General features: G+C 39.1%; 2 protein-coding genes across 4 annotated transcripts; one reads left to right on the forward strand and one right to left on the reverse strand.

The window, feature by feature from the left end:
• Nucleotides 1-14,824: 14,824 nt before the first annotated feature.
• On the reverse strand, nt 14,825-81,182 carry LOC124711705 (two pore channel protein 1-like). Its single transcript, XM_047241907.1, has 13 exons — nt 81,075-81,182; nt 80,630-80,805; nt 80,391-80,555; nt 80,181-80,306; nt 72,582-72,895; nt 62,290-62,389; nt 60,998-61,178; nt 52,877-53,095; nt 45,542-45,661; nt 44,577-44,916; nt 44,149-44,450; nt 39,145-39,251; nt 14,825-17,470 (listed from the first exon to the last, which is right to left on the reverse strand). Exons 1-13 carry the CDS (start codon nt 81,172-81,174, stop codon nt 17,273-17,275), a joined length of 2,448 nt encoding a protein of 815 aa, XP_047097863.1. The 5' UTR covers nt 81,175-81,182; the 3' UTR covers nt 14,825-17,272.
• Nucleotides 81,183-81,392: 210 nt separating this feature from the next.
• LOC124711680 (60S ribosomal protein L6) lies at nt 81,393-100,075 on the forward strand. 3 transcript variants are annotated; one of them, XM_047241878.1, is made up of 6 exons: nt 81,393-81,456; nt 82,060-82,281; nt 97,265-97,377; nt 97,604-97,764; nt 98,096-98,280; nt 99,866-100,075. In XM_047241878.1, the coding sequence occupies exons 2-6, from the start codon at nt 82,075-82,077 to the stop codon at nt 100,025-100,027; spliced, it is 828 nt and encodes a 275-aa protein (XP_047097834.1). In that variant the 5' UTR covers nt 81,393-81,456; nt 82,060-82,074; the 3' UTR covers nt 100,028-100,075. The 3 variants fall into 3 exon arrangements, with proteins under 3 accessions (XP_047097834.1, XP_047097833.1, XP_047097835.1); XM_047241877.1 differs by having other exon boundaries at nt 81,395-81,530; XM_047241879.1 differs by having other exon boundaries at nt 81,411-81,521.
• Nucleotides 100,076-144,179: the final 44,104 nt, after the last annotated feature.

Raw genomic sequence — 144,179 nt, forward strand, 5'->3', positions numbered from 1 at the left:
AATGAGTAATTATTCTTAGAGCAAAAGTTGCTGATGAAAGCCTTTTTAGAGTAAGGGACACATGCTGTTCCCAGTTGAGCCTACCGTCAATGTGAACCCCCAGGAATTTAGTGGATTGCACCTGTTCTAGTTCCTGGTTGTCATGAGCAATTAGGCCTACTATATTTTCTAGAGTTTTATTTTTTGTGTGGAACTGTATAAAATTAGTTTTTTAATATTAACTGAAAGAGAATTAATTGAAAACCAAGCTGTAACTTCTCTGAGTATATCATTAACATCAGTCTCCAGATCAGCAGTAGACTTACCATCTATGACAATGCTTGTATCATCAGCAAACATTGTGAATTCACAATTTTTACTAATGGACAGGGGTAAATCATTAACATATATTAAAAACAGCAAGGGTCCAAGGACAGATCCCTGGGGAACTCCAAGCTGAATTTTGCCCCATTCAGAAGCCACTAGATTAGAAGATCCTTTGTTGCAGCCATTTAGAACCATCTTTTGTTTCCTGTCTTCAAGATATGATTTTAGCCAGTTACCTATAGGCCCTTTGATTCCATAATGATAGGCCTTCTCCAAGAGTATCTTGTGGTTTACACAATCAAAGACCTTGTAAGTATCACAGAAGACACCAACTGGTGACTTCTTACTATTAATAGACTCCAAGACATCATTTGTGAGTGAATATATGGCAAGCTCTGTGGAAACCCCTTTTTGAAAACCGAACTGTGTGTGGTTAATAATATTAAGTTTATCAAGATGTGCCACACTCCTGTTATACCCTGCCTTTTCAAGAACCTTTGAAAATGTTGTTAAGAGAGAGACAGGACGATAATTTTTTACATCTGTAGCATCGCCAGGCTTGAAAAGAGGTCTCACAATGGCATATTTCATTCTCTCTGGAACAACTCCCTCATAAAGAGACATGTTGCAAATGTGAGCAAGTACTACACTTACATCATTACTGCAGGCTTTCAACAGTTTATTAGACATGTTATCTATACCTGAAGATCCTTTACTTTTCAATGAGTGAATTATTTTTTTTATTTCATTAACAGTTATGGGTGTTACATTTATATCACTAAAACATTGTGGGAGGTTAAGTTTCAGAATATCTAAAGCTTCCCTTAGGTAACCACTGCAACCTATTTGAGAGGTGACACTTAGAAAGTGGTTGTTAAATGTGTCTGCTATCTGTTTACTATCAGTTATTTCCAAATCGTTAATTTTTAGGACAGCAATTTTTTCATTGTCAGATGGTGTAGTACCTGTTTCCCTCTTTATTACATTCCAAATCGTTCTAATTTTATTGTGTGAACGGTTAATTTCAGATTGCATGCACATACTTTTAGATTTTTTAATGACTTTAGTTAAGATTTTACAGTATGTCCTATAATATTTCATCTGGAGGGGATTATTGGATTGTCTAGATATTATATACAGTTCTCTTTTTCTCTGGCATGATATTTTTATGACCTTGGTAAGCCATGGTTTTTTGCTTGATTGCCTGTTCTGTAGTCTGCAGACCTTTTTTGGAAAGACATTTTCAAATATACCTGATAATTTGCCAGTAAATAAATTATATTTTGTATTAACATCATTTGCAAGATAAACATACCTCCAGTCAATCTCCTGAATGCATAATTTGAATTTTTGGATATTTTCCTCATTCATGTTTCTAATGGTTTTCCACTGTGCACTAGCTTTGTTCTGATTTGTATTAAAGTTGTCAATTGTGAGTATTTGCCCATCATGATCAGAGAGACCATTTATGACTTTTTCAACTTTGATGTGATTAGTTTTTCTCATATCTACAAAGATATTGTCTATTAGAGTGCTGGAAGTGGCAGTAGTTCTTGTGGGAAAACTGACAGTGGAGACAAGGTTGTAGGTATGCATTAAATTTGCAAACTCTGTCTTAGAAGATGAGCTTTCTGGGAAATCTATATTAAAATCTCCAGTCACTGTAATGTCCCTATTTTTTCTTGAGAGATACAATAGCACAGAATCTAATTGTCTCATGAATACTTTAAAATTACCAGATGGAGCCCTGTATACTGCTACGATTACCAGTTTCATGTTAGCTTCTACTATTTCTGTGACACATGCCTCAAAGTCTTTCTCTACACAATATTTCTCTACATCTATTGTATTAAAGGACAGGCTGTTTTTCACATAAATAGCTGCCCCACCTTTGCACATATGCTTTCTACAAAATGAGGTAGCTAAAACATAGTTTGGTATATTGAGCATTTCGATGCCAAAAGTGACATGGTGTTCTGTCAGACAGAGAATATGAGCACAATTTGCGCCTGTTGGTTCATCAATATTTACAATAAACTGGTCTAACTTACAGAGCAGGCTTTGAATATTTTGGTGAAAAATTTTGAGCTTATTTTTAATTACATGATTGGTTGTGGTGCTGCCACTGTTGGGACTGAGTTTTATTTCTTTTGACATACCAGTATTACAGGAACAGTTTTCTGCAGGGAAGAGGGAGCTGTTGTGCTGGTAACACTCACATTTGTTGTTATTAACTACATTACTTACATTCTGATTGGAACCTTCCCCCTTCTGCCCCAGTACCATAAAAAATCCCCATTTGCAGCTGAGGACTTTCTTGATCTCAGGCACATCCTATGTGGAGCAGCCGCAGTCACTACTGTGCTCCTTTTTGCCATAGAGGGTGGATCTCCTGTTGGTGAGGTTTCTACACTGTCAGCTTGTACACTTGATCCTGTGGGGGTTGGTGTTGCTGTTTCTGCTATTGATGACTGTTCTTCCTCCTTAAATGCTGCTGCTTCACAAGTTGGCAGTGGACTAACGTTTCCCACTTGAGTTGTAACTGCTGGTGCTGTCTTGCTTTTGTATAAAAGACCTGTTTGTGTTGATTCACATACAGGTGCTGCTGCATATGAAGTCTTCCCTTCAGCTGTTCCATTAGGTTTGAAGGAGTATTTTGATGACACTGTCTGTATTTCTTCCAATGGTACAGTTTCAATGGGCACAGGTGCTTTTAGAATGATTGGAGGAGTGGTGTTTACAAATAGTTTGAATGTTTCTGCTAATAGTGCTTTAGCAAGTACACGTTTTCCTAGCCGGTTCCTGTGCATTCCATGTCGAGTAAAATGGTTTCTCTCTTCGGAATTACTGTCCAAAAACTTCACGTCCTTGAATGCTTTGCATACCTTTTGAAACATTCTGTTTGTGAATTTGATTTCATTATTTACACATGAACTGTTTATTAGGTCATGTCTATGTGGGATGCTAACGACGATTGTTTTTCTTGGCGAGATTCTTTCCAGTGCATTTCGCAATGCTGTGATTGCATTTTTCGACTCATTTTTATAAACACTCCACAGAGCTGAGTGGAGCTACAGTTGAGCTGCCACCTGCATGAAAAATCTATGGGAACAGGACACTCTCTGAAATTTTGAAGGGAACAGTGATAAAACACAGGGAGCAAAAGGTTATTTACTAATTAACTATACGTTGTACAGAAACCAGACTGCAATTATAAGGAAGGATATGAAAGGAAAGCTGTAGTTGAGACAGAGTACAACAATGGAGAAATTTGAAAAAGAAATTAAAATTCAGGGAGAAGAAATAAAAAGTTTGTGATTTGTGTATGACATTGTAATTCTGTCAGAGACAGCCAAGGACTGGAAAAGCAGTTCAGTGGAATAGATAGAGCCTTGAAAAGAGCTTATACAGTGACCACCAGTAAAAATAAAACAAGGGTAGATGGTACGCACATCACAACATGCACTACCAATATGTTCCAAAACACAGCATGTAAAATGGGATTTTTCAGGGGTTTTTTCCTCGTGTTCTGTTAGAGCCAGAAAGGTTGGGTCAAGTTTTTTTGGATACCTCTTGGGCTAAGGACCATTTGTATACCTGTCAGAAGGATTGTCTTTTTGCAACTATCCTACAGTAAAGGGTCAAAGTCTGAATATTACACACTTCCTCCAGCTTGGACAAATGGAGCAAATTGGTTGGTTCTTTTTGCATTAGATGTGGTTTATGGTGTGCTTTAAGAGGCTTGTGGAGACCCAGTTTAATTCATGGCCATTTCCTGAGGAAACCTGAGGAAAGTATTTTTCACCATCAGCAACGGATATCTAAATAACTAACTGCAGCAAATCGATTGAATTTGAACAGTATACTCTCTAAGCATTTATCTAGAAGTGCCGTCTACTTATTTTCAAACATCTTTATCCATTACCAAGAAACACCCCAAAAGCTGGTTTTTTGGGTACTGAAACTGAGCTGTGGATTCCAAGAAAGTTACGTACAGAAAATGGCTGAAGTTTTTACCATATGTTCCTAAGATCCTTATATCGAACAGCTTTGGATATTTTGCTGATATTTTTACTCATTTCTGAGAAACAAAGGTTCAAATTACCCTACTTGCACATGTAAAATCTGGTGAAATGTGAAAATGCAGTTTATAAAGCGATGTAGCACAGAGAAATGTGCTGTTAGGTGTGTTTGTTATTCTCAGAAGGGTTCTGCAAACTCCATGTTGTAGTACTGAATCACATGCAAAATTTTTTGCGTCCATAAAATTTGATCTGAGGTATAAAATTAGTTTTGTGTTGTTTTGATTTCACATAAGTAAACTATCAACATTTTATTAATCCACAAATTTCTTTTTCATATGAGTGACATGCCCTGTTGCAACAAGGAAAAGAAGGGAACAATGAGAAAAATGCTCCTATCAGAGCACAAAAGATACAAATATGATCCTGTTTAAAAGACACTGGCTGAAAAGTAGCAGCACTTAAAAAAAAAAATTCTCAGAAATTTTAGCATGGAAGCATATTTGCGCTATTTTATGCTGAAAGAGGAGACAATTGCAGTGGAAAAGAGATGGAAAAGTAATGAACAATAGTAGATAGTGGTTATAGTATAGAAAGAGTGAAGGACACAATGGCAGTGTGAGAGAAAGAGAGGGGCACATTGGCAGTGGAACATAGTTGTTAGTGACAGAACAATGACAAGAAAAGAGTGAAGGATACAGTGCCAGTGGGAGAGGAATAATAAGAAGAAGAAAGTGCAAGTGGGTGAGAGCCAGTGATAATGAAAGAATGTGTCTGTGACAATGACCCTGAGGAAGAGAGAGATAGTGACAATCAGAAGAGATAGAAGCAGTGGGCAGGAATGAATGAGATACCAGTAATAAGAGAGAGGGGAAGGGGGAAATAGTGACAGTGACAGGAGACAGTAGTAGTAGGACAGAACATAGGAGACTGACTGTGAGACACTGACAGAGAGACACAAAGAGATAACACTGAGTTGGGCAGAATAAATGAGTGAGAATGGGCTAATGGGAGTTGATGGTATGAATGACTCTCAGCAATGGGCTAGCAGGTCTGAGTGGGTTACAGTTAGGAGAGCTTGTCGGAGTGACAGCTGAGTTGCATATTAGAGTGTGAATATGTTCATATGCCAAAATTCTTGGGAAGATATTTAAAGGTGCTAAGGAAGGCAGCTGGTACCCCTCTTTTTTTTTAAATAGGCATACATTCATCTTTTTTGTGCTCCCAACAGGTTAGGAAATGAGACACTAAAAGTAATAGAGTTTTGCAATCTGAGCAACAAAGTAACCAATGATGGCGAAAGTAGAAAGGGTATAAAAGGCAGACTGGCCACACTAAGAAAAGCATTTATGAAAAAAAGGGAATTTGTTAACATCCAGCATAAATTTAAATGTTATGAAGTATTTCTTGAAGGTATTTGTCTGTAGCGTACCTTTATACGAAAGCAAAATGTGGCAATAAGTAGTTCAGACAACCAGCATTTGAAATGTTTGGCTATAGAAGAATGTTAGAGATATCTGGGAAATTGAAAAACAAATGAGGTGGTACTGAATGGAATCGAGGAAATAGAAATTTATGAGACAATGTGAAGTGATCAGTTGATATGAGACATCATAAGGCAACAAAGAATTGTCAGTTTGGTAATGGAAGGCAATGTGGGTAGGGGAAGGAGGGGATGAAAGTTCTGAAGGGAGGCAAAGACTTGATTACAGCAAGCAGGTTCAAACAGACATAGGTTACAGCAGCTATGTAGAGATGAAGAGGCTTTCACATGATAGACTAGCACAGAGCGCTGCATCAAACCAGTCTTCGGCCTGAAGACCACAACAATGGAATTTTCACACACTTCTGAAAGTGATTCTGCTGTGCCTCTTGTTTAGGTGATTGTAGCATTAAATCATTGATTGTAGTGTGACAACCTCTGCTCTTAGCAATTGGTGTATCACTTGCATTTGTTTGCTTTTCACAATGTTTATCGAAAATTATGCCATGTCTTTTGTCACAGAACCATTTTTATAATGACCCTAAACTCGATGCAGATGCAGACCTTTTGTATCACCTATAAAATTTAGTTCTTGTGGCATGACATATTTTGAAAGTGACCAACTCAGGTATATAGAAAATGGGTACTCTAGAGTCTAGTCCCACCCCCTCCCTTCTCTGTCTCCCTTTCACCATGCCCATATGCTTTTCCCAGCTCTTCAGTTTCAGTTTTGTGTCTGGAAAACTGTGGTGTTTGGAGAGATATTATATCCATAAGCTCCACATTTTAAAACTTATCTGTTACTTTAATATTTTAATGCTGAGGACAATCATCTCCTCCTCTCAGTTTGGCATGTTAGGTACCTTAACAACAACAACAACAGAATGGTTGGCAATATTCCCTAGACCAATTCTTGATGGTGCAGACATGTAAAGTGCAAACCATTTCTCTTGACTGACTTCGTACGGCTAACGTTTCACTGAGTAAAGGTTTACTAAGTAGCTTCTGACATATTCAGTATCACACAACAAATAATAGTAAAATTAGATAAAATATTAAACCAGCAATTATGAAAACAAATAAAATCTCAGCATGGAGCAAACAGTTCCACAGGACAGCAAGCAGCCTGAGCATAGTCCAAGCTGCAATATTGTACTGATGAGAGTGAAGGTCTGGCAACCATGGGTGGTAGCTGCAATTACAAGTATCACGGTATTGTCAGAAAGCATGTTGTGCTTTCTTTGTTAACCTCACTGTGCTACTTCCTTTGTAGCTGTCAATCTTAAAATAATACTGAATGGACTATTGTTATCACTCAGTCATTTTAAGGCAAATTATTCTAGAAGAAATAGGTGCAGAATAAACATAATTATACTTGAGGCAGCTGAAAACATAGCAAAATATTAAAGTGTGGACAAATCAGTACATCTGAAAGAATGCTCATTTCACATCTTACACCAAAATATAAGAAGGTTTACAAATAAAAAGTGTGAGCTTCTGAAATTACAAAAGAGGTATGAAATGACAAATGGAATATCAGCAGATGTGTTATGCTAGTTGAAACATAATTGGGGATTGCTAAAATTTAACTGATCTATGTAGTGTAATATAGAACTACTGGACAACTAGTAAAACAAGAATGTAATCAGTGGCATTGTGTGTGAAAAGCAGTGTTAAGTACTGGACCATAGACGCTTGGAAATAGTGTGTTAAAATAGCTCTTCAAAGGCTGTGGCAAATCAAACAATCTGAAAATACAGATGCTAGTAGTGCTTGCAGTTCACAAGCCACCAGCAGGAACTATCTTACATCTCATCAAGCATTTAAAGAAAATGTCAACAGGCTACACTGACTTAACTAGACTCTCACTAGCTTTGGTAACTCTAAACACTTTCTGTCTGATAGAGTATAGCAAGAGTTAATTATGTGCAAATTTTGTTTATTTCTCACAATAAAGTTGCCATTGATGAATGAAGGTTTCAATGTAATAGCTATCTCTTTTTAGACAAAACTATTTTGGTTGAATTAGATCTAAAAGACATAGTATGCAATGATCTTGTGGCAGCAACAGCCAGGAGTCTTCCTCTGTGGAAGTTCGGCCACTGAACTGCAAGTCTCTTCAGCTGACGCCACACTGGGCGACTTGCGTGTCAATGGTGATGAGGACTACACAACACTCTCTTCCCGAGCAGCTAAAATCTCTAACCCAGCTGGGAATTGAATCTGGACCCATCAGACATGGTGACCACTCAATTGAGGGGCAGACAAAGAGATAGTTAATCATTGGTCAAGATACTCAAAAGGGAACACCTAAAACATGTTGCACAATTAGTATCAGATCATAAAAGAAAATCTCGCTACACATACAGATGTGAGATAGTAATCCCTACCCACCACCTTTTACACATTACAATAACAGAAATTCCTCTATGGAATAAAAAGAGTTGTCAAGGAGAAACTTTTCAGTTTATTTTCAAATTTTACATTTTCTGTCAGTGGGTAAATGATCAAAACTTTTGGTTGCAGCATTTTGCATCTACTGTTTGTTCTAAATACAACCTTAATGTGGCATGATGAATGTCATTTTTTTCTTCTGGTCTTGTAACTAAGCACATCATTGTTTCTTTTGAACTGAAATAGTCAAAATTCCTTAATCAGATGTCTCCAAGATGACTGTAGGGTAGCACAACATATTATTCTTACAGCACGTTTTTAAGCTATTGAGACTTTGTTTCATAAGGATGAGTACCCAAGAACATTATTCCATATGACATTACTGAATGAAAATGACTCTGAGCACTATGGGACTTAACTTCTGAGGTCATCAGTCACTGAATGAAAATATGCAAACACTGTCAGCTTACTGACTTCTCTCTCCTCAGAATAGACAATGATTCTAAGTGAAAATGAGGCTGAACTAAGTTGTTTCAGGAGTTCCAAACTGTGCTTTTTCCAGTTTAAATTCTCATCAATATGGACATCTAAGATTTTTGAAGTTTCCACTGTATTTATTATTTCCTCATCACGTGTTATGCTTATAATTGGTGTAGCAACTCCAGGCGTGCAGAACTCAATATTTTGCTTCTTTTTTAAATTGAGCATGAGACTATCTGCAGAAAACCAGTCAATGATATTTTTAAGAACATTGTTTACCATTTCTTCCATTGCCATATGTATGGTAGAATTGAAAAAAGGACTAATTAGATGAACTTAATTGGATGGAAGATTGTTTACATAAATGAAGAAAATTAGCAGACCTAAGATTGAGTCTTGTGGAGCCCCTTATGTAATCTCTCCCCTGTCAAAATAATGTCTCTGAACTACACTGGCTGAGTTACTAACAAGGAGGGGTCCCCAGTGGTGGGACTGACTTTTTGAAACTGTTTATATGGTCATGTAGGTTAAGATCCAAGGTATCACAAACAAGCCACTCACCCCAATGGCCCAATATTTACGAGTAACCAACAAAAAAATTTCAGGAATTTGTGTGACCCGCCACAGCATTAAAATTAATACATTTAATCAGTTTGTTGCCGTAGTATAATGGTTATTGTGCTGTCCTCACATGCGAAAGGTTAAGGGTTCGAATGTCGCCAGGTGCTTAGAATGTCTTCTTTTTTTTTAATTTTTTTTCAGAATGATTTTGGTCACTATTTTTATTCAGTTAATTGGTTTAAACATATTTTTTTTAAATTTCTGTTCCTGTGTCACATCATTTTCATTAGCATATTAATAATGCTTTAGTTGCTCTCATTCCTTCTTCCTATCACTTTTTCCAATTGGAAATTTCATTATTTTTATTTACCTATTACAATATTTAAACATTTGAAAATGCTGATTCATCAGTTAAAAACAAAAGATGAAATAATATATACATATTGACTGTATGATGGTGTCAAAAACGTATTTTTCATTACAAGATGTGCAGTGTTTTGGATTCCAATCGTCATATAAACAAGTAAAATGTAAATTCTTATTGCACTGTGCACATGACAACGCAAATAAAAAATTAAACAAAAGAAGGGACTATAAGTAAAACAAAATTCTAGCAAACTGAGGAATAAACTTAATGAATGAAATAACATGGACGAAAATATGAGATGATAAAAGGGAAGAAATAAAAAAGAAATCAATAAATAACAATAATTAACTTCATATGCATAACTATTCCAAATGGGAAAAGAGTGGGAGGAAGGAAAAAAAGAGAGAAATTATATTTATTAAAGTGACATAACAAAGGAACATAATTAAAAAAAAATACATTTAAACTGTCAATTGAATAAAAATAACGATCAAAGCCATTTTGAAAGAGATTAAAAAATAAAAAAATACCGAAGCTCCTGATGACAATCAAACCCACAACCTTTGACATATGAGGACTGCACGATCACTGTCCTGCTGTGCCAGCTTTCTGAAACATGTTAATTAAAAAGCTATAGAGCATCACCACAAAATTCCAAACTTTTTTTTCATCCATTACTTGCAGACGAGGGTCCCAGACTGAATGGCTGTAGGGTATGTTACCTTGTACCTTAACCTACATTACCATTTAAATGGTTTCAAAAAGTCAGTCCCACTGCTGGGGAGCTCTTCTTATAAGTATAACTTTCTGCATTCTTTTGCTAGATACAACATTATCTGTAACTTGTCTGTACCATCAATTCCATAAAACCTCAATTTATGTAGAAGAATACTGTGGTTCACATAATCAAATGCCTTAGATAGGTTGTGGAAAATACCAAGCAGTGTGCTGTTTTGACCTTTTGAAAAAATGGGATTCTGCCAGATGTTCATGTCGTTCTCACAGGATATTTCGACGGCATAGCTTGCTGTCTTCTTCAGGTGCTACCCGAGAATGGTCCTTGGGCGGATCGAGTCCAGTATTTATGCCTGTAAGGTGGTGGGCACTCACTAGTTGGTCTGTGCGAATAGGTGTTCCCTCTGCGGTCCGCGCCCACCACACACGGCTCCCATGGCCCTCTCTGGTCACTGGTGTTCCCACTGCCATCCACGCCCACCTCGGCCGCTCTTTGAGGTCACCATTGTCATCTGTAGGGTCTGATGCTATGTATCCTGGCTGTTTCCTTGGTCTCCACTTGTATTTCTTGCTGGGAGCTTCGCAACTGGTCTGCACAACGTCGAGTGTCTCGTTTGCGGTCCGCACCTACTAGGCCCATCTCCAATAGTCTCCTCTGTCGCTGGTGTTCCTCTAAGGTTGTGGTCATCATCTGGGGAGTGTCAGGACAAATCTGTAGTGTCTGGTGCTCTGTCTCATGGCTGTTTTCTCGGTTCCCACTCGTGTTTCTGGTGAAATCTTGATATGATTTGCGTTGAGCTTTCAGAAGTTCAAGAGCCAGATCCCAGACAGTGCTGAGCTGGTATCCAGTGTCACAGTTGATGAGATTCTGCATGATCTTGATGGACTCTTTTATGACACTGTCCCAATATCTAGGGGTTTGTTTGACAATCTTGGCGTCATTGTAGTTCATCGATTGACCGAGCTCTAGACAGTGTTCTGCTATGGCTGATTTGGTTGCCTGTCTGAGTCTGGTGTGCCTCTGGTGTTCTTTACATGTGATGTTCACAGTCCTGGTGGTCTGGCCGAAGTGTGACATCCCACACTCGCATGGTATGTTCTAAGTGCCTGGCTTCCGTAACCCCAGGTCATCCTTTACATCCCCCAACATTGTCCCAATCTTAGTGGGTGGGCAAAATACGCTCTTGATGTCATGTTTCATGAGAATTCTGCTGATCTTAGCAGAGATCTGTCCTGGATATGGCAAGTATACCACCCTCTTCGCCTCTTCTGGTTCTTGTACTGGATCCTGTGACTGACTGGCAAGTTGAAGTGCCTTCTGGATGTCTCTAGATGAGAATCTATTCTTGCTGAACACTGACTGTAAGTGTTCTATTTCCATTGCCAGACTGTCAGGGTCTGACAGAGTATGTGCTCTGTGGACTAGAGTTTTGAGCACTCCGTTCTTCTGTGCCGGATGTTGGCAGCTGTTGGCTTGCAGGCATAAGTCAGTGTGTGTCAGTCTGCAATACACACTGTGTCCAAATGTGCCATGCAGTGCAAAATCAGGTGTATGGGTACTGCATGCTCTAAGCCAAAATCACAAAAATCAGCATCTCTGCCTGCTCGTCATCAATTAACTTGCAAACAACACTGACCATTACTATCCTGTATTGATACTGGTGATGAGGAATGCTGTCTTTACACTGACATAAGGAAAAGAAAAGAATGTTTGACCCCAAACAATGCAGCAACTCCCTGTAAAAAGACCTACACATATCAATAAAAGATAATGTTATGCGCCTGGTGGAACAGCAATGGAGAGATGTGCTATGCATTGCTTCTCTGAGGTGTAACCATCACTGCTGATATTTATTGTCAACAAATGAGATGTCTTGCAGATGCAATCCAAGAACAACAACCAGAAGAATCCAAGAACAACAACCAGAAGGACTGTGTTAAGTGAAGCTACTCCACAATAATGCCCACCTGCATTCTGCTAGACTCATTAAAACCACTATACAAGAGTTGGGTTGGGAAGTCATTATGCGCCCACCTGACCTTGTGCCCTCAGATTTTCACCTTTCCCGCTCTCTATCGAACAAACTTCAAGAAACTTCCTTTATGGATGAAAGTGTGCTCCTAGCATGGTTCAATGAGTTCTTCGCCTCAAAACTACGTGATTTCTACAATAACCGAATTGAAAAATTATCCCAGCATCGCAGACTGTTAGGAGAATATCTTGTTGATGACTAAAATCTCTGGTGTGTGCATTTGTTGGGTTTATTAAACTCATGGAGAAATGTGATGAACTTATACACCAGCTCTAAAAGTCATAAAGAAACAGCTTACAAGAAAAATCATGGAAGCAGATCTACAAAGCAGATCTTTCTGGTAAAAAAATTAACTATTTCTAAACATGTTCCTTCGGCATTAGTGCTGTTTTGTTTTAAACCAAACAAGGGTAATAATTAAAGAGAAGAATGGATAACGGAGCGATAATCTACAAGATTAAAGTATCTTGCATTAGGAAGGAAGAACCTTGTAGAATCTCTCAGTCTATAGTCAAATGTCATAAACATGTGAGTTAAAAATATAGTACGGCAAATAGACCGGAATTCTAAGAGAACTACTGTAACAGAAATGACACATTGAAATCAATGGGCACCAAATTCAATGATTACTTCCTTGTAATTACAGATGTTAATGAACATCCACATACAGATACATCAGATTTATTATCAGAACACATTTTGTATCATGTGAAACCATTAGACTTAAAATATATTTTATAAGGAGATTATAAAAATCTTTATGTCACTAAAAATGATAATTATACTGTCTATGACAGTGATTTTTGGAAAGTATTAACATCCTTTGCTTATTTGATAGGGTCACTCTTGAAATATCTCTGTCATTGGTCAGTGATTCAAAGGACATTTCCCTAGACAGACTGAAATATACAGAATTCACACCCATATACAAAAATGAAAACAACAAACCACCTCAAATTACAAATACATTTTACTCTTTCCAGTTATTTCTCTACAGACAAATCCATTTATAAGGTTACAAATAAATTACTATTGTAGCTAAACAACAAAAATATCTGATTTTGACAAAGTCTCTGATGTGTTTGTTAGTTTCATGTTCCATGGACCATTTGCGCGATTAATTGTAATGATGTGGAACGGCTCATTTTAAATTCACATTACACATTCATATGTAACTATGGCTATACTGGGTAAAACTGAAATTTACTTGGTAAAATAAAATGATGTAGCATTAATGGCATCTCCCTTACATGAATGGTGTCTTACCTCCACTACAAAAAGAGGACTACAATGACAAACTGCACCATGTGACTGAAATAGCCACACAAAAGATAAATGCTTGAAGGTATAGCAAGACAAAAATTATTTGTTTTGTGTTCTCTGAGTAAATTGGTGTATAACACTCATTTCTGCCATTATTTTACATATAGCTCTATCTGTCACTTGTGTTCCATAAGGCCAACATGTATCAGTTTGTTGCACAACAGATGATCATGAAACACTGTAACACTAAAAGTGATGACCTTACAAAGTTTAGTGCATTTTGCATTACACGTAAAGTGGGTTGGGATTACTTTGAAAGAGAAAATAATTTTTGAGAGATCATACAAAACGTGAGCCACTGATGGCGTTTCTGCAATCAGTTCATTCAAAACAACATCCATTGACAAGTTTTGGAACTAAATGGTGGTTAGGAACTAGTGTAGTGTCCAATAATAATTAAAACTAAGCTACAAAAAGGAGAAAAATTTATTCTTGTTGGTCAAGCTGCTGACTGAAGGAGAGTAGAGATCAATGATTAATACATTAAATAAAAAACCACACATTTATGCAGAAATATTTATTTTTTTCAGTTAAGTTTATCAATTTCTTAATCAGTCTAATACCATGAAAATAACAGTAAATCTTATTATAGTGAATAAATCCAGATATGTCAGCACCATGTATAATTGTTACAAGTCTTTCTCATAGTATTTAGCTGAAAGAAATTGCTTCAAGTTATGCTATGAAATTTGTAAATATGCAAATAGCTGTCTCTGATCCCTACAAACAAATGCGCATGTGTGTTCGACACACACACACACACACACACACACACACACACACACACACACACACACACACACACACACACTTTTACCCAGAATTTTTTAGATGTATCCCTAAAGCCAGTTATAATATTGCTGCTATACAGTCCGTCACATCGATACTAATATCTGTATTTCTTTACACAGTTGAAGCTCATAATAGGTGTTCAAAATAGAAATGAGACAGACATGTCTCTTAATTCATATAATGTTCTAGAGGAGGAGGAGGAGGAGGAGATTAGTGTTTAACGTCCCGTTGACAACAAGGTCATTAGAGACGGAGCGCAAGCTCGGGTGAGGGAAGGATGGGGAAGGAAAGCAGCCGTGCCCTTTCAAAGGAACCATCCCGGCATTTGCCTGAAGCGATTTAGGGAAATCACGGAAAACCTAAATCAGGATGGCCGGAGACGGGATTGAACCGTCGTCCTCCCGAATGCGAGTCCAGTGTGCTAACCACTGCGCCACCTCGCTCGGTAATGTTCTAGAGATAACTGTCATAATACTGTCTGACATGGTACTTTGAACAAGCTAAACAAAGGTGCAAATAATGAAACTTATAAGCGAGTGCAAAGTATACTCGCAACTGGAGGCCATTACAGTTTTCAGACCAAACAGTCCACCAAGCCATAACTAAGAGAGATCTAGTAACAATATTTGCAAAATTATTGCATTAGGACAGTCTCTAAAATAAAAAAATGTTTATCCATTTCAGATTAACACTTGAACATATAAGGCTAAAGACATAAGAGATGATCAGTTAACACTATATTCATATTACAAACTGGAATGTTATAGATTTTCAGAAGACGTAACTTGCACATTCAAATAAGCTACACAGCCAGTTAAGGTGTTCATTACACATGAACAGTTTTCTGTTACTATCACAAGAAATATTGCTATTAAAGTACACAAAAATATTAAGGTTTATATAAAATTTCATTATTATTTAAAAGTTTGGAGCTAATATTAGTTACTCATCAACAAAAATGTTATAATTATTAAGTCCCATAACAAAAATTTCTCTAAAACATGTAATTAAATAAATATTGATTTGATAGCCACGATATCACAATATGACAATGGTAACTAAGAGTATTATACAGTATTATAAAACTGTGCATAATATATGTATGAAAAACACAATATTTGTAACATAAGAACAATAAATTCTTAATAAAATAACATTCAGTAACATTGCTAGCTGCCAGCAGGAAGCAGATTAATGATTAAATACAAAAATGTAAGTGTATTTGTAGCACAAGAACAACAAATTCAGATTAAAAATAAACTACTATTTACTTCTGCAACACTTCCAGCTGCCAACAGGAAGCAGTCTGACAATAATGTGAAAATAAATGACAGAACAATGATTATGAGAAAAATATGAATGACGGTACCCAATTTTAAAGGACAGTTTGTTCCCACCTTCCTTCCAAGGGAATTTTTGAAACTAGCATTGACAATAAAAATATAAAATAGGTTTACCATAAAACTGCACACTGATACGACACTTACAGGGGGATGTTACTCATCTTTGGATGAAAGAACAGTTAACAGAAGTGCAATGGAAGAAACATGTTAAAATTTTTTGTTTTGTTTGGAGAGGACAAGGGAAATAATTGGAACTATCAGGGTGAATGCTCCATTTAAATAATTATTTGAGCTCATTTAAAAAAATAGGAAAATTTGAGCTCATTTAAAAATTGGGAAAAAGAGGAAATAATATTTAATCAGGAAGATATGTTGTGTTACCACAAACAATTCTGTTTTGACAGCAATATTACATATGTACTGTCTTGGAAAACTTGACATACACCTTTCCTATACAATAATAATCTCATTCAAAGTATTTAATACTTAATGAAAAGAAACAACTTTAAGTTTATAATTATAAATATTTTAAATATGAGCATTTGGTATCATTTCTATGCAAATAGAGTATTAAAGCTTTGACATTAATAAGCATCAAAATAGAATTAGAAAGACCATCAGGGAAACCATATAGACTTTATCAACATAATAAAACAATTATCAGATAAAGGCATATAATCTGATTGTTACAGGAGAGTCTTGCATTTCAGACCAGCACGTCTTTCTACTAAATTGTCCAAAAAGACATATTCAACTCACTGCCCATCACAGGAAAATCTGTGTTACTGTGCATTAATTCAACATGTACCTTCAACAATGTTTCCAAAAAACTTAACATTCCTCTAACACATTTATACAGATCTTTCTTATCTTCTTAATATTTTTTATTTACGTTTCTTGCTAATTCATTTTGCCTTTTACTGAAATGTTTCTATGAGTTTGCATTGTCTATTAGTCTACGTGTTGGTACAGCTATCGTTTAGTCTTACTAACAAGTTAGCTTTACAGTTTTCAGTCTATGTCATTTTCATATTTTACTGAGTTACATAAAAATTTTCTGTGACTTCACTTTTTGGGGCCACCAGTCACAAATAAAATAATAAACACTTCTGAATATTGACTGTTGCTACTATTTTGACAATAACAGGAATGCATAGCTTATAACAAAAGATTACACACAAAAGCTACAGAGGAACTAAAAGCCACAAAAATACTGTTTGTTATAGTTAAAAATTAAAGAAACACTATGTGAGCTAGAGGGATAGATGTTGCCAACTGTCACTGTTGGAACAGTAGGAGCAGAGCTCTGTTCTAGTTATTTATATTTTGACAGTTGACACAATACTTCTGTTTCAGATAGTGTTTAAATACTGAAATGACAGATACATAGAAAATAGCCTTATGAAACACAATATAAATATTTTCTCCGTAACTTAGGAGTTGATTGACACGTTCTGCTGATAGCCTCCCATGACAACTTCAGCATGATCATTACTTCGGCCATCCACTGGAGTTGGGGCCTGTTCTACCATTTCAGCTTCATGCATCCAATCTTCAATTTCCGCACGGTACATTCGGCGTTGCAAAACTTCCCGGTTACGGGGACGACATCCTATGTAAGTTGCTGTCCCCTGAAGCAGAGATTAGTGATATGAATGATCATCCATTTCGAAATCTGTAACACATGACTGATATAAACTGCTTCTAGTTTAAGTTTATATCAAAAGGAAAACTCGCTGAGAAAACTGTAAACTTTCAAAAAGACACAACTGGCCAGTTCTTATTTCCTGGAGGCAAATTTACAGTACTGCCAACACAGATATCTAAAAGTGAAGCTTTAGGAATTATTATTTCCTATCCCAAGAAGAAAAGAGGGATAGATTTGGGAAGGTTGGAAAAGGGGGTAAGGTGACTCACATCCCAGGTTGAGAGAGATGACCTGTTGGGAGGAGGACAAGAGAAGAAAGAGTTTAAGAATGCTTAATTTACATCTATGAACAGAAGATAATAAATAGAACACAGTTGTTATCAGACAGTAAAAACAACAGTAAGCTGGGAACATAGATATGTAACTTTAATATTCATTTACGAGTCTTGCCACACATTATAATAAAGACTTTATTCCTAGACTGAAATATTTTGTATAACATACCAATACATCACTGACAAAATCACCTACGTTTCCCATTAATAATAATAACAACAACAATAATTTTCTTTTCTTTTAATTGTACAAACATAATTCTTTTGTATTTGCCATGAATATTTGTATTCTTGCTATTAGTATCTTTCTTTCTAGTACATTTCAGTCATTTTAACAGCAGTAATCTTACTTCTTTTATAATTCTGTATTACGATTGGTTTGGTTGTGTCATATAATTCTCTGAATTGGAGTTGATCTTTTTAATACATATCTACTACAGCAAATTTCCCCAGCAATGTATGTTAAATTACATATTATAATCTTTGTTTGTCCCTAGATGCCCCATCTTTTTTTACTGCTCCAAAATTTATATCTATGTAGGTCAAGAACTGGAGCACACTGAACCTAGCAAGACATCATATTCATCGTTTCCCCACTTCAAATTTAGTTGTATTTCTGTGGTATCATTTCTTAATGAGGTACTTTGTATTTTACTTTAAATATGTGACTACACCCATGCAAGGGAAATGCTTTGAACAGCATAACATTTCAGTTTCACTAGTAGAGACCTAAGCAGTCTGTGGCAAGATCAGACAAAATGCCAACATGGAAACATTTCTTGTTCAGTAGAAGGAGAGGGGTCTAGAAATAGATATCACTTGATTGTATCCCCTTTTATAAATGAGTATTACTGATGTAAGTTTGTCTTACAAAAAGCAACACATTATGAGCTCCAACAAATATTATTACAGCATAAAATTCAAAAATAAATGATCAGGCTGGAGCTGATGAAATCACTGGCTGAATAATAAAACTAACAATAAACTACCACTACTACAACTACTACTAGTAGTAGTAGTAGTAGTAGTACAGGGTGTATACACAGACAAGGAAAAAAAATTCCCGGACTTCCTGGTTAAAAATACAGTTTCTCCTGGCTGAAAACACACTTTTTCCATGTGAAATGACAGTAGACTTTCCCTCGGAATCCAAAACTTATCAATCCCTTGAATGGTTATATTTTTATACATGGTCACAGAATTTCCCGGTACTTTAAAAAACGAAACTCAGGGGGGAAAAAAATAATGTTTTGGAAAGATCTTTGATGGGCGGCAACTGTATGCTACATATTTTCATATTATGAAACTATAAATTCAAATTCCACCAAACACCACATGTTACCTTCCGAACCATTGAAATCAAGATTGCGATGCACTTTTGTATGCCAGTCATAGCTAATGTCACATGAGCTCGCCAGCTGATGACAACGGATTGCAGACCATAGGACACGAGATGTACTCAGCCAATAGCAACATCGCTGTTAAGTAGCGCGAATACACAAACAGGAAAATTTAATGTTTTAAATTAATATACGTAGAGTTGTTACTAGAAAAGCAAAGCTTTCATATACTGCAAGAGAAGCTAAGCTTTCATATATAATGTGGATCTTTTTTGCGCGTGTTACACTTTAGAATATGTCACACAAATGATTTTTTTTTTTTTTTTAGGGCGCACAACTGCAGTGGGCATTAGCACCCACACTAAATTATGAATGCACTGTGAGGCAGAATGTTAAAATAGCAACTAAAAAGGACAACACGATAAAAGGCACATTAACAGGCAAGGAATTAAAAGAAAACAGCATAATCAGATGTCCTTAGACAGGTTTGTCAAGTGGATACATGGCAGGCCAAGATCAATGCGTAGTGTATTACATTCGGACAGGACGTTAAAATGTGGCGGACCGTCAGCAATTGTCCACATGGGCAGAACGGCGCTGGCGCAGCCGTCAGCAGATGGTGGTGGCTGAACCGGCAGTGTCCAATCCGTAACCAGGCCAAAACGACCTCCTCCCGCCAAGAAAGGGCGTGAAGAGGTCGTCCAAGCCATGGGGAGAGGTTTCAAGGCCCGAAGCTAGTTTTCAGTAAGTGTAGACCAATCAACATGCCACAGCGATAAAATGCGCTGACAAATGACCCTGCTAAAATCAGATGAAGGCACACAACAAGAAGCTGTCCGAGGCTGGAGGACAGCAGCCTTGGCCGCAGCATCTGCAGCTTCGTTCCCAGGGATACCAACAAGGCCAGGAACCCACATAAAGGTAACTGGAGAACCATCGTCCGCCAGCTGCTGAAGAGAGCGTTGGATCCGGTGCACGAAAGGGTGAACCGGATACAGATCACTGAGGCTCTGGATGGCGCTCAGGGAATCAGAGCAGATGACATACGGAGAATGTCGGTGGTGGCGGATGTAAAGAAGAGCCTGATAGAGGGCAAATAGCTCAGCTGTGAAGACCGAACAATGGCCATGGAGCCGGTATTTGAAACTGTGTGCCCCGACACTAAAAGAACACCCGACACCGTCATTGCTCTTAGAGCCATCTGTATAAATGAAGATTGTAGTAATGAACTTCGAACAAAGTTCGACAAACCGCGAGCGGTATACCGAAGCTGAGGTAACCTCCTTGAGGAGCGAGCTGAGGTCAAGGTGAATGCGAACCTGAGCCTGGAGCCAAGGTGGTGTTTGGCTCTCGCCCACTCTAAAGGTTGCAGGGAGTGAAAAATCAAGGTGCTTAAGGAGGCAACGAAAGCGAACTCCAGGGGGTAGCAGGGCAGATACATACAACCCATATTGACGGTGGAGAGAGTCATCAAAAAAGGAATGATAAGACGGGTGGTCGGGCATTGATAATAGCTGACAGGCATACCAACAAAGCAGTATATCGCGCCGGTAGGTTAGTGGCAATTCACCGGCTTCAGCATGAAGACTCTCGACAGGACTAGTATAGAAGCTCCGATCGCAGACGTAACCCCAATGTTGTATAGAGTTGAGGCGGCGTAAGATGGACGGCCGTGCAGAGGAGTATACAAAGCTCCCATAATCCAGCTTTGAGCGGACGATCGACCGATATAGGCGAAGTATGATGGTTCGATCCGCTCCCCATGACGTACCGCTGAGAACACGAAGGACATTTAGGGAACAATGGGCAGCCAAATATGACATGTGGAGACCAGCTAAGTTTCCTGTCAAATGAAGGGCCTAAAAATTTTGTTGTCTCCACGAATGGGAGAGCAACGGGACCGAGATGTAAGGACAGTAGGAGAAACTCTTTGTAGTGCCATAAGTTAATACAGATTGTCTTCTCGGCAGAAAAACTGAAGCCATTGGCGACACTCCAGGAGTAAAGATGGTCAAGACAATGTTGAAGACAGCGCTTCAGGAAACATGTACGCTGCGCGCTGCAGTAGATGGTAAAATCGTCCATGAAAAGGGAGCCTGATACATCAGCTGGGAGGCAATCCATTATTGGATTGATCACTATGGCGAAGAGAGCGACGCTCAAAACTGAGCCCTGTGGCACCCCATTCTCCTGGCGAAAGGCGTCGGACAGGACAGAACCCACACGTACCCTGAACTGTCGATCCATTAAAAATGCACGAATAAAAAGAGGGAGGTGACCGCAAAGGCCCCATGTATGCATGGTGTGGAGAATGCCTGCCCTCCAACAGGTGTCGTAAGCCTTCTCCAAATCAAATAACACAGCCACTGTCCGGCGCTTCCACGAAAAGTTATTCATAATGAAGGTCGACAAGGTAACCAGATGGTCAAGAACAGACCGGTGCCTACGAAATCCACATTGTACATTGGTAAGTAGGCATTGAGATTGGAGCAGCCAAACCAAACGAGAGTTAACCATTCGTTCCATCACCTTACAGACACAGCTGGTAAGGGAAGTGGGTCGATAACTGAAAGGCAAGTGCTTGTCCTTCCCCGGCTTAGGAATCGGGACAACAATACATTCGTGCCAGCATGTGGGAACATGACACTCAATCCAGATGTGATTATAAGTACGAAGAAGAAAACCTTTACCCACAGGAGAAAGGTTCTTCAGCATCTCAATATGAATAGAATCAGGCCCCGGAGTGGAGGACCGTGACCAGGTAAGTGCACTTTCGAGTTCCCGCATTGTGAATGGAGCATTATAACTTTCATGATTCGAGGAGCGGAAGTTAGGTGGCCTTGCCTCCTCTGCCTGTTTTTGGGGGAGGAAGGCAGGGTGGTAAGGAGCAGAGCTCGAAACCTCTGCGAAAAATCGGCCGAAGGCATTGGAGACATCCTCAGGGGCCACAAGGACGTCATTCGCAACCGTCAAGCCAGAAACTGGTGAGTGGACCTTAGTGCCAGATAGCCGGCGCAAGTTACCCCAGACAACAGAATAAGGAGTAAAACTGTTGACAGAGCTTGTGAAACCAGCCCAGCTGGCTTTCTTGCTTTCTTTAATAACACGACGACACCGCGCACGTAATCGTTTATAATTAATATAATTTGCCAACGTAGGGTGGCATTTAAAGGTGCGTAAAGCACGTCGACGAGCATGTAAAGCGTCTCTACATGCTGCGGTCCACCAGCGGACTGGTACACGACGTGGAGAAGTAGTAGTATGAGGGATGGAATAGTCAGCAGCAGTGAGAAGGACTTCCGTGAGGTGTGCGACCTGACTATCGCAGCTTGCGAAGTTTTGATCCTGAAATGTCGCCCTGGAAGAGAAGAGCCCCCAGTCTGCTTTGGAGATGTTCCAACTAGCTGAGCATGGAGATGGGGTATGATGCAGGAGATGGATAACACAAGGGAAGTGGTTGCTCGAATACGTATCAGAAAGAGCGTACCACTCAAACCGACCTGCAAGTTGGGTAGTACATATAGAGAGGTCTAAATGGGAATAGGTGCAAGTTGTGTCCGAAAGAAAAGTAGGGGCGCCAGTATTGAGGCAGACAGGATTAAGGTGGATGAAAAGGTCCGCTAACTGGGAGCCTCTCAGGCAGGATGCTGGAGAGCCCCAAAGGGGATGATGGGCTTTGAAGTCTCCAGTCAACAAAAATGGTGCAGGTAGCTGAGCAATAATTTGCATCATGTCTGCCCTAATAACGGCAGACGATGATGGAGTGTAAACGGTACAAATGGAAAATGTGAAAGTGGGGAGAGTAATTTGGACGGCAAATGCCTGAAGATCGGTGTGCAATGTGATGGGGTCGTAGTAGATATCATCCCGGACCAGCAACATAACCCCTCCATGAGCCAGAATATCTGCCACAGGGGGTATGTCAAAACGCACAGAGGCATAGTGTGTCAAGTCAATTCAATCGCATGGGCGTAGCTTCATTTCCTGGAGAGCTACTACGAGCGGACAGTGCAAGCGTAGCAACAACTTTAAGTCCTCTTGGTTGGAGTGAATGCCGCGAATATTCCAATGAAGAAATGTCATCGTGAGAAGAAAAAGAAAAAGGAGAAGCAAGAAGGGGTCATCTTGAAGGCAGCTGAGGGCCTGGCTTCGAGCGAGCACTGCTGCCGCTGCCGCTATCAATACATGGAGAGTCATCGTCCATTTTTTCAATAGGTTTGTCGGCCACCATGTTAAGATGGCCGGGAGGGGGAGCTTCCTCCGCTGGTGAACGGCCAGATGTTTGGCTACCAGCAGTGCGGCCAGGCGAAACGGATTACGGCCTGGGGCGGCAACCACTGGGTGGCGCAGGAAAAGAAACGCGCCGTGGTGGAGAAGGAGAACTTTGCTTCCTATGAAACTTCTTGGAAGGTCGTTAAGTTGAAGTACTGGTTGATGGCTGGGAGTCCGGGGTACGTAGGAAGTCTTCAGTTCACGCAACGAGATGGAGGTGTGCAGTCACCCTCATGGGCGTCCCTGCCACAAGTGACGCATTTAGCCGCATTAGAACAAGACTGGTGGATGTGATTAAAATGCTGACACTGGTAGCAGCGCGTAGTTGTCGGGACATAGGGGCGAACAGAAATAACCTCATAGCCCGCTTTGATGCGCGACAGCAGCAGAACACTATCAAAGGTCAAGAAAAGTGTCCGGGATGGTACAAGGTCATTGTCGACCTTTTTCATGACCCTATGGACAGCCATTATGTCCTGCTCAGCGAGGAAAGACTGAATCTCCTCGTCAGTCAATCCGTTGTGTGATCTAGTATATACCACACCACGCAACGAATTCAAAGTGCGGTGAGCCTCCACTCGGACAGGGAACGTGTACAGAAGTGTGGCCCGAAGGAATTTTTGTGCCGGAAAGGCGCTCTCAGTTTCCAACAACAAGGTACCGTTACGCATCCTGGTACAAGACTTGACATGTCCGGCTATGGCATCTACGCCCTTCTGAATAACGAAAGGGTTGACAGATGAAAAATAATTTCCGTCCTCAGATCTAGAAACTACAAGGAACTTTGGGGCAGGCGGTAGTACTTTTGTCACTGGTGGCTGGTCAAGTTTCCGTTTTTGGGCAGAAGTCGAGAGAGAAGAAGAAGAAGAAGAAGAAGAAGAAGAAGAAGAGAAATCCACTGCGGAGGAATCCCCCATGATTTCCAACGTCTCCGATGGCGCACTCCTTCCTTGTGGGGACCCTCTCAGAGGGCGCTTTCGCCTTAGGTGAATGTTTACACCTCTGGTCACACCTCCGGAGAAACGGATGGAGGGACCAATCGGCATCATCGGAAGGTGTCAGCTCAGGCAATCACCCCTCCCTCGGCCTGGCCTTTACCAGGGGGTGCGTGCGTGCGAATGCATTGGTCGGCCTTCAGGCACGTACAGGGAGGAAAGAAAAACAGGAAAAAAAGGGAGAGAGGGAGAGAAAGGACAGACTGTCTCAAACGCCGAGGTGGAGACCATAGGGAGGAGGAGGCAGTGAGGAGGAGGCAGGGAGGGGGAGGCAGGGAGGGCGAGGCAGGGAGGGGGAGGCAGGGAGGGGGAGGCAGGGAGGGGGAGGCAGGGAGGGGGAGGCAGGGAGGGGGAGGCAGGGAGGGGGAGGCAGGGAGGGGGAGGCAGGGAGGGGGACGCAGGGAGGGGGAGGCAGGGAGGAGGAGGCAAGGTAAAATGTAAGGAAGACAGTGAGAGAGGGAGAAGGAAACAAACAAAGGAAGGAAGAAACCAGAATAAGCGAAAAACCAAAATGACCACAAATATAAGTCGTTGAACCATCTGCCTCCAGATGCAGGCGCAAACTACCCCCTTGAGGGGGAGGCACTCCTTTTAGACGCCTCTTACAACAGGCAGGAATACCTCGGGCCTATTCTTACCCCGGACCCGCAGGGGGATAACACAAATGTGGCAGCAAAATTTTTAGCTGAGTCTAGTGACTTGTCCTCGAAGTTTTCCACATATAAATTTGCTCATAATAACTGATCTGCGCTCTAAATTCCTCTAAATGGCTTATCACCAAAGAGCTGATTTTCAAATGAGAGTCAAATGCTCTGAGATTTAAGAATTTCATCTATATTCTAGTACATAGCCCAACTTGCATAAAAATAAATTTACTTTTAAAGTAACGCTTTTGAAACCACCATTTGCAATATTTTCCCACGACATGTTAGAAACAGATTCGTTCCAGTAGTTGCCAGAGAGTGCCAAATAACAGGCGCCACCATACTTGCAGAGCTATGATGACACAGGAAGCCCGTATGTTTGTAAGTGTAAAACATTAAAAGATCTCACATTATGTGATAAAAGAAACAAGACATCAGAGGATACTCCAAAAGCATCGGAATTCCATGAACCATACTAAAATGTACACGTTCAATTTGCATACTTAAAGTGCACATTCATATGTCCAGATTCCGAATGAAATAGGCCTCGACTTGATATTAAGTTTTTCAGTTTGGTTTTTGGGATGGAAATTTTCTTTGAGTACCAGCACTTTATTGTCTCATGTCTGATTCTTTATTATGGCATAATGCCATACGTGTTAGAAAATGAAAACGTGAACTTGAAAGGCAGCCAAAATGCAGTGCCACACCTCTTCACACAGCATTCTTCTATCACACTTCCCTGTATTTCACTCTGTGGAATTGAAACACGTATATTTTGTAATGGATGCCATCAAACTGTATTCAGGACGGAAATTAAAATGTCTTGTGGTGCGTCTCCTGCTCCCAGTCTGCCAGTTTGACCTCCTGCACCTCTTAAAAAGAAAAACCTCGCAATTAATAGTTGATGGGATTATTTGTAATTGGGAGAACAAGAGCTCAGAAAATTTACACTCTTTATTGACTATTAGGCAATAACTCTCTCTCTCTTGCCTGACATAAAACTAAATATAGGATACATAAAACCAGTAAAGACAAGAGACAAGCAAGACAGTACACTTTTTTTTCAATCCTTAGCTCCTAGCATTTTTTTCTCTCTATCTTGCTACAGTTTTACATGGTGTGCTTTCCTTTCTGTGAAAGAATCTATTACCTCAACAAAATTCATCAAACATTTTGCAAGATGAAAAATCGAAATGTCATTGTCTAATACTGTAAAATCTGTTAATACATATAGTAGCTAAGACTGGTGTGGTTTCTTGAACTGTTTACGTTTATTTTGTCACTGTCTGCTACATAAAACAAAATAGGCTTTCTAATATTGCAGCAATAGTAACAAATATCAAATAAACCAGGCTGTTTTGGCACAAATGGTCATTTTTATAACACGGCAGAATATAATTCATGAAGTACCAATATCAAATGCCTATTAGACCTACTATAGGCAAAAAGCTTTGTTAGTTTCACATTTCATTCACGCACTCCGGTTTTTGAAGCATGAGATCGAAACATAGTAGTACGAAATTTTTATATAAATTTGGAATCATCATGTTCTTCCATAATTTGTGTGATGTCCCTGTTTCTTCTCCTTCTTCATTCTAACAAACAATCTTGTCATCACTAATTCCAAACTATTCTTGCCCCTGTCAAAACTTATTCACCAGTTAACTTCACTAACCCTGCCAGAATCACCAGTTTAGTTATAGCGTGATTATTCTCGAGTTAGGCATTCTTACATATTTGTAGAATGCGTCTTCCATGGTACTTCCAGAATAGAACTTAGCGACTGCTAACTGGGGACTGTGCAACTGGCCCTTACTAGCGTAGCGATCAGACCACAAATTTTCTGTCAAAATTTCATTTTCTTGGATACACCGAGGAGATAATATGTAATCTTTCTTACCTGTTATTTCAGTTGGTCGTTTATTTCCACTCTGGTAGTCTGAATCTATGGATTTTGCTAGTAATTATAACAACACTGGTCATTCACAAACCCAATCAACCACATAATCAGACAGCGATCGGCATTCACCCGTTCGGCTTTACTCCATCCCCTTCTGGCTGCTGGAAAGTTTATTTCTAGATACGATGAGGATTCCCAACGTAGACACCACGTACACTATGCACACATTCAGAACTCAACTTATGATTCATTCAGAAATTGGCTTAGAATGTGTTCAACCAACAGGGACGCATTTCAAAATCATATGAGTAATCGACAGACCAACGTGCGCTGGATGCTAAGCACTTTGTGAAACAATGTTTTTTCCCTCAAGAATATAAACTGACACCCCCCCCCCCCCCCTCATAGATCCGGGCCTGATGTGCATGTGTGAATCTCGGCTGCTTACACAGCCAGGAACCACATTTCTGTAGCCAGAAGCGGGAGAAGGTACTACTCATTCGCGACTCAACTGTGCATGTGCACGAGCCCACTTGTAATAGCTAAAACAAATCTAAATGCAAACAGTTGTGACATCACACTCATCGGACGCAATTTGTTGTTATGAAGCATTGCATGGTCTCTCTAAAGACTACGACACATTTCGCTGTTGGTAGACACTTGTATGGGTACTGTGTTTTGTTGTTGTATATGGCATATTTCCTTTGCAATTTAAGTTTTATTTTCTTTTTTTTTCTCTAGTTCATGTTTCATTGCTGCAGTATTATTCTGCAGTAGTGGGATACAGTAATATCCTTTGTTGGAGAATCAGTTCTTACCAGTCAAAATTACAAAAAATTAACTGAACACTGAAACAATGAAAAATTCCCGGGTTTTTCCCGGATCTCCTGGTTGTCCCAGGTCGTATACACCCTGTAGTAATGTTGTTATCAATCTGAAGATGATTTGAACACCGTAGTGATTTACTAGAAATTCTCCTGCTGATAAGGGGACCTATATTTAAAAAATGAATAGTATAAACTTGGTGTTGTTGATATACATTCAGCACTGCCACAGATGAAATTCCCATTAATTACTAAAAACTTATGATTAGCTGGGAAATGAATTCTGTACAATTTTATTAGTATATTGCCCATATAATGAGCAGTCAAATGGTTATGTACAACAGGCATTTGTATGAGTAACAGTGGATGCAGAAATAGAGTCACAAGTTACATAAGTCCAACTATGTGATCACGATGCACATTAAATACAAGGAAATTATCCAAATCCTTTCCACTTGCCTGATGAAATCTGAATGTGATACAGAAAATACTGCATTTACTAGACAACAAGACGACCCTGAATATAAGACCCCCCCCCCCCCCCCCCCACACACACACACACATTTCTCTCCCTGTTTTTTGAAGAGGCTCCTTGAAAAAATATCTTAGCATCTGCCTAAAAATGTTAACACTATTTGCTGTAAAGTCATCATGTTTTCTTAGATAGATTTTATGTTTCTGGTATGCAAGTAGTTTTTTTGTTGAAAGCCACAAGAAGTGATCAAGCTAGTGTTGTTCTGCATTATAACATAAGTCCCACCCTCATCACCATTGTCATCCACCAGCTCGTACTTGCTTTTAATTCTGCAACACATGCAGTTAGAAAACTCCTCTTTACCTTCAGTGACCTCATTCGGATGATTTCTCAAATAATCGAAAAGTCATAATTGCATTTCTTTCACACATACAGAAAAACCCACTGCTCCAATTCATGAAACCTCTCGGATGTTCTCGACTGAAAGTTTGCTGTGTAGAACTGGTGATTTATAATTTATTCATGTGACACCACTTACAAGCATTCTGTTCTGAGACATCAAACTTCCTTCATGCTGCATAGCTGTTTGTGAGCTCTGCATCCACAGCTCGTTTGAGAAGATTTTGCCCCACAACCAACCCATCATTCGTCCCCCCTCCCCCTGAAACATTAGATTCCCTTCCATGGTCTTTTACTTATATTGTTCTTGTCAAATCTAATAATATACCTCTGCAGCTGACTGGTAGAGTTTGTGCTTTTCATGCCATAGCCCTGAGTTCAATTACTGGTGATAGCACCAACTTAAACTAACACCCCCCCCCCCCTCCCCAAATCACTGAAAAGATGTCAGATACAGATGTGCGAAGCTGTGAGCACCATGAGATTTATAATTTATTTATCTACACATATTATATAAAATTTTTTATTATTAAATGTTCAGAGTGAGTCACAATTAATACTAAAAAAAGACATGTGAAAGTATACGATAGCAGAAGCAAAAATGTTACAGTAAATATGGGTGTGCGAACAAGCTATTTGTGAGGTGCTTGTGAATGTGTGGTTACGAGCCACAACAGACATCAGTATTAAATATCTATCCTATTTTATACAAATGTAAACTTTACAAAGTCCCTATCTAATTGCGTTCAAAATTCACCTATGGGCTACTGTCTACATCTACATCTACACCTTCACGACTGTCTGCAATTCACACTTAAATGCCTAGCAGAGATTTCATTGAACCACCTTCAGACTACTTCTCTACTGTTCCACCCTCTACCAACCCATGGGAAAAATGAATGCCTAATCTTTTGATAAGCATAGTGCGGTCAATCTCGACTATTCTGCCAATAAAACACAGGCTTTGGTTTGCCTTCCCCACAACATTATCTATGTGATCATTCCAGTTTAAGTTGTTCATAATTGTAATTCCTAGGTATTTAGTTGAACTGCCAGCCTTTAGATTTGTGTGCTTTATCGTATAACCAAAATGTAATAGCTTTTCTTTAGTACTTGTATGGATAACCTTACACTTTTCCTTATTTAAGAGTCAACTGTCACTTTTCATTCCACATAGATATCATGGCTACATCATTTTGCAGTTAGTTTTGGTTCAAATAGCTCTGAGCACTATGGGACTTAACATCTATGGTCATCAGTCCCCTAGAACTTAGAACTACTTAAACCTAACTAACCTAAGGACATCACACAACACCCAGCCATCACGAGGCAGAGAAAATCCCTGACCCCGCCGGGAATCGAACCCGGGAACCCGGGCGTGGGAAGCGAGAACGCTACTGCACGACCACGAGATGCGGGCACAGTTAGTTTTGATCTTCTGATGGTAAATGACAGAACAATCTCAAAACAATCTAAGGGGACTGCTCAGACTGTCTTCAAAGTTGTTCATATAAATTAGGCACTGCAGAGAACCTACAACACTTCCTTGGAGAACGCTAGATATCAATACCATTTTACTCAGTGACTTTCTGTTGGTTTCCATGAATTATGATCTTTCTGACAGAAAATCACAAATCTAGTTGCACAACTGAGATAATACTCCATAGGTACAAAATTTTATTAGAAATCTCTTGTGAATAACAGTTTTAGACGCCTTCAAGAAATCTCTAAATATTGAATCAATTTGAGATTCTCTGTCAATAGCACTCGTTACTTTTTGTGAATAAAAGAGCTAGTTGTTTTTCACAAGTACTATGTTTTCTGAATCTGTGCTGACTATGCGTCAATAGACCATTTTCTTTGGGGTAGTTCATAATGTCTGAACACAGTACCATTCTACTGAAAACTGATATCAGTGATACCAATCTGTAATTCATCAGATTACTCCTATTTCCTTTCTTGAGTAGTGGTGTGACCTGTAAAACCTTCCAGTCTTTAGGTATGGATTTTTCCTCAACCAAACAGTTGTATATGTTGCTGTGTATGGAGCTATAGCATCAGCATACTCTGGAAAGAACTTATTTGGCATACAATTGGACTGAAAGACTTGACTTTATTAAGTGATACACTGAGGATATCTTCTTTTAAGTTACTAATGTTGACAGTTGTTCTTGATTCAAATTCTGTAATATTTACTTCACCTTCTTTATGAAGGAATTTTGGAAAACTGCGCTTAGTAACCCTGCTTTTTTGGCACTGTCACCGGAAATATTACCATTACTACTGCACAGTGAAGGTATTGTTGTGCCTTGTACTGGTGTAATTTTCATATGACCAGAATTTTCTTGGATTTTCTGCCAGATTTCAAGACAGAGTTTTGTTGTGGAACCTTTTAAAAGCAGCTCCCATTTGAAGTCCATGCTAAGTTTTGAGATTCAGTAAAATATTGCCGATCGTGGAGGCCTTGCATTCTTTTAAATTTGGCATGCTTTTTTCAATGCGTTTGCAACAGTGTTCTAACCTGTTTTGTGTACCATGGGGAATCAGTACCATCTTTTATTAATTTATTTGGTACCAGTCTCTCAATTGCTGCCAATAATATTTCTTTGAATATAAGCCACATCTGGTCCACACTTATGTAGTTAGTTTGGAAGGAGTGGGGACTGTCTCTTGGGGAGGCATCACACAAATTTTTATCTGATTTTTCTAAACGGATATATTTTCTATTTATTTTTGGTCGATTTGGAGTTACCTTATGAAATATCTGAAAGACACTGCATAAATACTGAGCAAATATGAGATCTAGCAAAGATTTCAAAGAGGTGCATAGATTGACGACTTGCTTAAATGTTCACAAATGTAAAATTGAGCACTTCACAAAACGAAAAAATGTAGTAGCCTATGACTATAATATCTATGAATCATAGTTGAAATCAGTCAGCTTCAAATACTTGGATGTAACACTTTGTAGGCATATGAAATGGAATATCGCATAGGCTCTGTTGTGGATACAGCACGTGGTAGACTTTGGTTTATTGGTAGAATACTGGGTAAATGCAATCAGTATACAAAAGAGAAAGCTTACAAATCACTTGTATGACCCATTACAGAATATTGCTCAAGTGTGTTAGACCCATACCAAACAGGACTAGCAAGGGATATTAAACATATACAGAGAAGGGCAGCATGAATGATCACAGGTTTGTCTGACCACAGGGAGTCACAGAAATGTTGAAGAAACTGAATTGGCAGACTCTTGAAGATAGACATTATCCTGAGAAAGCTTACTTGCAAAGTTTCAAGAACCAGCTTGCCATGCTGCAGCAAACATCTATTGCATGCAGCAAGGGGGGAACTGCAGTGGAAATGACCACTGAATAGCCCTTTCATGTTGATGGCAGGTACATATAATCTGTGGCCAGAAGCCCGACTCCAGTCCACCACCAGCAATGGAGGGGGTGAACCTTTGACAATGTCAGCCATTTGTGCTGGTATAACATCAGAAAAATCATGAAACAAACGTTGGCAGAAGAACACAAGACAAAAGCCACAGGCAGTTTGTCAACAAGTGGCCACAATGGCCATAACAATTTTAATGATAAAGTCGGCGGTGGCTTGTAACCAATCACATAGTCGCAGTTATCTCATAAATGGTTTGCTGGCGGATGCAAGTTTGTTGGAACTTTTTTGCTTCTATTATTGTGTATTTTTGTGTGTATCAGTTTTTGTTAGTTATGATTCATACTGTATAGTAATTTTGCAACTGGGTGCCTTTGACATATCAATTTGGTGCCCACTTGTGTCGCTTGAGCCTTAAACTGGCCCTGCTGTGTCATAAATAACCACTAGCTTAAAATTAGTTTCAATCTGTGTGACCCAATTCCAAACTGCAAACACTTATATTCACATTTTTCAACATAGTCACGGCTATTATTTGCATTCATTATCATTTGCTACAATATACTGTTCCTATAGCACTAGGCAAACTGAGTTACAATAATATGTTATCCTCTCACCTCCTTAGAGCTGAACGGGCAGAAATTTGACCACTTCAGGATAAGAGTGCATTCATAACTTGTTGTCAACCTCAAAAATAAACAATGCTGTTGAGAAGTAGCTGCTTTAGTGGCATTGTTGAATCTTGTGTTCCATTTATTACATCACATTTGTTCTGTGTGAACATACCTATGTTAGAATTAATTTTTTTCCTGTAGAAATGTATACTATTACAAAGTATTTACCCATTTTTAAAGTCATTTCAGTTCCGACTACATTTAAACTCAAGCATGGTACATGCTCATAATAACAAAGGCATGCAGGATGCAATCCCATGCTTGGCAGCAAGACCAAATTTGCTACTCATTCACCACCCGTATTTGGCTGCCCTGATGACCAGAAGCATGAAATTTGAATCGGGACTTCTGGTAACATGAACCTGGTTCACTGCCAGGCCACTTGGAGCACTTCCAGTTTTATTATATTACTTTATTATTGACTGAGATAAAAAATCTTCCATTTTTATTTTTATTTTGCAGAAAATGGAATCTGATGTTCTACAGACTCAGCTAAATGTGTTCCTACTTACTATTTTGTGCTGTGCACAGCATTATTTAAATTGCACTGTAAGTATGTTGCTCATATTCTGATTTATTTTTCTCGAATCCATAATATTTAGTGATGTAAATGATTACAATATTCATGTTTGTTATGTATAAAACAGAATCTAGTTTCGTCGCTTGATGTTCTGTGCACCCTCGTACACTTGTTCTAGCTTATGAATCCATGTGTGTACCACATCAGGTCAACCACCACCTGCAACCAGTTGGCTGAATCCTAGCCTCTCACACCGAAGATACTCCCTTTCTTCATCGACTCTTTGTCGTCCCCACTCCTTTACTCCCTGGATTTATACTAGTTACTGTTGATGCCACCTCCCTATACTCCAACATCCCTCATGCCTGCTACTATCAAACACTACATCTCCTTATGTACTTCAGACTCCAAACCCAGTACCTCATTCCTCACACACAGTACCAATTATATCCTCACACAACTACTTCTCTTTTGAGTAGAAGGTAGACAAACAAATTTGTGGCACAGTGATTGGCACACACAGGGCATCATCCTACGCCAAACTTTTCACGGGCCATCTTGAGGAGAGCTTCCTAGCCTCCAAAAAGCCCAAACCTCTTGTCTGGTACAGGTTCATTTTGATACTGTAATTACCTGGTCAAGGTGCTGAGACATCCTATCTTAATTCCTCTACAACTTCAACACCTCTCCCAACTGTTTCACCTGGTTCTCCTCAACCCAACATGCCACCTTCCTGAACATTAACCTTCACTTCTCTGATGGCACCATCCCCACTTCTGTCCATAATAAACCCATTAACCATCAACAGTACCTGTAGTGTGTTTGTGTGGTGGGAGGCACATGCATCTAGTTATATTCTAGCTCAACAAAGGATTTATGCCGAAAGTTAGTAAGTACACTTTCTCTTTTTTTGTGCCTGTTGACGACTCAGTGTTCTACTATTTCGTGCATTGTCTCCTTTACTCCTAAACTTGTTACATTCTGCCAAGACTTTCCTTACTACATAATAATCAACATCTACCAGTAATGGTGAGCTGCACATCCTTTCAGTGCTGAGATGTCGTAACATTAAATGAACACAGAACCAGTTTTCTGTTACCTGTCCTTTACTCTGCTCCATTGCTACTAACATTTGACACTTTAAAACATGTTACAGTCTTCATTTCCATAAACCCCCCCCCCCCCCAAAAAAAAAGAGTGCTCCAGTCCTTAATTTCACACAAGTACTAACTGATCAGCCAGAACATTATCCTACCCACGTTTGCCACAGATAGCAGTGACAAAATGTCGTGGCATGGATGCAATGAGGCCTTGTTAGGTTGATGGAGGTAGCTGGCACTACATCTGCACACAAAAGTCACCCAATTCCATAAATTTTGGGGAGGGGCAGGATGGAGGGTGGGGGGAGAGGCAATGAGCTCTGACACCACAATCAATCCCTTCCCAGACGTGTCCCATCGGGTTCAGATCTGGTGACTTGGAGGCCCAGCACATCAATTTAAACTTGCCACTGTGTTCCTCGAACCACTTCTGGCTTTATGACATGATGCATTATCTCGCTGAAAAATTCCACTGCCGTTGGGAACCATGATCGTCTTGAAGGGGTGTACATGGTCTGCAACCGTACCCCTTGCCCATCATGGTACCTTGCACGAGCTCCACTGGATCCATGGATATAATTGTGAATGTTTTCCAGAGCGTAAGGTAGCTGATGGCAGGTCGTTTCCATCCCACAGTACTGGTGTCAAGGAGCGGTTGCCCTGGAAGACGACAGATTTGCGCCATCCCATCAACATAATGAAGAAGGTATTATGATTCATCAGAGCATGCAACACTCTGCCACTGTGCCAACGTCCAGTGGCAATTGTCATGTGCTCATTTCAGTCTTAGTTGCCAATGTCATGGTGTTAACAATTGCACATGTATGGGTCATCAGCTGCAGACACTCATCATTAGGAGTGTTTGGTGCACTGCGTGTTTACACTCACTTTTACTCTGCCCAGCATTAGTTTGATGATAGTTTCACAACAGTTCACTGCCTGTCCTGTTTTACCAGTCTGACCAACCTATGACATATGACATCTCTAATGAGGGCTGGACACATAACCCCAAGACATCTGGACATGGTTTCACTTTGGTTTCACCACATGTTGAAGACACTCACAATTGCACTCCTCAAACACGCAACAAGTCGTACAGTTTCCAAATTACTCGTGCTGAGCCTCTGGGCCATCACAATCTGTCCTTGATCAAACTCAGATAGTTCGTGTGCCTCCCTCATTCTACACACGGACGCGCACTCACTGACACTACATGCACCGAGCTTGTGTCTGACTAGCAGCAGGCTATTATCACCTGGATGGGTTTATATTGATAGTAGGTCAGTGGTGGTATGTTCTGGCTGATAAGCGTCTATCTTTCCACTGAAATATTTTTTCTGTTTACAGGATGATATATCCTTTTGCAAAATATGAACTTTTGCGGTATGGACAGAATACCATGCTGCCAAGGGCATTTGGTCACAGTGTTCTGGAGGCATGCAGCTGATGACAAAGCCAACCTGCAAACCATGCCACACGTTATGTCTACATGTGGCAAGGTTCTCATAATGACTTGTTGATACAGCATTGTGCCAACTGGCAGTGCATGCTTTTGCCACCAGACAGCCTAACAAACTGACACTAGGACATTATTTATATGTCCCATTCGTGCCGTTAGGTAGTTTGCAGTCAGATTCCATAACTTGATGGTTTCCATGCTGCTGGAGGCTCAAGCATCTGCTGGACAGCTGTCGTCATCATCATCATCATCATCATCATCATCCCATCACTCATGCACCAAAATCTGGAGTTTCAGATTCCTTGCCGTCCCATGTCTGGTCTTTTGCCCAGTGCTGCAGACAACACCAAATAGCAGTACCCAAGCGATGTGGGGTGTCACCGCAAGCCACTGCCTCAGCACTACCACTGTCACTGTCTCAGCACTACCGCCGTTTCAGCACAGTGTATCACAACCACTCACAAATATGCTGCTGCCCCACCTCACTCTTCGCTTACACACTGCATGCTCCATCAAGCACAGATGCTATGATCTGAAGGACTGGTACCCTAGCCTCAGCTGACTGCTGGTGCTACTCAGCACCTTATGAGTAGGCTTATGTAACCTACAGAGGTGGCTGCTGCCAGTATGAAGACATAGGTTGGTGCCAAGCTGCACCCAACAGAGAAAGGCACACATCTGTAATGTCATTAGCTCTTTGTGTACAGCTGACGTAATATATGGTGCTTATGGGAAATAAGAATGTGATGGATGGAATATTACATCATGCCAGTTACAATGATTTTCCATGGTGTCCGTTTTTATGGCTCTTCGAAACATTTGTGAAATCTGCAGGCTTTGTACTTACTACTGTGACTGCCAGATGGCAGTAACTGTATCATTTGTCGTTTTTTGAAACCTTTGTTATTTTCTCTTGCTTTGGTGGTGGTGTTATGTGATGTTTGAGTTCTCTCTGTTTGGTGTGCTTTTGCATTCAAAATGTGCAGTGAAGTGGAGCAATTTTTGGAAAAAATTGTTAAAAAGTACTTGATAAGCTACAGGTGATGAAAACAAAGTATCTGATGATGATTCAGATTACACCATCTGAAAAGAGTAATAATTGTAGACTTTTTTTGAAGACAAGTTGTTGCATACATTTATCGTATTGTTTTCACTGATTGTTTTGTTATGAAGGATTCTCCTGAATGTACATCAGAAAATGAAACTGAGTTTATAAGTCCAGTGAATGTAATGTTGAACTGTGTATATCTTTTCATTTCAATTTGGATCACACAGTACTCCACTATGAATGTTAAATTTTGCTTTGGTCATGTGTTTTGTGTGCTTTTTTACATATAAATTGGTTGTAAAAGAAATTAACACAGAATTATCACAGTATTTGGATATTAAGATTCGTTTTCAACTATTTTTTTGTGATGATTACTACTAAATTGAAGTTTCATCTATGTATTCAGATTTAACACTAGCAATACTAAAAGGAGTGGCTATAAATTAGAATGTCCAGTAAAATTAAAAATGTTTTCAAATTCCATCTACATACTTGTACACAGAGTTATAACTTCAAAAAAAAAAAAAAAAAAAAAAAAAAAAAAAAAAAAAAAAAAAAAAAAAGGTCAGTCACGGGTATTGGCAGCCACCTACGAGACCAGCACTCCAAGTGTTAACAAAAATTATGGGCTATTTTCATGTAATGTGTATTTCCTTTGCTCTCAATTTATTCTTCAGTCAGAATAAAGAAATTACATTTTGAAAGTTGAGTAAATTTAATTTTCTTGAGTATGACTGCGCGGATTTCATGTGAGTGAATATACATACATACCAATTATTAGAAATTCACAGATTCTAATTATAGTTGACATTAGAGCACGTAACTATTTCACAATATAAAATGTTTTTCTTAGTTTTAAAATGAGATTTTTTGAATATATTTCTTTGCAAGGTCTCAAAAAACTTTCAATTTCCTGGCATGCACTTTACCCCTATATTACAAGGCCTGCCCATGAAATGTAAATGAAATATATTTTCACCTAATACACGTAGTTCAAAAAGCAATAATATGCATTTTCCTATATTTGAAGTTCACTGCAAAATTACAGAAACATTTCGGTTACCAGGAATGTGTTTTACCACTAGACTATGAAGCCCACTCATAAAATATAAATGAAAAATACTGTAATCTAATATGTTATTTTGAAAGGCAAGAATATGGCTTTACATGCCCTATTTTCCCCAGAGTTGAAATTCTGTGCCAGGTCATTTGGAGTGCTCTGTCATTCTCTGCTTCCATATCATAACACAGGCCTCGCACTTCTCATAATTTTGGTGTTCTGTGTTAATGCCACTTATCCTAACCCACCTTTCTGAAATTGTCAAATTAAATCTGTGTGTGACCTCAACTACCAGAACTTCAGCTATGAATGTAAGGTAACCTCTACATTAGGCAACATAAAAATGCTGACCTGAGCAAGCAAAACTTTATTTATGAATGTAGGATGACCCCATATTTTTCAAATCATAAATTTGGGAAAAAACCTTGTCTTATAGTCGGGTAAATACATTATTTGGTGGTGGTGGTGGTTAGTGTTTAACGTCCCGTCGACAACGAGGTCATTAGAGACGGAGCGCAAGCTCAGGTTAGGGAAGGATTGGGAAGGAAATCGGCCGTGCCCTTTCAAAGGAACCACCCCGGCATTTGCCTGAAACGATTTAGGGAAATCACGGAAAACCTAAATCAGGATGGCCGGAGACGGGATTGAACCGCCGTCCTCCCGAATGCGAGTCCAGTGTGCTAACCACTGCGCCACCTCGCTCGGTAAATACATTATTTGCATCATATTGTGCTGGTATATGAAACAATAAAGCTGCCCGCAACCAGGACACCAAGGTGTTTTGTAAGGTATAACATTATTGGAGGTGGCATATCCTTGCCTTCTTTTGAAATTTGAACTGACTTATCCAGCCAGTTACAGGGAAATATTTAATTTAATAGGCACTCTGAATCATGGCGCATTTCAACACTTTTCATGTACGACAATCACCACCAGAGGTGGAAGAAGCAATAAGTGGCAAAACAACCCTAAGATCCATAGAGATCGAACCTCACACTTCTGTACTGATAATCTGGCATGTATCAATCACTGGAGCTGATTTATTAAGAACAAAACCTTTTCTTAAGAATTATCAAAATTGAGGAACAAAAAATTTAGAAATTGCAGAAGAAAATAAAAATGGATTTCAGTACGTAGTTATTTCATATTTTGTTGGTTAAGATCATCAATGTGTAACCTTAACAATACTTAACAAATTCATTTTACTTACATCTACGACTAGATCTGCACGCAACTTTTCTAGTAGCTGGAAATCTTGAACCCACATCTGAAGTTCTTCCCATTTCACATCAACCTCTTCATGTAGCATTTTCTCCTCTGAAAGATTTAACAATTCCAATTAAGAAACAACAATTTCCTACTATAGAATAACATACATTCATCTCTAACATTTTCACAATCAATGAAGTATTAAACATAAACCCTAATCATTAACTAGCAAGTTAACAAACGAAATAATTTTTAAATATGTTATTATACTCCATAGTTACATGATTATTTTGTGTTTAGTTATCATCCTCCATCTTTGAAACCATAAATGATGGTCATATACTGAGATGTCAAAAGTCATGGGACAGTGATTTGCACATGTACAACAGATGGGGGCATTATCACATACACAAGGTATTAAAGGGCAGTGCACTGAAAGAGCTGTCATTTGTACTCAGATGATTCATGTGACAAGGTTTCCGGCATGAATTCCATGGGAATAGATGGGCTCTTGGCATGGAATAGTAAGTGTAGCTGGACGCATGGAATATTTCATTTTGAAAATCGTTATGGTATTCTGTATTCCAAGATCCACAGAGTCAACAGTGTGCCGAGAATACCAACTTTCAGCCACTACAATGCAGTAGCTGTGGGCCTTCACTTAACATCGTGGAACAGTGGGGTTTGCATATGGATGTCAGTGCTAGCAGACAAACAACACTGTGTTAAATAATCGCAGAAAGCAATGTAGGATGTATGACAAATGTATCCATTACAACAGTGCAGCAATATCTGGCATTAATGGGCTAGGACAGTAGATACCTGATGCGAATATCTTTCCTAACAGCATGATGTCACCTCCTCTGGGCTCATGACCATAGCAGTTGAACCCTAGATTATTGCAAAACTGTGGCCTGGTCAGATGAGTCCCAGTTTCAGTTGGTAAGAGCTGATGGTAAGGTCTGAGTGTGGTGCAGACCCCATGAAGCCATGGACCCCGGTTATTAAGAAGGCATGTAAAAGCTGGTGGTGGCTCCATAATGGTGTAGGCTGTGTTTCCATGGAATAGACAGGGTCCTCTGGTCAAACTGAACAAATCACTGACTGAAAATGGTTATGTTTAGCTCCTTGGAGACCATTTGCTGCCATTTATGGACTTCATGTTCCCAAAAAACAATGGATTTTTACGGATGACAAGTCACCATGTCACCGGGCCACAATTGTTCACAATTGGTTTGAGGCACATTCTGGACAGTTTAAGAGAATGATTTAGTCACCCAGATCACCTGACATCCCATAGAACATTTTTGGGACATAATTGAGAAGTGTGATCATGCACAAAATCCTGCACCAGCAACACTTTTGCAATTATGGATGGCTATTGACGCAGCATGGGTCAATATTTATTCAGGAGACTTCTAATGACTTGTTGAGTCCAGGCCACGTCGAGTTGCTGCACTACATCGTGCAAAAGGAGGTCCAACAAGAAATTAGGAGGTATCCTATGACTTTTGTCACTTAACTGTAAAAACGTAGCCCAATTCCAGTAACATGATGCTCGCAAAAAAAATTGGGATTATGATGAAGCATTTTTTTTGTCAACCAAGATCCCCCCCCCCCTCTCCCCCACGCACACACAGGAGAGGAAGAGGGGGGGAGGGGGAGGGATGTGGGGGGGAGGGAGGGGGGAGAGGGGGAGGGATGTGGGGGGGGGGGGGAGAGCACATATGCAAACATATTCTAATAAATAAAAGTCTGGAGGTGCAACATTAACAATCAGCATGTATCTGAGTGACAACGGATTTTGGATTGTTTTGGGGGGAAGGAGACCAAACAGCGAGGTCATCGATCTCACCGGCTGAGGAAAGAAAGTCGGCCGTGCCCTTTCAAAGGAACCATCCCGGCATTTGCTTGGAGCGATTTAGGGAAATCACGGAAAACCTAAATCAGGATGGCCGGATGCGGGATTGAACCGTCGTCCTCCCGAATGTGAGTCCAGTGTGCTAAGCACTGTGCCACCTCGTTTGGTTGCTAGAATTTGCACACGCTCAGTGAGTGACAATGGTGAACAATGAATAGTGGTCTATTATTTATCTTCTAACCAGGATTTTCAGTCACCATACAATACAAGGCACAATAATTAATCTTCAAAGCAAAAAAACAATAAAATAAGAATCAAGTACACATCAGCAACTGAGCACCTCGCAAAGAACATATAGCACTACCAGTGTGTTGACTCACAATAAACTTATGTTACTGAATAAGGAGATAATGCTAATTTTATGCTGAGTATGACTGCACATGTGGGCCCAGCTCTTTTTGATTTAAGCAAGAAAATACGAGTTAGACAAACAGTATTCCTGTCTTATGTGAAAGTGAAACTCTTCAAGATTTTTCAATAAAACTAACATTATTAACATCTTGCACCTTTATTCTTCATTTCTACTTATTTATTTCTTAACATAGTCACCCTGGCAATGAACACATTTCTCCCAACAGCAGATCAGTTTGTTGATACCATCAGCATAGAATGTTTGACTTTTTTGATGGAACCACAACCTCACCTCTGCTTGTACCACTTTATCACTATCAAAGTGAAGTCCACAAATACGTTCTTTAAATTCTGGAAACAGATGGAAACTGGATAGGGTTAAGTCAGCACTGTACAGGTGATGACTGATGACTGCACACACACACACACACACACACACACACACACACACACAGTGTTATCAAATCTGTAATGAAACTGCCTGGTGGGCATTTCTTTGCCCCCCTGGCAGCCAGCCAGTGGCAGTGCTGGTGCAGAGTATATTTCCCCATGTATGGGTAGAATTTTAGCACAAGTGGCACATGTTTGCTAGGCGACAGAATACAGTGTATTGAGTGAAAGTGTTTCAAGTGAAATGACAAACACAAGTATTCTATTAATCAAAGACTATTCATGTATGATTCGTACATGTGTACAGAATCAGCATATGCTGTAAGGAGATCCTTTCAAGAGGAATTTCCTGATGTTCAAGTTCTTAATTGGAGCACAATTCATCAGTTTATAAATAAATAATAATGAACAGGAAGTGTTCTTGATGTGAAACACGGACAACCATGTACAATATCAACATAAAAAACTTTCAGTAACATCGAGCATGCTCTAGAAATGTCTAGAAAATCAGTTTGACATTTTTCTCAGCAAATGGGAATTTCTTATGGTTGTATTCAAATAGCTACAAAGTTATTGAAGTTACAGACCTGTAAAATAACTGCCATGCATGCACTTAAACAAAGTGACCCTGCAAAAAAGTTGTGATTTTGTGAATGGATTTTGGACAGGGTTCATGACGAAGAAATAGACCCTCACTTAACTTTTTGGACAAATCATAGTTCCACTTCAGTGGCTATGTTAATTTGCTAAGTAAACATTACTGGAGTTTTGAAAAGTCTAACACAATGCACAAGGCACCCCTGCATGATCAAATATAGGAATGTGGTGCACTATTAGGAAACAATTAGTGGTGAGAGATATTTGGAAAACATTTTGCGGCTCTTTTAGCCAGTTAACTGAGACATAACATGCTTCTGTGACCTTCCAGTAGGACTCCACGTCAGCGCACGCAATTCAGCTTCTCATTACAGAAAATTCATGACGTGTTTCAAGATACGGTTAACACTAACAACTTATGGCCTCCTGATCCCCCAATTTAACCCCCAGCAATTTTCAATTTTTATCTCGAGAGGGGGAGGAGGAGGGGGAGGGAGCATTAAAAGAGGAAATGTACAAATCAAATCCACACTCTTTAAATAAACTTAAAACTAAAATTTGTCAAGAAATTGCAGCCATTTTTCTGAGAGAACTGCAATGTGTAATGAGCAACTTCCCAAGCAGGTATCATAAATGCTGCTCTTGCCGGCCAGCCGCTTGCCACAGAGAGGGTTGCGTTAACAACTGATCACCCTGTATAAAGCAGAGTGTATGTGTGTATGTTCGAATCATCTCCCTAACTGTTTGATCATTTTCAATCAAATTTGCCACAGAAACAGCAGGCCGCATAAGTAACTGCACTGTGGTGTTTTATAGCATCCAATTTCCAATAGGAGCAGAGATATGAGCAAAACTTTGTTTTTACTGGCCCCTGGCATATATGCTGCCCTGCATGATAGGCATGTTGTGTGGGAACAGCGTCAGCCTGCTACATCAACCTTCCATGCAGGGCAGCCTGCGTGTCAGGGGAAAGAATCTGTTTCTAGGCTCCAACATGTAGCTTCCTCTGCATGACAGGCATGTTGTGGGAATACAACAGGCTGCTTTATTAAACTATATGCACAGGCTACATGCACTGATCAGTATGACTAGTGACAGGTCAAGGTAGATAAAGGAAGGGATGCACAGAGCAAGGGGAGGGGGAAATTGACAGAGGGGAGGAGGGGAAGATGCATGTAGCAGGTGGAAGGTGTAGAGCAGTGATGGGTAGGTGGAAAAGGAAGACGGGGAGGTGGAGGTGGAATGTGAGAGAGACAGGAGGATACGGTCAGAGGAAGGGGGTGGAGAAAATGGACAAAGAAAAGAGGAGGAGGAGATGAAGACACAGAAAGTGGGGAGGAGGAGAGAGACAGATAAAGGTGAAAGGATGAGGAAGACAGACAGAGGAAGGAAGAGATGGACACAGAAGAAGAGGAGGAGGAGGAGGAGGAGGAGGAGGAGGAGGTATGTCCGATATACGTGTCGAACACATGCGCGGGCAAAGGCGCGGGGGAATGGCTAGAGTGCACATAAATATCAGTAATTTTTTCTGGCAAACACTATATTTAAGTCAAATATCTGATGTCATTTAGTAAATTGCACTGCATATTATTAAATACACTGTTTTCACCTTTTTTACATGTCTGTCTACTGGTTCATGGCTCTTACTTCAAAAAGTAATGGTGTGCATGGTATTTTTATTCTTGTATTGACTTTCGTGAAATTAAAAGCTAATTGCAAATATGAGAATCATGTGCAGTTTTATACCTTCACGTTTTGTTGTTTGTCGCTTGTACTGTATACGGAAACGGAATGCTTCGAGAACAGATGCCACAACTATTGTGAGGACAATCATTGTTGACAGGTAAAACAGCATGAAGTAGATGCGGCTCCATGGCGATGCAACTGATGCATATCCATTCATTAAAATAAACCAATTATTAACCACAGTCAACTCAAAAAGCGTGACTGAACTTTTCATCAGGTTTTCAAAGGTGTTGAGGTAATAGTACCCCAGTGCAGTGCTTCCATTGGCACTGTACTTGTAGAAGTCTTCCACTGTAGTATTCCTGTAAGAATATCATGCTGTATTTCAGTGACTAACCTTCTGTGAAATTAAATACAGATGCTTAAGCTATAATTTTGCTGATGAGGTGCACGACAGTGCCTCACTTATTGCAAACTTTTCAACTTACACACAGCAATTCCGCATATCATATCCAGCGAAGAGCTCCATTCCAATTATGGCAAAGAAGTAATACAGGACAAGCATGACTATGGCAGTAGAACACATCAGCGGCGTTAGAAGTACGAGCGTGCCAAAAACGTCACGATAACGTTTCTTCAGTTTAAAAAGTCGCAGCAATCGTAATGGGCGAATGAAAATCAAAACTACCATCCAGGGGAACATAGTCAGAAGTGTAACTGCGCATAGTGTTGCCAGAGTAACAGAAAAATCAAATGAATTCCATCCAGAGCTGAAATATTGGGATACACCTAGCCCCAGGATCTTTAACAGCGCCTCTATTAATCCCACTGGAAAAAATAAATAAATATCAATATTCATTTCTTTGGCGCAAGACAATGTTACAAATTGTTTAGTTAACAAACTTGAAATACTTTTGGTCACTAAATGAATGGCAACAATGAATGTCATTTAAACTTCAAGATGTCAAAAAAATTATGAGACAAGACTGTCAGTTAGAACATAGTGGGGTGAATATTTTACACTGCCAATAGACACTCAAGGAAGTACATGTACTACTCTTGCTTTCAGAACAGTTAGTTCCTCCACAGAGGAGTCCTCTCTCCTCCCTTAGGATGTAACTAATAGTTCAGAAACCTAGGACATTATGTGTACTTTTATGTGTGCATATTGACAGTATTTGATATTTCCTTCCTGAAGATAATAGGCAGGAACTCTGACTTATAATTTATTTAGTTTCCTTGAGTGTATTTTCCTTTTGATACAAAACTTTCAGTTTTTTCTTTGGCATGTAATATTTTTAAATATGCATCTGTCTCACATTTATTTATGAACACTTTACACTTATAAAGTCTGACCGAAAAATAATCAAACGGAAACAAGAATTAACATACTAACACACGAAATTCTTCCAGAAAAAATGAATTAGTAGTTGATGTTTTAAAACAAACTTACGGCTTACAAACAGTATCGTATCCCAGGAAGCAGCAAAGGCACATGCCGATTCTTCCAAATCAGTAGTTAGCTCAGTAATACGTATTGCCATGGAAATACCGTTACAAATAATCAAGCCATCTGGAAAGGAACTTCGGCTGTTTAGACAGTTAGTAAAAGATAAGAATCAGATGAACTTTGAAATCATTATAAAATAGTAACAGAAATTAATACCAGCAATGTGATCACAAAGTTTGAACTTCAAATCAAATAATGATGGTTGGATAACATACAGTGAATACAGTGTCCTCATTCATAAATTTGTAACATTCGTGTATTCGTATTTTAATAATTCTTGTGGCAGAAGAGTTTATCATCAGCTACCAAAAACAGTACATTTCAAACAGGGATATGTTGTTGTTGTTGTTGTTGTTGATGTTGGTGGTGGTGGTGGTGGTGGTAATCAGTTCAAAGACTAATTATAGGGATATAACCACACACTTAATAACATGGAACCATTTCTAGATTTTAGAATTACCTAAAATTTGAATAAGAATGGGGTATAGAAAGATTCTGTATATTAGAAAATAACAAGGTTCAGACTGGGAGATATTTTCAATAATGAGCTGTTGTCAGGCAGCAAATGAAGCATGATAGATTGATTCTGTGCAAATACATGGTTGTTCTAAATGATGGAATCATTTTCAAAAATTCATATGTATTCAAGTACAAATTCAAAATGAACAAGCTTTATACCAATGAAAAGAAGAACTTTCAAAGTTGTTTGTCGGCAGCGGCGGGTGGGAGGGTGGTGATGGTTTCAGAAGTGGCCGGTAGAGTTCACATGGCAAAAGGGCTGTCACTCTGTTTCACTGTCAGTTGTGAGTGAGATGGCAGCTGTGGAACTGTGTTCTTGAGTTCATAAAAAGTGAGTCACAAACTGCAGTGCAGCAGGCATTTTGTACCAAATTAGGTGTTCAACCACAAACTTCATTTTCCAACAGGATGGAGCTCCACCCCATTGACACTGTGATGTATGAGGCTTTTTGAATGACTCCCTTCCTGAGCGCTGGATCGCTCGCACTATTTCTTATGGGGTTATGTGAGGGAAGCTATTTATGTCCCACCTCTACCAGTCACTCTGAATGATCTGCAGAATCAGATAACTGGTGTCGTATACTCAGTAACAGCAGATACGTTTTCGCGTGTGTGGGATGACTTCGGCTACTGTATCAATGTTTGCCATGCAGCCAACGGTGGCCACACTGAACATTTATAACATTTATCATATTCTAATTATTAAATAATTATTAAAAATAATTAATTACAAATTATTAAATTTATTAAATTGATATCAAACATTATGAAAAAAAAGACTTTCAAACTTCCTATTTTCATTGGTATAAAGCTTGTTCATTTTTAATTGGTACTTGAATAAATACGAAGTTTTGAAAATGGGTCCAACATTTAGAATAACCCTGTATAAAGAAATAATGTGGTGTGTACTGCAAACATAAGCAGAGAGGATTGTAGATCAATGTTATGTAAATATAAAGAAACAATATGGTACCTCTTGTAGATGAAAGCAGAGACATAGGACAGGGGCCACTGTTGCGAAAATGCCTGAATGCTGCTTTTCAATCTGATTTTATGACCAATATTTTATTTCAAAAGTGTTTCTAAGAAAGTGACAGCATGGAAGAAATAAATTATTTAACATGTTGAGAGGCATAACAGCGGAAAATATTATGCAGAAAAACTGCTGAAGTTGAGAAAGGTACAGAGAAAAATCAAATGCAGATATTCTTCATTTAAGGAAAAAAATGATTAAATGCAAGGCCCTATTGAACACAAAGATTATTAAAAAGGTGTATTTTTGATGTAGGTATAGATTTAAGAATCTAAAAATGCATATTTGCTACAATGAGACAAGAAATAAACTGCATGAGACATAACCACCTGAGAATTCACAATGGTCATAGCAGTTCATTAATCACTTAATCAATTCGTTCATTCACACATTGTATTTGTTGTGATCCATGCCTCCCACAACAATGGAGGTGTGTGTGTCTTACAATTCCTTACTGCCAAACAATAGTCAATGTGGATCTAACAGAGAAATCATAAAATCAACTCTCAGTTATTGAAGGGAATGAATTATCTGTTAACTCTGGTAAGTATATACTCTGAGGGCACCTAAGGACAATGGCGTCTTCTATACTTAGTGGATATTGCATGTCTTCTACACTTAGTGGATATTGCATCTACCAGGAGGGCGTGGCAGTCATACTGCTTGTTGTGTTGCTATAGAAGCTCCTTGGGCTGCAGTGTTCTGACGTGGAAGAGCACTAAACTACTTGGCATCTACCATCATCGAAAATGTTAAAGAAGAAAAATTGAATGGCAAGGAAATGCAAAGGTGGTTCAATGTTTAGATCAAGAGGAAAGACAATTGGTTGCTGTTTGGTGATATTTAGAAAAGACCAATGAAAAATATATTTTGAATGGTTAGCTGAGATAAAGGAATTGTGTATCAGACAAATGAATTAGGTAAAAATGGCAGTATTGATTATGTGTTTACTGTACACTGATCAGCCAAAACATTATGACCACTGCCCACCGTGTCATGGATGCTGCCTGTCAGCATCGTGGGAATGTGATGCTGTAACAGAAGTACATAAGTGGAGCAGGCATGAACAAGGGATCACCCTAGCAAAGATATGGACTGCAAATGAGGAAATCCATTAGATAAGCAACTTTGACAAAGGGCAGATTATTATTGCGCAGAGCCTGTGAATGATTATCACAAACAGTAAAGCTGGTCGAATGTTTATGTGCTACTGTCATGAGCATCTAGGCAAAGAGGTGGAAGGACAGTGAATATACCATTACGCACTAAATGGTTGGACATCCACATCTCTTCACAGAATGTAGGGTTCAGAGGCTTGCCTGCTCTATGAAGTTCGATAGGCATCCCCTTCATTGTACTTTCTCGAACATGGAGCTCCACAGCAGACCACCCCTAAGTGTTTACATGATGACCCAGCAATGCCATCTATTACAATTGCATTGGGTGTGGGATCTTCGAGATTCAACCATCCGTCAACGGAAATGTGTCAGCTCTTCAGATGAAACACATTTTTGCCACACTAGGTTGATGATCATCTCCACAAACACCATCTGGGTTGTTTTGGGGAAGGAGACCAGACAGCAAGGTCATTGGTCTCATCGGATTAGGGAAGGACGGGGAAGGAAGTCGGTCGTGCCCTTTGAAAGGAACCATCCTGGCATTTGCCTGGAGCGATTTAGGGAAATCGCGGAAAACCTAAATCAGGATGGCCGGACACGGGGTTGAACCGTCGTCCTCCCGAATGCGAGTCCAGTGTTTAACCACTGCGCCACCTCGCTCGGTACACAAACACCATCATCAAGACGAATGGCGGCTCGAAACGCGCAGCTCACCACAGACGCAGGCTGATGAGAGCAGTATTGTGCTACGAGAGACATTCTCCTGTGCTTGCATAGGACCTGTGGTAGTTATCAAAGACAGGCTGACAGCTGCAGACCATCTGCATCCCTTCACACTTGATGTCTTGTCCGACAATGATGTCTTGGAGCCAGAACTATGCTGCAGTGAACTCACGTTGATGTCTCAGTGACCAAATTTGCCTAACGTAAGCCCTATGGAACCTATCTCTGTCGCTATCAGGCACCATCCTCACGTACAGAAATCAGCAGCCCATTGTTGATGTGAATTACATGACCTCTGCATAGATGTCTAAAGCCACATACCTCCACAAACCTACCTACAAACTGTCGGATCCCTGATACGCGGAATTAGTGATGGATTTCATTGCAACTGAGAGTTACAGGAAATGAAGTTCATGTTTGTGCTCTTTAAAATTGTGGCAAACTGCAATTTATGTACATAAATACCTACTATTACATATAAAAATCAGACAAGTCTGAGTAAGACTTGTGCTTAATTATGTACATAGATGATAATTTTCATGTGGCTGAATGGCATGGTGCAAGTCTTTCCACTGGATGCCACTTCAGTCACTTGTGTGTCCCTAACCAACCACAGTTATACAACTGGCGAACCTGAACCACACACTGAGAAGTGAAGGCTAGGTTAAAACAAGACTGAAATATCCATGGTCCAACTGAGATTTGATCCAATGACCTAACTTTCCAGGGATGCACTTAGCCATTAGACCACCAAGCCCAACATCTACTTATTCATGGATCATTTGTGTATAGCAGTAGTGGTCAAACTTTCTTGCTCAAAACGTAATACTGACATTGTGGGGCGGCACCTCGGGCCACATATGTACCAATCTCATTATTAAATCAGTATATTATGAGTCCCCAATACACTAGTTATAGTACATGTGCTATAAGCTGGCTGCTGACACCCAGGTACTGATTTTTAAAACTGCCACTTTTCGAAACACTTCTTGTAGACTGTTTTCTGTTTCAGACTGCTGCCACATTCAGTGAGCCCACAGTTGTGACATTAATTTCATGGTGAAGTTTTCTTGTGTTGTCTATATGCATGAATAAATAAGTGATTAATTAGTAGCAGTAACTGCATTTATATATAAATGCATTATGCAATATGACACATGATCACAAATGTTTTGAATGTTATTTTTCTACTAATGATTGCTTTCTATTTGGCTGGTGCATGCATTTGTGCTGTTTTTCAGTAAGTTTAATAAACAGAACAGATACACATAACAGATACTTTAGTCATCAATAGTACATTCTTCTTCACTATTTAAAACAGTTTGCCGCTGCTGGGGTTAACTTTTTGATTCCACAATTTTAGGAATCATGTGGCTTCGAGGCAAAGAAACCACAGCTTTGTTTGGAGTGCTTTTTTATCTGGAAAATAGCTTCCTTAGAGGCTGTTCAACAGAGAGCAGAAAAGTTGAAACTCTGAGGGCATAAGATCAAGTGGAAAAGGTGGGTGAAGAATGACTTCCCAACCAAAGAACGGTATAGCTTTTGCTGTCAGTCTAGCAGAATGTGGGTGGGCATTATATGGAATAGCATGACTTCACGCAGTCTTCCTGGTTACTGTTCTTAAATTGTGCCTGCAAGACATCTCAACAGTTTACAATAAATGTCAGCATTGATTATAACACTTCAGGGAAGCAATTCGTAGTTCACCAAACCATTGCTGTTCCATCAGATGCATAAAATTATCTTTTGTGGATGTGCACATTTCTTTTTATGGGGAGTTGCTGCTTTTCTTGGGGCCAGTCATTCCTTTCTTTTCCTTATGTTAACATAAAGTCATCATTTATTGTCACCAGTAATGATACAGGATAGAAATAGTCAGTGCTGTTCATGAGCCACCTAAAGATGACCAGGCAGAGATGCACGTATTGCCACCCACTAATTTTTGTGTTTTTGGTTTAGAGCGTATGGTATACATACATCTTATTTTTGGACCTTCCACATCACATGCAAATGTCACACGGTGGTGGAACAATCACAGCTCATCACATTTGCCAGTTCTCTAGTACAATGATTTGGGTCATTGTGTATTAATGTGTATAAACGGTCTTCATCAAACCCTGAAGGTCTTCCTGAATGTGAAGAGTCACTAATGTCAAAATGGTCCCCCTTAAAATGAGAAAACCATTTTCTTGCTGTGCTGTGTCTAATGGAATTATCCCCATACATGGAACAAATATTTCTAGCTGCCTCATCTGGTGACAACACTCAGCTGAACTCAAATACTAGAGTATGTGAGAGATGTTCAGATTTCTCTATTTGGTACTCCTTTTTCTAGCACCTATGGCTCAACTCACTATCTTCAAATGACAAAATGTCATTATGGAAACTTGAATAGTAACAGTGAACTACAAGTGAAAAATTGTGATCAATAAACATATTCATAACAACTGGAATATAAACACGCAAAACAAAAATGCTAAAAACTTATGCACCAACCTAATATTATAACAGTGTTAATTTAATTTCATATTCCTTATTAATATATGTAACACATTTGAAGATGACCATCTGTACAATGCACCTCCATGATTCATGTTACTTCACTTTGAAATTAATATCATAGCAGCTGATCGGTAGAAGACACACAAGCTCATAAGGATTCCTTTTTTTATATTTTCTGGCTTTCGGAATGTGCCTATACAGCCATCTCAACACAGTTTGTTTTGACAGTTCATGGTAGACATTATTTTAAGTCGTGCCCTGGTATGATGTAATACAGGATTAACAAATGACTGATTCGACATAAAACAAGAGTTACAGTCCGAGTCTACGAAAATAAGTAAACAAGATGAAAATAGGACAGTGGTAGCATACTATAGAAACCCTACTGGTAACAAAATAAGAAATGATAAATCATGATTGGTACACATACATACATGAGTTGTGAACGTTGGAAGACAAATGAGTAAACTTCCCCCTCTCACATCCTCTAACCCCTCAGTGGCCGTGCTGCTTTACCCCTCTGCCCCCGAGGTAAGCAGTCTATGTTGCTCAAGGCCAAATTCATTAACAACAGTTTAAACTAAGCGCATCTTAAAATATTACTATCTCTGTACTTATTTTTGTTCATTACTGAGCAGGAAATCTACACTCTTAAGAAGCTCTTAACATTAAATGATGTTTACGGATAGGGCTTTTAGTTGCTAGATGCATAACATTGTAAAATATGGCTGAGAACCACTGGCCGCATGAATGCTCGAGTCAGGCCACATGCGGCCCATGGGCTGCAGTTTGACGACCATTGTTCCATAGGCTTTGATGAGTGGCTTTATCATATCAAAATATGGCTGTATCTTTTGATTGCATTGACTTAGAAGCTTAAACTTTTTTACACCACAAAGAAACTGTAGACCTTAGTAGCCAACATAAGTTTGAGCTTGATACATCCACCCATTCCTGAGCAAAGGGGATATTCACAGTCAGTAGACAGATGAACAACTAAGTTATTCTACAAGGGTTTCATTTTTAACCAACTGAGGTACGGAATCCCAAAAAAGGCAGCAATGCATCTTCCATAACTCCTGTCATGAAGGAGAGCCCTCAGGAATGTGGAACGAGTCAAGTTACACAATAAAAGTCAGAAGCAACCACTGTTGCCTAGTTCTATAAAGTATACTAGTAACAAATATAGCTAGTACTAATCTACTCAAACTGTAACATGTACACTATTATACTGCCTAATCAAAGCAAGGAGCAAACTATAAATGTAATTTGCAACAAAAGGTGAACAAACAATATCATTTTACACAAAAGATGGCAAAGCTATTTTCTATACATTACCAAGAGCAAAGAAATATGAGTACAGATCTGTTAAATAAAACTCACAGATAATATGTTCAAAATATTTCCACAGAACTAAGTCGTGTATGAGTTGACATAAGTTCTGTAACGGTGCCCAGCTTGTGTGAAACCAAGGAGCCTGCGAAAATTGTGGCTCCCAACACAATAGAACAGCATCATACACTGAGTAGAACTCTTCTAGAGACAGTGTGCCACTCCCTGAGGAGTTCAGGTACTTAAACATGAGAACTACATCTCGAACCGCTGAAACAATTAAAAGATTTTCATAGATACATAAAATACAAACCATTCAACATCCTAATTATTGATCATATGGAAAGAAATGTGTATTCACATACAAGCCTTATACCTTTGAATCTGAGCAGAAATAAGTACCCTTCTCTATGCAAAGCGAATTTAGTTATTTAGAACAGATATAAGAACAGTTCAATACAGCAACAAGTTTCTTTTGTAAGCAAAATAATTTGAAAGAAAATGAAGAACTGGGAAACAAACAATGCAATTCAAGAGAAAATGTATAAAATTGTGAAAAATGTTACAATGCAACAAAAATTCAGTGCACTCTGGAGAAGAAAAAATTAAGTTTCCTCTAATACAGTATTTTACATTGAAACTAAAAAATATTCACTGAAACAGAATGGGCATGACATCTTCAGCTTGAACTGAAAAGACTGCAAAATATGGATAAGAAATGAACTATTAAATTCTTGTGTGGGACCACCTTCATCTCACTCTTTCAGTTATGAAACAAATGCCAGCATGCATTTATGTAATAAGTACACTTCAATATATATATATATATATATATATATATATATATATAAAATTAAAGCGCTGGCAGGTCGATAGATACACAAACAAACACAAACATACACACAAAATTCTAGCTTTCGCAACCAATGGTTGCCTCGTCAGGAAAGAGGGAAGGAGAAGGAAAGACAAAAGGATATGGGTTTTAAGGGAGAGGGTAAGGAGTCATTCCAATCCCGGGAGCGGAAAGACTTACCTTAGGGGGAAAAAAGGACAGGTATACACTCGCACACACACACATATCCATCCACACATACACAGACACAAGCAGACATTTGTAAAGGCAAACTCTTTGCCTTTACAAATGGCTGCTTGTGTCTGTGTATGTGTGGATGGATATGTGTGTGTGTGCGAGTGTATACCTGTCCTTTTTTCCCCCTAAGGTAAGTCTTTCCGCTCCCGGGATTGGAATGACTCCTTACCCTCTCCCTTAAAACCCATATCCTTTTGTCTTTCCTTCTCCTTCCCTCTTTCCTGACGAGGCAACCATTGGTTGCGAAAGCTAGAATTTTGTGTGTATGTTTGTGTTTGTTTGTGTATCTATCGACCTGCCAGCGCTTTTGTTTGGTAAGTTTCATCATCTTTCTTTTTAGATATATTTTTCCCACGTGGAATGTTTCCCTCTATTATATTCATATCATTAATTTGAAGCCAACAATCACGTTTGTTATTGTTATCGTTATTGTTATTGTCACTGTTACATTTCGAAGTCTTTTCTGTCGTCTTATTTCCTCCTTCTGTTTTTGCCAGCAGTTTCACTTTCTATTCACCTTCTCCTTTTTTACCGTAATCCAGTATACAATTTTATCCCGTCGATATACACTCAATAATACGTAATAATACGTAAATCACTTCCAAACCATAACCAAAAAAAATTTTTTTTTTTTTTTCCGCTTTGCTGCTATAAAATCCACCGGTTCCAGTCCACAAACAGTTCCTTTCAGCTATTAAACAACCCTTTCGGCAGTTTTAATAACTTTTGCTTTATTTCCATTTCCGTTTTTCTCACATCACCGATCATTTTTAGCCGCTTCCCACAGGTTTTAACGTCATTATTTCTTCATCAAACAATTGTTAGCTTCATTTCCATAATCTGTCACCACCAAACCACTCCTTTTAATACATCCTCACGTAGTTTTTTCGAAATTTTCCCGAATTTCTCCACCCTTTAACGTGTTTTGGCGGCAACACAACCAGCTAACCTTTATGCACATCATTATCTACCTACACAAGTTCACCACAGGATCAACATAGCCCAGCCCTAACCAACCCTTTTTCGCCTTTTTTCACACCAGATCTCCATTTGCTTTCTAATTTTACCTTTATCTCTCCCCATATATTTTTTCATATTTATTCTCATTTTCATTTCAGCCTCGTGAAACTCTTTGCCTTTACAAATGTCTGCTTGTGTCTGTGTATGTGTGGATGGATATGTGTGTGTGTGAGAGTGTATACCTGTCCTTTTTTCCCCCTAAGGTAAGTCTTTCCGCTCCCGGGATTGGAATGACTCCTTACCCTCTCCCTTAAAACCCATATCCTTTTGTCTTTCCTTCTCCTTCCCTCTTTCCTGACGAGGCAACCATTGGTTGCGAAAGCTAGAATTTTGTGTGTATGTTTGTGTTTGTTTGTGTATCTATCGACCTGCCAGCGCTTTTGTTTGGTAAGTTTCATCATCTTTCTTTTTAGATATATTTTTCCCACGTGGAATGTTTCCCTCTATTATATATATATATATAATTACTTACACATATTATAGCCTCACCTCTCTGCATTTCAAATCACCATTTCATTCAATAGTAAAACAAGAGCTTCACATCAATCAGATCATACAGATATGTACAACTGGGCATTCTGCTTACAGTAACCTTCTACTAAATTCTTATTCTTTCTCCACTTTATTTACAACAAATATGCCAAAAGTCATCCAGTACTTTAATGTTTGGTGCATAATTTGATATAAAGCACAAGTAATACCAGGCATGCAGTGAAAAAAATACACAAACAAAGAATAGAACGGTGAGAGTGTGGGGCTGAGAGGAAAACACAAAGTTGGTTAGCTGTGAACATCCCATTCCACAGCAAATTTGACACTTGTGTGTGTGTGTGTGTGTGTGTGTGTGTGTGTGTGTGTGTGTGTGTTACAAAAAGCTGGGATATGAGGTTCTAATTCTTGTTGTTTACATGTCTCTATACTGCTCAATGCTTACCTTATACCACCACAGGCTATTTTTATTCATATGAATCTTTGCACTCCATACGATTTGTGATACCATTTACTTATTAACTAAATATTTAATATGTTTGAGTTATAAACCAAGTTTAATAAATTAATTATATAATAATTACAAACAGTATTAATCTTATACGCGCGCGCCCACACACACACACACACACACACACACACACACACACACACACACACACAGAGAGAGAGAGAGAGAGAGAGAGAGAGAGAGAGGAGTTGGTGCTAACACACTGGCTACTCTTATCATACAGATCAAAGTGGACCACACTGAAGTGAATGTCACTATCCAATGGGCAGATTACCATCAACAGTGCCACTTATGTTCTCACTTCGATTCCAATGTTAGCCACTATAAAATATTTAAAAATATCTACAGTAAAATTAAGAATAGCACAAAAATTGTCAAATAAAAGTAACAAGGTGTCAAGTCACCTCAACTGAACAGAAGATGCCAGCCTCACAACAAAGATATCAGACATTTTAAAAACAAGACCTAAAACAATGATGTACTGGCTTAGAGGCACCAAAGATGGGCTGTAATTACTACAAATTACAACTAAAAATAACCTCAAAAAGTCACCTCTGTAGGTACATGGCAACCAACATGATTAACTATGACAAGCAATTACAATATATTAAAATTACTTTTGATTTACAGTTTACAATGGCAAGAGAGCAGTATAACAACTGCCATACAGCAAGCTACAAGCTACATGCTCATATATTTGACTCGCATTTAGGTAGCCCAAACAAATGTGTACATATTGCATCTCTCCACTATGTCAATGGTGGAGATAACAGCAGCGGAGGCAACAGCAGTTGTGACAGTGATCCTTATGTCAGTATTGTAATATAATGCTTGAAAGTGAATAACAGAAATGGGATGGATTTTCTGGTATTAACAGGAAATGTCATAAGGCAAAAATTAACTCTACTCACAAATGGAGAAAAACGTTATTAGAGGCAGTATATATTATACCATCAACAGTTAGACATGACACTATAGATTGTGACTATGTTTACATATTGTAACATATGGTTATAAATGAATATTTTGTAGAGGAAACTTTTCCAGTGTAAATATCTATGCCACTGAATGAGATTTTCACTCTGCAGCGGAGTGTGTGCTGATATAAAACTTCCTGGAAGATTAAAACTGTGTGGCGGACCGACACTCGAACACGGGACCTTTCCCTTTTGCGGGCAAGTGCTCTACCATTTGAGCTACCCAAGCACAACTTACGAGCCATCCTCACAGCTTCAATTCTGCCAGTATCTCCTCTCCTACCTTCCAAACCCCACAGAAAGGCAAAGGTCCCGAGTTCGAGTCTCGCTCTGGCACACATTTTTAATCTGCCAGGAAGTTTCATCTATGCCCTGTTGTACCTGCAGATGCCACATAAAAATATAATCAACAGAATTAAGTTCCCTAATTGGTATATGCTAATATTCATATGCATTATAACCTTATTGATATTAGAACTGTGTGCTTTTCTCAGCCAATGGTCTACTACGAGCTACATGGTTACGTCTTCGTAAACCAACTGAACAATTTAATATGTCACTGCTCCTACCACTTTTCAAAATGCCTAAGGATTTCTTCTTCATACTGTACAGACAAAGAACCCCCAAAATGCAAGGTTTTTTTTTTTTCGTACTGTGTAGACATAGAACCCCCAAGTCGTATTCAAAACAAATGGCATGCTTGGAACAAGAGTACCATAAGGCTGTTTAGCCAACAGTCCTGTAGTCTCAGCAATACTCCATGTCTTCCAAGCCAAAATGTTAGCATCTGGAAATGCTTCAAGGCCACCATAATCTGCTTGATTGCCCCATACAACAGCAAGTGTGAGCCACGTACTACCTCCAAACACTGCTTGTACATCACAGGTAAAGTTCAGATGCAGTCCACGAAAAACATTTGGACCTCCAATGAATTGCTGTTTATTAAACTGCCCAGCCAAGTCAATATCAATCGCCTTCAAACTGCGATACACAGGTACACTGCGCCGCCAGCGACGACGGTAACCGCGTTGCAGAGGCATTGCTGTGGCACGTTAACACAAGTTTGGCTTAGAAGACATGGAGTATTGCTGAGACTACAGGACTGTTGGCTAAACAGCCTTATGGTACTCTTGTTCCAAGCATGCCATTTGTTTTGACTACGAGAAGGAAGAAGTCAAATGCTGATGAGTAACTCTTTTTATGGGCGAAAGTCGGCAATGGCAATGTGTTAACGTGCCACAGCAATGCCTCTGCGATGTGGTTACCGTCGTCTCTGGCGGCACAGTGTACCTGTGTATCGCAGTTTGAAGGCGATTGATATTGACTTGGCTGGGCAGTTTAATAAACAGCAATTCATTGGAGGTCCAAATGTTTTTTGTGGACTCCATCTGGGCTTTACCTGTGATGTACAAGCAGTGTTTGGAGGTAGTACCTGGTTGACACTTGCTGTTGTATGGGGCAATCAAGCAGATTATGGTGGCCTTGAAGCATTTCCAGATGCTAACATTTTGGCTTGGAAGACATGGAGTATAGCTGAGAGTACAGGACTCTTGGCTAAACAGCCTTATGGTACCCTTGTTCCAAGCATGCCGTTTGTTTTGACTACGAGAAGGAAGAAGAAGTTAAATGCTGATGAGTACCTGTTTTTATGGGCGAAAGTCGGCAATGGCAATTGTAGAATAAAGATCAACGGTTGCACTGGAATTAAGTTTTACAGGTAAGCATTCCCTCTAATGAACATTGTTGTTGTGGTCTTCAGTCTAAAGACTGGTTTGATACAGCACTCCACTCCATGCTGATCGATCTGCCCAAGCCTCATCATCTCCGCTTAATTACTGCGACCTACATCTGCATGAACATTTTTTTACAATAGTTGAGTCTTGATCTCCCTCTAAAAAATTTATGCTGCACTTCCCTCCATTACCAAACTGATTATACTTTGAAGCCTCAGGATGTATCCTATCAAGTCGTGCTACAATGCAGTTTTTCTTTCCAATCTGATTCAGTGCCTACTACTCGTTATTCAATCCATCCATCTAATATATGGCATTCTTCTTTAGCACCACATTTCAGAAGCCTCTTTTCTTGTCTATAGTGCTTATCATCCATGAAACACTTCTAAACACTTAAATTTGAATTACAGTTGCAATTTTTTTATTTTTTATTTCTATGACGGACATGTATTTTATATCTCCTCTACTCTGGCCAAATAGTCTTCTTATAAATATTAAAAGTGTTAGCTGAGCAGGGACTGGAGCTCGTGGAAGATGGCAAGGTGAAAATTTCTCAATCTGGTGGTGGAAGACACAGTGTTTCAGGTATAAAACACATTTTTAAATACAGACCCATTTTTAGATCAGAGCATTTTTACAATAAGTGTATTCCATGCCTGAAATGCGATTCTCTAGTATAGTGAAATATCTGTCTACAGCAGCCATAACCCTTTTAATGGGAATCAAAACATTTTCCAAATACAAATTTCTTTAGATGTAAAAACTAAGGAAGTCAGTCGAAGGCACATCAGGCAAACATAGTGGATATAACAAAACTTCATTTTCCAAATCTCTTAGTACTCTCATTAACAAAGCACTTTAGTGACCAAAAGCATTTTCCTGAAAACTATGTTTTCCCTGTTGCACAGTAATCCTAGATGCTTCTTGCATATTTCTTTTCATCCAGTTCATCCACAAGACGTATATAGTACTTTCCGGTTATTATTTTATCCTAGACAAAGTAATCAATAAAAAGAATTCCTGTTGCATCTCACAAATAAATGGCATAAGCTTTCCAGCCAATGATACTAACTCAACCTTCTGAAGTGGAGGACCATTTGTTTCTACCCATTGCTTTGATTGCCGTTACATTTTCGACATGAAGTGGTGGATTCATATTTCATCTACAGTAATAAACTGGTATACAAAATAAAATGAATTATTTTGACAATGGCCCAAATGTTGCTGTGAACTTAGTTTTTGCATTTGCACTTGATATACATTCTGTACAGAACTAATTAACCACATAAAATGTACCATATTCTTTTTTTGTGAAACACTTATGATGTCAGTTAGCTCATAGAGTTTTAACTGTGAATCACCCACCACCTTATTGAGCAGTTTATCCATGTTTTCATAAGAGTTTTGTGATGTGTTTCATATGTATCATTTCATGAGAAGTATGGTCAACTTTTGAAGCCATCAATCCATTCTTTTAACTATTGAAAATAAAAGGGGTAGCTACATCATAAACCTTCAACAACTTCTGATGAATTTCTATAGGCAATAAACCAGCCGAAACAAACAATTTTATGAATGTACACACAGTACACCAGTTTATCCATCTGAACAAATTATAATCTAACTACTTTAAAATGGTCTTTCAAACAAAAGTACACTGCAGATCACATTCATGTTTGACTTAAACATTATTATGTAATGTGTACTAACACATGAAAAAGAACGTCGTCATTCACAAACAACAGTAATAATAATAATAATAATAATAATTCTGTATGGCTCAACAGCTTGGTGCAAGGCTTTCAATTATGGCTGTGTCTTTTGACTTGCCTTCAAATTAGCTATTTTGGTGAACACTACTTTCAAAGCCATACAAGCAAGGCTTGCAGAACAACTTAAAACGTCCACTTGTTAGTGCCCATATTTTATTTTGCCAAATTACGATCAAACTATTCTCCATCATACACCACCTCATCTTTTTCTCAAAGATGCCAGTTATGTTACCTGCATGGCAAAGCCTCTGTGGGGTTTGGAAAAGCAGGAAGTAAGTGCACACAGTGAAAAATAACAAAGAAAATTATGAAAGCCCAGAGCAAAGGAACATGAAGAACTATATGTACGATTACAAATGTATTTTTGTTAGCATGCTGTTAAGTTAATGTACAAGTGCATTAGATTTCTTAACATGTTGCCTTTAGCACCCCAAAGCAGTGCTTTAAATGTTTTCCCAAACTACAGCAATACACAGAAATGTTACAACAAATGGTGGCAAAAGCATTAGGGATAACACACTCATGCATCTTGCACGTGCAGCAGAATTACAGAAAGACCTAAAATGGAGTAATTTCTCACTCTTTTTGGGAGCGTAGTAGCGCATGAGTCCCTCAAATTGTCTGAATCTCATGCGATGAGGGTTCTGCTTAGCGACCAGCAGGCGGAATGCATGCTGGCAAGCCTTGCGCTTGTGTAACAGCAACTTGCGGAACTTCTCCCGTTCAACACGAGTAAATGTTTCGTAAACCACAGCAAGCATCTGTGTATGGCATTGAACATGTGTCTTTATTTAGAAGTAAGGAGCTTATTACATAACATTAACTCCAATTGCCATACTAATTTCAATGACTTATCACGAAAGATAAAAGTCAAAACAGGCTACATAACAAAAAGGATCAAGTCATTGGACATTATAATTCATCAATAAAGAGTGAAATACACAAATTCTTTAAACTTGTTAAATTTAGCTTTAACTTATTCTCATTTGCATGCCAAAAAAATTCAACAAAAGAATAAAGAATGTATCTCCTCTTTGTAATGGTGTACAGTGTATTTAAGCTCAGTGGAAACATTTATAGTAACCAGAGTTGCACAGTAAATTGTCCACAATGTATGAAAAGAAAGGGCCTGCAAAATGTGTGCTAAACACTCATGCTTTAACAAAAACATATTAAATATTTTTCTGTTTTCTACTGCACAATGATTTTATTAGCACTTTATTTACATACAAGTGTCATTCCAGCAGTTTGTTGTTTTCAAGTAATTGTTTTTGCGTGGTGCAACTTAGTTCTTAGAGTGTCTTTTGACATTGTTCCTCAGTTTCCATGCTGCTGAGGCTTGTCAGAACTTAATATATTGTGTGCTCATGTTCATTTTCACTTATTCTCGTTTGACAGTACGGTCCATTCCACTGATACATGTACACTGGAGTGGAGTGGACTGAGCTGTCAAACAAACGTAAGTGCAAATAAAAAAGTGCACACAATACAGAAGGCTCTGACAAGCCTCAACAGCACAGAAACTGAGAAACAACCTCACCAGGCACTCCATGACACAATATTATGCAAAATAAATACGATTAACTGAAAACTGCAAACTGACAAAATGAGACTCACCATATGTAAATAACAAGCTAATAAAATCATTGTGCTGCATAAAACAGGAAAATACTGAATATTTTACTCATTGACCTAATGCATGCTGTGGGCCTATCTGAAAAGAAGCCTTAAAACAGAAACACACACACACACACACACACACACACACAATCTTTTGAATTAAAGATAAGTGAGAATAAATGGTGTTCATTCCAAAAGAGAATCGGGCAAGATAATTATGGATGTATGTATCACAACAAATGGCATACTAACCAAATTCATCAACACATAGAGCACTATGCATAGGTATGAGATGAAGAAAATGCAGAACATCATGGATCTGGAGTATGCTGGCATCATCACATCTGGAAAACTAATACAAAGATTTAACTGTACAAACTTTGATATATTAGTGAAATTATGACTACTTTTGTCTATGCTGAAGATTTCAAAATCTCCACTGTTCTTATGTTAGTATATGGTAGCTTCCTACACATATTTCTACAAGATAACTATCTTTAGGTACTTCATTAGATCACATATTAACTTCTAATGCACAAGCACTATCACTTTCCGACAGGTGGTGGTCTAGAATATGAGTATTAATTTCTGCACCAAATATAGATAGTTAACACAGAAAAATGAGGATAAAATTGCAACAGAGCTCAGTTGCATAACAAAAAGCCTTACTAGTTGGAACATACTACTGTCTACAGTAATCAGTTTCCAACTATGGAAAATCCAAAATGGAATGGAATGATATTATGAAAAGGAAAGTTGCTACTCACCATACAGTGGATATGCCGAGTCACAGATAGGCACAACAAAAAGCTTTTTGCCATTAAGGCCTTCAACAACAATTCACACACACACACACACACACACACACACACACACACACACACACAGACTGCAGTCTCAGGCAACTGAAACCACTCTGCGAGCAGCAGCACCTGCAAGCAGCAGCACCAGTGCATGGTGGAAGTGGCGATTGGGTGGGGGTAAGGAGAAGGCGGGGTGGGGAGGGGGAGGAATAGTATGGTGGGGGTGGCATACAGTGAAGTGCTGCAGGTTACACAGAGGGCAGGTGAGAGGTGGGGAGGGGGGGGCAGGGGGAAAGTGGCAGAAAAGGAGATAGATAAAAAGACTAGGTGTTGTGGTGGAATGCCGGCTGTGTAGTGCTGGCATGGGAACAGGGATGGGGCTGGATGGATGAGGACAGTGACTAACAAAGATTGAGGCCACGAGGATTACGAGAACATAGGGTGTATTGCAGGGCAAGTTCTCACCTGCAAAATTCAGAAAAGCTGGTGTTGGCGGGAAGGATCCATATGGCACAGACTGTGAAGCAACATTGAAATGAAGGATGTCGTGTTTGGCAGCAAGTTCAGCAACAGACAGGGCCATTTGTTTCTTGGTTGTGGTTTGTCAGTGGCCATTCATGCAGACAGACAGCATGTTGGTTGTCATGCCCACATAGAATGCACCACAGTGGTTGTAGCTTAGCTTGTAGATCACATGACTGGTTTCACAGATAGCCCTGCCTTTGATGGGATAGGTGATGTTCATGGCCAGACTGGAGTAGGTGGTGATAGCAGGGTGCATGGGATACGTATTGCATCTAAGTCTATTGTGTATGTTTGGTGCACAGCAGAATACCACTGTGGGAGGGGTGGGAAGGATAGTGGGCAGGGCATTTCTCATTTCAGGGCACGACGAGAGGTAGTCAAAACCTGACAGAGAATTTAATTCAGTTGCTCCAGTCCTGGGTGGTACTGCGTTATGACAGAAATGCTCCTCTGTGGCCAGATGATGGGACTTTGGGAGGTGACGGGAGACTGGAAAGATAAGGCACAGGAGATTCGTTTTTGTACAAGATTGGGAGGATAATTACTGTCCGTGAAGACTTCAGTCAGACACTTGGTATATTTCAGAAAGGACCACTTGTCACTGCAGTTGCGACGACCAAGGGTGGCTAGGATGTATGAAAGGGACTTCTTGGTATGGAATGGGTGGCAGCTGTCGAATTGGAGTTATTGGTCGAGGTTAGTAGGTCTGATATGGATGGAGGTACTGATGCAGTGATCTTTGAGGTGGAGGTCAACATCTAGGAAGGTGACTTCTTGGGTTGAGTAGGACCAGGTAAAGCGAATGGGGACAAGTTGTTGAGGTTCTGGAGGATTGTGAATAGGGTGTCCTCACCCTTGATCCAGATCAAAAAGATGTCATCAATGAATCTGTACCAGGTGAGGGTTTAGGATTTTGGGTTTTTAGGAAGGATTCCTCTAGATGGTCCATGATAGGTTCGCATAGGATGGTGCCATGCGGGTGCCCAAAGCAATACCTCAGATTTGTTTGCAGGTAATGCCTTCGAAGGAGAAGTAATTGTGGGTGAGGATATAGTCAGTCATGGTGACTAGGATGAAGGTTGTTGGATTGGAATCAGTCAGGCATTGGAAAAGGTAGTGTTCAATAGCAGTAAGGCCATGGGCATTACAGATGTTAGTGCACAGGGTGGTGCCATCAGTAGTGATGGGCAGGGCACCATGTGGTAAAAGGATGGGCACTGTGGACAATTGGTGGAGGAAATGGTTGGTATCTTTTATATAGGAGGGTAGGTTCCGAGTAATAGGTTTAAGGTGCTTGTCTATGAGAGCGGGGATTCTCTCAGTGGGGGGCACAGTAACTGGCCACGGGGCATCTGGGATGGTTAGGTTTATGAACTTATGGAAACATGTAGAAATTTGGAGTGCAGGGAGTGGTAGGATTAAGTAGAGAAATGGACTCCAGGGATGGACTTTAAGGATTTAAGTAGCGACTGGAGATCCTGTTGGATTTCTGGAATGGGGTCACTGTGGCAAGGTTTGTAGGTGGAAGTATCTGACAGCTGGCAGAGTCCTTCTGCCAGGTAATCCCTGTGGTTCAAAACAACAGTAGTGGAGCATTTGTTCGCAGGTCGGGATCAGTTTTTAGATGATGGACTTAGAATGATGCCGAGGCGAGGTTAAGAAATTCTGGAAAGTTAACAGGGGGTGATTTGGGGCAGTGCGGGTGGATCGCAGTTGGATTGATGATTGAACTGATTTAGGCAGGGTTATATATTGGTCTTTGGTTGAGTCAGATTGATAGGGTTGGAGGCGAAAAAGTGTTTCCACTGTAGGGACCAGGAGAAGGATGGAAGGTCTTTAACAGGTCTTGCACGACTGAATTTGGGAGTGGAGCAAAAGGTGAGGCCTTTGGGGGAAAGGACTGATATTTCCAACTGATCACTCTCCCTGCATCAATCACCCGTATTTTCGTGTGCTATTTCCTGCACCTTTCCAGTGCCACATCATCTTATATCTCATTCCATGAACCCCTCCCCACCCCTCACTCTTTCTCTGGTCTATCCCAGTTCGCACCCAATAATTCCACCTCATCCAGTCACATCTGCCGTCCCCCTTCTTCACACTTATCCACCCTCAGACCTACTACCCACAGTAGTACATATTTTCTTATATTTACTCTTTACTTTGATCCTTGGGACTACTTGCCCATTTTAGCGAGTTTTTGCCTTTTGCTATTGTCGACTCCAGATTTCTTCTTGTTTCCCCCTTTCGTTTCCTTTTCGTGAATTTACACACGTATTTGTGTGTATTTTTGCGAAATTTTTCGGTTGTAATTCGATGTTATTAATGTGATTTTTCATATTTTTCCCACCACCATGGATCCTTGCTCCTTCCATCTGCATCAATACAGAAAAGTTTCCATATCCCTAGCCAGATCTCAGTCCCACCTACTGTTCCTGCATTGTTTCTTGGTTCATAGCATACCCCCAAACGGTCTTAGCATCAAATTACCCACCTCTAGTTGCCACCCCTCCTTCCACAGTGACCTCCACCTGTTGAGATTCCGTCAATCCTTAGCCCTCACCAACATACTACTGCAAAACCATATCAACCAAGCCCAAACCTCCTTACTGTACCTTCTCCCCATCCGCAAAATTCTCCTTCTATGCAATCCCAAATTTCTGGAAACCATAACACACATTGAAATTCTTGCCCTGCAGGAACTTGAGTGACATGCATAATGCCACCTCCAAAAGCTCTAAATCCAGCTCACTTCCCACTCCCGCTTTGGGAGTACCACTGTCCACCACATCTACAACAACCTCCAAACCTTCTCCATGGCCCCTCATAGCTGACAAACCCTGTCTCGCAGACCTACTACACTTACCCCACCCTCCAAAACTCCCTCCCACCACCACACAAAATCCAGAACCTAAGCAGACCTGTAACACAGTGATTAAACTTTCCTCCAGAATCCTTAGCTCACAGAAATATCACTCCTTTCCAAAGGGCTCACCTTTTACCCCACTCCAAAATTCAATCATGCAGGAGCTGTTAAAGATCTTCTCTCCTTCTCCCAGTCCCTACAATAGAAAATTTTTTTCCACCGCCAATCCTACCAACCTGACTCAACCAAAGACAAATACTGAACCCTGCCTAATTCAGTTCAATCCTCCATCCAACTGTGGTCCACACACACTGCCCACAAATCATCCCCTGTTAACTTTCCAGAATTTCTTAACCTCAAACTTCACCTATGTCACCTCACCATCATTCCCCAAACCCCTCAACATGCAAACTAACCTTACATCTGCAGAAAGAACCACAGTCCACCATCTAGAAACTGATCCTGACCTTATAATCCTACCTGTGGACAAAGGCTCCACCACTGTTGTTTTGAACCGAAAGGTTTGCCTGGCAGAAGGACTCCACTAGCTGTCAGATACTTCCCCCTACAAACCTTGCCACAGTGACCCCATTCCAGAAATCCAACAGCATCTCCAGTCGCTGCTCAAATCCTTAGGCCCATCCCAGAACCTCTCCCCGGAGTCCATCCCTGTGCTCACCCCCACCACTCCCCACATTCCTATCTTCTACATGCTTGCTAAAGCCCATAAACCTAGCCACCCCAGATGCCCCATTGTGGCCAGTTACTGTGCCCCCACTGAGAGAATCTCTGCTCTTGTAGACCAAAACCTTCAACATATTACCTGGAACCTACCCTCCTATATAATAGGTACCGTCCCTTTACCACACGGTGCCCTGCTCGTCATTATTGATGCCACCTCCCTTTACACTAACATTCCTAATGCCCATGGCTTTACCACTATTGAACACCACCTTTCCCAACGCTCGACGGTTTTCAAACTAACAACCTCCTTCCTAGTCGCCATGACCAATTATATCCTCACCCACAATTACTTATCCTAAGAAAGAATTACCTACAAACAAATCTGGTATTGGCTATGCGTACCTGCATGACACCATCCTATGCCAACCTATTCAGGGGCCATCTAGAGGAATGCTTCCTAAAAACCCAAAATCCTAAACCCCTCACCTGGTTCAGATTCACTGATGACATCTTTGTGATCTGGATCAAGTGTGAGGACACCATACCCACATTCCTCCAAAACCTCAACAACTTCGCCCCCATTTGCTTCACCTGATCCTACTCAACCCAACAAGTCACCTTCCTCGATATTGACCTCCAATTCAAAGATGGCTACATCAGTACCTTCGTCCATATCAAACCTACTAACCATGAGCAATTCCTCCAATTCGACAGCTGCCACCTGTTCCATACCAAGAAGTTCCTTCCATGCAGCCTAGCCACCCATGGTCGTCGCATCTGCAGTGACGAGTGGTCCCTCTCGAAATATTCCGAGGGTCTCAATGAAACCTTCACAGACCGTAATTATCCTCCCAAACTTGTACAAAACAATCTCCCATGCCTTATCTTTCTAGTCTCACACCACCACCCAAAGTTCCACTGTCCGGCCACAGAGGAACGTCCCCCTCGTAACTCAGTACCACCCAGGACTGGAGCAACTGAATTACATTCTCCGCCATAGTTTTGACTACTTCTCGTTGTGCCGTGAAATGAGAAATGTCCTGCCCACTGTCCTTCCCGCCCCCCTCCCCCCCCCCACAGTGGTATTCTGTCATCCACCGAATCTACACAATATACTCATCCATCTTTACACAACCTCTGCTCCCAACCCTTTACCTAATGGCTCATACCCCTGTAGTATACCTAGACACAAGACCTGTCCCATACACCCTCCCACCACCACCTACTCCAGCCCGGTCATGAACATCACCTATCCCATCAAAGGCAGGGCTACCTTTGAAACAAGTCATGTGATCTACAAGCTAAGCTAAAACCACTGTGCTGGATTCTATGTGGACATGTCAACAAACAAGCTGTCTGTCCACATGATTGGCCACCGACAAACCATTGCCAAGAAATAAATGGACCAGCTTGCTGCTGAACACGCTGCCAGACATGACAGCCCTCATTTCCATGATTGCTTCATAGCCTGTGCCATGTGGATCCCACCTACCAACACCAACTTTCCCGAATTGCGCAGGTGGGAAGTTTCCCTGCAATACATCCTATGTTCCCGTAAGCCTCCTGGCTTCAACCTTTGTTAGTCACTGTCCTCACCCATCCCGCCCCATCCCTGTTCTCATTCCAGCACTACACAGCACTCATTCCACCATTGTACTAAATCTTTTCTCCTTTTCCACTACTTCCACCCCCCCGCCCCCCAACTCTCCCCTGCCCTCCGTCTAACCTGCAGCCCTTTACTGTCCGCCACCCTCTCCATACTATCCCTCCTCCACCCCACACTGCCCCCCTCCTTACCCCCACCCAGTTGCCACTCCAATCATGTACTGGTACTGCTGCTTGCAGTGTGGTTTCAGTTGCATTTGTGTGTACACACACACACACACACACACACACACACACACACACACACACACACACAGGGCAAGTCAAAAGTCCTTGGACCCCTTCATAGATTGGAAGATTAAAGGGAAAATTGAAATGTGATGATGGGAACATAGGTTTGACGTGGGGCCGCAACTTTTGGGGCGAATGTCATTCATCGCCGCCATCTTGAAATCCGCCATTTTGGATTCAAGTCTTTTAAATGGGACGGGGGGGGTGTATAACACATCAAATAACACTCGCTTGAGCTCTGAAATTGAGTGGTGTAATTTGTTTTTGTCTATTTTGTACAGTTTATAAGTTATTAATGTTCAAAGTTACCTTGATACTAACTCGTGTCTCTCTTTGTTCCAGGTGATCTAAAATGGGTCTGACACATGAACAGAAGATCGAAATCATCCTTATATCAGGAAAAGGCAGCTACTGAACAATAGCAGCTGACTACAACAGAAGGTACACAGACAGAGAACCGGTATCGCACAGCACAGTGGCTCACGTGATCACCAAATTCCAGGAGACAGGCTCTGTTCATGATAGGACATGTAGTGGGCGACCAAGGACTGCCACCAATGCACAAACTACAACTACGGTTGTTGTGTCATTTGTGAAAATTCCTAAATGAAGTACCCGTCGTGTGGCCCTAGCATGGGGAATAAGCCAAACCTCTGTTGTCCGGATATTGCACACCAATAAGTGTAAGTGGCATCCTTACAAGCTGCAGATGCAACATCGACTTAACGAGGATGAACCTGATCGCCGGTTGGAGTTCTGTCTATGGGCTACTGAACAACACGAAGTGGATCCTTCATCTGCCTAGGGCATACCGTTGAGTGACGAGGCGTATTTCACTTTGACGGGGAGGTTAATCAACGTAATTGTCGATACTGGAGTGACGTAAATCCGAACTGGGTTGCCCCAATTAGAGAACACAGTCCAGCGAAGGTGATGGTGTGGTGTGGCATATGGAACACCAGCATCATTGGGCCATTTTTCATTTACAACACTTAACTGCACCACAGTATCTGATGCTGCTGCAGAGCCTTGTGTTCCCTTCCACACTGAACGATGATGGCATTTTCCCATCTTATTTTCAGCATGATGGAGCCCCTCCACACTATGGCATTGGTGTCCTTGGATGGTTGGAGGAACAACTGCCAGGGAAGTGGATTGGTCACCATGGTCCCATGGAGTGGTTGCCTACATCCCCTGACTTAACGTCCCTTGATTTTTATCTATGGGACATCTTAAGCAGATAGTGTATGCTGAAAGCATCTGTGATTTGAGACACCTCAAGGAACATATACAACATGCCTGTGACTAAATTGCAGGAGACACTTTCCTCCGTGTACAGTCAGAGTTGTTGCAGCGACTACAGTTGTGCATTGCATGGGATGTACAACACGTAGAACATGTGTTGTAGCAGTCGTTATGAAGATAATTTCCCCAACTTTGAGCATTAATAACCTCTAAACTGTACAAGATAGATAAAAACAAATTACATCACTTAATTCCAGAGCTCAAGCGAGTGTCATTTGATGTATCATACAGCCCCCTTCCCATTTAAAAAAATGACTTGAATCCAAAATGGCGGATTTCAAGATGGTGGCTATGAATGACATTCACTCCAAAAGTTGCAGCCCCACATCAAACCTATGTTTCCATCATCACATTTCAATTTTCCCTTTAATCTTCCAACTTATGAAGGTGTCCAAGACTTTTGACTCGCCCTGTGTGTGTGTGTGTGTGTGTGTGTGTGTGTGTGTGTGTGTGTGTGTTGTTGTTGTTGTTGTTGTTGTTGTTGTTATTGATGAAGGCCTTAATGGCCAAAAGCTTTTTGTTGTGCCTATCTGCGACTCAGCATCTCTGCTATATGGTGAGTAGCAACTTTCCTTTTCATAATATTGTAATCAGTTTCCACTTGCACATTAATAGGCAATGGCCCATATACAGAGCAGGGAAAAAGTTCTCTATGCATTTGACAGTGATTTAAACTATATGTATTAACAGGGACAGTAAAACATGAACAATAACCAGCATTCCAAAAATGATTGAGCACCACCGCTGCATGATGATAGTGATCAGTTATCAACTGTTAGCATTTCATTCTTGATTTTCCTTTTCTACACCTTAGGTCCTCCTGATGCGGGATTCTGCATCACTTTCTCACTACTTACCCCCAAAGTAAAGCAAAATTTCACTCACAAAGGGATCTTACATAAAATAAATAAATCATCATTTGTAACATAGCAACATATTTGTCAGAGTCCGAGTGCCTAACATAAAGTCTTATAATCATTAAGTTGCTGGTTCGAACCTCACTCTTTATAACATTTATTTAAATTCCATATTTATTAATGCACACCAATGTTAATTAAAATATACTGAAACATAATTGTTAATAAAGGTAAATTTAACAATATGGCATATCACAAGCCTATGTCATATTTTTATCTCTTTTCACATGACCAGTAGTAAATAATAAAAATAGATTAATTTTTTAAACAGTTATGACTCAATATTTGTTAATTATCAACTAAAATGTGGAATAAAAGATCTGGAACTTAAAGTAGCACTATCTAATATTAAAGGAATGAAACGGTTCCCACAGAAAAGGGATAATCATGTGCTATTGCAGTCAGGAAGTACTGTAACATCTATTGGTTTCTGAAAATTTATGCCCTGACTCAATCAATACTGTTAAAGATTCTCTTCACTCACGATATCCATGAAACATGGATGAATGAGACAAGATATAAGCAAGGAGCATTCCAGATGATTGAAGTAGTTCTGCACTAGTTTTAGTAAATCCGAGTACACTGACATTCACTACCCAATGAGGTATCAACCACGTCTAGAAGTCGCTTCCAAAAGAAAACTATCTATTATAGGGATGCTTTTGGATTATAAGCCACTAAGTACCAACCTTGATGTGTTCTTTTTTTACCTGTACTGTAACACCCTACCTCATCTCACTGAGTTGTCTACACAGTATAGCTTCCTTTCTCAAAAAAAAGCACCTGTGGGATATGACAAGACCAAAGCTTGTAGATTTGCAACATCTACACTTTTTGACCAACTGTACACATTTGACTAAAATACAGGCATCCCACACATTTTTAAATTTACTGTTAAAATCTGCATTTCTTAACTGCTCAGACATTCTTTTCCTGCCAAGTAAACATGAAGTTTGAAGATAAGCTGCTCCTTTTCAATAATTATGCACAGGAAGTGGAATATACTATCATGGAAACAAATATCTGTTTTTTTAAGAAAATTATATCACAGCAATCTATGAAACACAAAGAAAGCTGACCCCCACTGACTTTCCATCAGCTTCCACACTAAATCTGACCTAGTAGCTCTATTGATATTGTCTACAAAACAAAAATAATCTTGACTGACTTCATAGGGATTACGTGCCACCAGTTATGCCTAATTTATGAAGGGTACTTTTTTAAATCAAATAAGGCAATTAACAAAAAAATCATTGAAAAGCAGGATTTGCACAATATGATTGTTGTAGCACACATTAATGCTAGGTTACTTAATATTCATTAACCTTGTAACAGATATCAGAATTGTATACTACAGTCCAGTTTTACATGATCATTTTGTAGTCACTGGTTTCATAGGAATTTAGTACAAAATCTCAAAAAATTTATTTCAGAGACTTTAATGCAACAGAGGTAATGAATTGGAAAATCTTAGTTTTATAACTTTCATTAAAGTTAAAAAAATGTTTTAATCTATTTTAGATGAAGTCTTACAAATTATTTACTTACTTGGCTGTTGTCAGAAGGACAAACATGCTAACAAAACTGTCCTGCAATGTTGAAAAGTGCTGATCACGAGGATCATCAGAAAACAAGAAATATCCAAGCAGTGCATATGTTGTCACAAAGAACAATAGTAGGCCAAGCATATCAAGGATTGGCGGCAGTGACTGCAAGATTTGACGTATGAATCGGCGTACACCACCACAGTGACGAGTATCAACAAGAAAGATTGGTCGTAGGGCACGCGTGACTCGAAAATGTGATGACTGGCGTACAAGTACTGTCACTGCTTCAACAAACATGATACCCAAAGTCACACACTGGAAAACAAAAGAAAATACATGTCAGTGCTTGTGTACCAAGTGCGAAATGACTGTTACGAACTTGTTAATATACTAAAGTAAGTGTATCCAATTACTCACCTGCAGAAGAATGAAGGACTAAGGGAAGGAAGGAAGGAAGGAAGATTGGGGTTTAGTGTTCCATAGACACCGATGTCATCAGATAAAGATCACAAGCTCAGATTGTTTCAAGGATAGGGAAAGAAATCAGCTGTGCTGTTTCAAGGGGAAACATCCCAACATTTGCCTGGAGCAACTCCGGGAAGTCAGAGAAAACAAGAATCTGGATGATTGGATAAGATTCTGAACTGGTGTCCTCCAAATAGCTAACCAAGGCACCATTTTGCTTGGTCAGAGGAATGATGGATTGTGCTCAGGAACTTATGTTTAATATAATCTCACTAAGTTTTGAAACCTGCCTGCCCCCCCCCCCCCCCCCCCCCCGCTCTCTCTCTCTCTCTCTCTAACACAAATACAAACACACACACTTTAAAGCCACACAAAAATGTGGTGTACGTATACAACCTTGTGATGTGCTATAGAGAGCCTTAACTTCGAACACATTTGAAAAATCATGAAACTTTGTATAATTCATTCAAAAATTTATTTATAATAATGAAGATGTAATCAAGGAGAATTATTTTTAATTATTATTAAAATCATTTTAATGTTTACCAGAGCTGTTACATGGCAGATTAAGGTTAAAAAAAAATTCATATTGCATACTTCCCTCTTTTTGTACACAAAGCTGCTAATTGACAGATTTCCTATAAAGTTATATTTGTTTGCACTGTCAATTTTTATTTTGAAAATATTATTTATTTTTGTCAATGATTTATGAAAAAGATGCAGACCAATTAAAAACTGATGCAAATACATTTAAGCTGCAAACAATACATAAAAAAGCAAGAACACCACCAATCAAATTGTTAATATAATACTGGAAAGTCTTGGATGCAATACAATTAACTGTCTACATAAATGACACTGAAATTGTTGCCACATGGTAAATTTCCTTCCAACTGGCTACATCGTCCCAGCGCTACAGTGCTCTCTCTCTCTCTCTCTCTCTCTCTCTCTCTCTCTCTCTCTCTCTCTCGTGTATCAGTTCCAAGGAAGGACATTTAAAAAAATACTAGCAACTACCTCAATCTTCTTTTAAGAGTTTTTGACGACTCAAACAATGGAAAATCCATGTAGGAATATTAACAATGAAGGAAAAGATAGATTGGTACTTATCGTAAAGAAGACGTGTCAAGTTGCAGACAGGCATGATTAAAAGACACTCACATGAAGCTTTCGGCCACGACCTACATCAGTAAAGACACTCCTTATGCCCTTGAGGAACATGCATGAGGACATTCAGAACAGTTTGTTAGTTGCTGTACAGTCTCTTCTTCACCATACATTCAAGACATATCTGTCTTTCGAAAAACACTACTTGCAGATCTGCACTTTTGTACTGGCCACACTAGTGTGCTAGCAATCCAGAGCTCAAAAAGTGGTCCAGCTTTGATCAACATGAGTAAGTAGATTGTCAGCAGCATTAACGTTCTTGTTAAAGTATCACAATTTGACATAAATTATGTCATTTTAGTTCCTTCAGAGCTGTTTTGTTTCTTACAGTAGTTGCTAGAAGACTATGTAAGTTACTGATGTCCACAAAGTGGATGTTGAGCATTGTTATGGATTTATGGATCTCATGGCCTATCTCTCTTGCAAGTTCCTCTTTCATTGAGACCAAGACTACACTATGTGATCAAAGTATCCGGACACCTATTAGTGAACATTAATATGGGGTGTGTCCACCCTTCACCTTCAAGATAGCTTCAACTCTGCTGGGGACACTTTCAATAAGATCTCTGAAAAGCAGCCCATTCTTCCTCAAGCACCGAAGCAAGGGAAGGTAGTGATTTTTATTGCTGGGATCTGGAGTGACGTCAATGTTCTAACTCATCCCAAAGGTGTTCCATTCAGTTTACATCAGGACTCTGAGTAGGGCAAGCCATTTCAGGAATGTTGCTGACCCCAAAGCATTGTCTCACAGATGCTTCTTTTGGACAGCATGTACTGTCATGGTGATACAAACTATCATTGTCTCCCAACTGTTCCTCTAATGTATGCATCACACAAACCTATAAAATGTGTTCACATCCTTCCAAGTTGAGCATTTTCTTCAGTGCAATAAGGAGATGACACCCTAACCATACATAACACCCCTATTCCACAACACAAACTCCTCCGTACTTTATTGTTTGCACTGCATATGATGGCATGTAATATTCTACAGGTATTCATCAAACCCAAAACCTTTTGTCAGATTGTCACGGGGTATAGTGCCATTCATCACTCCAAACCACTTGTTTACAATCATCCACTGTCCGGTGCCATTGCTCTTTACAATGCCCCAAGCATCACTTAACAGCGACAACACAAATGAGTGGCTTACTGGGAGATATTTGACCACAGCACCCCATTCATTTTAATTCTTTGCACACAGTCATGGTGTTAGATCGACTGATGGTAGTGCTTTGAAACTCTCGAGTGCTTCCTTCGACTAATTTCATGCAATTTTTTACAACCACCCTCTGCAATACTTGATGATCCCTGATTTCCATTTCACAATCACACTGCCAACAGCCAACTTGGACATCTTTAGGAGGGTTAACCTGGTATCCACACAATATTCCCTGCTTCCTTTTATATTAATGGGTTCACCTCTCATGACACGTATCAGTAAATTCCACAGAACACAGAAGTGTCTGGATACTTTTTTTCTTAAGATCTACAACTGTTATTGCCAGAGGTTTGTTCCATTTCTTGTAGTATGCCATAATCAATTTTAAACTAATTATCTGCTCTGCACAGCTTCTCAATGGTCTGAAACCTCCCTGATATTCCCCTAACTCCTGTTCTAATTGCCCCTTGATTCATTCATATAGGATCTTGGATAGAATTTTGTATGTGCAATCTAGGAGAGAGATTCCTCTGTAGTTGTCTGGGTTGCTCTTATCTCCCTTTTTGTGTAGTGGGTGGATGATAGCTGTGGTCCAATGTTTGGGGAACCGTTCTGTTACCCAAATTTTTGTTAGAGCCATGTGCAAGGAGGTCTTGGCTGTGTCACTTGCATATTTCCACATTTCAACAAAAACCTGATCTTCTCCACATGCCTTATAATTGTTTTGTTCTTTAAGAACTTTTTCTACTTCTTGGAAAGTTGGAGGGTCTAGTTTGCTAGGTTTGGTTTTTATTGGGGTATTTATGTTGATTTGTAAGGGTTCTTTGGGTTCCTCGCAATTCAGAAGTTTGTTAAATGCTTTTGCCATGATTTCTGCATTTTCCTTGTTACTGTGTGTCATTCTTCCATCTTCATCTTTCAGTATTAGTGTAGGGGCCTCATATTGTTGTTGCTGTTTCCTAAAGGTTTTATAGTAGTTCCTGGAGTTGGTTTTATGATAATTACCTTCTATAGAGTTTATATCATCTTTATTGAATCCTCTCTTCATTCATCTAATATTTTGTGTGAATTTTTTCTTTCATTTTTTAGGTTGATGGCATTTTCTTCAGTTTCGTGTGTTTGAAACTTTAACCATGCCTGGTGTATCTTCATGGAATTTGTCACATTCTGATGTCCACCATCTTCAGTAAATAAATACTTTCTTTGGTATAGTTCCATTACCACCAAATACAATTGCTTAAACAATCCTGTTGGAAGAACATCCACAGCTGAGCATTATACCAGAGGTTGAAAATACCGGTTCAGTTGTTAATTTCTTTTATTATCACGACCAGTTTCGGGCTCTCATAATCCCATCCTCAGGTGTCGCAACTGTGCTGTGGGCCCCCCCGAGCGCCGCGGTGTGCTACTTATGAGTGCAGAACAGGAAGAACTTCGGAAACAGTTTGTGATAATAAAATAAATTAAGAACTCAAGCAGTATTTTCAACCTCTGGTACAATTGCTTAAGATAACGGTACATCAGCATTCATCCTGTTGGTACTTCTCTGCAAATTTAAGACACAAACCCTTTGCTGTGTGCAAATTACTGGCACATTCAGCTAATGCTTATGCCTTGAACAGTCAAGTTTGGGTTACTGATTTGTACAATTATACCATTCACAAACCAAGTAGGCTGCAGAAATGATTTCTTTTCTGTTATTTAATGGATTTAAAGCCTCAGGTAACAGTTAAATGATATTTATTTCTACAGGTCAAATTAGTAGTTCTATGGGGAAAACGGTGATCCAGTTTGCATTTAAAAACAATTTTCTGTATCAGTGGTAAGGAAATTAATCAAGGAGGTGGCAACAAAGGATACGATTTGAAAACTTGGAAAATAAATTATAAATGCCAAGGACTGATGTAACATAAAAAGTAGAAAATACGACAAGACTTAAAATTTAGAAGTTGTTGAAATCTCAAATACAACATCCATTTCTTGACCAGTGCTAACGGGCATGTTTCCTTCTTAACACCAGTATATTAGATTAGATTAGATTAGATTAGATTTACTTTCATTCCAATTGATCCGTAGTGAGGAGGTCCTCCAGGATGTGGAACATGTCAGAAAACAACAATACATGACAAATATTTAAACTAAAACAAATAAGCTAATGTACCATTCCACAGGTCCCAAGTGGAATGATCGTCATTTTTTAATGAACACTAAGAGTCATTTTACAAATACTATTGCACTGAATTTAAAATAAAAAAGTTTTATATTTATTTATAAGGTAAGAAACATGTAATACAACTACTGTAATACTTATTTACAATGAACACATTACTGCACTGAAATGGTGCAGAAGTTAGATTATACTCACACACACACACGCACACACACACACACACACACACACACACACACACACACACACACACACAAATTTTCAGTGAACACATTACTGCACTGAAATTGTGCAGAAGTTATGTTGTACTTATATACAAATCAGTTGGTTTTCCTCAGAAATTCATCAATGGAGTAGAAGGAGTTGGCCACCAATAAATCCTTTAGGCTTCTCTTAAACTGAATTTCATTGGTTGTTAAGCTTTTTATGGCTGCTGGCAAGTTATTGAAAATGTGTGTTCCTGAATAATGCACACCTTTTTGTACAAGACTAAGTGACTTTAAATCCTTGTGAAGATTATTCTTATTTCTAGTATTGATTCCATGAATTGAGCTGTTGGTTTGAAAAAGTGATATATTTTTAATGACAAATTTCATTAAGGAATAAATATATTGGGAAGCTGTAGTTAGTATCCCCAGTTCCCTAAACAGGCTTCTGCAGGATGTTCTTGAGTTCACACCACATATAATTCTTACTGCACGTTTTTGTGCCCGGAAAACTTTAGCTTGGCTTGATGAATTACCCCAGAAAATAATCCCATATGACATTATGGAATGAAAGTAAGCATAGTATGCCAGCTTTTTCATTTTTATATCCCCTATGTCTGACAAAATTCGCATTGCAAACAGAGATTTGTTAAGACGCTTCAGCAGTTCTGTGGTGTGCTCCTCCCAGTTGAATTTATTATCAAGCTGTAATCCCAAGAATTTAACACCGTCCACTTCTTCTATCTTCTTGTCATCATATGTTAGACATATACTCTTGGGACACCCCTTACAAGTTCTGAACTGCATGTAGTGTGTTTTTTCAAAGTTTAGTGACAAAGAATTGGCTAGGAACCAGTGATTAATGTCTACAAATATTTTATTGGCTGATCTTTCTAAGACTACACTTGATTTGCTATTTATTGCAATGTTTGTATCATCAGCAAACAAAACAAACTTGGCATCTGGTAATGTTACTGATGAAAGGTCATTGATATACACAAGAAAAAGTAAGGGCCCCAAAATGGAACCTTGTGGGACCCCACATGTAATTAGTTCCCAGTTGGATGATGCCTGATAGCTTGATACATGTCTCTTTCCTAATAACACCCTTTGTTTCCTGCCAGAGATATAAGATTTGAACCATTTTGCAGCATTTCCTGTTACACTATAATATTCTAGTTTACTTAAAAGGATATTGTGATTTACACAGTCAAATGCCTTTGACAGATCACAAAATATACCAGTTGCCTGCAATTTTTTGTCTAATGAATTAAGTACATTTTCACTGTAAGTGTAGATAGCCTTCTCAATATCAGAACCTTTTAGAAATCCAAACTGTGACTTTGACAGTATGTTATTTGAGATAAGATGGTTATAAAGACGACTGTACATTACTTTTTCGAAAATTTTTGAGAATGCTGGCAACAGTGAAATTGGACGGAAATTTGATGCTATTTCTTTATCTCCCTTCTTAAACAGTGGCTTAACTTCAGCATATTTCAGCCATTCGGGAAATATTCCACTGATAAACGACTGGTTACACAGATAGCTTAATATGTTACTTAGCTCAGAATCACATTCTTTAATTAACTTTGTTGATATTTCATCATACCCACTAGATGTTTTTGATTTTAAAGATTTTATGATGGACATTATTTCTGTTGGGGTAGTGAGGGTCAAATTCATATTATGGAAGTTACTTGAAATGTCTGGTCTAAGGTAATCCATAGCAGCATCTACCGAACCTGACAACCCCATCTTTTCAGTAACAGTTATAAAATGTTTGTTAAAAAGTTCTGCAACACTATACACATCTGTCACCAATGCATCATTTACTCTTAATGCTATTTGTTCCTCTTCATGTCTGGTTCTACCAGTCTCCTCCTTCACTATATCCCATATTGTCTTTATTTTGTTATCTGATATGACTATCTTTTCCTTGTAATATATTTGCTTTGACATCCGTATTACAGTCTTTAATATTTTGCAGTATTTCTTATAATGTGCTATAGCATCAACATTGGAAATGTTTCGGATTGACAGATACAGTTTTCTTTTTGTTTTACAAGATACCCCTATTCCTCGTGTAATCCATGGCTTCTTTGTAGACTTTGCTCTAACCTTGGTAAGTTTTGGGGGAAAGCAGTGTTCAAATAAGGTAAGCACTTTATTAGCAAAAATGTTATATTTTTCATTCATGCCATGAGCACTGTAAACATCAGTCCAGTGAATGTCTCTGAGGAGTGTCCTAAAATAATCAATTTTTGGCTTACTGATTACCCTCTTGAGCTCAGAGCCGTGGCTTAGTAATCAAGTGCCCAGTTTACCTTAAATGTTGTCACAAGGAACCAAATTATTAATATGATGAGTAGCGAAACAAAGAATGCAGTTACAAGTCAACGACACTTCTCACAAGGCCACAATATTTACCTTTATCATGGTTCTTTTGTGTTTAAGTATTGTTCTCCATCCAATCCACCGGAGTTTCAGCAGGAGCTCCACCCCAATGATTATTAAAGCAAGTAACTCAATAGATCCATGAACTCCAACTGGAAGCTAATAAGAATATTACAGTTTTGGGAAAGATTGCATTCATGATTATTCCTAAGGAGCTCAAACTGAGAGACAGTGGATGCTCACCCTAAATACTGATGCCGCTGGCTCTTCAACAAATGCAAGAGCTAATAGTACTAGAGACATTATCATATCAAGTCCGTAATACCATCGGTTGTGAACTAAAAGATATGCCGGTAAAGCTTCAGGATTACATGGATGAGAATCGAATTTTTCATTATTTTCACCTTCCTGTAACAGGAATTGATATCACACACTACACTGTAAAAAAATGATGTGAAGTAAGTCTATTGACCTTTTGATACCTCCAAAAATATTGCAGCTTCGTGGAAATTCATTTCCCAGTGCTGTTCTATACCTAATGCTGATTCAACTGATCGGTTGCTTATCTCAACAGAGCTTTCTGAGACGTCCCTGTTTAGGCTTGATGTGCTTCCTATCTCGTTGGGAAAATCTTCAATTGCTTGGGAAAATCCATTTTCTGCAAATATAGAGCGAAAATTAATGAAGACATATCAATATAACATTTCCTGGGTCCTAATCTCATTTCGTATTCGCCTCTTACAATTTCCTTTCAAAAAAATTTTTGCCGTGAAGAGTACGAGTAAATCAACGATACGGAGCAAAAAATTAAGAAAATATTATAATTGTATGTCTATTGACAAGTAGTTCTGTCATCCTTTACGGCAGATTCAGTTATACACTCTATAAAGTTGAATACTTCAAAAAGAACAATTATTATTTTCTTACTGATGTTTTCGGTCGAGTACGTATCCCGAACATTTTCGTTGTCATTGTCAAATTTTGTATATCCATCAGCTGTTGGACTCACACCCTTACCGGAAGCCATTTATAGTGGTAAGAGTGGTGTTGCATGTCACCAACCTATCCGAGCGAAAACGCTTTTCGTACTATAATTTTAATTGATTAAATCTTTATGCTGTTGTAAAGCCGTTTAGTTAATAGTGTAATCCGTAACTGATAAAATTCAAAACATATATTTTTGGTTTATCAATGTGTTAAAGTAATTGCCGAAAATATTCGAGATGTGTAATATCTTTCATACAAGATCTTTGTAGCCAGGAGGTAGATGATAGAGGGCGCAAGTGTTCTTGTTGTTCGTGGCTGCGGCGTGAGTTTCTTACAATTAGTAATAGGTTATTGAAATCCAAGCAATCTTTGTTTATTGGAGTGCAGGTAGTTATTGTAAGTGTTAAACAGTAATCCTCAAGGAGTGATTTATGGTTTCTTGGCAGTAGTTTCGCGCTACTTTTATTAGCGTCTCCATATTTCTTCCAAGCATGGTTATGGTGTGAGCAGAAGTTGAAGTAGTCTAAGAGATTTTTGTTTGGGAAAGTGATTGTTCCACATGTGTAAAACTATACGCATTCCGCAGTTTTACGTGTGATTGGTTGCTATCAGTAGATATTATAAAGCCGATCGTAGGCAGCATGGTGCCCGTGTATTAGCCGTAGTTGCCCATTTTGAATACCCCTTGTGAATAATTGAACTAGCTGTTTCTGTTAAATATATGTACGCAGCCTGAGATTTCTGTAACTGCCTTGAATATAGTGAGTAGTTTGCGTGAGTCACCTAGGCAACTGCTGTCTCGCTGCTGGTGTTTGCTATGGTTATAAGACTTTGCCAGTATTATGTTAAAGACTAGGTATGGTAGAATACATACATTGGAAATTAAGTTTGAGTATTCATAGGAATATCAATTTTCATGTTTTAGTGAAGCGCCGTTCAAATGGCAGATACCAAACCCAAATCACCATCGTCGGCTGCGAAGCCTTCGCGACCAGCGAAATCTGCTGCAACTGCTAGTAAAGACGAGAAGAAGAGGGGGAAACCCAGGAATTATGACCTAGGAAACGGCGTTTACCGCTTCAGCAGGGCGAGAATGTACCATAAGAAAGCTCTTTACAAGTTTGTTGGAAAGAAGAACGAGAAGAAGGTAACGAAATAGAATGTGGTTGATGTAATCTGAAAGTTGTTCACGTGTTTTAACTGGCAGTTGCGGAACAAGTTTAAAATGTTTTTCATTGCAGTGATTGGGATAAAGTCATTCTGTTGTTGATCTGTCATTGTTGATTTGTACTGTTTGTTGCCGACGTGTTGCCCACAATTTTAGTTTAACCAGTATGGATGTATGTAGCTTTTTTGTGGGGTGTACATATGTAAATGTGTTCTAGTGCAGTGCCAAGCCTGTTTTATTCCTGTTGACACTACTTCTCCCCCATGCACATATTACACAATGTTAACAGATCACAGGAGTATCAAGGAGTCCAGATGTGTAGGGAAAAAATTGTGTATTTCATAGAGTTTGAATTATTAGTTTTGAACGATGTTTGGCAGCCAGTGATATACATCAATGTTTGTAGCATCCACCCAAATGGTTTTATGGACTTTATCTGTGTGTTTTCACTAACTTTTGTAACATTTCAGTTTTAGTTGTAATGCAATCAGTGTTCACTATTGTGTGTGCCTTGAGAGGTTTGCTGCCGAAGAAAGTTTTCATACAGTAATGATTTACATTATTAAGTTGTTTCAGAACAAAATTAGAATGATACGAAACTTACAAAAGGTTGAGAAAATAGGATTATGTGCACCCTTCTAGTTTTTGTTGTGATGACACTGATCTGTAGCATAGCCAGAGGTTACATTGAAAGCTTATAATTTGGTTGCGAGGTGACAGTCAGTGAACATGAATGGCAAGTAAAAGTTGTGGTATCAGATTGATTTGCAGTGCAGTATAATTTTGTGTTCACGCCATTTCTTCATAGAAACTGAAACTGCAATCTAAGTTCAGAAAAATGTATATCAGATAGTGGACACGTATCTAGTGAGTATTTTAATACATGTAATGTTCACAAATTGTACATTAACTACAAAGAATGAATCCACCACATAGCTTTTAGTGGGTTATGTATTGATGAAAAGACTATGTCGACAGAAGTGTCCGGTCCCACCCGTCGGCTTTGACACATGACAAGGCTATTGTGGGGTGTGGGGTCGTGATGGCGCAGAGTTTAGTTTGTGAGAGTGGTGTGTTTGTAGATGTCATTTTGATGTGGTCGATGGTGCTCTCTGGTGGTGTGTTCTGTGTTAGTGGTGATGTTTTTGGTTTAGTTTGCATGTGTGGTGTGTTTATAGGTGGCGTATTGTTGCGGTCGGTGGTTCTCTCTGGTGGCGTGTTGTGGGTAGCGTGTTATGTGGCATATGGGGCTCACTTGCATGGTAGCATTGCACGTGTGTGGTATCGGTGGTGACTGCTTTCAGCAGAATATTTTTCAGTGGGTTAACGATTTTGGTTTTGTTATGTCTGTTGTAGTTTTTTTCTGTTCGTGTCTGAATTTTGGTAAATTGCTTTATTTCCTTGGTAGGCATGGGTATGACTGACAAGGTCAACAGTTTTTGGTTATCGGCGATGATGGGAGACAGTGCGTTGTCTCTAATAAAATTTCTTCAGCTATTCGGCCTGTTGGATGCAGTCATGAAGTGTTCAGTGTGTCATGAGGAAATAAGGTTTGCTTAAATTCAGGTGTTTCTGGCATGGGACGGCTATATGTGGAGATGTCATAAGGATAACAGGTCAAGGGAAATGTTCAATTGCAGTTTTGATTTCTAGAGTCTTTTTGGTGGTAGGGTGAAGTGTGGTATGGTGAAAGTTTTGAGCTTTATAGTGTGGTATTGGTTGTTTGTTTGACCTATAGGAAAATATGGAAGTGTCAGATTCCACATGTCTGCTTTGGCCCATGACGTCACAAATATGGCAGAAACAACCATCCACTATGACGTCATTATGTAAACATGACAACCACAAAATACATTGAAAACCCAACACACACACCATCCACAAAAAACCGTTATAAGTGGAAAAAAATCCGTAATGATACCTTTGATTTTAAAGGGGCATCGCTTTTAAGGCAGTTGACTACTTAAAGTACTTAAGCCGTGTGCACATTGAGCTTAAACATGTTCCTGTCTCCTTAATGTTGAAATTGTGTGGTAGTGTTGGTGCAGATTGAAGGAAAGTGTTCCGGGTCAGCTACTAATGTCACCACTCCTTGACACGAGTGTATGTTTATATAGTGCATTATGTTGTCTGTTGTATAGAGTTGTTAGGTTTTTGTTTTTCCTTGCTGTGTGTAGTTTTTCCAGGCAAAAAAAGCTGCTTCAGAGGAATACATGAAGCAAGAAGTGCAAGAATACCTATAAAACAAGTCTATCTGCAGAGAACTGCTGCTACATTTGGTAGAATACTGACTGTGTAGAAAAGAAAATAAGGTCCTTTGTTGTAGTTTGATTTGAAATGTGATAAATACTCATGGCACTGGAATGACTCCCTCTACCAAAACACTAAGACTAACAACATTTGTCGTTTTTAAAGAAGTTGTGATACCATATTTGCCAGAAATTCAGTGTCATTAGTTGATATTGTGGTGAAATAACAGAAACTAAAGCTTTTTCGTACTAGATTCCCATATGTAACAAGTTTTTCCCATCAGTTCTTGTGTTATGTTTTCACTCTCAAACATTGACTATATTAAAATTGACAAGTCATTCCATGTCAAATCAACACAGGTGCTAACTTGACCCTGTTTGATTTTCATAAAGTTTAGTGTGTTCATTGCTCATGACAAGAGAATGAAAATTACCAAATTGCAGAATTTTAGCGCAAGTAAGAAAAGAGTAATGGCCACTTGAAGTTCTAAAAATGTGTGGAAAATTTGACAAACAATGCTGACAAATGTCTGTGACTTTTGTTCTCATAAAGATATAATGGTGAACCAGGCTACTTTGAAAAGATCTCGACAGGGTTTTTAATGAATGCAGTTTTGTCAACTTCACCTTTGCTCTTGGATCTCTTAAAACATGTTACCTTCGGCACTGATGGAAAAACAATTTATTTGCTTCTTCATGTTACACTATACAACACAGTAAAAAATGTTGAGATTACAATGGGATTAGGACACACAAATTAATATGTACAGCGATGTATTGCATTAATGGAAAATTGTATTCAAATTCAAACAGTGGCACAAAGCACTGGAAAACTTAATTTAAAAAAAAAAAAAGTTTTCACGTCAACATTTGTAAGAATGTCCTTGTCCAAAGTTAGATGATGTCAGGTTTCTCAGCACATACATATGAAGGTGAAGACCCATGGGGATTTAGGAAGCTAATTGAATCATTATTGGTATCTTCATTATCATTCAAAACATTCCCAAACCACCAGTGGCCTTCGTACGTACATGCAGCAAACACTGATACCACCAAGGTATGAGGGTATTGTGATGTCCAGTGGAAACAACACAATGTGACTTCGGGGTATTTGCGATGTGTGAATTCGTGCAAATTGTTCTTATGTGAAGAGCTGTAGATGCATTGCAGACTGACATGGGCACCAAGTATTTTGATTAAAACAGCAGTACCATCACATGATCCTTCACCATGTAATGGTGCAAAGAAATGCCGCTCTGCAGAGACATTGAAATCAGCCTGATGAAAAGTTATGTTGGCAAAATTCTTGCGATTATTATGCTGGGCTGCAGCACCATCTAAGTAGTAGTACATGGAGAGGTCTATGGAAATGGGATCTCATGAAGCTAACCAAGTGACACTGAAAAAGATGAACACTCACATTGTATCATGTTTAAGGCATTCTGATATAACAAAGGAAATGTGATAAATTGTGTAGTATTTTTAATGACTATAATAAACAACGAATGGATGAATGGTGACCTGAGCATAGTTCGAAAGTAACACCTGTGGCTCATCTTGCAGGGCAAATGCATAATTCTGCAGCATCGGATATTACAGTGTCTTCATTGTCATGAAGCCTCTCTTCCGGATATAGAAATTCAGGTGGTTGAGTGACTGAAGGAATGCAACAGGAGCTTTTTTAACTTGTGTTTTCCAAGAAGTCATCCACAGATGATACACATGTTTGGATATTTGCTATATCTGTACGCATTTACAGTTTATTTCATCAAAACCATTTTCATAAAGCAACTCTTGCAGTTGTCATGATAGAATGTGTACCTGGGCAGTTTTCACACATGGACATCCAGCATTTTCACTATGCAGGATTGCAAATTGCCTGAGCTAGACAGTGTTTATAGGTGTTAATTTAAGTCTGCATTACTTGTAAACTCTTTCAATCTGGAAACTTCCAACTTGAGCTCCATATGTTGGTGAATGCTTTGGTGAATGCTGCACATGCATGTGTGCTCCCCCACCCTTTCACACACTCACTCACTGCCCGCTTCCCTCCAACCCCTCTTTTTCATTGGGGTCTCACCAAGAGATACGGAACAATCATTTAATGCATCTAAAGCAATTATTGGGGCTACAGACCCAGTTGTACCGTATTTACTCGAATCTAAGCCGCACTTGAACCTAAGCCGCACATGAAAAATGAGACTCGAAATCAAGGGAAAAAAATTTTCCCGAATCTAAGCTGCGCCTGAAATTTGAGACTCAAAATTCAAGGGGAGAGAAAAGTTTTAGGCCGCATCTCCAAATCGAAACAAAGTTGGTCCATTGTAATAAGAGACACAATTTAGGTCGAATGAATGACTGTACAGCAGTTTGGTTCGAGTCGTAAGCTTAGCAGTTAAGCTTTACCAGGTAGCCATTGCTATGTGTCAGGTGCTCCGTCCGTATTTATGCGGGTACCCTTCCTTTTTCACTTGCTTCGTCTGGTTTGAATTCATTGCTTATTTTTCTTTGATCTGATAAGTTCCGTTTTCTTTGTTGTTGGTGTTTACGTCACTCTAAGCTGAAAATTCATTAATGAACTGTCATGCATTGTTTGTCGCATTCTGATAGTGCGTGTTTACGGCCTGTCGTCGCTCGTGGCATGGCTTGCTTTCGTGCGCGCTACCGCCGCTTAAAGAGAGAGAGAGGAATCGTCTCATTAGCAAAACAATGGCAAGAGACTGCCATTTGTTGTTACTTACACTGCAGCTTTCTTTGATAATGATCAACAAGAACCAAATAATAGACTGCGTATGATAGATGATGTTCTGAACGAGAGTTTAGCGAAAAATTTTCTCTGTTTGAAAATCTTTGCAGGCGCCTCTTGAGTACATTACATTCCGCACAGAAATTAGTCATCTTAGATTTAAAAATCTAGTCAATTGCTGTGCTTCATTTCTGACTGTATCACTATTAGGCATAAGAAAAATACGAATATAAACATGACATGTATATTCTTCCGCGTTTGCTGTTGTCTCACTCTGGTTTCGTAGTTTATTAGGCAGACAGGATTTAAATGAGATAGCAGCAAACGCGAAACGATACATGGCAAAATGTTTATATTCGTATTATTCTTACGGTGAAGAGAATACTGCATGTAATTCACAATTCATAAAAGTTCCTATTAGCAACCATCTCTTCTCACAGGTAGGAAAAAATTCAGAACGTAGAGTTGGCCGTATTGACAAACATCCCAAACAGTCTTGCCAGTCGGATTTTTGTAGTACATTGAAATGCTGCTTCATTCAAAGATGAAAGATACGCAATTTGTATTTACTTCGTTGGATAATGTATGAAAATGCAGTGGTCGAAACTCTGGGCAGAGAAAAAAGCTCGTCTTCCACCTTTTTTTTTTTATTTATTATATACTGACGCAGAGGATTTGGTGCCAGTATTTATCTCTGTGCCTACAAAGCATGCCTGTGTAGCGCTACACACATTCGATGGCAGAAGTTAGTTGTGGCGGCACCCACCAACATTTTTTAGAACTTCCGCTTGCTTTGCATTCGATTCTAAGCCGCAGGCGGTTTTTTGGATTACAAAAACCGGAAAAAAGTGCGGCTTAGATTCGAGTAAATACGGTATCTGCAAATCTATGCAGGTTTGTGGTTTTCACTGGTTTCAGTGTTGTGTTGTTGGGTCAGCCACAGACCCTTGTCCCTAAGTTAGTTTTTTTCTACATTTATCACATATTTTGTAGTCTGTCTTTGACATCAATCATTATCAACCATCCACATATACACTTTGCATTGCTTTTTGTGTATCTTTTGTGTTCATCTTCACTGAATTTATTACAGCAATACATGATCTTTTCAAGCAAGGTGACACAGTGGTTAACACACTGGACTCTCATTTGGGAGGACGTCTGTTCAAACCAGTGTCTGGCCATCCTGATATAGGTTTTCCGTGATTTCTCTAAAGTGTTTCAGGTAAATGCTGGGATGGTTCCTTTGAAAGGGCTTGGCCAACTTCCTTCCCCATCCTTTCCTAACCCGATGGGACCGATGACCGTGCTGTTTGGTCACCCTCATCCGCATTAACCAACCAACTAATACATGGTCTTCTTAAACTCCATCTTCAAGGCAGATTTGTATAATTTCAACATACATGTCTTGCAACAACTATCTGTTTACGTGTAGCAACCACACTGCCAGCCGATAATTGATATCTTGATATTGGTCTCCTTTAATGGTTACTAAATAGTGCATTGTTATAACCACTTGTTTAACAATAAACAGATTTTTCAGTGATTTCTGTCTTATTGTTGGAGTCTGAATGTAATTTATTTTGCATTAATGTGACACATTCTGTGCATATCAATTTATATCTCCTAATCCTATTGTCATCCCAACTTCATTTTGTACTATGTTGTATTGTATAACATGAAGAGTATTTTTCCAGACCTTCCCAAAATTACCTGGTTCACTGTTCTATCTTCGTTAGAACAGAAGCTACAGCAATTTTTGTCGGCAGTGTTTGTCGTACTTTCCGCCTACCTTTAGAAGTTTGTGGCCGTTATTCTTGTCTTACTTGGGCTAAAATTCTGTAATTGGGTAGATTTCATTCTCTTGTCATGTGCAATGAAAACACCAAATGTTACAAAAATCAAGAGGATCAGTTCGCCACCTGTGTTGATTTGGCACGGAGTGACTAAAGTCAATTTCATACAACTAATTTGATGTTATCAAGCATTGGAAACTATTATACAAACTCTCCTCTATCAAAATAATAATGTAGTTTTAAAATGAATTATGAAATTCTTTTATAAACACAACCTTCTTTGTAAAACTCCAAAACGCTGAGTGATGGCCATCAAGCCAAAAGTCGTGATAAATAAACAAAGAACCAAATGATGTCACCTTTCGTTTTGTGTGTGTGTGTGTGTGTGTGTGTGTGTGTGTGTGTGTGTGTGTGTGTGTGTGTGTGTGAACCTTTGAGTATTAATAATGCAACAGTACAGACTAAAGTATCCTTGTCCCTACCCTAGACGTGGTGTGGCAGATAATACAAAAATGGTACAAGACACAGTGTTGCGGACAGTGTGAATACACTGAGATATGTTTGCTGACCGTGTGGATAGAAACAGTCTGTCAGAAGCAGATGCAAAACACTGCAGGAAACAATGTTTCCAGTGACAATGTGGATGTGACTTAATTCTTAAGTAAAAAGACAACAGAATGGATATAGAATTAAATGTCCAGCTAGCAGCAGAGGAAAACAATAGAAATACGGAAGTTGTACAAACAGCGACAATAATGTTAAAGTACTAAAGAAGATAGGGCTGAGCGGTGCTGGTCACGTAGCACTAAGGTCTGAGAATGAACTACCTACAATACTGTTCACTGGAAAAGTAGATGGGGTGAAAGGGAGACACAGAAGTAGTAAGTTGTGAGAGAAACTCCAAGATGATTTAGCTAGGATGAAGTCCACATGGCCAATTAACACATTTAACATAAGCATATAGAGCACAGATGTGGCCTTGTGGCATATAAACTAGTTAAGTGTTTCAGTTTGTAATGAAAACAGTAATTTAGCAGGAATTTTGGTGTAGTTTGTGGAGATTTGAAAGTGTTATGTTTTGGAGAACAGTTGGTTGAAGAGTCAGTGCGTAACGGATGGTGGTGAAATTACAGCATAACCCCACTTTAACGTTCCCAGAATTAATGTTTTCCTGCTATTTAGAACATTTTTTTATCACCCCTGTCAAATTTCTTCGTCCACAATGTTAATTCATACCTGATTTTGTGTCGACATATCTATAATTTTCCCATGATGTACGCTTTATGAAAAAATGTTTGTGGAAAGAAACTGATGTAAAATGATGCTGGTATGATGTTTGCCATCAAGTAGTGTTTACAAACATTGTGGCTAAGTTTCTTGCCACCAGGGTGCTCTAGTTAGTGGATTTAAACCAGTAAACGTGTAAAAGTTGGAACAATTTGTGCTGTATCTCCTGCTGCTGCCAAACTGCTCTGCATGGTGGCTGATAAAGTAACTAGGTTTGTATGAATAAAGGTATCATGACCAATCAGAATCATTTCCAAACTGTCTCTACAGCACATGTGCAGTTTTGTGATTGTTGTAATTATCATCACACTTCTAACGTACCGTGTTTCGTCTTTGGGCCACTTTTTGTGGTAGTTGACACCTTCATTCAGTTTGTGTTGCTCAGATGTTTTGTGTTTAAACACAGCATGAATTATGTATAGTCTCATGCTGAGCAAAACTTGTTTCAAGGATTTATTCTTGTCATTAAGTGCAATATTGACGTATGTATTTTTTGTGATGATACAAAAAAGTGTGATATTTTGTGCTCGCATGTGTGTGTGTGCAGTTTTCTGAATAAATGAGGAAGCACAGTACTTGATAACTTCAAAAATCAGACTACAGTTTGAGACGCGGGACAACATGAGTGCAACACACACAATACTTATGTAAATATTTTCATTTGATATTGAGAAAAAATCTCGAAATGCAGTGTGCGAAGCACGAAAAATATGTAACTGCTGCAGTGTTTTATTATTTAAATAATGAATTAGAGTTACAGGCATTCCAAAAACATCGATACTGACGTATGAAATTGAGTCATACGTTTCTGCTTCCCACTCATCAATTCCCATTACATCAGTAGTTTTTATTAGATGATAAACCTTTACTAGATAATAAACAAGTCCCTGACATGAGTATTTTGATGCCTATTATGGGCACATACATAAAGTGCAAAAATACAAGGGAGCAAATAATAAATGTAATTTTCACAGCTTTAAACGTCATTTCTCACATTTTCGATATTTTTCACCATTTTTTTAAAGTCCCGTGAAAAGTGTAAAAGTGGGGTTTCAGTGTAGGTTTTATATATATGTTGCCCCTGGCTGCTTCGTGTAAAAGATTATTTTGGCTGTTGATGGTTGTCTGGCTTCCATTACCATTTTACATTCCACAGTCGTTCAGAGATACGTATCAGGATTTGCTACATAGCTGTGCATCATGTGCTCTTTTTAATGTGTCAATTGAAATTACTCTGCTGTATTTACAACATGGTTATGCTCAAAGCAAGCAGTGCCTATAGTGTAAAGAACCAGCATGATGAAACATTTTCATTTTCTTGATATCAGTGGTTACATAAAATGGAGTTTGAAATCGGTTCCTGTTTGTCAACCTTACGGCTGCCATGTACTGACCTAGCATGCCACAAAATGATAGAATGGTAATGATGGAGTTTACTACCGCAGACTAGTCGTGAACTTAAAACTTCAAAAAATTTTCAGAAAGATGCAAATAAATTACTCGGTTTTCACTGTTTTGGTGTCTTAATCTGGATAGTCGTGAACTAACAACCAGTACATTCAGAAAACTGAACTTGGGTATTGGTTCAAATGAAGGGAAGTTGGTAGCTATATTTGAGGGCATTGTACTGTATTCAGTGTATCAGTTGTGTGTGTGTGTGTGTGTGTGTGTGTGTGTGTGTTGTCCTTAGGTTAGTTAGGTTTAAGTAGTTCAATTTTCTAGGGGACTGATGGCCTCAGACTAGTCGTGAACTTAAAACTTCAAAAAATTTTCAGAAAGATGCAAATAAATTACTCGGTTTTCACTGTTTTGGTGTCTTAATCTGGATAGTCGTGAACTAACAACCAGTACATTCAGAAAACTGAACTTGGGTATTGGTTCAAATGAAGGGAAGTTGGTAGCTATATTTGAGGGCATTGTACTGTATTCAGTGTATCAGTTGTGTGTGTGTGTGTGTGTGTGTGTGTGTGTGTGTGTGTGTGTTGTCCTTAGGTTAGTTAGGTTTAAGTAGTTCAATTTTCTAGGGGACTGATGGCCTCAGACTAGTCGTGAACTTAAAACTTCAAAAAATTTTCAGAAAGATGCAAATAAATTACTCGGTTTTCACTGTTTTGGTGTCTTAATCTGGATAGTCGTGAACTAACAACCAGTACATTCAGAAAACTGAACTTGGGTATTGGTTCAAATGAAGGGAAGTTGGTAGCTATATTTGAGGGCATTGTACTGTATTCAGTGTATCAGTTGTTTGTGTGTGTGTGTGTGTGTGTGTGTTTTGTCCTTAGGTTAGTTAGGTTTAAGTAGTTCAATTTTCTAGGGGACTGATGGCCTCAGGTGTTAAGTCCCATAGTGCTCGGAGGCATCTGAACCATTTCCTCAGGTTATAAAAAACATTGGCAGTGCTAAAGTTTGAAAGCTGGAAGAAAGGCTAAGCACTGTTGTATGTATATAAATACATAACTGGACATTTTGTTAGAGTGCTTACTAAATCACAAAATAATTTCTGTTGGTAAGAAACAAAATACTTTAAGAATATGTGCTATGTTCTTTAACCTTGGAACACTGAAGGGGTGAAATGTTAAATTGTTACTAAACCATTGTAAATTTACTACTCCATATTTTCTTAAAAAGAAGTAATAATTTATAGTTTGTGTACTGGTTAATTACAATAATAAGCTCCAGAGTATGACACACAAAATAAGTACTAAGTGTCCTGTTTTAAACCCTATACTGACAAGACAAGTTTGTCGGGATCTGTGAATTGGTACCAACTGCTATTGTAAATATTACAAGGGTTTAGTAATCAAGGGTTGGACAAAGACGATTGGGGAAATGAAATTTATGGCACAGCTTGACTAAAGGAGGGATTGGTTGGTAGGACACGCCTTATGCATCAGGGAATTGTTAGTTTGTTAATGGAGGGCAGTGTGGCAACTAAAAATTGGAGAGAAAGGCGAAGGTTTGAATATGGTGAGCAGGTTCAAATGGAGGTGCATTTAAGAAGCTATGCAGAGATAAAACAGGTAGCACAGGATATAGTAGCATGAAGAGTTGTCAAATGAGTTATTTGACAAATTAATGGATTATTCTGTATGTAAACATTACTGAAGCCGATATGTTCAGGATTTTCCATCAACCACAGAAGAAATGCATTGTGATAAATCTTTGTATTGCAATATACAAAGGTGGTTTGAAAAGTTCTCGGAATGGAATAGAAAAAAGTTCTTACATTACTGAAACTTTTATTTTCCAATGTAGTCTGCTTGTAGATTAATGCACTTGATCCAACGATGTTGCAGTGTCTTGATTCCATCTTGAAAATGAGTTGCTCCAGGCCTGCAAAACAGTTGTCAACTCAGACTATCAATCCTTCATTTCAGTTTTGGGAAGGTATGAAAGTCTGTCGGAGCCATATCAGGTGAACAAGGCTGGTGTGGGAACAATTCATATCTTAGTTCGTGTAATTTTGCGATGGTGATGGCACATGTGTGCGTTGTCTTGATGGAAGATGACTTTCTTCCTTGATAAACCTGGCCTTTTTTCGCATATCTTTTGAAATGTCATACACCCTGAGCAATGTCATACACATCCAATCGGCGATTCTCCATGACCATTTTGCACGCTTAAAAAATGATTTCTGGAATAGTGACACACCTTAGCCAACTGCTGCGCAGATCATCTAAGCTCTCATGACCAAATTTAAATTCATTTGTCCACTTGGCAACAGTTGAATATGGAGGAGGAGAGTTCCCCGATGTGTTATGGAAATCGCCATGAATGTCCTTTGCTTTCATACCTTTCTTTACGAAGTACTTAATCACTACTCGAATCCCCCCCCCCCCCCCCCCCCCAATCTTCGCATATCACTACGCGGGGACAACAACAGAGCCACGTCATCGCTACAGCTCTCTTCCAAGAGCACTGACGTGGCACGTGTTCACAGGCAACAGTCCAATGAATATCACATGAGCAACTCGTTGCGCTAGCACTGACCTTTCGTGATTTAGAACTTTTCAAACCCCCCCCCCCCCCCTCGTATTTGGAAGAATTTAAGATACATACCAGTTAAACGAAGCAAAGATAAGAAAATATTTTGGGACACTTCCTTTAGATTTTGTCCTAGAAATGGAACATGTTGCACACAGCTGAGGACATTCTTTATGCTCATTGTGTGTGTGAGATGACACCAAAATCCCTCAGAATCAAAGAGAAACAGAATTCTATATTCTCTCCTGAGAATGAAATTACAGAAGTTTGGTCATTTTTCTAAAGTTGGTGTATCATCTCTGAAGATTCAGGGCACAACAGAAAATTTCCTATGAGAAAGTTGCAACAGACAGTTCCTGTTACAAAAGAGCAGCTTGAAACAATTATTTGTGTCAGCTTAGTTACCAGCAGCAAGCGTGATAAGATTCATAAAAAATATAAGCTGTTGCAAAGTGTGTGATTGAAATCACAATCAGCTAAAACAGTCAGAAAAAACTCATTTCACTTGTTCATGTTAGATGTCCAATAAAAGAAGGTACAAAACCAGTTGGTGTCCGTAGGTAACCTATGGTAAAAGTAATGGAACTTAAGTTGCCGTCACAAATGATACTGCTCAAGGTTGCTGCTTTAGTCTCATCCTGCAGTGTTGCTGTCAAGTACTGGTTAGTCTGTCGTCTCAATCTACTACTTCTGTGTGTTTGTTTTTGCTTTGTTCCATCTACTCATTCTGCTTTACATACAGGTATGAATGTACTGCCCAACGGCAGTAGAAAATTTAATAGTGAGAACTCTTATGTAATGTACTTTCTTATTCTTCATTTTCTGTGGAGTGAAGCTGTATTGCCATGTAAAGAGTTATAGGGGACAGTAGTCGTGTGATTTATCTGGAGAAAACTATGGTTCCAGAAAACCATACAATTATATTTGGCACAACTCCAGGGGGTGGGCCAAAATTATCTACAGACACTTTTGTATAGCATACATCAATGTTTTGTGTATGATTGTAGTGAGTCAGTAAGAGCTGCAAATAGAATCCCTTCAGGCTGTAGGGAATGTGTTCGGTCGTGTTAAGACAAGCGGTCGGAACTAAACTCATGGTGACGGTGTGGAAGTCCTCACACGTGGGACATCTTACAAATAAATCTCATTCATAAGTGATATGTTTGGTTGCCCAGGTGAAACTATTTCACATTTATTTAATTTTGTTAGTGTGAAATACATTTGTTTTTCTCTTCAGTCCAAATATGTTAGTGATGCTGTGTGTCTGCAGAAGAAGTAAAACATACTTTTCTCGGCACTTCCTTGTAATTTTAGTTTTTCTTTTTTCATAATGAATGGCAACAGTTTTCTTTTGGAAAGGTCTGCTTCACATACATACTAATAATTAACCCATTGAGTGCTGGGACCTGTTAACACAGCATGCCTCGCCATTCCTCTGATGCACCTGACATGTATAAGCATGGCTCCTTGGGTCTTCCATACAGCGCTAAGGACGTATTGACGCTAGCTGTGCCACCGCCCTTTCCACTGCTAGGGACGAGTTTAGGCGCGCTGAGTCAGCGCTGCCTGAGCGCTTCAGATGTGTAAACACGCGGAGTGGTTTTTCTGCCCTGCTGTTCCAGTAGATGTTCAGTGGTCTGACTGTATAGTTCGAGAGTACATATGTGTTTGTTGCTGTTTTCCCTCTTTGCAGAATTCGACTCAGATTTCTGTGTGTTCGTCAGTTTTCTTATTTTCTACGTGAGAAATGTCACATCACCGTGGTTGCACAGATAGAGATGCTGGATATGCTCCCTAAGAGCGACAATGAGTGTGAAATATCTGACGTTGCTAGCAGTGATGAGTCTTCAACAGAATCTCGAAGCTGTAGTCCTCGGCCCTTTACATCAGAGGGCAGAGCCAGAATTACAATCAGCAATTCCTCTGACTCTGGGGAATCAGAAAGTGACAGTGTAACGGTTTGGAAAAGAGTGCGCTTAAGTGACACATTTGACTGGAAAGAACAAATTTCCAGCCATTAAACTATTACTTCGATGACTCGAGTTCAGGACCAAATGTTACTGACCAAAGCATTCTTTCCTTTTTTGTGATATTTCTCAAGAACTGGTGCAATTTATTGCAGACGAAACATTGTCTTTATGTTTACACCAGAGAAAATACTGCAGACTCTGAATTCTCTTTCTTTCCTAGAGGAATCAAACTATGGAAAATCCAGGAAGGAATAATGTGAAGTCTGGCCTTGGCAACCAGACAGTGGTCGTATGGGAGGTGTGTGTGTGTGTGTGTGTGTGTGTGTGTGTGTGTGTGTGTGTATGTAGCTGAAAGCTTACTTGTTTAGCAGTGTTTTGTAAAGAAATGATATAAAAGCACAGGTCACAGCTGTTGTAATGGAGTATTCAGAAATGGGGGAGGGTAGTGTGAAGAGTGATGCATGTTCCAGCAGAAATTCAACTCAAATCACCAAGCCAGGCCTATACATGATTGTTTTGTTTAAAACTGTTTTATGCATAATGTGTGGATGCAGACTTCAGATTCGAAAGTGGTACTTTTGTGCTCTAAAAGGAATTCAGTTTTTTAATAGTGCACCAATAATATTATATTTATATGGATAAATGAAGATGAGGGTTGTTAACCAAACATCCAAATATTATTTGAATATTTAGCACAAATTGTTTCTGAATAAATTTGGTAACAACAAATCCCACGGAATAATTTACGGCCTAAAACAAAAAACTAATTTGCAGATCTTTATTCAAAACACTTAACAAAATATGTATTTTATTACTAGAAAATAAACAAACATAATTGAGATGGGTAGTAAGTATGATCTGTAGGTCATAAGTCACATTTTTCATATGGGCTTAAACTTCCATTCCTTTTATCATGATTACTTCGCATTTCAGGTTAAACCCAAGAAGCCAACGCATGTTGAGAAGCCGATAGGTGGTGAGAAGAATGGTGGTAAGCGTATTGTGTTAATCAAGAAGAGGAGGAATTTCTACCCAACAGCAGACAGGTAACATTAAAATATTGTGATGATTTGCTGTAACTGTTTATTTTTTACAGATGTCTTAAAATGCTTTTGAATTATGTTGATAGTGTAAATCAATGATGTATACATTGCGTTTGAATTTCCATGATATTATATGTTCGTCACTACCACTGAGACCACAAAAACGTAGGAAAAAACCTTTTAGTTTTAAAGGGCCTTTCTAATTGATTTTTATCCTCTCGATTTGCAGGATTAAGAAGCGACCAAGCAAAAAACTGTTCAAGCAGCATAAGCGCTATACACGCAAATCCCTAACACCAGGGACCATTTGCATTCTTTTGGCTGGGCCTCACAAGGGAAAACGTGTGGTGTTGTTGAAGGTCTTGAAGAGTGGCCTGCTGCTTGTCAATGGTAAATTATGCCACTAAACATCCTTTATATGTTAAAAGTATTTGAGCATTGAAATATTGGTTTGTGATAAAATTGAGGTTTTGTGGAACCCCATAATTACAAAAAGTTTTCAGTTCTTCACATCTTGCCCACTTAAAAGTGTGGTAAAGACGGGCAGCCATGTTAACGATGCTGTGAACTGCAATGTCCAGTGAAACAAATTATTGGTGGTTTTTGAAATACTTAAGTGACTATTGAACTTGTGTAATAATAGGCATTCTAACTTAAAGTTGTTGTTTTTATTAGATTTTTATGCCAAATAACATTTAAGATACATGTGTGAAAATTTCAGGGCCTTTTAAAATTAATGGCTGTCCGTTGAGACGAGTAAGCCAGAACTATGTTATTGCTACCAGCACAAAGCTTGACTTTTCTGGTGTGCAGTTGCCTGAACATATAAACGATGAATACTTCAAGCGTAACCGACAGAAAAGAGCAAAGAAAGAAGAAGGTGACCTTTTTGCTACTAAGAAGCCTGTGAGTATCATAGTTCCTATGTAGTTAGCATTTGTTATTCTCTCAACAAGTTTTTTTGCATTTTTATGTGTCAGGTAATAATCTTCCATATGTTGTTCTCTATTATTCTAAACTGATCAGACACAAAAGTATTACATTTACCAAATTAATTACTTAATTACTTGATCAAACACCAAATTCTTTCGTCCAAATGCACTGTTTTAATCTGTGTGGTGTGCTTTGTAAACTGCTCAAAAAGCTGTATATCCCTGTGTCTCTCTGGACATGTTAGAACTCAGGTACAAGGAGAGTGATGAATTAAAGAATAATCATTATGAAACATAATACTAACTAGTTTCAAATAAAAAATAAAACAGACAAAATAATTAGTCTGTTCGGGAATGCAAATCAGTGGGATTAAAATTGGTTGCTGAAAACTTTCATTTCTTTACGTTATAAGAATTTGCTTCCTACCTGCCATGTGTCCACAAGGTGTTGAGACATGTTTGCCACTCTAGTCTGCCCTACTCTTAGATCGTCTTCATGAGATTGTGTGAAGATTGTTTCTGTGATGATGCGTTTGCTAATTTTAACAGGTCTAGAGCAGTTTTTGTTGTGTTAATGTCAGCATATACCTTTGGTCAGTTCCTACCATTTGGAGGAATGTGTTTATGAAATGAATGCTATGTACAGTTGTTTTATCTTGAAAGGTGAACCCATTACCAAAATGTTGCATTATGTCTTGAACTTAGGTTGGCAGCTCAAAGCCAATACTGCACACCTCTCAGTACCATTTATAGTTACGGGATGTGTCAGACATGCATACACAATACTGGCCTGAAACGTAACTTGACATACCTCACTACTGATTAGTGTCTTGGTACATGGCTACAACAACACTGTTGTGTTAAAATTTTCTAGCACACCAGTGATAAAGTTCCACTTAAGTGTTCTGTTACCCACTTTCTTCACACACCACATAGTTGTTTGAGGGGGGGGGGGGGGGGTGTTGCACTATTGCTTTAATGGATACCTAGAGGCCAAATTGTTGGTGTGAGAGTGGTTCTGTACTAAGTTGATGTATCCCAGCTATACCTTCAGTTTGGAAACAAAGCATTTAATACCGTTTTAATTCTCCTCTGGGAATGCACAGGCCATAATATCTAGGTGGTGATATTGAGCTTGTTTACTGGCGAGCATTACAAGGGATAATTTTAAGTATTTTGTGTCTCAATATTGGTTGAATGTTAGAACAATGTTTCTGTTGTATACATAATCTCCTGAGGATAAACGACAGTCACTAAAGGGATAAAAACAATTCCACGGTATATAACAGCTAAACAGTTGCAGAATAAAGATTTATTGAAATCATTGACCACGGTTTCGGTACATCCGAATATACATTAATCAGAATGTGAAGACTGTTTGGCCATATTTTAAATTATGTAAGTAAAGTATCTTACAAAAATATCAGTTTGCAATACAGGAGTTTGTCTAAAGATGTTGCATGTTAAAATAGCAAAGTGTTCAGTGTACACTACCATTGAAAGGACAATAAATGTTTAAAAGATGCCAGTAGCTAATCATCATCCTTTTTATGTTTCAGCAATACAAACCATCAGAACAGAGGAAGACTGACCAGAAGTTGGTTGATAAACTGGTCAATGGTGCTATTCGGAAACATCCGGATAAGAGACATCTGTTCGCATACCTGTCTGCTATGTTTGGCCTACGAAGCAGCCAGTACCCACACAGGCTTCAGTTCTAAATTTGTATTATGAAAATATATGATTGAAATAAACACATTAATCATAAATAAGTTATGTTTAACAAGATTGCAACTGACCCAATGTGGCCTGGTTTTTATGATTTAATGTTAAAAATTCTCTTAATTACATTTATAGTGGAGACTTTACTGATACTACATAATGCTGACATTAAATGTCTTTTGACATTTTATGTGAGAGACATAAATATTTCATATCTATTATTGGACCCTTTCTTTTACTGGGGCCATTACTAATTTGCTCAGTTCTGTGCTAGTGGTAGGTTTTGGTAGTAGTGTTAACTTCATTCTAGTGTTATATGTAGGATGCCTTCAGTACCCAAAAATCTATCTATAGCCTGTGCAGAATTACTACAGCGGCAACAGGGTGTGTGGATTTGGGTGCCTGTGTGATTGTGGATGTGTGAACATGGGGAGTTTTATAAAAAGTAAGAGTTTGGAAGCTATTGTGAATACTGTTTTCTTTTACTTGACTGTGCCTTACACATCAGTCCGCTACAGGTGAATGGTTGGCATTTATAAGAATATTTGACAAACATCTTTTACATTGTAATGTGGACCACAGACAGTATTTTTTGAAGTAATGTGAACTTCCTCCGAAAGCTAATGCAATCATTTGAAGAGTGGAAATGGAAAATATTCTGAGTGCCATTTTTTCACAAAACACGTTTCAAGTGCCATTGTGCTCGCAGTACTGTGTTACATGTCCCTAGATTTGGTACAGGCGCCAAACCATGAGTCTTTCAAATGAATTAGTAGATGGGACATGGCGTTTGTGCAAAGCTGTCCTTCCCGTTGTTGGAGTTCAAAAATTTAAAATATACTACTTGTTTTTGTTGAATTCAGTTCTACAAATTAAAAACTCAGTGCCGTATTTCTGTTATTTCTGTACTTGTATTATTCTATATAAAATGTAGTGCCTCAGTATTTTTCTGATTTTTTTAAACTGTGTCCATGTACAAAATATTCATGCTCGTGCAAAGAAGAAATCAGCTACCAGTGTAAATTATTAAATTTATTTACACAAATAGTGCCGTTACCTCTTTCAAAGCAAAAAGTTCGTCCAGATGGTTGTCCATTTGTATTAGATTTTACTATTATTATTTTTGTTGTTATCATTGCTGCTGTTTACATTAGTTGTTCGGGGGGTGGGGAGGCAAGAACCAGTAAATTAGTTTTTTTGGAGGGGGGCAACAGCTAATATAAACAACAAAAGTGTAATACAAACATGAACAATTGCTGTTTGTCAATTTGAGTTCTAACATGCTTTTCATGCAAGGCACTGATACAAGTTGCTAGAGTCAGACTTCATAAAGGCCAATTCACACAAGACGTCAACAGAATGGTACGTGAAATCACTGTCGGATGATGGTGTGTTGTCTAAATGGGATTTCAGTACCGAACAGTGGAAGTGAGGTTACAGAATCCATCTGTGGTGTAAAACCCAGGAAATTGCCCAAATGTAATCCTCATACCACTGAAAAGATGAATGAAATTAGTATTAGTGTCAATAGTGTTGAGAAACAGCTAAAATCATAAAAACTGAACAAAGCTCCATGCCCCTATGGAATCCCTGAGAGATTCTATACTGAATTTGTGACAGAGTTAGCACCTCTTGTCATTACAATCTATCGTAGATCTCTCTAACAAAAAATCCATGCTCAGTTCCTGGAAAAAGGCACATCACACCCGTCTACAAGAATGGTAGTAGAAGTGATCCACAAAACTACCATCCAATATCCTTGAAATAGATTTGTTGTAGAATCTTAGAACATATTCTGAGTTTAAACATTAGGAGGTATCTTGAACAAAATGCACTCAATGCCAACCAGCATGGTTTTCGAAATCTCACCCTTTTCTCACATGATGTCCTGAAAGCTTTGGATCAAGGCAACCAGGTAGATCCTGTGTTTCTTGAATTCTGAAAAACATTCAACGCAGTAATGCACCTGTGCTCATCGTTAAAAGCATGATCACATGGGAATCAAGTGAAATTTGTGACGAGATTGAGGACTTGTATGGAGGACACCGCATGTTATCTTGGATGGATAATCATAGTCAGATGTTGAAGTACACTACTGGCCATTAAAATTGCTACACCAGGAAGTTGATGTGCTACAGACATGAAATTTAACCAACAGGAAGAAGATGCTGTGTGATATGCAAATAAGCTTTTCAGAGCATTCACACAAGGTTGGCACCAGTGGCGACACCTACAATGTTCCAACATGAGGAAAGTTTCCAACCAATTTCTCATACACAAACAGCAGTTGACAGGCGTTGCCTGGTGAAACGTTGTTGTGATGCCTCGTATAAGGAGGAGAAATGTGTACCATCACGTTTCAGACTTTGATAAAGGTCGGATTGTAGCCTATCAAGATTGCAGTTTATCGTATCGTGACATTCCTGCTCGCGTTGGTCGAGATCCAATGACTGTTAGCCGAGTATGGCATCGGTGGGTTCAGGAGGGTAATATGGAACACTGTGCTGGATCCCAACAGCCTCGTATCACTAGCAGTCAAGATGACAGGCGTCTTATCCGCATGGCTGTAATGGATCGTGCAGCCACGTCTCGACCCCTGAGTCGAGATGGGGACCTTTGCAAGACAACCAACATCTGTACGAACAGTTAGACTACGTTTGCAGCAGTATGGACTATTAGCTCGGAGACCATGGCTGCGGTTACTCTTGATGCTGCATCACAGACAGGAGCGCTTGCGAGGGTGTACTAGATGACGAACCTGGGTGCACGAACGGCAAAACATCATTTTTTTCGGATGAATCCAGGTTCTGTTTACAGCATCATGATGGTCGCATCAGTGTTTGGCGACATCGCAGTGAATGCAAATTGGAAGCGTGTATTCGTCATCGCCATACTGGCATATCACCCGGTGTGATGGTATGTGGTGCCATTGGTTACACGTCTCGGTCACCTCTTGTTGGCATTGACAGCACTTTGAACAGTGGACATTACATTTCAGATGTGTTACGACCCATGGCTCTACCCTTCATTCGATCCCTGCGAAAACCTACATTTCAGTAGGATAATGCACAACTGCATGTTGCAGGTCCTGTGTGGGCCTTTCTGGATGCAGAAAATGTTAGACTGCTGTCATGGTCAGCACATTCTCCAGATCTCTCACCAATTGAAAATGTCTGGTCAATGGTGGCCGAGCAAATGGCTCGTAACAATACGCGTCACTACTTTTGATGAACTGTGGTATGGTGTTGAAGCTGCATGAGCAGCTGTATCTGTACACGCCATCCAAGCTAGCTTTGAGTGAATGCCCAGGTGTATCAAGGCTATTATACAGCCAGAGGTGGTTGTTCTGGGTACTGATTTCTCAGGATCTATGCACCCAAATTGTGTGAAAATGTAATCACATGTCAGTTCTAGTATAATATATTTGTCTAATGAATACTCGTTTTCATCTGCATTTCTTCTTGGTGTATCAATTTTAATGGACAGTAGTGTAACTTCAGGTGTACCCAAAGGAAGTGTGTTGGGACCCTTGCTGTTCATGTTGTCTATTAAGGACCTTGCAGAAACTATTAATAGTAAAATCAGGCTGTTTTGCTGTGGATGCAGCTATCTGCAATGTACTACCTTAGATATACATCAAAATTCTGTTAGATCTTGATAAGTTTTCAACATGGTATAGCTATTGGCAATTTGCTCGAAATGTAAAATTGTGCACTTCACAAAATGAAAAAATGTAGTATCCTATAACAATATCAATGAGACACTGTTGGAATCGGCCAACTCATACAAATACCTGGGTGTAACATTTTGTGGGGATATGAATTGGAGCGATAACGTAGGATCAGTCGTGGGGGACTTTGACTTATTGGTAGAATACTGGGGAGTGCAATCAGTCTACAAAAGAGAGAGCTTATAAGTCCAATGTGACCCATCATGGAATATTGCTCAAGTGTATCAGATAGGACTAAAGGGATATTGAACTTATTCAGAGAACCGTGGCACAGGTTAGCTTAACCCATAAGTGTGTGTCAGAGATACTGAATGAACTTAACTGGAAGATTCTTGAAGATGATGTAAACTATCCTGAGAAAGTCTGTTAAAGTTTCAAGAGCTGGCTTTAAATGAGTTACTCTAGGGATATACTACAGCCCCCTATGTACTGCTCTCTCGGATGTTATAAGATTTGAATAATTATTGCATGAACAGAGGCTTTCAATCAATTATTCTTGCTGGGCTCCGTACTTGAATGGAACAGGAAGAAACGCTAATAACTGGTACAATGGGATGTGCCCTCTGCAGCATGTAGATATAGATTCAGATGTTGTTGTCAGACTTAATAGAGTAGGAATGATAAAGTTCACTAATGGCCAAAGCATAATTTAGAATGGATGTTCTTGATAAAGTTTTGTGTTAAATGCTGGGAAGTGAAAAAATGGGTGTCCAAAATTTTGTTGTAAAATTATTAGTCAGCCTACAAGATCATTTACAAATGGTTTATACAGCAGTCAGCGTGTTAAACTGAACTCATTGAAGTGGCTTCAGCAGATCATTTTGAAAGTTGCATATGTCCTATAACGTACACAATAAAAAATACATGTAAGTCGTAGGTTGTGTGATGACTATTTTAATGGCTCATTTTGATTTATACATCATTAAATTAATCTGAAAAATTCTGTAAAGATCTACAAATAATACATAGTGCGTAATAGTAATTAACTACTATGGAGTCATGTATCTTATCCATAAGACAAAGTGAAACAATCATAATGGCAGTTGCACTGTTCAAGGAGACAACTTGGCCACCTGGCAGAAGTACTGATGAGTATTAATACTTGTATGCGATTATTCTATTCCCATAAAAAACAGATAAAAGTTGGAGATTACATATAATTACAAAACAAAATGTTCACCAAATTAACCCTTTAACCCCGAAGATAGCCGCATGGCACGGCCTTGCGTGGTACGGAGTTGTCCACATGGGCGAGCTGCACTGTACACGGAATGGACGTGCGAAATGAGAGTAGACAGGAAAAAACAAATGTTTCCCACCCTCCTTTTGGTCCAGGCTTTGGACTGGCACTGCTAAGTTAGAAACACACATTGTTCATACCCAGTTCCATTGTTTAATTGTAAATTATTACATATCACGGTTTAGGTGAAATATAGAGTTAATAATTTCTGAAAACGAACATCCAGCTATGCTCATCTATAAAAATACTTTTTGATTTGACTAATCTCTTTGTTTTTTTTCCATAGTACGTGATGGGTGGTTCAGATACTATTTTTTTTTTGGGGGGGGGGGGTGGTTCTTGTGTTTTGTCATCTATATGGTATTACCCTGTTGGTTTATCTAAACTAGCTATGGTTTCATCATCCGTCGACTGTGTAGAAGCAGAAGAGAAAGTTAATGGAAGATGAGCTAAACTGTGCATTTCAATAGATGAAATACGAGACTGAAGAAAATGAGGTAGATTGGCGGGGTTGATTGTACTTCAGAGTCTAATAATTTTGTTTCGTGTGGTATATTTCGAAGCAGGACTCAATACACAATCGCACATCACAATGAAACTAGTATCTTTCCTAATATTTTTTTGCTTTGTGCACACAATGCAGCTGCATTGTTGTTTTTGCCCTCTTTTTAGGATTAAAGTTTGAACGTGGGAAACGGTGTTGCAGTTACCGAAGAGATGACACACTTAACTGATGGTTTGTTGATGGCAGGTTTAGTCTTTTCTTTGCAATACATTTCCAAAATTTCTCTTAAGAGGCAAAGGTGGAATTGACCCATTGAACAATTTGTTGCAGTTTTAACTTTGTATATTATGTACACATTTAAGACAGACGTCCAAAATATGAGAAAAAAACTTGTACCATTTAATGGTTTTTCACATAGATTCTATCGAACTTAGTATCATACCTGCTCTGTCCACAGCTCCCATTCACTCAGTGTAGTCGAGAATACATTTCGGTTTCTGGACTTGGTTCCTGGTTTTGCTGTCCATTTTTTTGCTATCAACTCACTCTGCTGTGTTGCAGGTGGTTAGCATCCACACTTCGCTCTTATCACACCACTTCACTGCCAATAAAATGTCAGCTGACCTGCACTGCATCTCTCCTTTCTTCAAGTGTGCGTCCATTTTCAGCATATCATGCCTGTTCTGGCGGACAGTGCCACAAGCATTTGTACCTCTGTCATGCAACCACGTAAAGAATGCAGGACTAGAGTACCAATTATCCACAACATGGTATGCCCTTTCTGAAGATACAGTTGTACAAGCATGGCCACTATATCCCCTGATTTCCCCATCCCCTGATTTCCCCAGACTGTATTCTTTAATGTCAATGGTGGCTCCCGTATAAGCAGTGAAATCCAGAACGTAGCTTGTGTTGGAATCACATAATACAAACAACTTTATTACAAATCTAATTTTCTTGGAAGGAATGTATTACTTGCATAATCTTCCTTTGAACACAAGCAAACTTTTGTGTACATAATTTTTCATGTGGGGAAAACACACTTCCGATAGCCTGATGTATTTTATCAACAAAAGCAGAGGTTCCCAAACTTTTGTTTGTCACGCCCCCCTTCTGCCGAAAAGGAAACTTCCGTGCCCCCCCCCTCCCTAAAAAAATAGAAATTTTTATTAATTATCAAGAAACTATTGACAAATTTGCTATGGTGACGTCATGTAACATGGTGGGCTGTTAAGGAATACATTCCCTTGCTGCACACCATTTCTTCACCCGTATACGATTTTAGGACTACTCTTCGCTTGCCATATCTAGGATAAACTTTCACTGTCTCTTCATCCAGAAGAAATACTATTATTAGTTGAAATAGCATACCACACGTAACATCAGAATCCATAAGGATCACACGCAGTATTTATATTTAAATCAGATTCACTATGTTTATTTTATATTGTTTCTTCAAAATAGTTTTTTATAATTTTACAGTATTACCTACATGTAAGGTTAGTTACGAGGAAAATAACAAGTTATCTTATAATGTGACGTATTTATTATAAAAATATTATTTCCACACACGTGGCAAGAAACAAACAAATAAATCAATGTGAAGGATGAGCTTGCATATTTTTTTACAAGATTTTGAATTCTTGGCTGAATAGTAGAAACTGCGCAACGTAAATCATTGGCAATACTGAGTTTGCTTCTAAGCTTATTTTTTATCGCCAAAAGGAGTTTTGCTATTTAGGGAGTAAAATAACTGATGATGGTCGAAGTAGAGAGGATATAAAATGTAGACTGGCAATGGCAAGGAAATTGTTTCAGAAGAAGAGAAATTTGTTAACATCGAGTATAGATTTAAGTGTCAGGAAGTCGTTTCTGAAAGTATTTGTATGGAGTGTAGCCATGTATGGAAGTGAAACATGGACGATAACTAGTATGGACAAGAAGAGAATAGAAGCTTTCGAAATGTGGTGCTACAGAAGAATGCTGAAGATAAGGTGGGTAGATCACGTAACTAATGAGGAGGTATTGAATAGGATTGGGGAGAAGAGAAGTTTGTGGCACAACTTGACTAGAAGAAGGGATCGGTTGGTAGGACATGTTTTAAGGCATCAAGGGATCACAAATTTAGCATTGGAGGGCAGCGTGGAGGGTAAAAATCGTAGAGGGAGACCAAGAGATGAATACACTAAGCAGATTCAGAAGGATGTAGGTTGCAGTAGGTACTGGGAGATGAAGGGGCTTGCACAGGATAGAGTAGCATGGAGAGCTGCATCAAACCAGTCTCAGGACTGAAGACCACAACAACAACACCGCTGAAAATGCTCTTTCGCACAAATAAGTGCTTCAAAATGGTAAATACAGTTTCAGTGCTTGTTCTGCTCTGCTGGGATACGCCGTGAGGTATTTCACCCAAAATAAAGGCTTATCCATCTTCTCAAAGTCATCCTTCACTGCAGAATCGTTTTTAATTTCTAAGACTTCCTCTTGTAGTCTGTCTTTCAACACATCCACGTCAACGTGAAATGGATCCGTCGCTAGCCTGTAATAAATTTTATCATCACAACTGTTAGGGAAGTATCGTTCGAATTCATCAGTGAGGTGCTGCAAATGGTTTGATATTTTACTCTTAGTATCAGTATCCTAAAAATCGTTTTGAAATCGGGCTTCTTCCGGGATTCCAAACAATCTGGGAGAGCAGGAATAATAGCAGGCTAAAATTTTATGTTTCCATAGTTGCAACTTATCAGTAAACACTTTGATGGCATCTCGATGAAAAATTATGTTTGACTCTCCACCTTGTAATTTCAAATTCAATGTGTTTAAAGATTCGAAAATATCTGACAGATATGCCGATGCAACATGAACACCGGACTTTCTAAATTCCACATACAATTCAGTTTGTTTGTCATTTTCCAAAAACTGCATCACTTCGTCTCGAAGTTCAAATAATCTTCCTAGCATATTTCCTTTTGAGAGCCAGCGTACTTCTGTATGAAGTACTCTGCTCAGAACGAACACTTGTACTAGTTTCGCATTCACGTCGTGCACATTTTTCTGATGACAAAGGGCATAACCCTGGCGTCCAAATTACGAACCTGCCAGTTCATTTGAAGCATATACAGTCTATTAAAGTCACTGTAATCGTATCACATGGGGATCCGCGGGCTGACAGGGTAATAAAACGGCATTTTTGCAGTTACGCGGTATAAGTGATTATTACTCTGATGAACATAGCCTACTACAGCTAAAAGTTATAACATGATTACGTTCAGTTCGTGTGTACAAATGTACGGAATAGTTAATACCTGACTTTTCTGTTTTCCAATTGTCAGAAGTAAGTTGTTTACAAATCTGATATTTTAGAATTAACGCATATCGCCTTCGTAATTTTGAGAGTTTCTGTGTGTGACATTCTAAACGTGATCTTCAAAAGCTCTAGGATAGGTTATTGAGATAGGATTGCGGGAAGTGGGACGCCAAACTATTGCATTTAGCACCATAATCTATCATTAATACCTGCACATTCACTTTTATTAAAATATCGATATTAAAAAGAAATATTAGGTTTATACCACTAACTCCACCCGCGTCCCCCTTGCAATATCATCAGCCCCCCAGTTCGGGAACCTCTGAACAAAGGGGTCTTTCTTTGAAAAGTTGATTACCAGTATCCGTTGTGTTGTTGGCAAAATGAAGTACACTAAGAATCAAATGAAATCTGTCTCTCGACATCACTTCTCCGAAAATAGGCATTGGTAACAAAGAATCTCTTGACCAATAGTCATGTGACAGCTTCTTTACAAGGAAACAATAAAATTCATCACATCTATATCTTCCCACGTAGTCATACGAGAAAGAACGGGATGTTTTTCCATAAAGTAATAGAAAAACTTATTGCTTTCTCGTACAATGAATTCCACAAATGACGGTGAAGTAACTGAAAACAATTCAGGGTTGAACTCCTGCGTCTGAATCACAACTCAGTCCTGTATTCGCGCCATTGAAAGGATGCACTTCTGGGTGGAATTTGTTTTGTGACCAATTTTCAGTGCATGGATGCTTCACCATATTCGTTGAAAGTTCACATTCACTATTACTTTCATCGTCGTTGAAGGAAGATTCCAAAATGACACGCCTTGGGGTTTCGCGTGTAATACCTGTTGAGGTTGACAGTTGAGGTGATGCGGGTCTTCATTCAGAGCAAGCATCTTCATCTGACAATGATGTGACAAATTCTCAGTATCACTTTTGGTAAGTATGTTCAGCAACTCCCGCTCGGACATGCGAGGTCGTTTTGACATCCTAAACAGTTGAATGTTGTTAATTGTGCGTAACGCACAGAGTATTCGCACAGATCGATAAATGCTCAGTTATTGTCTATAAGTCATCCACAGGATGGACAGTTAGCATGAACAGCAGGAAGTGATGAGACAACGCTACACCGTCTGTTTACAAACTGCTGCTGTTGGTGGGAGTCACGTGACTGGCCTCGTAGTGGGGCACACTGGCATTCATCCGTCTTATGACGAACCTTGTAGACAACACACATTGCCGTTGGCACGTCATATGACGGGCCTCGTAGCAAGGGCATGTTCTGTTTGGTCCATCATATGATGGGGCCCCGTGCTTAATTGGTTAAAAACCATAAAATAACAAACCTATTAAATGCAAAATCAATTTCATGTTGCAGGGAAGGTAAGCCAATAAGATCGCCATGTAAAGGTTTGAGTGGCCAATATATGGGTTGGCCAAGTGAATAAGCTTTTAATTACTAAACTAGTCATTGGTGCAAAAATAATGTTAAATGGAAGGAATAACAGCATACAATAGCAATTACATCAATCAACACACAACTGTAAAAAAAACCCAGACCACTCGGATGAGGCTGGATAGGGAGGAGGGGAGGGGGGGGGTTGTTGGGAAGGAAGTTGACAAAGAATAGATACAAAATAAATCCCAAAGCTAGTAATATATGTAGTAAAATTCCAGAAATTACGATTTCCTGTACGGAAGGTAGCCCTGCAGGAAAAAAAACTGTTAGGTTAAATAAGTATATAGATATAGTTTGTAACACTGGTCATTAACGTAAACTAACAGCATTAAGTGGAAGGAATTAAACCACACAATGGCAACGATGTAATCATGAATCTGCCAGCGACCATCCAGACAAGGAAAACAGGCTGGACAGTGGGCAGAGGGGAGGCAGTGAGATCTGTTGGAAAGGAAGTTGAAAAATGACATATATATATATAAAGAAAAGATAGTAATGTGTATGTATAATTCCATAGTCTGACCATACTTTCATGTCCACAAAGTAACTCCATAGTATAAAAACTATTAGGTTAAGCAGTTAAATGACTATAGAACAATGTTGGCATCATAGTTGACATTGGTCGTTAGTGTAAAAGAACATTAGGATGGAAGGCATTACAGCATTCTCAAGCAATGACATATAATGAACATAGAATTGTTAATCAGTCAAGGATCATTCAGGTGAGTAAGCTAAGGGTGGAGAGGGGAACAGTGGGGTCTGTTGAAAAGAAAGCTGACAAATGATAAATTTAATGTAAATTCTAGAGATAGTAACATATGGGGAGAATTCCAGAAATGTGACCATAATTCCGTGTGTTGAAAATAACCTAATAGAATAAAGACCAGTATGTTGTTACAATTGTGTACTGTCACTCCTTCCATCACAATAACCAGCTACGTATACGAAGCCAATGTTATACTATTCTTGTGTAATTATTTAACCCATTGGTCTTTATCTTACAAGGCTACTTTCTGTACAAGGAATCATGATCTTGTTTGTGGAATTCTACGTACGTATGTTACTATCTAAAACATCTGCCCATTTGTCAACTTACTGGCAGATCCCACAGTCTGCCCCCCTCTGCCCACTCTCCAGCTTCAGCTTCTCTCATGTGGATGATCCCTGGCAGAATTTATGATTTTATGTTTACTTTACCGGTATATCATCGCTGTTGTATGCTGTAATTCCTCCCTCTTTAATGTTGTTACTTTACATTAATGACCAGTATTGCAAACTACATTCCCCATTTCTATGTAATTATATAACCCAATGGTTCCCTTCTGTACATGAAATTATGGTCATGTTTCTGGAATTTCCCCTACATTCAGGGTGAATCAAAGAGAAAGAACAGATTTCATTTCTTTATTACTGACCAATTGTGAAATATCCACACACAAATTACCCTTCCAGTAGCATGTTAAGGTTCAAAGTTTTATGTTTGCGCAGCCATATACCATACACTCAACATGTGTTGATCAAGAAACATCGAAATGCTGTTCCATTTCGTTCCAGACATGAATCAACAGGTCCCTGTTTATTGAATTGACAGCTTCAAGAGTTAGATTTCTCAGATTTTGAGAAATGTAGCTGTCATATGTGGGGAAAATGATTCTGTATTTTGTGCACCCCTACAGAAAAAAATTACAAGGTGTATGATCTGACGAACTGGGAGGCAAAAAAAACAGTGAACAAGATCTTGCTGTTCACCTCTTCCAATTCAATGTTGTTGGATGGTGGTGTTAGTATAATGTCTCACTTCAAGGTGAAAGTGAAGTGGGGGTGCTGTCATGCATAAAAATGAAATCTTTGGAATCTTCACGAAGTTGAGGAAACAATCAGTGAGAAGTGTCGGAGGGGTGCAAATTCTCATCAGATAGAGCGACAGTTAGTTGCCTCCTCAGGATGTGGGACCGCCAGTGTAAACTGGGCAGTATGCAGTTTGCCAAGGGAAAGGACACTTGCTATGAATGTGTTTTTGTAACAGCTTTGCATGTCTTCCTCCTGAGAATTTGTGAGTGGTAGGGAATCCAACACATTGTCAAGGTGGAGCATGTGCAAGAATGGAGGTGATGGTTGGGTTGACTGGACACAAGACATCCCTTTGTAGTTGACAATGTGCTGTCTGACAGATGATTGAACATTGTCTACAACGATGCCTGTATGTGGTTTTCCATTTTAGTGTGAAAAATGTGGGCAGTGAAAAATATCTTAAAGGCTGTCGAACAATAATTTGATTTGCCAGAAGAAGAAGAAGATAAGTTAGCCAACCAGGTGTATGGCCATGTCCAGGGAAAGAACTCTGGAAAGCATAAAAATATCATCTTGGAAGGTGCTTGTGAAGAAGGGAAAGAAGGCACTTGTCATAAAGAGACAAAGGGCACAATTCCTGAAGACTCAAGAGAGGGGTCAGCTTCTGAGCCTTCCCTGCCATGCTGCCAACACGGGATATTCAGCTCCACCTGCCGATATCAGTCTGAGCATCAGCGAGTAAAATGCACTACAGCTGTCATCCAAATCTGTCTGCCAATCCTGTTTTGTCTTATAGCAACCATGATTTAAAACCCTGGTAATGACCCTGATAATTCTGTCATTGACAATGAAGAAATTATTACTTCCATTTCAGACATAATAGTTAGTTTAAGAACAGTGGTCCAAAAGCACTTTTGTTTACAAAAATAAATGTTTGTGACTAATCTTAATGTTCTGGTGGTTGGTGGACCCAATCCTTTTATATAGTTTGCAAATGTCACATCCATATACAATTTTAAGTACTGTAAAAATTCTGCCACTACAAGTTCCTTGCCTCTGTCATGCCTTAATTGTTGTAACACCATGCCCAGTGTTTTGAGTTTCATTTGAAAATTGTGTAAGTGCGTCATATGCTTCAGATTTGTGTTTCACAAAAGAAAATTTGACAGAATTTACTTAAATCGTCTCTGAGAAGTTGACTGCCATCAGTGATTTTTATACACAAAAAAAAATCACAGAACAACCACCTATCGGAGGGACATAATTATCGTTGGTGTAATACTGCACAATAAGATACGAGAGGAAATAAAAAATGCTACTCATCCAATATTTAAAGCTAAACTAAAGGCATTTCTAAGAAAGCACAGTTTCTGTCAGAGAATTTCTGAATACATAACAAAATTAATTGTAATAGGTACCTAATTTTAAGTGGCCCACTATTTTGCTAATACTATGTATTATTGTAACTTATCTTTGACCTGTCCAATATCAATTGTACAATTTGTGCTGTATGATAAAACTGGACCAATAAAAAATCAAATCAAATCAGATCAGATACTGCAGAGGCTCATGCGTGACACTGTGTGCCACACACTTCACTCTGTTTAGTACAGTGTATCATGTAGTTTGTTGATGAAATATACACTGGGGATGAACGTGGCCTCTAAATGTGATCCTGGACTGGTGAGGTGTTATTAATTTAGCCTTGGTTGCAGTTTATGTTTATCACAGTTCTACTTGTAGTAGGATTCTTGCAGTCCATGCCAGTTACCATTACAAAGGCAATCAAAATTATCACTGCTTGCTATCAACTGTGTCCACAAACTCATCTTCATCAGAAAAAACTGATATTACTGGATCACTGGCGTAGAAATCTGATTCTTCCAACATCCTCAATTATTCTTCATCGGTGAAACCAGTCGTTTTTCGATGTTAACAATGTCGTGACATCCCATTAGCGATGGTACTGGGTCCATTAGAGTGAAACCCATTTATGCCTTACCAACAATTAATTTTATGTGATCATTCTACTTCAAATCATTCCGTACGCATACTCCCAAATATTATACAGAAATAACTGCTACCAGTGTTTGTTCCGCTATCATATAATCATACAATAAAGGATCCTTCTTTCTATGTATTCGCAATACATTACATTTGTCTATGTTAAGGGTCAGTTGCCACTCGCTGCATCAAGTGCCTATCCGCTGCAGATCTTCCTGCATTTCGCTGCAATTTTCTAATGCTGCAACTTCTCTGTATCCTACAGCATCATCCGCGAAAAGCCGCATGGAACTTCCGACACTATCTGCTCGGTCATTTGTATATATTGTGGAAAGCAATGGTTCCATAACACTCCCCTGTGGCACGCCGGAGGTTACTTTAACGTCTGTAGACGTCTCTCCATTGAGAACAACATGCTGTGTTCTGTTTGCTAAAAACTCTTCAATCCAGCCACACAGCTGGTCTGACATTCCGTAGGCTCTTACTTTGTTTATCAGGCGACAGTGCGGAACTGTATCGAACGCCTTCCGGAAGTAGAGGAAAATGGCATCTACCTGGGAGCCTGTATCTAATATTTTCTGGGTCTCATGAACAAATAAAGCGTGTTGGGTCTCACACGATTGCTGTTTCCGGAATCCATGTTGATTCCTACAGAGTAGATTCTGGGTTTCCAGAAATGACATGATACGCGAGCAAGAATCATGTTCTAAAATTCTACAACAGATCGATGTGAGAGATATAGGCCTATAGTTTTGCGCATCTGCTCGACTTTCGCCATAGAGGGTGGGGTTTCGGGTTCCGCTCTTCGACCATAGATACTAATAGACTGGGCAAGCAGTGCAGCGGCTATACGTCTGGCGTGGCTGCAACACAGAATCACGCAACTGTTGGCAGAACGTCGGCGGGAGTTCAAGGCAGCATTCTGATTCCTGATTTCACTTCCAGTATTTCTCAGTGGATTTCCTCCTAACTTCACCACATTAAATGTAGCTTATGTAACACAGCTAGAAGTGATAAATTATTGCGTAACCACTGTACAAATTTTGTTTTACAGCCATTACTTCACAATGAACTTTGTGAACTGCTGAAACACTTTCGATGTTCGGCAATATACTCGCCGCGAATATTTCAGTGGTACCAATTATGAGATGCATTCTCTACTCACAATACGCGTTATGCACTGCATAAAATGTAAATATTGCGTGTGTGTCTTTTAGGGCCTTCGTTGTAGAAAGTGTTATAGACTTCATAAATCGGCATAAACAACAAAAGCTGTAACGTAAACACACGTGTTCACATCGAATGTAACGAACTCAATTGTGTCGTTCACCCACAAAACGTAAAGCAGTTTCATTTGAAAGCTCTTTTTTGGTTTAAACAGTTTGTTTCGTAGATGTATCAAATAAGATATCTACAAAATCAGTACCTACTTACACGAATACTTGTTCCACAGATCATGAATACGATACTTCACAATGATGTGTCAGTTTAATGAAAGGTAGACCATTACATGACAATTCTTCCAATCACTTATTTATACCTAAAAAATCGTCTACTGCGTAGGAGCTGTCATTCACAGATTCTTTTAGTTTGATTTTAAATGCTGGTTGGCTATCTGTCAGGCTTTTAATGCTTTTTGGTAAATGACCAAAGATTTTTGTAGCAGCATATTATTTATCCCATACATTACAGCTTATTATCTGGAAACTAACATAGGCCATACAACTACCTTTTTGCAAATGGTATTCAGTATTTGTTTCTGATATTTGTATGTTTTGTAACTGGGAAGTACAAAATAAAACTGAACCGTGATGAGAAATCAAACACCTAACTTGTTTTTTCAAATTGTTCTCTAAAATAATACCAGCATAATTCACCCCTTTTTGTACCAAAGTCAGATTTAATCCAGCATAGTAAAAATCATCCTTTCTTCTTATGTAGTAGCAATGCACATTGCCATTGCTTTTGGAGTGGGAAGGGTTATTGGTAATAAATCTCTCTCTCTCTCTCTCTCTCTCACACACACACACACACACACACAATATATATATATATATATATATATATATATATATATATATATATATATATATATATATATATCTTCTTCAAAGTGCTTCGAACAGATGCGTGTGTGCGCAGTAGGCTTGAAATCTTTTCGTTTCACTGCCTGTATCCACATCTGCCTGCGCCCTTCGTCCTTTGGAAACCTATACGAAAGAGAAAAAGCAGCTTTGTAGCTTACCATTTCAAGAAATATATACGATTGCAATGTGCGCCTAGAAACACACACAGCACTTCAAACCGCCAATTTACGTAACTGTGGCGTTCTGGGTAAGGATATGATACACACAATAGTTTATCAGTGTTCAAGAAATACCACTAAATTATACTAATAATACTTACACGTGAAATTTAATGTTACTTCCCTTCACAAAACACTCGGTACAACCATAATCACAACAGGATACCACCATTGTTTTGCCAATAGTCACGTGGTATAGTAGTAGAGATGTTGGTGCCACGAAATATACGTCATGACCACTCTACCAATATCTATGGTCGAAGGTTCCGCTGGATAGGTCAGGAGTCCACTACACCCAACAGGCGGCTACACAGGTAGCAGGGGTTGTGAGGCGTGGACTGGGCGGTTTTTTAGGTTAGAAAGGGCAACAGTCTCAAAGGGTGTGGGGCAAAGTCACAACACGCGGGGACCAAGGAGCAGTCGGTACTGTAATTATAAACTGTCGAAGCTGCGTTGGTAAAGTGCCGGAACTTCAACCGCTGATAGAAAGCACCAAAGCTGAAATCGTTATAGGTATGGCTGAAGCCAGAGATAAATTCTGCCGAAATTTTTACAAAGGCACAGACGGTGTTTAGAAGGAATAGATTGCATGCAACCAGTGGTGGCGTATTTGTCGCTGTTAGTAGTAGTTTGTCCTGTAGTGAAATGGAAGTTGATAGTTCCTGTGAATTATTATGGGTGGAGGTTATACTCAACAACCGAGCTAGGTTAATAATTGGCTCCTTTTACCGACCTCCCGACTCAGCAGAATTAGTGGCAGAACAACTGAGAGAAAATCGGGAATACATTTCACATAAATTTCCTCAGCATGTTATAGTCTTAGGTGGAGATTTCAATTTACCAGATATAGACTGGGACACTCAGATGTTTAGGACGGGTGGTAGTGACAGAGCATCGAGTGACATTATACTGAGTGCACTATCCGAAAATTACCTCGAGCAATTAAACAGAGAACCAACTCGTGGAGATAACATCTTGGACCTACTGATAACAAACAGACCCGAACTTTTTGACTCTGTAAGCGCAGAACAGGGAATCAGTGATCATAAGGCCGTTGCAGCATCCCTGAATATGGAAGTAAATAGGATTATCAAAAAGGGAGGAAGGTTTATCTGTTTAGCAAGAGTATTAGTAGGCAGATTTCAGACTACCTAACAGATCAAAACGAAAATTTCTGTTCCGACACGACAATGTTGAGTGTTTATGGAAAAAGTTCAAGGCAATCGTAAAATGCGTTTTAGACAGATATGTGCCGAGTAAAACTCTGAGGGACGGGAAAAACCCACCGTGGTTCAACAACAAAGTTAGGAAACTACTGCGAAAGCAAAGAGAGCGTCACTGAAAATTTAAATGCAGCCAAAACCTCTCAGACAAACAGAAGCTAAACGATGTCAAAGTTAACGTAAGGAGGGCTATGTGTGAAGCGTTCAGTGAATTGGAAAGTAAAATTCTATGTACCGACTTGACACAAAATCATAGGAAGCTCTGGTCTTACGTTAAATCAGTAAGTGGATCGAAACAGATATCCAGACACTCTGAGATGATAATGGCATTGAAACAGAGGATGACACGTGTAAAGCTGAAATACTAAACACCTTTTTCCAAAGCTGTTTCATAGAGGAAGCCCGCACTGCAGTTCCTTCTCTAAATCCTCATACAAACGAAAAAATGGCTGCCATCGAAATAAGTGTCCAAGGAATAGAAAAGAAACTGAAATCACTCAACAGAGGAAAGTCCACTGGACCTGACGTGATACCAATTCGATTCTACACTGAGTACGCAAAAGAACTTGCCCCCCTTCTAACAGCCGTGTACCGCAAGTCTCTAGACGAACAGAAGGTTCCAAATGATTGGAAAAGAGCACAGGTAGTCCCAGTTTTCAAGAAGGGTCGTCGAGCAGATGCGCAAAACTATTGGCCTATGTCTCTGACATCGATCTGTTGTAGAATTTTAGAACATGTTCTTTGCTTGCGTATCATGTCGTTTCTGGAAACCCAGAATCTACTCTACAGGAATCAACATGGATTCCGGAAACAGCTATTGTGTGAGACCCAACTCGCTTTATTTGTTCATGAGACCCAGAAAATATTACGTACAGGCTCCCAGAAAGATGATTGTGTTATGTATAGTATTTGATCATTTGACTTTTTGTAATCATTCTGTCGTTGTTGGAAGAGTATGCTGTGTAGCCAGTGATTTAAGTTGATTTATTGTTTTGAGGGACTTCGTTCGCACTTGTGTTAGATATGATTATTGTTGTTTGTTTTTTGTGGACCAAAATGTAACTGTTTCTTTGTCTTTTGTTAGAGATGGATACAACATAAAAATTTTCACTCTGAATTGCGGTGGTCGATGATGTGATACAATGTGTTGAAGTATGAAACTGGAATTCCCCAATAGATGGTGTCAGTGTAGGGCCCGAGAGATCGCGTCTGCAGCGCCATCTACTTCCTGTAACGACTGATGACGAATGTCAATACACAGTAACACAAGTTCCATACATCGGTATCTGTTTCAAACCTGTAAATATGTCGACCTTTGTGCCTACGAATTACAATTTATGGGAGCATTGGTTTTCTGTTACCATTTGAAGAAAACTGCTGCACAATTGTATCAAATGCTTATCGAGGCAATCAGCGAACATGCTCTTTGGAAAACACAGTGTTTCGAGGGGTTCCAAAAGTACAAAAATGGTGGTTTTTAAGTGAGAAACGATGAGCATGGGAAACCACCGAAAAAGTTCGAAGACAGCGAATTACAGGCCTTATTGTATGAAGATGATACTAAAAGTCAACAGGAACTCGTGGAACAATTGAATGTGATGCAGAAAGCCATTTCTCTTTGGTTGAAAGTTATGGGGAAGGTGCAGAAAGTGGGAAAATGGGTTCCACATGAACTGAACTAAAGACAGAAAGCGAATCGAAAGACCACTTGTGATATTCTGCTCGCCAGATACAAAAGAAAGTCATTTCCCCAACGAATACTGACAGGTGATGAGAAATCGATAAATTTTGAGAATCCTAAGTATCGTAAATCGTGGGTGAATCCAGGCAAACCATCGACATCCACTGCAAGGCCAAATTGCTTTGGAAAGTAGACAATGAATGCTGTGTTTGATGGGATCAGAAGGGTCTCATCTATTATGAGATGCTGAAACGTAGTGAAACTGCTAACGCTGATCGCTACCAACAACAAATGATCGACTTAAATCGAGCATTACATGAAAAATGACCAGATATGGAAAAAGGCTACACAAAGTCGTGTTGCTCCACGATAATGTGCCATCACGCACAGCAAAACGGGTCAGGGAAAGTTGTTGGGTTCAGATGTAAAATACTAGGGCATGCGGCTTATTCTCCAGTCTTGGCTCCATCCGATTATCATCTATTTGCATCACTGGGATGCATTCATACTTAACAACCCATCAATTCGTATGGAAATGTGCAAAAATGGCTTACTGACTGGTTCACTTCTAAAAACAACTGTTTTTTGGCCTGGCATTCACAGCCTACCGGAGAGGTGGGACAAATGTATAAATAGCAATGGAGATAATTTTGAGTAAAATATTGTTTATCAGTTTCAAACAACAGATGTGCAATTATTGCAACCAAATTCCAGTGTCATACTACTACACCTGGTATGATGACGATGATAAGCTTTTTGCTGTGGGTCGTCTTAATTCCAGACTATATGAGATGATATATGTCTAATGAGAATATGAAGTTGACTCGAGTCCGAATTTCTCCAGTCAGGGACCTGTATATTTGGTGGTATCTCAGTGACAATATTTGATGATATATTCGATGATGCATGTGGTTCGAGAGATCTAAGTTGGCCATCAGCGATATTGTTTTGCTTACATATTTTTTTTGTTGTTGTTGTTCATCTGTACATCTTTCAGGAATTACTTTATTTAGTTTTCTGAGGACTTTTTTTTAAGTGTCTGAATGGCTTCTGCTTTTGTTCATTTCTTGTGGGTGTTGTGTGTAGGAGTGGTATTGTGTGGGCTGGGGTTGGTTCAACAGGGGGAGGGGGGGCGGCTGGAATGTTGGTATTGCCCTTTGGAGGATTTTGTTTGGTTTTTGCTGGTTGTATATATGAGTATGCATGGTGGGGACGAGGTTGGCCAACCTAGTTCTATTTGTCGATGGCTATGGTTGGTATGCAATTTTTTGTTTTATTTGGCTTTAATGGATCATATATGGCTTGTTTGTTTTGGCATATAGTATTTAGTTTGTATTTTAATTACTCAAGTGACTATGGGGATTTTGGTTTTTCAATTTGTATGTGAGGTTGTTGCATCATTGGTTTCATTTGGCTATTTAGGTGAAGGGAATTTTACAATGCCACATTTTGGAGTCGGATATGGTGGCTTTTTGGTGCCAAGGGCATCGTTTGAGCTATATAGGTCAAGTGGAATATAAGATTCATGTGGTTTTCGTGTTTGTAGCATCATGTTACATTAGAGGTTTTTTTATTTTGTGTATAATATTTGTCTGCGATGGTGAAATTTTTCATACGTCCTGCGGTTGTCCCATTAGTTTCATTTTATTGCTGGAGTGAAATATTCCTGTCCCTTTTTTGTTTTTGTTCACATGTTTATGTAGTGATTTTATGGTCGCCATGTATATGCTACATGTAAGGGTGTTTGCTATCCCGATGACGTCACATGTCAAAGCAGACGGTTCGAAATGGACGCTTCTGTAATGCCCAGTATGGAACACTTTTTGTAAATGAAATGTTCAAAATGCTGTCAGTTAGCAAGGATTCAAGCATCAACCTGCCCTTACACTGAATCCATGATGCAATGTAACCCTGAAGAATTGTGTACTGTTTCACAGCCTTCAAGAATACAGGCACGAAGACTGTACAGCTAGCACCAAGGCACTGTAATTTGTGTTTATCAAATGCCCCCACAAATAAAATTTAATTGTTTTAGATCCAGAGGGTGTGGAGCCAAAGGAATTGGCCCATTTCTACCAAACCAATAATCATGAAATCTCTTATACAGAAGCTTATGAACATTTTTTAAATGAGGAGCAACTCCATTATGTATGAAGTACGTTTTGTTGCATTTGTAAAGATACACGTTCTTGCAATACAGATAAGAGTATTCTCTAAGACTGCATGGTGAGTTTTTACCGTTTGGTGGATGAACAAGAGGCCTAATAATCATGAATGATGCCAGCCCAAACACTGACAGAAAATATTTGTTGATATCTGAATGTACAATTTTGAGAGGATTCTCGATAGCCCATCAAGTTAGTTGTGAAAATTTACACTCTGATCATGTTGAAATGAAGCCTCATCCGTGAACAACATGTTTGCGCTAGAGTGATGGTTGACACATTGTTGAATGAACCATTCACAGAAGTATATCCATGCAGGAAAATCAGCTACTGATTGTACAGGTTGTACATGGTATGGTTACTGCTGGTCCTCGTGTAGCTCTCTCCTGATGGTCACATGTCAGTGTTACTTGTTGCAGTAGTTGTCTTACAATAACGCTAGGGTACTTGTCAACTACCTGGAAGTGCTTCCTCCTCCAGTTGAGGTGCCCTCATCCTTCTATGGCTTCTCTCAGTCATGAGTAGTAGGCTTAAATTTCGGCGATAAGTTGGTTCAAACGTACTGTTGTCACAGCATTGTTCTGAAAATCTCTCCCTGTATAAATGCAGCGTGCCATGGCCATTACCAACTACTCATACATAGGGCAAATGGGCAGCTGCCAGCATCGTATTTCGGTCACGTTCCATTGTACTGTAATGGAAATCAAGCCCATGATGAATACTAAACAGTTTATATTAAATGCTTGTTCAGTCTGTGATGAACACTAATCAGTCGATGTGTGCTTGATAATGTAGACCGATTAAAATTACTTGACAGTTAACGTCTGTCACTTGTTGCTACAGTGCTGCTACATCGGCTGCTCGGTTGTAGGTGACTCGAAAACACGGCTAATCACTTCACAAATGCTATTAAGGTGTAAAGCGGAGCAATGTTGGAACTACCCACCGTGAGGTGTGTCGAAAACGCGAGATGGTCTGCCGACAGTTCATTTTATGTGACCAATGACTGAACTGCTATAGATGACGCGTTTTGTAGCCCTGAATTTAAACTCACGTCTTAAGTTAACTACATCCTTGTGACATGCAATGTGTCTGAGAAAACGGTGGTCAACAGTCTGTGGCAGAACTAAAATCACCATCGCTTTTTTCATGGCGATTAAAGCTAACCTCTATGAACAAACACAAGACAGCGCTAAAAACATTTAGTAATATCTCGCTATTACTGGTTACGTGAAACTATCCTCACACTGGCTACCAGAGCTGCTGCGTTACCAAACAGTGAGAAGGCCTTGGCACTTGGTTGCATATTTTAGTCGACACAGGTAGATTCCAAACGAAAAAGAATGACAGGAAGAAAAATAAGAGCAAATAAAAATGTCAGTATGATGAGGAAAATGATGCAACAAAGAATTAGATATAAAAATTACATTTAAACCAATTAATCGAATAAAAATAATAATCAAACTCTATTGATTTAGAAATAATTTCGCTAAATTTGACAAGATTCAAACCTACGACCTTCTACGAGTCAGATTTATATGCTAACTATTGCACTACATCACCATATTGTGGGTAATGGTTATATTCGTGCCTGCGATGACTGAGTCGCAACGACAAATTGCATCCTTCAATAATTCAACTTCCTGCAATGTCATGTGAGGTGTACCTAATGTAAGTCAATCTCCATGATCTTGATAACTGTGTATGTTATGCTGAATCGCGTCTTGTGTGGAGGTATCCAGTAGTATTTGTTAGAACTGTATATGAAACTTATATTTCATTAGCATCATTGTGTGTGTGTGTGTGTGTGTCTTGTTTTTTTATGTGGGTATAATGTCTGCAGAAATGCGAAATAAAACTGGCAGACCCATGATTCAGGACCCACACACAGCAAGAAAAGATGGTGGACAAGGAAGTGGAACTTAACTGACCAATTGCTGTGGCAGTCTGGCAGTGGCTAACGGTTCGGGCATGATGTTGAGCACTCTGACTGGAGGAAACCAGCAATGCTTGAAGTATCAACTTTCAAGTAATTTTATTTGGACTATAGAAGAGCATTGGTTTTTCATATAGCAACAAAAACAGTGAAGTGAGTCACATCACCTTCTTTCCATCATAACAAAAAAGCCCTTACAATGAACCTAAAAATTACAACTTACTGTACATTCCAACTAAATCTAACAAAGAGGATACTTAGAACATTTCATGTAAGTAAATAATTCATGTAATACTGGTAAGTTCTGCGTCTTTGTTTTCTTTATTATTAACGTAATTATGAAGAGAAGTAGAAAATAAACTTTAACATGGAAATAACATGTTTGCAGACCCATGTTCATGTAACAAATTTTATTCCTCTATGTTTCCTGAAAGTCTGGCCATACCTTTGTGTTCCCCACTGTATAGATATCGAGCACATCTTTACTACTTTGTATGTATTGGTCTATGAACATCTGCATGGATTGATTCTCCAACTGTTGGCTACTTTACCCGTTGTTTTAAGGGTACTTTACTCATCTTTTTTTATGCACAACCATAATAAAAATCAGCTTTTCAGCGTTCTATATTGAAGCCAAGTTTCTTGATGATGTTCTTCATGTTGTAATGGGACATCCTCCTCTAGCACTATCTTCTTCTATAGAAATAACTGATACCATGTATACTATCGAGTCTTGTATAGGTAAACATTATCTCAGTTGTTCAACTAATACAATTTCATATGATTTTGTATACGCTGTATTATATTTCAGGCTAAAATGTATAAAAAGAAATGAATTTGTTACACTCTGTATGTACAGTTAAAATTATTCTCCTTTTAGTAATGTTTGAAATGACGGAATTTCTGGTATACTTAAAATTCATATTATTTAACTTCATAATATAACGCTAATTATTAAATGTATTTCTGGATTCAGTTATAAAATAATGTTATATATTGGTGATGATTCTTCTTTTGTCAAGAAAGTTTGTAAACCCTTATACTTTGTAAACTCTTTGGAATATTGTGAATACTGCAGAATGTCCACATCTACATTTATACTCCGCAAGCCACCCAACGGTTTGTGGCGGAGGGCACTTTACGTGCCACTGTCATTACCTCCCTTTTCTGTTCCAGTCGCGTATGGTTCGTGGGAAGAACGACTGTCTGAAAGCCTCCGTGCGCGCTCGAATCTCTCTAATTTTACATTCGTGATCTCCTCGGGAGGTATAAGTAGGGGGAAGCAATATATTCGATACTTCATCCAGAAACGCACCCTCTCGAAACCCGGCGAGCAAGCTACATCGTGATGCAGAGCGCCTTCCTTGCAGAGTCTGGCACTTGAGTTTGCTAAACATCTCCGTAACGCTATCGCGCTTACCAAATAACCCTGTCACGAAACGCGCCGCTCTTCTCTGGATCTTCTTTATCTCCTCCGTCAACCCAATCTGGTACGGATCCCACACTGATGAGCAATACTCAAGTATAGGTCGAATGAGTGTTTTGTAAGCCACCTTCTTTGTTGATGGACTACATTTTCTAAGGACTCTCCCAATGAATCTCAACCTGGTACCCGCCTTACTAGCAATTAATTTTATATGATCATTCCACTTCAAATCGTTCCGCACGCATACTCCCAGATATTTTACAGAAGTAACTGCTACCAGTGTTTGTTCCGCTATCATATAATCATACAATAAAGGATCCTTCTTTCTATGTATTCGCAATACATTACATTTGTCTATAAGTAGTGGTGGGCATGCCTCTGATGCAAACAACAATGTAATTGATGGTTATATGAAAAGGGAAATGTGAAGTCAATGTGATATAGAAAAATGGGATAAAATAAAAGAAAATCATAGCAACAGATAGTTCTTCATCAGTTATTTGGTCATCAGGAATCCACAATGTTAAATCAAAATTTCAGCTGCAAGAACGTATCCCTAGACACAATAACTGGAGCTAACAACAAGAAGAGAGAATGAAGGTAAGTAAAAACGTTTTCCTTTTGTATATCTTAGAATCCTTGAAGCTTTTGAAAGTAATGAAGACACTGAGAAAAAATTAATGGTGATGTGTGAGAGGGTAAGATTAATGTGTTGCTATTTTAATGATTGAAACGTTTTTGATGCACTTGCAATGTTTCACAGAGTGTTACTAAGTTCAGCTGATTTCTCTTTTCTGGTCTTGCAGCATGCGTATTCCCAGCCCGTTTTCCATATAGCATATGACAATGATGCTGCCGGCTTTTTCGCACATCCTAACACATTGTAGTTGTGACACGCAGCTTTTCTGGTCGAAAACCAACTAGAAATTGCATCAGGAACATATGAACATTTTCCATTCTTGCACCATACCATTCATTGCATGGTCTAATTTCCTAATTTCGATATGAACTTTTCCCTGAGCAAATGCTACCGCTCTAGTGCTGAGTTTTCCCAATTGAGTCATTTCAGGAATATCAAATTCATTGTACAAAACAAAGTATTGTTTATTTAGGGTGATATGCCTTCTAATGCCACTTTCACAGTACCATTTATTTACATCAGTATAGTTTCTAGGAGATGCATCAATTATGCATGAAATAATTGAGCATTTCTGCTCACATTCTTTCTTGCTACATATTAGTGGTATCGTGTGTTTTCTGTGGACACTCCACTGGTCAGTGACCTAGTTTCTTACGTTTCTTATTTGGAGATTTTTGCTTTGGCCGCTCTTTTGTCTGTTATGTTGTTTCCTTTTTCATTCTTTAGAGATGATAAATGCAGTTGATTCCATTGTATTTTGTTCATGCAATTCACTGGCACAAAGTTTTAAATGAGTAAAATCAAACGCTGGTTTTCCCAGAAACCTTTAAATTACCAATAAGATTCGACCATTTAATATTTTTTCGAACAAAATATTCTCCTCACACTTCGTTAATTCATTATTACCTACAAACAACTTTTGCAGCTTAGCTACATGTGTGCTAATATCTTGTGTTTTGTCGTTTATGACCCAAAATAATTTCGATTAACATGCTGCGCCATCCTATTACCACAGTCTATCACAACAGTCGCGACACTTCGGCTCGATTTTGTTGCCTTCAGCGCCAGCAGCGCCCCAAGCGGACGGTAGGTTGAACTGTGAGTTCGGCGCGATCGTGAAAGCGAATAGTGATTGTTTATTTTGATTTATACAATGTTTTTTTACCATCGGGAGCTTTTGTAGCGCAATAAATTGCAGCAGCAACAGGAAGAAGACACCACAGCTGTCTTTTTTAGGTTTTCTAAGGATCCTCAGAGGTAAATACCATCATGTTACTAAACTGTATCGTCACTTGCAAACTGTATGCGTATAAATGATGACTCTTTCGTTTTAGTAGCAGAAAATGGCTAGTTAATAGCAGACGAGAAGACCTTATGAAGAAAGACCCAGTTTACCTGTATAATAATATTAGGTTTTGTTCGCTACATTTCGAACAAAACCAGTTCATGAACGCAGACAATAACAAACTCGTGTGGAATGCAGTACCCACACAGTTTCACATTCCAAATAAGCCACCTCAGCTGACGATGAAGAGGAAACTGCCCCAAAGATTCGACAGTCAATCTAAAGCTGTAAAACAGTCCTATGACACAGAAGCAGCCAGTTCAACTCTAAATGTATCAGTGCCAGATTCATGTGATCATCAACACAGACCTGCTTTGACGATGAAGTGGTTAGATTAAGTGCAGCTGTTCGTGTCTTACAAAAGCGTGTGAAGTGTCAGAATGTGCAGATCGCTAGACTTCGAGCGAAACTATTATGGGACAAGGAAAATGCCTACAGACAGGTTGTTTGAAAATTATTCAAATATTTGGTTTTTCGTGAAATGTAATGTAATCAGCTCATTATAATGTTTTCAGTATATTTCTCCCACTATTTGGCAGTTGCTTGTCCCACTTAGAATAATATAAAGATGAAGGTCGTACTTGTGGCGTCAGGCGACAATGACAAACACAGTAGGCCTACAGAAAGGTAAACGAGCTGTCGATCGCTTTTGCATGTAGAGGTACATGTCTGTGCTTCTTAGATGTGAATCTGTGTGTTTATATTCTTTTGATATCAACATGGTAAGCTGCAATTCTGTCCAATGTCACAAGTGTTTCTTCACGAATGTGTTGTAGCTTGCCACTCTATTCATGGTTTTTGTCCATACTTGCGCTTATTTTAGGATCATTTTTAGAAACATATATGCCCTCTGATACTACACAAACTCTTGGAGGCAAGAAAATAACTCGAATTTTTCGGAAATTACGTAGGAAATGGATGCAAACAAACATTATGCTTACGACGCGTCTGACGTTCACCTTACCTGCCGCTTGGAGCGCTAGTGTCGCTCCATCTGTCAAACGGCAGCAGTGAGTGTCGCAACTGTTATGTTAGACTGTGCTATTACTGTTCTGCATATGTTACGTTTAGTTCACTTGTCTGTTCCTGTGGCTCGACACGTTCCCACGTACTGTTACTGTCAGAGTGTCCATATGAACGAACGCTAGATTAGGTACAATTTCCATTTTTCCTAGTCCTCCATCCCTTAAGGTTTATCAATATTCACTCTATAATCGCTATTCGTAGCTGTATTCTCATACAAGGTTCCTGTTACCATATGACTTGTTTCAACAAAAAAAATTTCTGCCAGCATGCATAGTATTGAGCCACTCCTCTTCTAAAACTTTATTTTGTCGTGGCCTGGGCCCATAACCTGTAGCAAAATTATTAACATCGACCAACACAGCTTTCTTTATGATTGGTTTATTCACAGGATAACAAAACATATTACAAAGAGTTTTTATGAAATTCAAGGGTATTTCGAAAAACCACGGAATGACCTTTACACATCCTTTCTTCCATTACAACACACTTTAAAATATCGACACTTATTTGCAAGTGAAAATAAATATATAAATACAAATACTTCAAAGAATGCTTATAAAATGCCTTTGTACCTCATCCATTCTGTTTTTTGTTTCTAGGTGCCAAATAATGTCAAAAAATAATTTTCTGATTGAACAGAGCTGACTCACTTTTAGAAACGTTATTTAGTGACAATTGTTTCATCAGTGTATGTTACTTATGCACAGCGTATGCGTTTTTACTGTGATGGTATTGTAAGCGCTACATCGTTTTTCTCTCTGAGATGTCTCGCCTCTCTTACGGAATAAAATTCAGGGAAAAAATAGCCAAATCATCATGGATTCGTTCCAATTTTCAGGAAAACAAAGCGAAACAATAAAATAAAGTCTAAGAAGACACAAAAGCACAAAATTCACTACTAAAACAAGAGTAGTGCGGTAAGAATGTTTAGCAGATTACGACACTATCTCCCCTCTCCACCTCCAACTTTCAATGTCAAAACTTTCTTCCTAAGAAACATTGACTTTGATGTCCAGTTCTATAGAGCCTTGTGTGAATGCTACCATATGATATACACTGTCAAATGTTTTTATGTTCAGTTTCATCAGATGAAATCTACCTGGCTGACCAAAACGTTCAGAAATCTTTCTAAATCTATATGTACATTCATATTTTGTACTACTACTAGTCTTTTCTTTCGTGTTACACTCGAAAGCAGATCAAGGGAGAAACTACTATCTACAGGGTGTGGCAGTTAAAACTGTTTGGGAAATATATGGGAAACTACACATCATATCACAAAAATGTTTGCAGTAACAGTTGTTCGTTTCGAAGGGTGACATCCAGAGACACTATAGTGGACCGCCTCCCCCCCCCATCCTGCCCCGCCACTAGGAGTTGGGAGGCATGTCAACTTTGAAATCTTCAATTGGAACCCCATTTTTTTTATTGCGAATTAGGATTCTACAGGGAAAAATACGTAACTTTTTATGGAACAATTTTGTTGTTGAACGATAGATGACGCTATCATCGACACAAGTCAAAATGGGTTACAATGCATTGAAACATAATAGTGTATCAAGAAATTACTGAACAGATTAAGATGCCAGGAGGGTCTAAGGGCGGTATTCTTCTATTCTCTAACGCAGCAATAGCGTTTTATAGAAAAACCGACGTGATTCTCTAGACATTAACACATCACAATGTCCACATTATTGGTATAATTACATTCACAGATGGCGCCAAAGTAGAAAGTGGATCGAACAGATCATTGTCTAGTTTTTTCAATGTGATAGCAACTATATTTAGTATTACCTAGGTATAATGCTTTACTGCTTTGTACTCTTCAGGGTGCTTTCTTAATTTGAGTCCCCTTGCCTCTCGACATTGGGGTGCTTATTTTAGGTCAGTTCCCTGCCTCTCACCATCGGGGTGCTTCTCTTAGGTGCATCCGCTTGATTCTCACAAATCTTCAAGTTTTACTGAAGCAAATGTTCGAAATGGTGCCCATTTGCTGCAGTACACAATGCAACCCTATTTCTAAAACACTGTCCTATATCTGTATCTCTTCCCTAATTTTTGTGTATTCAGTGACAAATCGCTTCAGCATACTTGCATGGGTTGTTGATTCACACATGTAACATTTCTCTTTTGGTGTTCCTCACAAAAAAAAAAAAAAAAAAAATCGCGCAGCGTCGAATCGGATGAACATGCAGGCCACTCACGAGGACCTTCTCATACAGTCCTCTGACCAGGGTAGTCTCGATTCCGAACCTCATGAGGTATCCATGGTGTGGAAGCCATATATCCATTCTTCCAATAGTAATGGCAAAATACAGTCTAAAAGTCACTATACATTCTACCATTCACATTTCTGCCAATTGGCCAGGTACCTAACACAACACACCAAACATTAACACTGCATGGGTGTTGAAGCTCGACGTGCCTTAACCATTGGGAATTTCTCCACTGCTCAACAATGCATATTATGCCAAGTTCCATTACCACAATTCGTGAACATTGCTTTATAAGAGAAAAGTACCTGTGAATGAAAATCATAGGCTGCTAGTTGTTGTATCCACCTGTTCAAGCAGCTTTGAAAGAAGATATGGGTAGTATTAGTGTACATGCAGTAGGCACAGAACACTTCATCATGAAACTCTTATAACTCATCAGATTTTGCTGAGAACTAATTTGTGGATATGCAGCAGTTACAGCTAAAACATCCACTGTGGCACTTTCGTTTGTAGCAGGCCGTGGTCAGATTCTTTGTGTGTGTTGACCATTTCCAGTTGCAGTAAACAGGTGGATAATACTGCAAAACATTGTTGCAGAAGGAACATTCCCCTCAAGGAACAGTTTGCATACAGTTGACGAGCTTCTCCTACTCCACTGCTCAACAATGCATATTATGCCAATTTCCATTATCACGGTTCGTGAACGTTGCTTTATAAGAGCAAAAGTACCTGTGAATGAAAATCCATTTGACATAAAATATGAAGAAATGATATTTATCCTCTCCGCATTCGTCAACATAGTTGCACACGTAGGAAAAGGTGTTTTCGGTTGGAATGTTTGTAGTAAAGTGAAGCACGACTGCTTTGCACCACTGTTTACTTGTCAGTCCTTGATGGTATGGCCACAGTCATGCTCAACACAATGGAACTACATCTGTGCAGCCAGAGGTATTGCACCTACAGTGAGAGTCTGCCTGTGGACTGCGACGCATGTTCGTCTTTCATGCATCACAGATTGTTATTTGCATGGTATAAAATGTATCGCAGACAATAGTTCACATGTATTAAACTTTCCCCTACTACTTTTCAATGGTTTGTAACGAGTTTTGGTTTTGTCGATTACAGCACCATTCATCACGCTAAGATGAAAGTGTTTCATACAAACGTTACATATTTTTTTCTGGAGAATCCGAATCAATAATAAAAATTGAGGGTATCTACTGAAGATTTCAAAGCTGACCCTCCTCCCACGCCATTGGGGTGGGGTGGGGGTCGAGTTTAGTGTCATTAAATGTCCTCTTTCTAAATGTACAACTTCCATTACAACCATCTTTTCATTCGGGTTGTGGTGTACCAGATACTTCCACAAACAATTTTAACCATCCCACCCTGTATATTCCTCCATACGAGCCCTAATTTCTCTTATTTTTGTCGTCCTTATGCGAAATGTCCAATGGCGGCAATAGAATCGTTCTGCAGTCAGCTCCAAGTAGCATTTATCTAAATTTTCTCAATAGTGTTTCATGAAAGCATCGTCTTCCCCATAGGGATTGCAATTTGAGTTCACAAAGCATCTCCTTAACACTTGCTTGTCGATCAAACCTAGCAGTAACAAATCTAGCAGCCTGTATCAGAACTGCATAGATGTCTTCCTTTAATGCAACCTTATGGGCTCAGCACAGATATTCGAGCAGTACTCATGAATGGGTTGTACTAGTGTTCCATAAGCGATCTCCTTAAATGTATACTGACGTATCCAGCGTCTAAACGGTAATCGAGGGGTGAATAAATAAATAAATCAAACAAATGAATTACACTTTTCTAAAATTCTCCCAATAAACTGAAGTCGGCCAATTGCCTTCCCTACTACTGACTTTACAACTTATGCCTAGAACAAGGAGTTTCCAACCTTTTAGTTTATATGGGGCACATTGGAAGAAGACAAGTATTTTTGGGTCACACAAAATATACTTAACACTAACTGCAGGAAACAAACGGTATGGACCACAGAGAGATTAGCATCATATGGATAGATTTCAGATTGAAAATATATGAGTTATACAAAAAGGAATTTTATGGTTTCTTTTTTCACCAGTCGTTTTGTAGATGCTCACTTCTTGGGCTGCATTGATATTTGCTTTGGGCTGTAGGTGGCCCTCGGATGTGGTTTGCACACGACTGGTGTACATCCTGGGGTGCAACTGCAGCTCCAGAACCGATCTCTCATGGAAAGAGCCGAAGCTGCACGAGGCACAAGATGGGAAATATGTGGTGTTCAGTGGACAACTCCCTGACACCTAGTGGTCCATGTAGTCTACTGAGCATCTATCGAATCAGTAGTATCTGTTGTTGTAATGTGAAAGTTTCGAGATGTTGTGAAGGTGTGAAGATTTTCACAATTTGAACTAGGGCAGTACTATAGTTCAGTTCTTTTATCTTGGCGGTTCGCGCATGCTCGCCCAGACGCGGCAGATTGCTGTGTTGCCAGTTGCACGCGCCAAGAGAAGCAGCGCCATAGTATAGTATAGTTCTCAAACTTACGTTTAGGGGGGAGCGCGCAATTTATGAAGTAAAGCCACCACGGCCGCATTAACCCTTTCGCTGCTACAGAGACGTGCTCCCCCCATTCCGTGCTGTGCGCAAGTCATCACTCCACTGCTCGCTTGTGCAGACACATGGTGTTCCGACTGCTTTGACACACTTATCATTCCACTTCACAAAAACTATTTGGCCCAAAAATTTGATTTTTACACATCTTCTTGACTGGTGCCTTCCCCACACAAATGACTTAATTTTGTTTCGATTTTCAACGCAGTTATTGTGCAGCATTAAATGTAATAAACCATTGCAAGAAATTTTGAAGAGTTCACAGAGGTAAAAGTCCATAGCGTATACTTTCCGTATGGCCGGTTTTAGTTGCCACTAGAAATTTCAAGAAATTACATTCAAGCAAATAAAATTCATGAAGTAAGACACTTCGATATTGTTTTTAAATAAAGAAAATATAAAGCACCGCTGAATAAGGACTTTTTTTATTCCACAAAAACAATAACAAAAATGGCTACAATGAAATGACATAAATAAGGTGACAGATAATTGCAGTCGTAAATTACAGCATTCAAAGAATGAGTCTTTAGCAGTAGCACAAATTAGCACCTTCACTGTCACCTTCAACTGGTGGCAGTTCAGCATGCACATTTTCTTCTTCTGCAGCCGGTTCCGCATTATCATTTTCCAGACCCAAATTAATCATTCAGTAAATCCTTGATGTGTGTTCCTTCCAGGGTAAATTACGTGGACAGGAGAGCAGTCCCGAACAGTGACATCGCAAAATCCTTCACTGCCTTGTTTTTTTTGTCAGTTCCAGCCTTCTAAGCTCATCCATAGGGAGTTCAAGATCTTCCTTTATATCAGACACCAGATGTTTGTCGCCATATTCTTGTATCTGCTGTACTACTGATTTATTTTTCATGTGTGACTTGCAGGTGAGGTTAGGGTCAGGAACGTGATCCAACCCATTCCCTCTCAACTAGGAATCCAGTCCCTAACCTATACCCATTCTATTGAAGACAATTCAGAGCATGTTACCATATTTCTTATTGTGATTCTGATATTTAAGTATTTTCTCGAATTCATTTCCCATATACATCTTGTATTCAATATGTTCATCGCTCCCAATATTGTTAAAAACATAACTTGTATATTTGCCCATTAACCAAATCACTGCGCTATTTTTTGCCTGAGGGTAGTAACTTGAACTCTGGACCTTTTGCTTAGCAGCCTAACACTTAAACCATTACGCTAACGCATCTTGTTGCTCAATATACTTCCTAGAGGACTTTAAAATATGACGCAAAATACCAACAAACACTGTTTGTATGACTATGAATTACTCACGTTTCGTCGAAGTACAATAGGAAATAAATAATTACCACTGTTCTTTATTGTGAAAAAGCGGTTAGTGAGATTGATACAAACACCTTTCCCTGCTATCGCCTGAATTAGGAGGCCTATTTGCTTGTTTGGTTTAATTAATTAATAGAATATGAAGTAATTGGTATAAAGAATGCTTTTTCCAAACTTCCTATAAAAGAAATTCTGCTATCAAGACATTCCTTTTGTTCAATTACTTTATTTATGACTGAACGTTTCTAAAGCTGAAGACACTCGTCCGTGCTCTGCAATGCAGTCGAGCTCTGGCAACATCGTTCTCTGTTCATTGGCTGACTGTGTTTTGTGATGTCAGATGCGCAGAACGAACCTAAACTAGGCCGCCGTCATAAATGACGTACACTTTAGCAGAAATATGATGAATCAAGAAAAGAAATGCACATGTTCAAAGTGTGGAAGAAGCTATAACAAGAATCTACAGAAACACATATTACAGGCTCATCCAGGAAATCTAAGTTATGTCTCTCAACGATTAAAATGAAAAAGTTTTATAAATATTTGTATAGTTTAGTCATTGATGAATGCAATTTAATGTGCGGTGCATTGGAGAATATTCATATAAAAATGAAATGTTCATTGTGTGATATTTCACTCCTTTCAAAGAAATGCTACTATGATCACTTGTCAGTGAAGCATGTTGTGGCAATTGTGTCAGAAGAGACTGAATTTGCATCTTTCCAGAAATTTGGTGACTGGAAGAAGCAGACTGAGAGAAACACTTTGTCACTTTACATCAAAAAGAATGTGCGTATCGTACTACGGACAATGTAACACAGTATTCCCTTCTATATCACTGTTCAGGGCAGTATGTAGCTGAAAGTAAGGGCACACGCCACATGAAAATCCAAGTAATTGAAGGTGCAGATGGTAGTTGCAAAGTGTAATACGTGATTACTCATTTGGGACAGAAAAAGAAAGAAAGAAAAACACATTAGCTGTTGACATCGTAAACAGAATTCCATTCCCTATGATACTTCACGAAATAAAAGACTTTTTTTACTCCAAACTAGCCTGTATGAATATGCTGCCAAAAAAAGGTTTATACGACAATGAGTAGTGAAGTAATTTACGTTCTGAAGCCACAAGACAAAAGGAAGATGGCACCATTTTGGAGGCTTGGGTAAACGAAATCAAAGTATATATATCAGAAAAATTTGCATGGTTGTATACTGCAAACTGATTTGTGCTGAATGTCAACCACACATTCTGCAGTTTACATGGTTGTATGTAGATTCCAGAAGCAGATGGAACACACGTAAACATATTCACTCTCTCTGCCTACACTAAATAAGGCAGCCATCCAGTTCAGCAAACGTCAATGACTTTTAAGATTCAATGATGACATCCTCTAGGGCACATTACATATTTATGAAGAAGAGGAATCAGTAAGTGAAAAAGAAAGCATACTGGACGAACCTAGCAGAGAAAATACTGCGCCTTCAGATTTAAATCAGCAGAAGGAGAAAATGAAGAGAAAATTTGCCGATCTGGTTGATACAATATCTTCTCTTAAGCATCTCTAGGTTTTAAAATGCCAGGCATCAAGCCTGAAAGCTACATTAGCTGCAGTCGACTCCAATACAGATCTTCAAAGTATTGGTCCCTGCAGTGCTTCATTGACAAGGGAACAAGGCATACAGCTTCAGAGACAGTTTTCCTCTACAAAGAAGAGAAGAAAAATAGTGCACCATGTACAGCTGAGGCGCAAGACTTTACTTTTCTCTTTTACAAGACAGGTAATACACTGGCTTTTACACAATGCAATTTTATCTTATGTAATTATTTTCTCAGTAACGTTGTTCACACCATAATTACACTATAGCTACCAAGCTCCAATCAGTGAAAAACTTTAAGTAATGCAATGGTGTGTTGTTCTTCTTTCTTAAAAGTTTTGTTTTCTGCTGTTCTCATGATTATCACGGTAAAAAGTGGCCTCAGGCAGCTCGAGTGCGATTTTGGGCTCAGTTGCAATAATCAGCAGAGAATGAGGTTTATTTACAGAGTAAATAAAAGCTCTCTTTTTCACAGGTGCATTTAATTTCATAGCGTTTATATACATTTAGAACGATATTGCAGTGTAGAGGTAGATTTTAAAAATCAGGCGTCCTCGTGGTGTGCGCCGCGTAAATATCACTGCTGTCTGGCCAGAGCTTGGCTCGCTTTGTATATGTGGAATCGCTGCAGCACTGTAGGTTCTAGATTCAAGTGTCGTTATGTGCTCCTTCCATTTCATATCGCTTTGTAACGTTATGTTTAGCTACTTAATACTTATGTAACTGTGTCTAGCCGCACATTACTAATGTTGCATTAAAACATTATGGAATTGTTGTTCCTATTCCTCTGCATTACCTTACATTTTCATACATTTAGGTCAAGATACTATTCATCACACCAACTAGAAATTTTATCTAAGTCAACTTGCATCCTCCTTTAGTCAATCAACGATGACACCTGCCCACACACCATAATGTCATTAGCAAACAGTTGCAGGTAGCCGCACCCCCTGTGCATAAGGTTTAAGCTAGTGAGATAGTGATACACACATATACAGATGGTGGTAGTATCACGTAGACAAGGTGTAAAAGGGAACTGCATCGGCGGGGCTGTCATTTGTACTCAGACAATTCAAGTGAGAACGTTTCCAACGTGATTATGGCAGCACAACGGGAATGAGCGCAGCCGGAATGGAAGTTGAAGCTAGACGCATGGGACATTCCACTTCGGATATCATTAGGCAGTTCAGTATTTTGAGATCCACAGTGTCAGTGTGCTGAGAATACCAAATTTCCAGCATTACCTATCACCACAGAGAATGGCCTTCACTTAACGACTGAGAGCAGCAATGTATATGTAGAGTACTCAGTGTTAATACACAATCAACACTGCTCAAAATAACCACAGAAATCAATGTGGGACGTTTGACGAACGTATCCGTTAGGATAGTGCGGCGAAATTTGGCGTTAATGGGCTATGGCAGAGGAAGACCAAAGTGAGTGCCTTTGGTAACAGCACGATATCGCCTGTAGTGACTCTCCTAGGCACGTGACAATGTAGGGCGGACCGTAGACGACAGGAAAATCATGACCTGGTCAGATGAGTCCCGATTTCAACTGGTATGAGCTGATGGTATGGTTCAAATGCGGCGCAAACCCCATGAATCCATGGACACAAGTTGTCAACAAGACGCTGTACAAGCTGGTGGTGGCTCTATAATGGTGTGGGCTGTGTATACATGGAATGAACGGATCCTGTGGTCCAATTGAAACAATCATTGACTATCAATGGTTAAGTTCCGTTACTTGGAGACCATTTGCAACCATTCATCGACATGATGTTTCCAAACAACGATGAAATTTTTATGGATAACAATGCGCCATCTCACGGGGCTACAGTTGTTCATGAACATTGTGGACAATTCGAGCGAATGATTTGGCCACTCACATCGCCAAAAATGAATCCTGTCGAATATTTATGGGACATAACCCTGCAGTCAGTTCATGCAGAAAATGTTGCAGTGGCAGCATTTGCGCAATTGTAGATGGCTATACTGGCAGCATGGCTCAATATTTCTGCAGGGGACTTCCAACTGCTTGTTGATTCAGTACCACGTCGAATTGTTGCACTAGACTGGGCAAAAAGTCGTCCAATGCGACATTAGGGACTATCACCTGACGTTTGTCACCTCAAGGTGAGTCCGAAGTTAGGCAACCCTAAATTCAAATAAATAGTGTGATGGAAAATTGAGTATATAACCAGCAGGAATGTTTATGTTAGCAATGGATGACCTTGTGGGAGACGAATAGCATGTGGTGTCAAAGCAGTTTCCTGCACTTACGATGTCAGTGTCGAGTTAGGCATGTGCAGACAGACTTGCATTTTCCCCTGACTGGTCGTGTGTTCGTTCCTGAAAATCAAAGTTCTTCAAATCGCAGTTTTTCTTAAAATCTGAGAATGGCTTTAGGATAGCTTTATCTTAAATAAGGGTAGCTAAGAAATCAACGAGTTCACACGTAGTCGCCAGGTTCTCAAAAACTGCTAATGTGATTGAATGTGAACTTTTCAGCAGATCTTTGATATTAAGTGATGCCCCATTGGCAAATATCTGCGCATGCTTGCTGCGATCGCTAAGAAGCTGGACACGAAAATTGTGCCAGCGAATTGCAATCTCTTACAGGAATGTTTTTAGAGCTACAAAGAAGTTTCAATTCCGGCTGTAATTCATTTACATTTTGCTTGATCTTCGATATCAAGTAGAGAAAATGAACTTCATTACTGCCTATGGTTTTTGCGTTTTATTGTCAATAATGTTTGGGTGTTGAGTTATGTATCCTACCCTGATGAAGAATGTTTTCATCTAAGTGACCATGTAAAGAGGCAGAACGACCGATATTGCAGTTCAGAAAAGCGTGGCTTTTCCATGAGACCCCTTTACAGAAGGCTGGAACTTGGTGTGCAGTTTCGCACAAAAGAATTGCAGGCATGCTTTCTTTACTCAGAAACGGTGACAGATGATCGTTAGCAGGACATAATCATGCAATTCATAGCGTTGTTAGAGGCTGATGAACGACACTGCTAGTTGCAGCAAGATGGTGGATCAACGCAATAGCGAGTTCTTGGGGAACCCGTCATTTCAGGTTATCCATGGCTGCCTGGATCTTCAGATTTATCTCCCCCCGACTCTCTTTTCTGGTGACATCCGAAGGATAACATCTATAAGAACAACACTAACACAAGCGGATAGGGTTTGGCAAACACGAAGACAAGCAGCAGAAACTCTTGTCGTGTGCAGGAGACATTATCCTGATGAAATATAAGCCCAGAATGGCTTGCCATGAAGAGCAGCAAACTGCCGCAGAGAATATGATCGACTTACCGCTGTGCTGTAAGAATGCCGAGGATGACAACCAAATGGGTTGAATGAAATGGCATCCTAGACCATCACTCCAAGATGTTTGTCCATAGAAGAGAATAGAATAGAATAATTTTTATTGTCATTAGCCTTTTAAGCCAATATACAAAGTCATACGTATAATACAATATAATTAATGTTGCAATAGAATAAAGGTTTGTTATTACAGTGAAATACAATATTACAACTGATGAAATCCTACAAAGTCATACTTATAACACAATATAATTCCTGTTCCAAAAGAGCAATAGATTTGTTATAGCAGTATAATATTACAATTGACAAAAGAACAATAGGTTTTTTATTACATGGTTATATTACAATTGGTAAAATCCTACAAACGCATACTTATATTACTATAGAATTACTGTAATGGTGGGCAACAGTCAGTTTGGTATCCCGACGTTGCTCAGGACGTATCCAGACACGTCTTCATTAGTCATCGGGTTTCAGTTCGACAATTCTATCCCTTTCAATAAGATTTCCAGCTACAATGACCAGCAAAGACGCGTATGGAGACACAGCACCCTTAATGCACAATGGTATGTCGATGATATTCTGTGCTCTGGTTTGTTTACACTTCATGGCGAGCCATCCTGGCCTTACGTTTCGTTAAGTTAGTGCCCACTTGCACGTTTGGGGCGTTGTGGACAGGGCCCTCCAACCAGCTCGGGATGTTGACGATCTAACGCGCCAGTTGGATAGAATATGGCATGATATCCATCAGAAGGACATCCAAAAATGTCAAGTCAAATAACTGATTGCATAAGAGCCAGATTGTCTCAACACATTATCGACTTGCTCAGGTTGTGAAGCGCTTTCTCTTGAAAGAAACATCTAGTTTTTCTGAAGTTATAATCATTTGTTTGTCTGTACATGTACATCACATCTACGGATTTCCACCCTCTACATGTAATTCCTTGTAGTGCGTCGTTGTTTTTTTTTGTCTTAGAATGTATACTGTGAGTTTATACATTATAAGTAGATTAATAAAATTTTGAATTTTTTGAATTTAGGGTTGTGTAACTTCTGGCTAGCCCTGTATATAGCCTGGGACACTCCTGATGTACCCAAGTCTGTGATGAACACTTGCCATTGAGAACAACATACTTGGTTCTATTACTTATGAAGTCTCTGAGCTTATCACATATCTGGCAACCAAATAGATATGCTTGGGCTTTCGTTAAGTGTGCAGTGGGCCATCTAGGTGTATGGAATCAGCCTGTTTCCTTTCATCGATAGTACACATGTTATCACATAAGAATATGGCAAGCTGAGTTTTGCATAAGCGATGCTCTCTAAATCCATCTCTGTCTGACGGAAATTTATTATATTCAGATTCATAATATGTTCAATAACTATGCAGCAAACAAATGTTATGGATATTCGTCAATAATTCTTTTACCCTTCTTATACACAGGAGTCACCCGCTTTTCCACTCCCTTTCTTTTGGTGTGAACATGTATGTTCTCTGAGTACAGCCCAAAATAATTTTTTGCACTCCACTATGATGCTTTTAATAGTGGGTAGTCCTCTTACAAACTACTACGAAAACAGAACTGTTGTGCAGCCCAAAGGCGTTATTTACATGCAGGTTGAAAGGACCCTACACATGCACCAATTTATAGCTCAACCAAACAACTGTGAGGCAACCTTCACATGTCCCAATTAAAAACACGCAGAGTTCACAATGGGACACTGTAACTATCACTGGCTACATGTGTTTGTTATGTTTGATGAGATTAATGTGCTCAAGGTGCTGCTTGGTACAACAAAGATGAAAGAACCTGGGTTTGGCTTGAGTTTTGGAAGTGAAAAGGTGACAGAGAGCTTTGGGAAAAGAAACAGCTTCCTAAGGGAAAAAGGTTCATTCATGATTCATTACTCAAGGAGCTAGGATCCAACAATTTCCGAAATTATTTAAGAATAACTATGAACCCTTCTGCAACTAAAAAGATTATATTTGATGTTAACAAATTGTGCTTTTTCTGAACCGTATTTCTAGCCATTTCCAGTCTGCATTTAGATTCTCTTTCTGTCTCCTTCGGCCATTGTCAGCTGTTTTGCTGCCCAAATAACATAATTAATCGACTTCATTATTAATCTAATTCCCTATATCCTTGGCTGATTGAAATCAGAAACATCTCATTATTGTTGTTTTAACCTTTTTTTCAAGAGATTACAGTATCCATTTTGTTGAACTGTTCTTCCAAGTCCTCGGCGTCTCTGACAGAATTGCAATGTTATCAGTAAACATCAAAGTTTCTATTTTCTCTCCATTAACAGTAATCCTTTTTCAAAATTTCCCTGTGGTTTCCTTTACTGCTTGGTTAATGTACAGGTTGAATAATGTAGGAGATCAGCTACAACTCTTTCTCCTTTCGCATCCTTCGATTCTCATGACTGATATCTGCACAAGTTGTAAATAAGATTTCGCTCCCTGTATTTTATCCATCTTGCCTTCAGAATTTCAAAGAGTGTATTCCAGTCATCATCGTTAGAAGCTTTCTCTAAATATACAAATGCAATTAATGTAGCTTAGTCTTCTTTCAGTCTGTATTCTAAGAACCAAAACTGTGAAACCCAAACTGTTTTTTCCTGAGGTCAGCTTCTACAAATTTTTCCATTCTTCTGAAAATAATTTGTGTTATTATGTTGGAACCATGATTCATTAACGTGACGGGTTGGCAATATTTACATTTATCAGTTTGAAACTTCTTTGGAATTCCATTTACTAAACTATTCTTCAAATCTGAGGGTGTGTTACCTATCTCATATATCTTGCAAACCCAGTGCAGTAGTTTGGCTATTGTTAATTCTCTCAAGGACTGCAATAATTCTGAGGGCATGATGCCTTCTCCAGGTGTCTTGTTCTGACATCTAGCTTTCAGTAATTTGTCTAAATCTTCTTGCAGTATCATGTGTAAATCTTATTTTCATTTACTTCCTCTTCCCTTTCAGTGGTATTGTCACTAAGTTTACTTACCTTGTATAGCCCTTCTACACATACCTTCCACCTTTGAGTCTTTCCGTCTTTGATTAGTACTGGCTTGCTATTTAAGCTCTTGGTATTTGTACAACTGCTTCCCTTCCCTTCAAAAACCTTTTTACTTTTCCTATATGTGAAGTCTGTATTTCCCATTTTCATGCAAGCATCTGCAGCTTTCCATTTCTCCTCTAGCTCTTTCTGCTTTGTCATTTTGTGTTTTCTATCCACCTATTTTTTGGTTTCTGTATTCTTTTTGCGTGTTTTGTTGTTGAATTTTTATATTTTCTCGTTCTGTCAGATTCAGTGTATATGTTGTTGTCTATTTGCCTGTCTGATTCTCTGCTGCATCCACTTTAACAGGTCCCTAAGCTACCCATTCATCCTCTATTGTTTCCTTTCCTTGTTTCAGTCAGTAGTTCTGTAATATCCCTTTGAAACACTCTTCAAACCCTGTAACCTTCAGTATATAACTCTGCTACCTTTCTGCTGTTTCTTCAGTTTAATCTGCATTTCATAACCAATAAATCTGCCCCTAGTAATGGATTGCAGTTTAAAATATGGTTCTGAAATCCCTATTTTGCTATTAAATCTATGTGAGACCATCCAGTGTCTCCAGGTTTCTTCCATGTATGCAACCTTTGTACAGGTTTCTTAAACAAAGTGTGGGCAATGACTGACTTAAGCTCTGTACAAAATTGTACCAGGTGGCTTCTCCCTTTCATTTCTTTTCCCTAGTCCAAGTTCTCCTACAATTTTTCCTTCTCTTCCTTTTCCTATCACGGAATTACAGTCCTTCATATAATTAAATTTTCACTTCCCTTAACAATCCGAATGATTTATTTAATCTCATTATGCGTTCTTTCAAATTCGTCTGTGGATGTTCCATTATACTGTTTGTAGTAGCTATCCTACATCCCTTTTTTCTTATTTATAATTAGACGATGGAACTCCCTTGTTCCATTTTGATTTTATGTTGATGTCCCTGACTTCACTTGAACAGAAGCTTGTTCTTCCTGCTACCACTCTTTCCTAATTCCCACTATGTCTAACTTCAATTTGCTCATCTCTCTCTTCATATACTCTAATGCACCTACCAAATTGAGAGATCTAATATTCTAACCTGTGGAAAGCCACATTTGTTTTTCATAATAATAACATTCTCATGAGCAGTCCTCCCCTTGAAATCCATATAGAGGACTATTTTATCTCAGAAACATTTTACCCAAGAGAATGCCATCACCATTAGACTATATATTAGAGTTCCTGCCATGAGTTAAAATAATAGGTATAGTTTACCACTGCCAAGCACAATGCCAAAGTCATGTTGGTTAGTGATAGAAGACCAGATCAGTCAGTCATTCAGACTGTTTCCTCTGAAACTACTGAAAATGCTTCTGTCTCTCTTCAAGGTTCATAATTATAACGGTCTGCCTTTTCCATAGATATCCTTCAGATGTCACTGTACCTGTGGTATGGCAATCTGTATTGCTGATGAATGCATACTATCACTTCATCATGATGGCCATGATTCATGTCATGTGGGGTGAAGGAATTAGGTTATCTGTTCCAAACTGACAGTTCTAGCTGAGTGTCCATAGGTGGTTGTCCAATAGTGTATTCAGTCATATGGACAACTAAATTTGCCACTATTTATATATCTATGGACACTGATGAAAACCAAATGTCCTTCTTTCTGTTTTTCATGTTGACTGACATTTATAATTTGTCATATCATGTAGGACTGATCCAAAAATAATATATGAATTTTTTGGGGGGAATATGATTCCGATTTCAGTCAGTAAAACTAACCTACAACCATTTCATGATCAATATACTTTTCCGTTTTCTGTTGTTTGAAATAATATAATTGTGGCACATGTTTTCTTTTGGATGTTCGACCTTGTAAAATCGCGTTGCCAGCTGATAATATTGACAAAAATATTGATGGTATGGGTTGTTTCAGTATATTCAAGGTCAGACAAATAAGTATTGTCTGCAGATAGTGAAATGTTCAGCATGGAACACCAAAATATACGAAGTTTGAGGGTCACATTACTACTTGGAAGAAGAGAACAACAGCAGCGCTCGTAATAGCCTGACAATGTACTTCGAATATGGGAAAATATGGTGTGAAAATGCTTTTAGCAATAAGAGTGTTAGATGATAATATTTTTCATTTTCACTTTATGGGTGGGCCTCTAGGCCAATGGTAAACTGAATGACTAAAAATATGTTTGGGACCTTAGATTGTAGTATAGCCGCCAAATCTCAATCAAAAACTAAGATTAACTTCTGCTA

Source organism: Schistocerca piceifrons, chromosome 8, assembly GCF_021461385.2.
Source record: "Schistocerca piceifrons isolate TAMUIC-IGC-003096 chromosome 8, iqSchPice1.1, whole genome shotgun sequence".
Lineage (NCBI taxonomy): Eukaryota > Metazoa > Arthropoda > Insecta > Orthoptera > Acrididae > Schistocerca > Schistocerca piceifrons.

Coding starts and splice junctions, on each gene's coding strand:
- LOC124711705 (XM_047241907.1), bottom strand. CDS start 81,174: ATGGCTTCCGGTAAGGGTGTGAGTCCAACAGCTGATGGATATACAAAA. Junction 72,896..80,180: donor ACAAAAGAACCATGATAAAG/GTAAATATTGTG, acceptor TTTGTTTTCCAG/TGTGTGACTTTGGGTATCAT. Junction 44,451..44,576: donor GATATGCGGAATTGCTGTGT/GTAAGTTGAAAA, acceptor ATATTCTTACAG/GAATACTACAGTGGAAGACT.
- LOC124711680 (XM_047241878.1), top strand. CDS start 82,075: ATGGCAGATACCAAACCCAAATCACCATCGTCGGCTGCGAAGCCTTCG. Junction 82,282..97,264: donor GAAAGAAGAACGAGAAGAAG/GTAACGAAATAG, acceptor TTCGCATTTCAG/GTTAAACCCAAGAAGCCAAC. Junction 98,281..99,865: donor TTTTTGCTACTAAGAAGCCT/GTGAGTATCATA, acceptor TTTATGTTTCAG/CAATACAAACCATCAGAACA.